At 38.8% G+C, this 143161-nt stretch overlaps 8 protein-coding genes, 1 long non-coding RNA gene and 1 pseudogene across 23 annotated transcripts; 5 read left to right on the top strand and 5 right to left on the bottom strand.

Moving 5' to 3' along the window:
- Positions 1 to 3933: 3933 nt before the first annotated feature.
- Positions 3934 to 9170, top strand: LOC104603791 (glutamate receptor 3.2-like). 2 transcript variants are annotated; one of them, XM_088888822.1, is made up of 8 exons: positions 4042 to 4258; positions 4402 to 4493; positions 4909 to 5195; positions 5330 to 6672; positions 6757 to 7034; positions 7377 to 7408; positions 7505 to 7899; positions 8457 to 9170. In XM_088888822.1, exons 3-8 carry the CDS (start codon positions 4946 to 4948, stop codon positions 8943 to 8945), a joined length of 2787 nt encoding a protein of 928 aa, XP_088744948.1. In that variant the 5' UTR covers positions 4042 to 4258; positions 4402 to 4493; positions 4909 to 4945; the 3' UTR covers positions 8946 to 9170. The 2 variants fall into 2 exon arrangements, with proteins under 2 accessions (XP_010266237.1, XP_088744948.1); XM_010267935.3 differs by lacking the exon at positions 4402 to 4493 and having other exon boundaries at positions 3934 to 4258.
- A 13618-nt stretch (positions 9171 to 22788) lies between these two features.
- On the bottom strand, positions 22789 to 31867 carry IRE1A (Endoribonuclease/protein kinase IRE1-like protein). Of its 5 annotated transcripts, none has more exons than XR_736266.3 (9): positions 31518 to 31867; positions 30664 to 30850; positions 28971 to 30421; positions 28034 to 28206; positions 26566 to 26812; positions 25891 to 26194; positions 25153 to 25357; positions 24903 to 24961; positions 22789 to 24265 (listed from the first exon to the last, which is right to left on the bottom strand). XR_736266.3 is itself a non-coding variant. In XM_010267937.3 (7 exons), exons 1-7 carry the CDS (start codon positions 31763 to 31765, stop codon positions 25211 to 25213), a joined length of 2757 nt encoding a protein of 918 aa, XP_010266239.1. In that variant the 5' UTR covers positions 31766 to 31867; the 3' UTR covers positions 24997 to 25210. The 5 variants fall into 5 exon arrangements, 1 of the variants encoding a protein (XP_010266239.1); XR_016076653.1 differs by having other exon boundaries at positions 24903 to 24954; XR_736265.3 differs by lacking the exon at positions 22789 to 24265 and having other exon boundaries at positions 24742 to 24961.
- Positions 31868 to 40780: 8913 nt separating this feature from the next.
- On the bottom strand, positions 40781 to 42492 carry LOC104603890 (FHA domain-containing protein FHA2 pseudogene; annotated as a pseudogene).
- A 2114-nt stretch (positions 42493 to 44606) lies between these two features.
- Positions 44607 to 45700, bottom strand: LOC148791174 (uncharacterized). The gene is made up of 2 exons (XR_016076768.1): positions 45524 to 45700; positions 44607 to 44868 (listed from the first exon to the last, which is right to left on the bottom strand). It is a non-coding gene; the product is annotated as an uncharacterized LOC148791174 (long non-coding RNA).
- A 9212-nt stretch (positions 45701 to 54912) lies between these two features.
- Positions 54913 to 61961, bottom strand: LOC104603795 (protein PIN-LIKES 7). Of its 3 annotated transcripts, XM_010267940.3 has the most exons (13): positions 61569 to 61961; positions 58998 to 59146; positions 58745 to 58807; positions 58329 to 58647; positions 58131 to 58210; positions 57836 to 57960; positions 57625 to 57743; positions 56349 to 56573; positions 56171 to 56275; positions 55961 to 56061; positions 55631 to 55683; positions 55347 to 55532; positions 54913 to 55187 (listed from the first exon to the last, which is right to left on the bottom strand). In XM_010267940.3, exons 4-13 carry the CDS (start codon positions 58461 to 58463, stop codon positions 55063 to 55065), a joined length of 1254 nt encoding a protein of 417 aa, XP_010266242.1. In that variant the 5' UTR covers positions 58464 to 58647; positions 58745 to 58807; positions 58998 to 59146; positions 61569 to 61961; the 3' UTR covers positions 54913 to 55062. The 3 variants fall into 3 exon arrangements, with proteins under 3 accessions (XP_010266242.1, XP_010266241.1, XP_010266240.1); XM_010267939.3 differs by lacking the exon at positions 58745 to 58807 and having other exon boundaries at positions 61569 to 61960; XM_010267938.3 differs by lacking the exons at positions 58745 to 58807; positions 58998 to 59146 and having other exon boundaries at positions 61569 to 61775.
- Positions 61962 to 66798: 4837 nt separating this feature from the next.
- LOC104603796 (inner membrane localized protein) lies at positions 66799 to 86079 on the bottom strand. Of its 3 annotated transcripts, XR_736268.3 has the most exons (6): positions 85920 to 86078; positions 84591 to 84723; positions 81952 to 82051; positions 81105 to 81191; positions 67017 to 67238; positions 66799 to 66940 (listed from the first exon to the last, which is right to left on the bottom strand). XR_736268.3 is itself a non-coding variant. In XM_010267943.3 (5 exons), exons 1-5 carry the CDS (start codon positions 85981 to 85983, stop codon positions 67104 to 67106), a joined length of 516 nt encoding a protein of 171 aa, XP_010266245.1. In that variant the 5' UTR covers positions 85984 to 86079; the 3' UTR covers positions 66799 to 67103. The 3 variants fall into 3 exon arrangements, 2 of the variants coding, with proteins under 2 accessions (XP_010266245.1, XP_010266243.1); XM_010267943.3 differs by having other exon boundaries at positions 66799 to 67235; positions 85920 to 86079; XM_010267941.3 differs by having other exon boundaries at positions 66799 to 67238.
- A 10510-nt stretch (positions 86080 to 96589) lies between these two features.
- LOC104603797 (DHHC-type zinc finger family protein) lies at positions 96590 to 104177 on the top strand. Of its 5 annotated transcripts, XM_010267944.3 has the most exons (11): positions 96590 to 96996; positions 98414 to 98527; positions 98600 to 98720; positions 98983 to 99176; positions 100207 to 100269; positions 100534 to 100602; positions 100898 to 100969; positions 101100 to 101228; positions 101961 to 102041; positions 102150 to 102356; positions 102872 to 104177. In XM_010267944.3, exons 1-11 carry the CDS (start codon positions 96952 to 96954, stop codon positions 103796 to 103798), a joined length of 2022 nt encoding a protein of 673 aa, XP_010266246.1. In that variant the 5' UTR covers positions 96590 to 96951; the 3' UTR covers positions 103799 to 104177. The 5 variants fall into 5 exon arrangements, with proteins under 5 accessions (XP_010266246.1, XP_010266247.1, XP_010266248.1 ...); XM_010267945.3 differs by lacking the exon at positions 100207 to 100269; XM_088888372.1 differs by lacking the exon at positions 98414 to 98527 and having other exon boundaries at positions 96617 to 96996.
- Positions 104178 to 113878: 9701 nt separating this feature from the next.
- LOC104603798 (Ribophorin I) lies at positions 113879 to 126850 on the top strand. The gene is made up of 10 exons (XM_010267947.3): positions 113879 to 114103; positions 117311 to 117355; positions 117613 to 118244; positions 118354 to 118501; positions 118663 to 118839; positions 119476 to 119544; positions 119694 to 119783; positions 125168 to 125326; positions 125432 to 125656; positions 126439 to 126850. The coding sequence occupies exons 1-10, from the start codon at positions 114011 to 114013 to the stop codon at positions 126628 to 126630; spliced, it is 1830 nt and encodes a 609-aa protein (XP_010266249.1). The 5' UTR covers positions 113879 to 114010; the 3' UTR covers positions 126631 to 126850.
- A 3327-nt stretch (positions 126851 to 130177) lies between these two features.
- LOC104603799 (outer envelope pore protein 21, chloroplastic-like) lies at positions 130178 to 135024 on the top strand. Of its 2 annotated transcripts, XM_010267948.3 has the most exons (5): positions 130202 to 130402; positions 131194 to 131268; positions 131396 to 131548; positions 134462 to 134560; positions 134778 to 135024. In XM_010267948.3, the coding sequence occupies exons 1-5, from the start codon at positions 130310 to 130312 to the stop codon at positions 134859 to 134861; spliced, it is 504 nt and encodes a 167-aa protein (XP_010266250.1). In that variant the 5' UTR covers positions 130202 to 130309; the 3' UTR covers positions 134862 to 135024. The 2 variants fall into 2 exon arrangements, with proteins under 2 accessions (XP_010266251.1, XP_010266250.1); XM_010267949.3 differs by lacking the exon at positions 134462 to 134560 and having other exon boundaries at positions 130178 to 130402.
- Positions 135025 to 137255: 2231 nt separating this feature from the next.
- On the top strand, positions 137256 to 138217 carry LOC104603801 (RING-H2 finger protein ATL80). The gene has a single exon (XM_010267950.3). It carries the CDS (start codon positions 137372 to 137374, stop codon positions 137939 to 137941), a length of 570 nt encoding a protein of 189 aa, XP_010266252.1. The 5' UTR covers positions 137256 to 137371; the 3' UTR covers positions 137942 to 138217.
- The last annotated feature ends 4944 nt before the right edge of the window (positions 138218 to 143161 follow it).

Here is a 143161-nt window from a genome sequence, read left to right as displayed (position 1 = left end):
AATTCAAACCATGCCTACCTCCATGAACTGCATCTACTACTGTTTGAATAAAAAATATCATCCAATTATCATGATGAACTTAGGTCCAAGCAGCCCATTTGAATCCTTTGCACATTAGACTCATATCAAGATAGGGCAGAGAATGTGTATCCATTTGAGTGAAGAACCTTTGATAGTTAAATAGGAGTCTTAGTAAGAACATGAGGTCCTTCTTGATTTCTCTCTTTCTCTTTTACAAAAGGGAAAATTTCTGATAAGTATCCTATATTTTAGGCCGAGTGCCAATTTAATACTCAAATTTTAAAATACAACAATATAATATCTAAATTTTCATCTGCAATTTAAGAATTTTGAAAATACCAAAATTACCCTTAAAAAATACATTATTCACCATCATCTAACAGAATCCAAAAGGCTCGCTGGATGCGGCATATTTTCATCCAGTCTTCTCCTGCTTCTTTCTTACAACGTTCTTATAGTAGATGACAACGATAAATCTCCAACTTCTGTAGCGATGTGAGACGTTGCAACTCCACAGGAATAATAAAGTAGCAAAAGCGGATCCACAAGGTTTGAAGTGCCGTTAAATTTTCCAGACCACTAGGGAGTGACTCAAAAGGCGAAGACCATATAGTCAATACCTTTATTTTGTTATTTGATGGTAATGATCTTGAAAAACCACCTTCTAACTCCAACTCCTCAAGCTGTTGTAGAAGACATGGCGATGGCGAAAATGGCGTCCAAGTCAACTGAGGACAGTTCTTGATGTACAGTGTTCTTAGTGCTACAGCAGAGAAAAACAGAGGGGGCAGCTCTTTTAACTTGGGGGCATTTGTCAAGCCGCAACTAAGTCGTGGCATCAGGTCCCATCTCCATCTCTCTCTCTGTATTTCTCTCTCTTGGGGCTCTTTTCATCACTGCTACTGATGTTGGGTGAAGAGACGGGCTTTGCGATGAATGTTGGCTCGTTGTCTCTGAGAATGAGGACGACAACCCTATAGTCGGTGTCGGGCGGTGGGCTTTGTTGTTTTTTTCTCAGTTTCATCTCCATTCCGTCGGCCAACACCGCCGATTCTGCATCGGCTGCCTTCCTCCACTGCTCTGTTTGCATCCTCAACTTCTTCTGGTGTTTCTAAATCACAACGGAGATGTACCTAATGATCCACATCTTCCACTTCCCGCTTCAGCTCTGATAGTGTTTCCAGTCCTCTGCCGCGTTAAAGTTGTTCAACGATGCTAGACAGGTGGTGGTCAAAACAGATGAAGGTAGCCGAAAGTGGTCAGGTCATCTGGTGTTTCTACAGAGCGGATTCCTCCTCCATAACTAGAAAAGAAGCAGACTTCACCGCTGCCTCCTTCATCTTCTTTTTCAAGAGCTCGTTCTCTTCCCGAACCATGTCCAATTGCTTCTCCTTCTCTGTCAACTTCTCTTTAAGCAAGTTGATCTCGTCAATCATCACAGTCGAGTTATCCAATGCTGGTTTCCTCATTGGGTTCATGGGTTTCCCCCGGAGGAGGAGAAGAGGTATGGTAGTGGAGAATTCCATCCCCCGAATCCGGTGGCAGCAGATGCAGGCGGAAGGTGGAATTGTACTTGCAGGTCCCATCTCCATCTCTCTCTGTATTAGGGCGGTGTTAAACGAAGGAGACGATGAACAATGACGGTGAACAGTAAAAAAATTAATAAAACTTTTTCCTCACACTTAACGGTGAATTAACGCAGGTACTAAATTGTCGCAAAAGTATCTCTATCAGCAATTTTTCATAAAAAAAATCCAAGTTGAGGTGATGCCATCTTATCACGGTTTCTAAACGGAACGGAATAACGAACCAGTCAGGGGTCCGGTTTCCGAATTGAACGTTTGATCGTTCGAATCAAACAGACGGCCCATTCTAATAAAAATTTAAAAAAATAAAAAATGGTCAAAATTATTGAACGGTTCAAACGATTTAACCGCCCAAATCAACGATTTGCTCACTAAATCAACAGTTTTTTTGGCAAAATAACGGTTCTAGGATAAAATGGAATATCGCCTGACCGGTTCCCAATTTCTCCATCTGAAGTAAAATGTGAGCTAAAGATTGTTTCATGGGACCTGATCCATATATCATTAAGACAATAAAATTAAAGAAACTGTGCCTCTGATGTGTGCAGGTCGCAACTTGGAAGAGACCATTTTGGGTATTAACATCACAAACAAAATCTTCACCCAAATAAATTGACCAAAATTTAATCATCTGATGTCTCCCACTATCCATGTCTTCAAGAGACTTCATTCTTTCCTTCATGTGTGCAGTGTTAAGTACCAAAAGAGACTTCAGTGGTGGCATTTACCCAATTGCAGAGTATGCCAAACCATGAGGATATGTACCTCGGTACCTTCACTAGTGACCCATCTGCAAGGAAATGGGCGATTGGTCCCCCCTTTGAATCAACATCCAAGAGTAAAGAGCAACTCTGACTGTATTTTCAAAAATACGTGCATTCTCCCTAGATTATTTAAATGATAAATAGCAAGAACATGTTGCAGGTGATTTAACCCCTTTTATTTGATCATCTCAAAAACCATCCATTGGGAAGCAGATTTCTTTTTGGTTCATTGAACACCAGAGGAGTGATCTATCTAGGTGTTGTCTGGTCCTAAGGTCCGAAGTTACCTTTCTTCTCTGACGACGACAAGCTCCGTTTGTCTTCTCCGATGACGACGGCAGCGTTGAACTGGTTTCTTACGGTAAGGGTTTCGTAAATAAACAAAAAAAATCGTAGACTATGGGTTCCAGTAACCCTTGATCGTCGGTGGTGACTGAACACACCGGTATTTTTCTCCGGCAACGCTTTCCAAGTTACTCGCCGGCGGCGACGCAACTTCGAACAGGAGCTCTGTGTTTGTTGTGAACAGTGGTTGTCCGTCTCAACCAAAAAGGGTTTAAAGAGGGGTACTTTCGACATTTAAAAAAGGATTTCTCTCTTTTACGGACCGCTATGGGTATTTGTGTCATTCCACTTACCAGCTAATGTCGGTTAACGGTTCCGGACCAAAGTGAGAGTTTTTAAAAGTTCGGATATTGAAGTGAAACGTTTGAAAGTTAGCTTAAGCCTTTTTAATTGAAAACCTTACGGGAGTCCAGACTAACGGCAGTCTACACTCCAAATGACATGTCTCTTTTTTCCCAAACCAATTAGCTTTTGAAGAAGTTGGACGGCGGCGGACTGTGAACCCTTTTACCCTCCTCCCTGAAATGTGAACCGTGAATTACGGCACTGGACGGCGGCGATCATTTGAATAGAATAGTTTAGACGGCGACAGTTATTCCGATGACAATAACTCGGATGACAACCCTGTGAAGTTTTTATAATATCTATTAGTGGTTAAACATGAACTCTGTTAGTCTGTTAGTCGAAGCTAATCGAAATCCATGATATTGATGTAAAAGAAGAAGAGGAAGAGGAGATCGGAGGGAAATATACCTGGTTATATCGGAGAAAATAACGGTGAAAGTTTTTCTGGTTTTTGGTAAAAATGATCTTACCGCCGAAGTTCGCAGTTTAGGGAGAGTAAAAGGATTTTAAAGGCGAAATTCATAGTTCATTTTGGAGTCCTAAGACTGCCGTTAGTTTTTCAATTAAAGGAATTGGGGCTTCGTGAAGGTTTTTTATTGGTTTGGATTAGCAAGATGCTGGTCCAAGGGACTAGCAGATGCGGACTCGAAAGAATTGGACTGGTGGGCGGGGTCTCGTTGCAGAAGACAAATCTGTCTGCATCTGGAAAGACGACAAGCAAAGACCATCCACAGAAATAAATTAAAAATAAAAAAGGAGAGAGAGAAATGCCATATTGCCATTCGTTCAATTTTGAAAGAAAATCTCCACCACCCCGTCCCTTTTTAACCTAATCCCAGGATAAATTCAGAAACCCAGTAATTTCCACATCCATGGTTGACTCATATTCATGCCATCATGCATATTATATTTATATCCATCATCATCATCATCCCTGCACCATCGTCGTCATCACCCACTTCATGTTCCATACCCCAGATACCGCTCTTCGGTTCCTTGAGCTTCTCTCTCCATATCTTGCATTTATCCTCTCAGTTTCAAGCTTTCAATCATGCCACTATCGACCGGTGGTCGCCAGACAAGGGACTACTTGGTGTTGCTTCCATAAAACTAGTAGTGGGGACTGGGGAGGTGGGATTTGGGAAGTGGAACCCAACTGACCCAAGTTTCTTTCAGCAATAATACAGGGAATATTGGGTATTCTCTTTCTCCATCTTGAATTATCTGAAATTTTAAATTGAAAGTTGCCACTTCTGAGCTAACTGATTCTCTCCTTTTGTTTTTTTTCTTGTTGCTTCGTGGCTGCTTTTTTAAAATTCACATGACCATTTTTCCCCCAGAAATGCATCTCTCTTGTTTCTCAAAATAAAAAATAAGGGCTGTGTTCAATACTGCTCTGCCTTTCCTTCCGTCATGATTTCTTCTCTCTGGGGTGAGTCTCTACCTTGATTTTTACATTCTTGTCACAGGTTTGGTGGAAAGTGAAAACTTCTTTTCTTATGCTGTTAATGGAATTTTGGTTTTGGGGTTACAGTAGCCCTCGTTTCTCCTTCTCCTCCTCCTTCCCCTTCTCCTTCCCCTCCTCCTCCTCCTTTTTCTTATAAGCCAAAGCTCGATTGGTAAAACATACTGTTTTTCGCGGCTGATTGTGTAGCATTGGGTTGAGGTTTTCCACGTTTTATTCGATCTCTTCTTATAATTCCGAATGTCTGTTATCTATCACTAGAGTTTGAGCTTTGTATGTTTTTCTGTGTGTATTTATGAGTTTTTCATTTTGAATTGGTAATTGGGTTTTGAGCCCCTTGTTTTTTTCTCTTCATTTCGACATCTGTATGATTTGTAAACAGGGTGGGATAATCTGGTTCTTCATCATTTAATCTCACCATGAACCTGGTTTGGCTTGTTCCACTGTCAATCCTTTACTTCGGAGTGTTGTCAAATGGTGGTCCAAGACCCTCCGTCCTGAACATCGGAGCTATTTTCACCTTCAATACTATAAATGGGAGAGTTGCGAAGATTGCCATGAAAGCTGCTGTGGATGATGTGAATTCTGATCCTAGTGTTCTTGGTGGAAGCAAATTGGTTCTTACATTGCATGACTCCAACTATAGCGGATTTTCCGGCATTATTGGGGGTACTATGTGTTTTGAATATCTCTTCGCTTGCTTTTGGCAATGCCATATTGTGGATTCTCATATTATTTGCAACGAGTCTTGCCTTGGTTAGATAATCTAATATTTGTGGTTCCAATTCTGCTACTTGTTACAGCTCTACAGTATATGGAGATGGATACTGTGGCCATCATTGGTCCTCAGAATTCTATCATGGCGCATGTAATCTCACATCTTGCAAACGAACTCCAAGTGCCTCTATTGTCTTTCACGGCCCTGGATCCCACTCTCTCTTCTCTTCAGTATCCATTCTTTGTGCAAACGGCACCCAATGATCTGTTCCAGATGTCTGCAATTGCAGAAATTGTGAGTTATTATGGTTGGAGAGAGGTAATTGCAGTCTTCACTGATGATGATGGTGGGCGAAATGGTTTAGCTGCACTAGGTGATAAACTTGCAGAGAGACGCTGCAAGATATCTTATAAAGCTGCTCTTCCCCCTGACCCTGAAGCTACACGAGATGAAATTATGGATATACTGGTTAAATTGGCATTAATGGAGTCTCGGGTGATGGTTTTGATCACTTACTCTAAATCAGGTCTCTTGGTCTTTGACGTGGCTCACTCTCTTGGAATGATGGGGAATGGTTATGTGTGGATAGCAACTTCTTGGCTATCTACTGTTTTGGATTCTACTTCTCCTCTCTCTTCAGTGACCAGTGATTCTATCAAAGGAGCTCTTACACTGCGCCCCCACACACCCAATTCAGAAAGGAAAAGAGCTTTCATCTCTAGGTGGAGTCAGTTGAGTGGTGGTTCTATTGGCTTGAATCCCTATGGTCTATATGCCTATGATACTGTATGGATAATTGCTCATGCCATCAAAGCATTACTTGATCAGGGGGGCACCATTTCATTCTCGAATGATACAAAATTACGTGATTTTGTGGGAGGGGCTTTGAACCTTGAAGCAATGAGCATCTTTAATGGAGGGAAGCAATTGCTGAACAACATACTGCAAACCAATATGATGGGCTTAACTGGACCCATTCGATTTAATCCAGAGAGATCCATTATAAATCCTGCATTTGACATCATTAATGTGCTTGGAACTGGGTTTCGGCAGATTGGTTACTGGTCTAATTATTCTGGGCTATCGGTTGTGCCTCCTGAGTCTCTGTATGCTAAGCCACCTAACCGATCAAGTTCAAACCAAAAATTATATAATCCTATCTGGCCAGGGGAAACATTGACAAAGCCCCGTGGGTGGGTTTTCCCTAACAATGGTAAGCAATTAAGGATTGGCATCCCCAACCGAGTTAGTTTTCGGGAATTCATTTCACAAGTAAGTGGTACCGATATGGTCAAAGGTTACTGCATAGATGTATTTCTTGCTGCCATAAACTTGCTACCATATGCTGTTCCATATAGGTTCATTCCCTATGGTGATGGTCTTAAAAATCCAAACTATAATGAGCTTGTGCGTTTGATTACAACAGATGTAAGTACTAGCATAACTAATAACTTCCTCTACGAATTAAGGTTCCTATGTTACTTTAATTGATTATAATTTGCATCTTTGTAGGACTTTGATGCTGTTATAGGTGATGTTACAATTGTCACAAACAGAACAAGGATTGTGGATTTTACACAGCCATATATTGAATCAGGCCTGGTAATAGTGGCTCCAGTCAGGAAGCTGAACTCCAGTGCTTGGGCTTTCCTTCGCCCATTCACTCCAATGATGTGGTGTGTAACGGCAGCCTTTTTTCTTATCGTGGGAGCAGTTGTCTGGATTTTGGAGCATAGGATGAATGATGAATTCCGGGGGCCACCTAAAAGACAAGTTGTTACAATTTTGTGGTAAGTACTTAAAAAATCTCCTGTTATCTATGTTAAATGAAATAACCCAAACATCGTGCTTTATGATTTATATGAATAAAAGAACTTGGATATGTTGCAATAAAGCAATTTTATTGTATTCAGAATCAATTGAATGCCTAGATCTTGTAGCATATCAGAAGTTTCAAGTTAATATATTTTATCTGGTTTATCTGCCTTAGTATTGGGGATTAAGGCGGAGTTGAGTTGAGTTCTTTTCAGACATATTCTTTCATGTCTTGCTTGTATCTCTGGTTGGAATGGTGCCTCCCTATTACACCTTTTGTAGGACATCTGATATGCCCTTCTTTTCTCAACTTGCAGGTTCAGTCTCTCAACTTTGTTTTTTGCACACCGTAAGTGAAACAAAATGAACATTAATTCTATCTCCATACAAGGAGTTTGATGGCCATTTAAACAGTTTTATTTAGTTGATTTTGTGGTTCTTGCAGGAGAGAACACAGTTAGCACCCTTGGACGATTTGTGTTGATCATATGGCTATTTGTGGTTCTGATAATCAACTCAAGCTACACTGCAAGTCTCACTTCAATCCTCACAGTTCAACAGCTCTCTTCACCAATCAAAGGAATTGAAACCTTGATGACAAGCACAGAGCCTATCGGATTCCAAGTAGGGTCTTTTGCTGAAAACTATTTGAACGAGGAATTCAACATTCCTAAATCTAGACTTGTTGCTCTTGGGTCACCAGAAGAGTATGCCACAGCCCTTGATAAGGGAACTGTTGCTGCCGTGGTAGATGAGCGTTCATATGTGGAGCTTTTCCTCTCAAAGCAGTGCAAGTTCTCAATAGTAGGCCGGGAATTCACCAAAAGTGGATGGGGATTTGTAAGTATCTATATAACAACAAGGTGTTGTTCCTTGATTTCAGTGTCTGATCCAGGTGATGCTGATAGGATTTGATACTACTCATTTCAACTTTACATTGTATTATAATAAGACTAATAAGTCCAGACTCTAAATTTGAAGTTGGGAACCAGGAAAACTGAGATAAAGTAGTGCAAACCATACTGAGGATGATTCAGAACAGAGTGGTGCATATTTGAAAGATAATAAAAACTCGGAACAATTCAATTAGAAACATTATATTGTTTGTGCTCTGTTTTGTTAATGTTCATTGCTTCCTTGATTACCAGCTTTTCTATACTTCAATATATTTTCCACCACCTTGCTATGCTTGTATGGACATATCTGCAAATTGGGCTCCCTAAATAGCCATGTCTAAATGCCTATTTAGGTCCATGCGCTGGTTTAATAATTAAGGTATAGGCTAGCATTCTTTGTTAATTTCTTGCGTTGATATGTTTATGGTAAGTAGCATCTTGGGTTGATATTTTTAAGTGTCATTGTATTAACATTCTTCTGTTATTTTCTTGTTTCCTTAGGCATTTCCAAGAGACTCTCCCCTAGCTGTCGACATGTCCACTGCCATTTTGACACTATCAGAGAATGGTGATCTCCAAAGGATTCATGACAAGTGGCTCACTAGTAAAACTTGCAGTTCGCGTGGCACTGAGTTTGAATCAGATCGGCTTCATCTAAGGAGCTTCTGGGGTCTCTTTCTCATATGTGGCATTGCATGCTTTATAGCATTGTTTCTATACTTCATATTGATGGTACGGCAGTTCAACCAAGAATTTCCCAATGAAGTTGATTCTTCTGGTCATGAGAGTTCACGTTCTGCACGCCTTCAAACATTCTTGTCATTTGTTGATGAAAAGGTAGATGGATCAAGTAGCAAGTCGAAGAGGAAACTAACAGAGAAGTCGTCAGACATCAACAGCAAGGAAGATGAACAGAGGAACGGATCCAAGGGAAGGCAAATAGAGATGTCTCCAGATGGTAGTGTCAATGGTTATGCACATCCTAATTAATTAGCTTAACCAGTCTTAAATATATGGCTAAGTTAGTTTTTACCTGTTTTATCTAATTAACCTAATTAATCACTCTTTTGCTAAAATGCTTCAAGGTTTTCCTCCTAGCAAGATGCATTCAATTTTAACCTTGCTAGATATATGAAAATTTTGAGTGGTGTATACAGGGTTCTATTGTAACATTCTTGTGTAATTAATTATACATAAATGTATGGTATATGCACATCTCTGATCTCTTCAAACAATCAAACCCCATTAAGTATGATTCAAATCTTGCGTTTGGTCTAGCCTCATAGATACTAGATGAGATGATTGTTGGTCTATCCTCGGGTCTTATATTAGCTGTAGTAAGAGTAGCCATTTAGCTCTGCTCTTCAAACAATGAAACCCCAGAACTTATGATTCAAATTGCAGTCTACTCTGTTGCTCAAAGGGCTAAATTTTTTGATGAAGATAGGTACTATCGGTGGGTTTGGTCCCGTGGTTTTATCCTGATTAATAATTGGATCACGAGATTCAGGACTGGTTCTTCCGGTTCTAAACTGATTATAGGGTTGGTAATGTATAAAATTCTCCTCGTCCTTTTTTTTTTTGTATGAAAACAAAGCATCTATTCAAAAGAAGAAGAATCTGTTACAATCAAATCATGTAGAAAAGTTGGTTTCTACTAACTTGGTATTTGGGGCTGCTATAAATTCTTCTGGTTGCAACCCATGAACAATTTATACCTAATTGTTTCAATTAATAATTGATTCAGTTGTAGATCTTTCCATAGTTCTTGATGAAGGAAGATTTGGCCCGACCTCGTAGCCACTCAACACGTGGCAAAGGCAACAGCTCGGCACAACAGCTCGCCAAGGCGCGAGCTCCGAAAGGAGGAACCAGTGGTCCGAACTCCCTGTAAAGAGCCCGAACTCCCCGAAAGGAGCCCGAACTCTCCCTTAGGCCCCGAGCCTTGCAAACACAAAGGGCAACAACCCGAACTAGCCTGCCCCATGGCAGTTCGGGCCACACCTCTATCCGAACTCAAGACTTCACCTCGCACACCACTCCAGCACTTCACCTCCAGGACGCCGAACTAGACAAACCACACCGTACCTGACACCGAAAGAGTCCGTATCCAGGGGCGGTGCACCTGACTGATTTGGGATCTGACGCTTGACAGCCGCACTCCAATGGCCACCTGCCACCGCCATCTCCAGTTACAGAGACGGCTCCGACAAAGAGCAGTAGCGGTTCTGTCCCAGCAAAGGTGATGACACCCGAACTGGCAGAAGCACAAAAGTAATCATACCCGACCTGACAGAAGCCTAGGAGTGAGTGCGCAAAGTGGTTATAAAAGGCTCTCTACCCCCCGAGGACAAGGTATGTGAACTTTGCGCCATCTGTTTTACCTTGCCTTTGAGAGAATATTAACTTGAGCTTCGGAGTGATCTCACCGGGTTTCTCCCCGGAGATTCTCCACTTTCTTCTCCGTTTTAGGCCCCCCTGTTGCTCCAGTCAGAGGCAAGGTCGTTGACAGTTAGGACCGACCGGATTGCGCACCATCAATTGGCGCCGTCTGTGGGAAAACGCTTCTAAAAGCCTCCCTCTAAAACTCTCATAACCTCTTTTTTCCAAAACCCCAACACTCATGGCTTCTTCCAGCAATGCCGGACGTGGCACGGAGGTGAACACCACCGGGGAACAACTTCAAGTTCCCGTGGTGTGCATCGGATAGTTCACCATCCCCCTTCCGGTGGATGGGATCCCCAGCTTGAATGCACTACAAACAGTGGCGCCCGTAAACCTTCCTACCATGAATGTCCCCTTTCCTCTCCCTGTCTAAACAACCTTTACTAAACCAACTGTTGTCCCCCTGGCGACCAGCCAGAACCAGTTGGACGACCTGATGCAATGCATGCGGGCAATGCAAGCCCAAATGCAACAATTCCAGCAACATCAGCTCCAGCAGCACCAAGTACTGCACCACATCTCCCAGTATCACTATCAGCAGCAGTTCCTCCAACTGCCTCTGAATCAACCACTGCTCCCACCTCGACACCCTGCTCCAAAGCCGGTTAAGCCCTCCCCTCAGGGTGGACGCTGTCACCGAGGAGAGGCCTCCCAACCTCAAAACCCCCACAAGAGCCAGGCCTCATCCCCGGGCCGAGGGCAAAGAAAGATCACCCCCGCCTCGCAGCTCGCCGGCGGGTCGGGCACCTCGCTTGCCAAGTCAGTATCTCGACACTCCAAGTCTGAGCTCCCGCTAATAGAGAATCGGTTCAGCGTCCTGGCGGCAGACTACCAACAGCCCGGGCCCATCGAGCTCGGCAACACAGAGGCCAGCAGCGCCAGCACCAGGCCCACTCAGCAACGAAGGGGCCGGCGAAGTTGCCGAACTGCCACCCGTGTCTTGCCCGAGCTCAGAGGTAAAGAAGAGACGAGCTCGGATGAGGTAAAAGCTGCCCCAATTCTCTCAGTTCCTTCCCCCCTCGCATCAGAACTCCTAGCAGTCCCCATGCCCAGAGACTTCAAGCTCCCACCTTTGGACAAGTATGATGGGTCCTTTGACCCCAACGACCACGTCGACGCTTTCCAGTCCCAAATGCACCTAGCTAGGGCCAGTGAATCGTGCATGTGCGTGGCCTTCACCACCACCTTCAGGGGGTAGCCCGCACTTGGTACAGGAACCTGGCCCCCGGGTCGATAAGATGTTGGGCCCAGTTCGTGCAGGTCTTCACCGCACACTTTGTCACCAGCAAGCGGTGCCCCAGAACCGAGGAAAGCATCTTCAGAGTAGTCCAGAGGGAAGGAGAGTCCATCCGGGGCTACATCAAGCGGTTCAATGACGCGTGCTTGCAGATACCGCGATTAGACCCCGCGGTGCAGCTCGCGGCGGCCAAGAGTGGAGTAACCCACAAGGAGTTCAAATGGCACATGGTAGCTAATCAGCCCGCAACCGTGGCCGAATTCCTCAAGCTCGCGGATAAGTTCATGAGAACAGAGGAAGAGATCAACCAAAGGACCGAAAGCGGGATCGAGAAAAGAAAGAGGGAAGGTGAGCCCTCCAACCCAGTCAACAAAAGAAAAAACCTGGCCCGGGAGCCGAAGTCGAGCCAGCCGTTCCGAGCTCCCTTAGCAGTTCGGACGGACTACACACCGTTAAACACGAGGCGGATCGATATCTTGATGACGATCAAAGATGCCCCATACGTAAACGGAAACCCAAACAAGAGAAATAAAAACTTGTACTGTAGTTTCCATAGAGATCACAGTCATAGTACCAAACAGTGTAATAATCTCCGGGACGAGATAGAGAGACTCATCCGTCGCGGATACTTGAGAAATTTTGTACAGCATAATAATAATAATAATAAGGCAGGTCGGCAAGGGGAGCACGGAAAGGATGCCCTCGAATCCAGGAGCAGGCCAGCCGAACCGTTGCAATGACAGCCTCCAGAAGAGGGGCCAGTTCGGGGAACCATCCATGTGATAGTGGGAGGTTCGGTGGTAGCAGGGTGTACTTCGGCAGTGGCCCGGACGTCAGTTCGCGAAGCAGCCCGAGAAGAACAGAACCCTCCAAAGAGGCCAAAGACTGAAGAACCGATCTTCTTCACGGAAGACGATGCGCGAGGGGTCCACTACCCCCACGATGACGCACTTGTCATAAAACTATGGATTAGCGACTTCGAGGTCAGGCACGTACTCGTGGATTCGGGTAGCTCGGCAGACATCCTCTTTAAGTCAGCATTTGTCCAGCTACAGTTCCAGAGAAGCGAGCTGAAGCCCGCGAACACTCCTCTGGTGGGCTTCAGCGGAGAGGAAGTCAGGCCCCTCGGAAAAATAACAGTACCTGTGGAAGTCGGCACATGGCCTTGTGTGGTCAGACTCAACCACGATTTCCTGGTGGTCACGACCCCCTCCCCATACAATGCCATAATAGGGCAGCCAATTACACATATCCTGTGGGCAGTGGTCTCCACCTACTATTTGGCAATGAAGTTCCCTACGGACTTCGGTGTGGGGGTAGCGCGGGGCGACCAGCTTGAGTCCCGCAAGTGTTATGTTGCCGCCTTGAAGGGAAAAAACAAGGCGGCCGACGACCTTGAACTGGAGCGGCCTACGGAGCAAGGCGAGGAACGAGCTTTGTCCACAGAGGAAACGGTTGCAATCCCGACTTCGGCTACAGACCCAACTCGCACGCTACAGATCGGTGCTTCCGTCAAGGAACCTCTACGAACTGAACTGGTGAGTTTTTTACTTCAAAATTTAGATATTTTTGCATGGCCCGCAGCCGATATGCCCGGTATTGACCCCAGCTTTATAGCTCACAAACTTAATACTGACCCTGTAGTCATACCCATTAGACAGAAGAAACGCAACTTAGCCCCAGAGCGTTGGAGGATGATCGACGAGGAGGTCAAAAAGCTCCTCGCAGCAGACTTCATAAGGGAAGTTCACTACCCGAGCTAGGTAGCCAACCCAGTGCTGGTGAAAAAGGCAAACGGCAAGTGGCGCATGTGCGTCGACTACACCGACCTGAACCGAGCTTGCCCAAAAGATTGCTTCCCCCTCCCCAGAATTGACCGCCTAGTGGATGCGACCTCGGGAAATGAATTGCTAAGCTTCTTGGACGCCTACTCGGGCTACAACCAAATCAGGATGGACCAGTCCGATGAGGAAAAAACCAGCTTCATAACCGAGTTCGGCCTGTACTGCTACAAGGTCATGCCCTTCGGATTGAAAAATGCTGGGGCAACCTTCCAAAGACTTTTAAATAGGCTGTTTCGGCCCTTAATTGGCACGAAAATAGATTGTTATGTAGACGACATGGTCGTCAAGACGCAGTTTTCACAGGAATTAATACAAGACTTAGATTCTGTCTTCCAAATTCTGCATCAATTTAGCATGAAATTGAACACAAACAAGTGTGTCTTCAGTGTCACCTCGGGTAAGTTCCTAGGGTACATTGTCAATCGGCGCGGTATTGAGGCCAACCCGGACAAGATAAAGGTTGTCCTAGATATGAGACCACCCAGAAAAGTAAAAGAGGTTCAAAGGCTAAACGGTCGCATTACCGCTTTGACCCCGCTTCATGTCCAAATCAACATACCGTTGCCTGCCTTTCTTCAAAGCAATCAAAGGCAAAGGGTTCGAATGGACCCGAGACGAGCTAAAAAACTACATCGCTAGTGTGTCGATCTTAGCCCGGCCCGAGGAGGGCGAGGTCTTGGAACTGTACCTCTCGGCAAGCGACGAGGTGGTCAGTTCGGTGCTAGTAAAAGAAGTAGATCGGGTCCAACGACCCATCTATTATGTTAGTAAAATTTTGCAGGGAGAAGAGACAAGGTACCCACAGATAGAAAAGCTAGCATACGCACTAGTAATAGCAGCTCGGAAACTCCGCCCATATTTCCAGGCTCACACTGTCATCGTCTTGACTGACAAACCTCTGAGGCAAGTCTTACTCAAGCCCAAGGTTTCCGGTCGGCTGACGAAGTGGGCCATCGAACTCAGCGAGTACGACCTCCAGTATAAGCCACGAACTGCTATTAAGGCCCAAGCCTTAGCAAATTTTATCGCCAAGTGCATGTTCAGCCTTGAGGTCCCCAGGCCGGTTGAGCCCGAGATCCCTAGTTCGGGTGAGCACGGAGCTCCCAAGCCAATAGAGTCTAAACCCCGTGAAGTAGCAGCCAGTGTGGCATCTCTCCTGGTTAGGACAAACGCGAACTGGGATGAGAAGCCCTGGATCCTTCATGTAGATGGCTCCTCGAACCAACAAGGCAGTGGGGCTGGAATAGTACTACGCGGCCCAGGTGGCACGAAATTGGAATACGCGCTACGCTTTGAGTTCGCGGCATCCAACAATGAGGCGAAGTATGAGGCACTGATAGCTAGACTGAACCTAGCGCAAAAAGTAAGGGCAAAACACGTAGTTATCTGCAGCGATTCCCAGCTTGTAGTCAACTAGGTTACGGGCGAATACGAAGCACGCGAGCTGACTATGATCGCCTACTTGGCAAAAGTAAAGGAGGCTCTTCTCAACTTCCAGTCACACTTCATCAGGCAAATACCGAGGTCAGAGAACACTGAGGCCGACGCCCTGTCCCGGTTAGCCAGCACAAGTCACAACACCATGAGAACCGTGTACATAGAGGACTTACCTCGGCCTAACATTCTCGATGGGGCAGAGGAGGTCACTCCCGTCCTTGAAGCAGAGCCGAGCTGGATCGACCCACTCGCGAGCTTCTTGCTAGATGGAACCCTCCCTACGGACCGCAATGCAGCCAAGAGGGTGCAGCGCCAGGCAGCCAAATACGTCATAATAGACGAACGGCTGTACCGACAGTCCTACACGCTGGCCTACCTGCGCTGCTTGCGACCTACCGAAGTCGAGCTCGTACTCCGCGACACTCATGAAGGTCTGTGCGGCGGACACTTGGGAGGCAGGGCCCTCGCTCAAAAGGCACTTCGACAAGGGTATTACTAGCCAACGATGAAGGCAGAGGCCGTCGAGCTCGTCAGAAAATGCGATAAGTGTCAGAAGCATGCCAATATCCACCATCAGCCTGCTACCGACCTCAAGTACCTCACCAGTCCATGGCCCTTTGCGCAATGGGGCATCGACCTACTGGGGCCATTCCTGCCAGCAACAGGTGGGAGAAAGTTCCTAGTGGTGGTGGTAGATTACTTCATAAAGTGGATAGAAGCTGAACCTCTGGCAACAATTACAGCCTGAAACATACAGAACTTCTTTTGGAAGAACATAGTATGTCGCTTCGGGCTACCTCGGGTACTGATCTCCGACAACGGCAAGCAGTTCGAGGATATCAAGTTCCAAGAATGGTGTCAAGATATGGGAATTCGTCAGAACTTCACATTGGTCGCACACCCGCTGGCAAACAGTCAGACATAAGTAATGAACAGAGTCATCCTCCGCGGACTGAAAGCACGACTAGACCGAGCTAAAGGGTTGTGGGTAGACGAGCTACCAAGTGTTCTATGGGCTCACCGAACTACGGAAAAAACCGCCACGGGAGAGACCCCCTTTAACCTCAAGCGGTAATTCCGGCGGAGATCGAAATACCTACACTGCGACTAGAAGCATACAACGATCAGACAAACGGAGATGAGTTACGTACCAACCTTGACCTACTGGATGAGGTAAGAGACCTCACGCACATCCGGACAGCAGCCTGCCAGCAAAAAGTAGCTCGGAACTACAATGCCAGAGTAAAGAAGCGCAGCTTCCGCGTCGGCGACCTGGTTCTCCGTAAGATCATGGTACCCGAACCCGGCGTGGGCAAACTTGGACCAAATTGGGAAGGGCCCTACAGAGTAAAGAGAGCGCTCGAGGGGGCATACGAGCTCGAAACCTTAGAGGGCAAACAAGTACCCTGAGCGTGGAACAACATCAACTTAAGGCGATACTACCTATAGACCACCAAGCAAAGTGGACAAAATCGCTACCAGAGCCTAAGGGCTAGGATGTCGAGCTAACGAAGAAACCTCGGCATAGGCAAGCAAAGGAAAAAAATGTCAACCAAAGGCTCAGGCGAAGTGGTGACAACGAACTAATAGGGACATCGGCATCTCAGAGACTAAGTATTAACACCAAAACAGGCCGCGCGAGTGCAGTAACCCGGGCAAAAAACAGATCGGGCATATGGTCAGTTCGGCAAATACGGTCAGTTCGGGAGAAAGAACAACCAACACTTAACCAAAAGAAAGTCATTCCATTTCCAAATAAGGGAGTGTACATTTCAAAAAAAAATAAAAAAAATAATACATATCGAGCTCACAGGCCCGGAGGTACTTATTCTTCATCAGAAGGCACTTCAACAACACCCGAAGGTCCTGCCTCGCCCTCGGAATCCGGCTCACCATCAGCGGCGTCGGCCATCTCCTAAGTAATGCGCGAAGTGGATATCGCACTAATATCAAGCTCGGGGTATGTATTATGGATCATCCACCGGCTTAGTTTAAAGCCCTTTCTGTACGAGTCCACCATCAGGTCATCAAAGCGCGGCGAGGCGATGTATTCATCGATGACCTTCTTCTTGGCGTCCTCAATGCCTTGAGAAAAGATCTGTGTCCTCCCCCTGATATCCTCTTGAAGGTATTCAACATGATGCTGCAAATCCAGCCTTAGGTCCACCATGTGCTTCACCACAACTCCCATGGCCTCGGCATCTCTCTGAGACCTCGCCTGCCTGGCCTGCGCAACGCGAGCAGCCGCCTCAGCAGCTCGGGAAGCCGCCTCGGCAGCACGAAAAGCCTCTTCGGCAGCTCGCGCCTGCCTCGAGCTCCTTTCCACTTGGGCCGCCAAGGCATGGATAGAAGAATTCAACTACCAAAAGGGAAGAGCAAAATGATCAAAAGAACGGCAGCAAGAAGGATAAAAGCAAAGAGCTCAACAAGAAATCTGACTTACCACCATGGCATGAGTGGTAGCACGACAAGCCACCTAGTACAAAGGAAGCTCGGACCATGCCGCGACCTCCTCAAGATAGATGGCCTCCCTACTCTTCTGAAGAGCGTGGTTCGGTGACAACACGCTCCTGAACTCGCCTTGGGCCCCCGAGCCTGAGGGCCCAGCTCGCGTGTAAGCGGACTTAGAGTAAGCGGGAGCCCCCGTGTAAGTAGCCTCGGCATAAGGGGCCCTTGCCGCTTCATGGACTGAAGGGGTCATCTCGGGCTCCCTGGGCGGATCCACAGACGGGTAGTCTGGTACTTCGCGCTCCGCGTCTTGGGGCGGCTCGGCACGAGTTTGTTTGGCGACTCGCTTCCTCCTCTTCATGCCGTGAAACAGGTGCCCACAACGAGTCCTCTCTAAGTCCATCACACCTGCAAAATGAGCTCAACATCAGGAAAAAACGAAAGAACAAAGCAAAACAAAAGACAAACCTGAGTAAGGAACCTACCCGAACTCAGACCGGCCTCAATGAGCTTGGCCTCTGACAGATAATGATGGCATTTTAGCCCAAGCCGTGTCCATTGCCGGAGGCCCTTCGCCGTCTCTTTATCAAGCGTAACACCGGAGTCAGGGGCGGCCATCCCCCACTCGGTTTGAAACGGCCACCCCAATACACTTCGCACCCCGAAGTAGTTCCGCTTCCACGCCGGGATCTTGTTGGGAAGTTCATGTAAAAGCTTAAAACCCGGGCGAGGAGACAGGTAATACGCTCGCCTACACCCGGGAAGGGGACCCGCTTGCTTCTTAAGCATTAAAATGGAAGAGAAGATCTCCAAGTCTAAAGGAAAGCCATGTTCGCAAAATAGGGAAATTGTCCCCACCAAGTTACGAATGGAATTCGGGTGAAGCTGGCCGACAGTAACGCCGAAGTGGTTCATGACCTCGACAAGGAGAGGGTAGAAAGGCAGGCGCAACCCCGCAGCAAGCTGCTCCCGGAATATCATGATCTCATCAGGACCGTGTTCCCAAGGGAAACTACCCGAAGGTATGAAGTAGGCGTACTCCCCAGGCAAGTTGAACTGGGTAATAAGGGATTGAAGCCCCTCAGGCGTCATGGTCGAGGGTCCATACTTGTCCAACGTCCGACCTCGATGAGAGGTGGACGCCAAACTACCCGAGGCAACTCGGCCTACGGGTTCGAACTCTTCCTCGAGTTCTACCTCCGGTTCGCTAGGACCATCGGGGGATGCAACTCGGTTCGTAGAACCTGCATCTGACCCCCTTGAAGAACTGTCTGAGCTATCCGAGCTAGACATCGGGAGGAGAAGATGGATTTCAAGAATGTACTCACCCGGAAAAAGGCTTGAACGGACTACGAGAACTTGAGCACGAGCTAAAACCTTGAATGCGAACTAAAGGCTTGGACGCGAGCTCAATAAGCAAAGCGCAGAAGTGACAAAGCGACTGGGGTCCCCCACTATTTATACCCACAGTGACCGAGAATCAACGGCTCAGATCAAAGCCAATCCGACGGCCCGTAGTCGCGCTGACCGCACGTCTCCTGAGACCGAGACGTGACTGGCCACACGTCCCTCGAAACTGAAAGTGCACGTCTCCTCACATTAAAGGCAGCAGCGGCACGTTTTCAAATTTGAAAAGACGTCCCCTGTCGCGTCTGTCAGCATTTATAGGCAGATTGGCGCGTTCCTGTCTTTTTGGCGCTCGAGAAACCCAAAAGAATCCTGACGACGCGCACCTCGCGCTATCCGTCAACCAAATTCGAAGTACGGGACAAATCCACCCACCACCTCGCGAACTCCCCGTGCCAGGGCAAGACCCTTAGCACGAGGAGTGGGGGGTAATTGATGAAGGAAGATTTGGCCCGACCTCGTAACCACTCAACACGTGGCAAAGGCAACAGCTCGCCAAGGCGTGAGCTCCGAAAGGAGGAACCAGCGGTCCGAACTCTCTGTAAAGAGCCCGAACTCCCTGAAAGGAGCCCGAGCTCTCCCTTAGGCCCCGAGCCTTGCGAACGCAAAGGGCAACAACCCGAACTGGCCTGCCCCATGGCAGTTCGGGCCACACCTCTATCCGAATTCAAGACTTCACCTCGCACACCACTCCAGCACTTCGCCTCCAGGACGCCGAACTAGACAAACCACACCGTACCTGACACCGAAAGAGTCCGTATCCAGGGGCGGCACACCTGACTGACTTGGGATCTGACGCTTGACAGCCGCACTCCAACGGCCACCTGCCACCGCCATCTCCAGTTACAGAGACGGCTCCGACAAAGAGCAGTGGCGGTTCTGTCCCAGCAGAGGTGATGACACCCGAACTGGCAGAAGCACAGAAGTAATCATATCCGACCTGACAGAAGCCTAGGAGTGAGTGCACGAAGTGGTTATAAAAGGCTCTCTACCCCCCAAGGACAAGGTATGTGAACTTTGCGCCATCTGGTTTTACCTTGCCTTTGAGAGAATACTAACTTGAGCTTCGGAGTGATCTCACCGGGTTCCTCCCCAGAGATTTCCCACTTTCTTCTCTGTTTCAGGCCCCCCTGTTGCTCCAATCAGAAGCAAGGTCGTTAACAGTTAGGACCGGCCGGATTGCACACCATTAGTTCCTATTAATAATTGATTTGAAATTGGTAGATTCTCAAGGCAAACCAAACCCGATTCATTGATAGCTCTATCTAAGAAGCCAGTGCCGCTTTGATGATTTGAGGCTTTGAGCCGCTCAAAAAGCTGAATAATATCAAGCTTGGGCTCCTGAGTTTTTCACCTTTCACTGAACGTTGCTACTCCTAGGGCTATCTAGGTAGCCGCTTTTTGCAAAGTTAAAAAGTAGCAAGAGAAACAGGTAAGCACAATTAGTAATAAGGGTGCCACGTGTCATCTTTTAAGGATGCCGCATTTTACAAATGAATTGATTTGGAATTGTGTACATTTTCAACGATATTGCATGTTGACAATGCCACATGGCACAAACATAACACTAAATACATTAATGTTTTTTTTTTTCTTTCACGTCATCACGTGTAATAATACCACATGGCACAAATTAATTTTTTGTTCTTTCATGTTCTCTATATTTTTAATTTAAAATTTTTAAAAATAAAAAACACGTCAAACAAATATGTTCATATTCTTTTCTTACTATTATACTTTTAAAAAGTATAAAAAATACTTAAAAAGGTACAATAAAACAGGGCCTTGGATTAAAAATTGAATAGCTAATTTTTTAAGACCATATTGCAACGGAAACTATGGGTGAATTCAACACCAAAACAAGTGTTATTGCCGGTCCACAGACTTTAATTTATTACGGCTGTCACTATTATATGCTGTTTTCCTAATCCTAAATCCTAATAATAAATCCTTAAGGCTGTGTTTTGTTTGGTTTGAAGGAAAAAATAGGGAAAGTAAGGGAAATTATACAAATATTCCTTTTTCTACCTTTTCCTTCAAACCAAACATAGCCTGATAGGAATGCAATGCTTTGGAGGATGTAAATACTTCACTAAATTATCAACATTGTATATGTACGGCAGTCTATAACTTTTACCTTGAGTACCTTTCTAGAAAGTGAAGGGTGTCAGCGTAATTGAGGCATAATGAGCCAAAAAAGTGAGTTGTAAGATTTAGGATATGTTTGGTTTGAAGGAAAAAGTAGGAAAGCAAAGGAAAGAAAATGAAGGAAAAGATGTACAAACCTTGTATAGGTTTCTCTTCCTTTCCCTACCTTTTCCTTCAAATCAAACACAGCTTAAGTCATTGCAAGGCATAAACCTCAAAACTTAATAAAAAATTGAGTTTATAAATTGATAAAAATAACATATAATATACTAAGTTAGAATGGTAGAAGGTACAAATATTCATAAAATATAAGTTTACAAGCAATAAGTTTCAGCTTTTAAACAATTACAAAATTAGTAACTAACAAACTAACAATTATAAACAGTTTACATTATATTTTCAAAATTCAAATTTCTCAAATTATTCAGATGACCAATTTAGAAGAAAGAAAACATATAAAGAATCACCTATATAATTGATATTAGACTTATGGTCATCCAATAGTCTAAAAGAAAGGAAACGACTTAGTTAATTTGATCAATGCAAAAAATAAAATAAAATAAAAAGAATAATCCATTAGAAAAACAACAAATTTGGGATGTTATATTTAGAATAATAAGAAAAAAAACTCCAATTTAATTGGCCCTTTTGGTTTTAACCTCTCTTAAAACACTAAGAGAAACTAATAAAACTTGATTTGATCAATTGGTTTTTCATTTTTACTCTTTTTATTTGGACAGTGATTATTAGAATATTTCTTTCATATATTTTCAATTATAAAAATGCATAAAATATTTTTATATTAAATAACTAAATAGTTATTAACACTTGAGGCTTACGCCTTTTTATGCCTCACGCCTTGAGTCTTGAGACTTAAGCCTCACACGCCTTAGCGTACTGCATACACCTCATGCATGCGCAAAGACTTAAGCCTTTTAAAGCAATAATCTTGCCTATTCAAGAATAGATACCATTTTCATGTCAACGCTGGAGTATAATTTTTTTTTTCTCTCTGTGTAAAAGTATAAAAAGTTTGAAGCCAAATATTCGAAGGAAATAAAGTTTAACAGTAATCACCACTACCAATTTGTTTGTTACCACATCAACTCCTTCGCTGATCACAAAAGCTGATAAAAGAATCCAATGTATAGAACTTATAACGCCTGCATGACCATTCTTTTTCAAATATTTTATGCATGAATCATTAACTAAAACAAATAAAAAGTGTGATCCGTTGAATGAACTACTTAAAAATGTGCACTTGCTTCATAATAAAATCCAGATCTTCTCATAGAGAGCTTTTTACACCAACCACGTAGCACATTGCAGCCATGAATTAGGGGTTGGAAACATCACCCCATGATTGACAACGTAGTATAAGCACGGAAGATGTTCCCAATGAACGGTTACAATGTTCAGCACTGAACTAGAAATACCTTTTCATCCACTCCTGGTCCTGGTTACCTAATGGTGAGATCCCTTTGTAGGAGCTCACCTTCGAGCGTGTGTAAGCATAGATTGCAATCCTATTGGAGCTTGATAGGAAATTAACCAGCAGATCCTGATGTCACATGCTGTTTGGTGATGCATTCAAACACCCTTACCCCAAGTCCAGATCTACTCCACACAAACGCTGTGTATGTGGCATGTATATAGGTCACTACAGCCGCACAATCTCCCATCTTACTTAGGGATGCAAATGAGTCGGATACCCTGATTCAAATCTGATCCAACACTGTTAAGGAGAGATTCAGTCCATTTAATACAAAAATCTTTTCAGCTACTTCGATTTTATATATACATATTTTTTATAAAAAAAAATTAAGTAATATAATAAATTTTGCAAAAGTACAATATTAATAATACATTTATAAATAAATAACATATATATATATATGTGTGTGTGTGTGCATGTGTGGGTGTGTTATATTTAACTTATATATATCAGATCAGATCCTATTATCTGTTCGAAAAATCCGAACTAAGAAGATGTGAATTCAATAAAATAAGAGGATCTTAGATCGGATCATGATCCGATCCATTTGTACCCCTAATCTTACTCATAGCATGCACACACAATTTTGCTCAGTTCCACCTACCCCATCTTTGTGCCTCATAGAAGTCCCCTACATTCTTCAATCTATATGCATTTACCGTGAATTAAGTGTTGATGTTGGCAAGGTACCCAACTATGGAAGTCCATAGTGTGGGAACATGATTTAGAGCAAATGTGGATGAAGAGGGAGGGAAGGGTGAGGGCTGCAAGTCGGGTTGTTTAATTTGAAGAAATTCAATTGTATAATAGACGGGGTATAATTTAGGTCCATTGAAAATTTTTATAAAGATGTGGTATAAAAGCTTGCATGCATGGAGAGTGTAGTTTAATTAGAAATGCAAGTAATTATGTTATTTGAAGGAAATCACATCCATCAGTCCGGATCAGGTTGGCACATACTATGAGTTGGCTGAGTGGACCCCTTTTTGACTGGATAGAAAATTGGGAGATGATATCAAGGATCAAATATGTTTTGACTCACTCTCTTAGAGTACCCCCAAGACAGATCTGATATAGATGTGAATATGGATGAATTTTGGATACACATGGGTATGGTAGAGGAGATCAAAATTTTTGCTTGGTCAACGAGCGATTAACAGGGCAGGGATCACACTTTCTATTTAGCATGGCTGCTCCAACACGACCCCATGTAACATGGTTTTCAAAACCAAACCGGACCAGAAAAACCGGTAACTGGTCAGGCCCCAAGGTCTGATTATAAAAACCGGAAATCTCAAAAAAACGTTGAAAAAAGTCAGAAAACCGCTAAACCGTTTGACCCGAGCAGCGGTTTGCGGGTTCTCTTTTTTATTCTCACTGTTATAAATAAAATAAAATAAAAAAGTAAAATTACTTTAATATCCCCATCCCAAATCAATTAATCGAATGTAGGGTTAGAACTTCATTTTCGTTCTAACCCTTCGTTCTTCCCTCCTCTCAGCCCCCACACCCAACCGACCACCTGCGGCGGCCAGCACCTCCGACGTTCGACGGTGACACGCCGACCAATGGCGATTAACGGTGACCGGCGACCAGCAATGACGAGTTTGCAGTGGCGGCTAGCGTTTTTTGCAATTTGCAGCACTTCCAGGCTTTGCGGCAGGCAGGTTTGCAGCGGCGGCCAGCACCTCTGGCGTTTGACAGCGACAGACACCAACCAACTACGATTAACGGCGACCAGCGTCGACGAGTTTGCAGTGGCGGACAGCGTTTTTTGCAATTTGCAGCACTTCCAAGCTTTGCAGCAGGCAAGTTTGCAGCGGCTGCCAACTTGCAACGGCGGACAGTTCTAAAGATTTGGAGATTGATTGTGAGTGTTTTTGACACCTAGGAACAGTTCTAAAGAGATTCTCAGAATTTTGAAGTTTTTGCTTGGTTGAAGCTTAGAGAGCAGCATTTGGCATAGTGCTTAGGTACAAATTAATGTAATTTTTTTATCAATTAGGTAAAATTAATGTATATTGAAGTCTTTTACAGATCAATCTTGGTTGCATATCAATCTAACATTCTAAAGTGAATGCTCCTATTTCTCCCCTTTTATTTTGGTGCCAAGGGAATCTATCCCTGTGAATCTTGATTTTAGGTCAAGGATTTTTGCATTCTAGGATTTAACATTCTAGACTTTTTTTCTGTATTTTTTGCAAATTTCTGTTTTATTTTTCTGTTTTTCTGTATTTTTTGTGTGTTTTTTCTGTATTTTATTTTTATATTTTCTATGTATTTTGTACTGTATTGTTTTTTATTTAGATAGTTATATTTTCTGTATTTTATTTAATTTTATGCTATTTTTATTATTTATAAATATTTTTATTTTTAATTTATTTATGACATCACAGGCAGAACCGTTCGACCCGGACGGTTGAACCGCTTAAACAGAAACTGGTCCCCTGACCGGTTCTGTTTCAGGTTCGTTTTTAAAACCATACCTTGTAATGAGTGCGTAAGAGCATTGTTCAGTGTTCACCAATCACCATGTGGCTGATCCCTTGCAAAAAAGAGAGACAGGGAGAGAACCTCTTACATGATGAATGAATGGTAATTTCTTACATATTTAATTGTATATTAGATATACAAAGAATTTTGTTAATATACATACAAATAAACAAGTCAGTCTTCTCAAGGGAAAAAAAAAAAAAACTTGACAAGTCAGGTTACAACATATGGCATTTGTCTGACCTCAATAAATAAACATGGTCCCACGGTTCCGTTTGCATCTTCTGCAACATTTAAAGAACTACACCACGCTACTTTTGAAGTACTTACTGAAGCATTCCTCCTCTCTGCAGTATCTGTGTACGACTTTGTATACTTCAATTAAGAGTTTAGGAAAACGAGCTGAGAAATAACCATCAAATCCTTCAGGAATCGGCCCGAGAATTTCCTAAGAAAAGTCATTGAAAATTAAAATTAACATGACATGAAACAAAGAAAAAGAACTCAGACTTTGTTATGAACAAACAAAGGTATATAGCCTTTAAACATTCAACTATTCAAGCAATAATATCACTGGCAAATGTTACATCAACATCCGTTTTAAAATAGATCAGATAAAGGCTAAAATGTAAAAGCTTGACACATGATTCATCGTACGTTACGATTAAAGATGGTTTTCCATGGATTCTGTTTTTGCACAGGTTGCACAGCTTGAATCTGTGAATGTTAAAATCATTTGATATTTAAAAAAAAAATTATGCTTATATGGCCTAACCATTCTAAAACAGTTCAACCAATCAAATAGTGGAGGCAAGGCCAATCTTAAAATATGTAAATTGTAGGTTTAGCAAAGAGCTTCTATTTATGCTTGTGTTCTAATGTGAGTATGAATGAACAAACACTAAAAATCAATACAATTTGAAGTGAACACTTGTCATTTCCTATAAGGACAATAAAACATGAAGATGTCCATATTAATACCTGGATTTCTTTTGGAAGTTCCCTGTAATGATTCAACTTGTTTCGTATGACCCGCAATAAATCACGAATACTATCAAACTTATAACGCCTATAATGCCCAATGTTTCTGATGAATGCTGCTTCCATCTTGTCATCCCATTTCCCATTTAAAGCCACTGGAGCAATACTTTCTAACGCTTTTAAAAGATCAGATTCATTTGCCCTATCTTCTAATTCCACCCTGTCACTAGTATCTCGAAGAAAGAAAAGCCGCATCTCAGAATCCCAAAAGACAGGATGGTGCAACACTTCTAGTGCCTTTGGCCTGAGAAATTCACAAACATTTAAAAGGAAAAGGAAGAAGAAGCTCATTAGTGAAATTAAAGAAGCAAAAATGGATCATCACATTGGATACTGATATCAACCAAAAGAAGGCCATTACCCATGTTGGTCAAAGTTATTTGGGGTCTTGGGAGGGATGAACTGAATGGATACAGACCTAACATTTGGCATTTTTTCGCACAGAGTGTGTGCTCTCAGACTCAAACCTGAGTTCTCACACTCCTCAGTCCAAGATTTTACTATTAGACCAATCAATAGCCCCTTCTTACCACTCCACAGTTCTTATCACTTAATAATTCTAACTATTGAATGGCATGAACACTTGTCATATTCTTACAAAGAAATTACTCTTACCTCAGCTCAGGCTCAAAGTCGAGTAAATGAGAGAAAAGATCCATAGCTTCTGGTATATGCTCTACAGGGAAAAGGTCTACCCTATTCTTCACAATATTGATGTCACGTTCAAGATGGTCACCAAATGGGTGTCTTCCTCCACTGACACAATAAAAGAGGACACAACCTAAACTAAATAAATCTACTGCACGAGTTTGGCGTCTATGAAGAAGTTGTTCAGGTGCCTGCCATCCCGAACTACCACAGCCTACAAAGAAATCGATGATAATATGATGAAACAGAAGTGGTTGTTGATACTTGTATCCAGAACAAATTATCAAAAAAAAAAGTACCAATCATGCAGAGCCTTTTGTTAGGTGCCTCACACCCACATATTTATCAAAAAAAAAAAAGTGCCTCACTCACATCTCAAAAGTTATCAAACATTCATGTGAAGCCAAAAGCCCCAATAGAAGAAGAAAACATGCATGAAAATAGCCCAACACTCAAGCCCAAACTTTAACCTATACAAGCAGAACAAGAAATTTCCCAAACATCAACCTGTTGAGACCAGAACACTGTACGCACTTACTCCAACACCCTCCCCATTAGACCTGTTCATGGGCCAGGCTGGGCCGGGCTTTCACTCTTCATTAACAGATTTTTTGAAGGCCCGAGCCCGAGCCTGGCCCTCGTAAAAAGCCCAAAGTCCAGGCCTGGGCCCGAGCCCGAAGTCAAGCTCAACTGGGCATATTGACACAGAGATGATAGAGAGATGCTTGGGACTGGGGCATCTTTGTAAATGTGTAAGAATTTATGCTAATGCCATTGGAAACGAGAATCAAGATCAAAGCTGCAGATACTTATCTGGCTTTAGAATTTAGAAAGTGTTTACTTTGACCTTTTCTTGGTGCTATCATCGAAGGCGCGTTAAGGTTGCTGAATACAGAATTGAGTTTGATCGCTTGCTGTACTTCATGATCATCTCGTTGAGTTTGACTGGCTTATATTTGACTATTTATTTGCACTTACTTAGGCGCGCGGTGGTGTAGAGTATTCAAGTCCTTTTTATATTATATAAATTAGCCAAGCCAGGCTTTTTTGACAAATCCCAAGCCCGGCCCAAAATACAATTGATCTTGGTGTTTTGGGCCCGAGGTCAGGCCCGCAGGCCTAACTACATGTCCAAGCCTGACCGGGGTGCGGGCAGGCTGGGCCGTTGGGCTACCCGGCCCATGAACAGGTCTACCCCCCATCCACTCGCCAAAAAAGAAAAGAAAAAAGTGGGAGAAAAAACAGTTAGAATTAAACCAAATTAAAGAAAGCACCATCTGATCCAATGCACTAGACAATCAAATTCTGACAAAGTGGTTCTCAATTGTTCATCAAATGAGGAGCCACAAATCCCAAAACCACATGTTTACCACATACCATGATATTGAAATGTATATGTATAAAGGCAACAATAAGCCTAGCCACAGGTACTTACCAGTAACTTGATGACCCAAGGAAGACATGTTGGTAGGAAGGCGTTTGCTGATCCCCATATCAGAAAGTTTTGCATATAAAAATCTCTCCTTGATTATCAACACATTTTGAGGTTTTAAGTCCCTATGGATTATCCCCAATTCATGCAGATGTGCTAGCCCAGATACAATATCCCTTACATAAATGGAAAAATGCAAAAATTAGATATATGCATAAACAATCCCTACTCATGCACATGCATATGAATTAATGCTAGTTTCCTTTACAAATAGAGGCAAAACATAAGGATACAACAACTATATATTTGCTTAGAATTTTTTTTTCTTTTTAATTATTTTCAACCAGAAACCTTACAGAATTCAAATTGGTAATAGTTCGATGCACACTGATGATACATCTAATGGATCTAGGCATTGTCAAAACAAACACAGACTATTAGGCTATGTTTGGTTTGAAGGAAAAGGTAGGGAAAGACAGGGAAACCAATACAAGGGTTGAAAAGGTTTCCCTTTCTTTCCCTACATTTTCCTTCAAACCAAACATAGCCTTATGGAATTCTAAGGTAAAAAATCATTGGCATTCTGTGCATGAAAAGTGGATGAGTATATATACATGTATAAATTCTCTACTTGACCCAATTAGTAAACTATTTTTACCGTGTGGAGGGATGATATGACCAATCCAACCAGTCAGGTGAATTGAATACTTTTGGATTAGCCATATGTTCAGTCCCCCAATCCACATCAACCTATATGGCACCGTCTTCTGAATTTTCTCATGACCAGTATTAGCCATCCACTATTTTAAACTTTCAATTTATTAATTCAAAAACCAACAAGAAGGGTTAGATGTTTGGAAAGGGATTTCAAGCTGAAATTTCTCACATGACAAGAGGATAAGATGGATGTATGTGTAGCAGAAAAGAAAGTTGAACCAACCTCATAAGCTTTAACAACTGGGATGAAGGATAACCATTCCCCTTCCACAATTCAACATCATTCTTAAGTCCATTCAGAGAATGCAACTGAATATGATACTGATTCCCAGGATCTGCAGCCTTGTCTTTGATCAATAATTGATTGGGAGAAAAATCTGAGTACATCTGAATTAAATCACTTAAGCTACAAGTGCATCGCTCTAGTGCAAGATATACAAAATTATCATCAGATTCATATCTGTAAAGTCGAACTATGTTTGGATGTGAATCAGATTCAGTAAGATTCTGAATCTCTTTAAAAGCCACATCATGATGAGACAGTAGAAGGCGTTTAATAGCAACAGGACGGCCATAACAGACTCCCTCAAAGACAACAGTACCATTGCTTCCCTTGGCAATTTCTACATTGGACACTAACAATTTGCCAATCCTACGTCCACTGCGACCACTATCAACAGGTTCCATAAGATTCAATAATGGATTCTCATTTCTCCCTGAGTGTAAATGCCCATCAATTTCTTGATCTTCACTCTCAGATGACATATGTCTATTACTTTTCATAATATTTGCAGTGTTCTTATTGTGTCCAGATTTCCGAGCTTTCTTCCTCTTGGGAACTACAATCTGCCCTTCAAACTCATTTGACTGCTTTCCCAATTTACTTTCATTAGTAACTGCTAGAGTATGGCGGTACAAGAAAAAGAGCAAGCCTATGCCCACAACACATAATACAAGACCAATTGTAGCTTTATCAGTATAGTGAATGCTTCTCAAACTTTCAAAAGTTAGTGAAGAGATCGTTTCTTGATTTCTAACTTTCTGTGCCTCAGATACCTTGTCAAACATATGCTGTAAAGGATTATGACTTGCAGCCGGCAAAGGAAGTGTCCTGTCTGGGGGATGGGATGGTAGAGAAAGTACTTTGGATTGGAAAGAAACACCCAACAGCTGAGACAGGGAAAGCAATAAAGAAAGCATTTCACCTTCAGGCAGAGTGTGAATTCTGTGTTCATAATGAGTTCTCGATGGTGTGCTAAGTTCCACAGCATTCAATTTATCAGTGTAATCAGCATCAGTGAGTAGAGATGCCATTGCTCTGTCTTTATGATCAACCTCAAATAGTTCAAGATTGGGGACAATATTAACTTTTACTTGACCAGCCTCAATAATGGAAGAGGCTATAAGCCACAAAGCTTCATTTGACTTTATAGCATGAGACATAAATTCATATCCGGTCCTGGTGATAAGAAGCACTTCAGCTGCATCAATATCTTTCTTGGATAAAGGATGCTGCTCATCATCAACAGGTACCCCTAACATTGGAGAACCAACTTTATCAAGTATTTGCCCAGTCTTGACATCAAGAACATAGACAATAGTTGTCTTTGACCCGACTAATACTGCTCCATTCTCTAGAAATTGCGGTGTAACTTTTAGAATTTCTTCCAATCTCTGGAGCAAAAATGAAATAACAAAGTAAACAGTAATGCAGCTTTACAAAGAAAGGATAAATAGAATCAAGTAAAAATAGGGCTAGAAAGCAACTTCTTCCTGCACCATGGACTCGCCTAAGATACCTCTTAGGCGGTTAGGCCTAAAAGAAGTCCACCATCGTTACACTCAGACCTTGGTAATCTAAACATATCTATTTCTGATCAAATAAAAGTAATTTGTTGTGTTAGCCCAACGCATACCTGTTTACTGAATGACCTGTGCACATAGAATTCCCAGTCATCCTTAACATCAGAAGAGATGTCTTTACCCATGCCATAGGTAAAAAGTCTCTGTCCTAAATCGATTGACCAGAGGACTTTTCTGGACTTGATGTCAACTAAATGAATCATACCATCCATGGTGGCAAAAAGTTCTTTAGCATCCTCTCTGATTTGACAAAACAAATTGGGGGGGGGGGAGAACATCAAGTTAATTGATATGCAATTTTGAGAAATTATCATTAAATTTATGCAGATCAATGGACCAAATACATAAATTCACCCATACATCAGTAGGAAGCAGGAACCAGAAATAACTTCCAGGCCCTATCATGCGAAGAAGTTCTAGAAAATAAGATGGAAGACAATTGTAGAAAACAAAGAAAAAAGAAGGTAGCTAACAAGGGTAACATAGGAAAAAGAAACTTCCTCTTTTCTTTTCTTTTCTTTTTTCTTTTTTTGTGAGAATATATTGTTAAGCATTTGTATCAATTTAACACCGAAAAGCTCTACAAAACTGCACCAATGCCCAAAGAACATGGTATATACAGTTACAAGCATGTATGATAACTCTGACCTGGAATGCAAGCTATCAGATAATACAGCCGAATTGATTTGTGTATAAAAAAATAAATGTGTACTACTTCATATCCAAAGGAAAATGAGTTCATAATAAGTTTATCACTGTAAAGTGTAGGAATTTCAATAGCAATGTTTCAGGCAAACACATATCATAACAACATAGAATAACTCTAGATTTGGATCTCCTCTTCTATTATCTGTAAAAATAAATAAATAAATAAACAACAACCAAAGTTTTAGAGAACAAAACTTACGATGGAGGAAGAGACAACAGAGTTCTACCCTCTGGAGAGTCGGAGCTCTGGAAAGGCTCGAGATTGAGATTCCCATTTAAGACGAGATTCGAAATGAGGGGATCTGTCGTTTCAGAAATGGTGATATTACCTTTAAGATTCGAGACGGGAGGCCCTGAGGGTTTCGAAATTGAGGAATCGCCAATTGAAGCGGAGAATCCGGTGATGATCAAGAGAAACCATAGAAGAAATAATAAATATGGTTTCATCTGGGTGTTCGATCGATGTGTGGAATTTTTGCAAGGAAACGAGTAATCGAGGGGTTTTAAGGTTTTCAACTGTTGGACTTGAAGGAGATAGAGATAGTCTAATGTGACTTAAATGTGGATAATAGGTATGGTATGGGATCTGAAAGTGGACGATCCGGAAGTTGCTACTGGAATATGACCTGGACCTTACTCGTGTGACCTTACTCGTGTAGCGAGTTGGACGAAGTTGCAAGACAAAGGATCAGAGAATTCGGGGTGGTTAAATTGGCGAGGTCGCTTTGATGATTAAGTCAGTACTGGGTTGTGCGAGCTAAAAGTTTGTATGTTAATAAGCTAGTGAGCAAATAATCACGTGTACCCTGTGTCATTGGGGTTAGTGCCTTTATATAGGCATTGTTTGGCGTAGGCTTCACGCACCGCATCCGAGATTTCTGGGAGGTCGTGCCTTATCAGTCCGAAATCCTCGAAGGTAATCGCTATGCACGTTGACCATCCTTCGAAACATTCGGTACGTGGCCAACTTTCGAGAAACCTGAGAGTGTCAGGGTATACATGCCAAATTTGTCAGCTAGCACATCTCGCAGGTCAAAGCCTGGTCCTCAATTAGGTCGGCAAGCCCTCGAGAGAGGTCGCGCCTCGCATCGAGGTCACTTCGGCCGGGGATGAGGTGCTATAGGTCGGCCCTAAACAAGGTGTTGCAAGCTTACCTAAGTTGTGGTCGAGGTCGCTAGGTCGGCGATAAAGGCAGGTTGCCAAGTCGGGGTGAAGACGAACTACGATCTGGGACTCTAAATCATCGCTTAGGTGGCATCTGGGTGTCGTCCAACTATTTCGGGATGCCATGTGTCATGAGGTTATTGGAAGGCCAAATCCGCCCTCATCAATTGCCCCTCACTCTCGAGCTGAGAGCAGCTCGACAAAGGGAGTAGATTGTTCATTTTGGCCCGGAATGACTGTTTTGATGAGCTCGTAGTCATTGGTGTTAATCCAATTTGCTTCTTAGGTCGGAAGAGTCCAAGTGCTTGCAACCTTACGCAGGACCCCACAGTCTTGATCGGGGCACAAGAGCAAATTCATCCACTCGAGGAGAGGTGGAATAGGTACCCCAAGGACATCTACCTTATTAGGGATGCGACCGTCAAGGGGTTCTGCAATCCAACTAAGTACCTCAAGAGCAAAACTCATTATGCCGTCCTCAAGAAGGGGTTCTGTGTCACTGCTTTATCAGGTCGCTCCACCTAGGTACACTTTGACGCAATGTCCCACGAGCTGGTTCTCAAAAGAGTAGTCAACGAGTTTGATGTGGAGACTGAAACCGAGGTGGAGGCCTACTGTGAAGAGATCGGCCAAGTTTGCGTCTGTCATAGTGCTGAAAGCGAAGTAGTCTTTCCTTTGTTTTTCTTTCTTGTGCTGAATTAGTCTTCATTCCTTTGCTTCTTTTTCTCTCTTTCTTTTTCTGCACATTGATGAGGCTGAGGCGGAATGGTGTGTACCCGACCTGTCTGCACACCGATGGGGCTAAACGCGAACTGCTTTTTTATTCCGCCTATGCCGAAGAGGCAAATAGATCTTATCCATGGTTAGCACCGAGGTCACTATTTGTTCGGCGCCGTGGCCCTTGGGCTCTAGGAGCGACTCATAGTCAACTCCCCATAATATTATTTAGCCGATGTGCGGCCTGACCTCTCCGCCTAAGCGAGTGGTCATTCTGTAGTAACTTCTCATATGGCTGCTTCTACGTCATCCCGTGGTATTATCTTCCTTGGTGAGTGATTTCGTGACCACAAAGCAATTCGGGGCCACGGTTGCACTACATCAGCCTCGTAGTGATGCCGGTCATCCACTCCTACAAGAAGCCACTGGGAGTTCGACCTGTGGAGGCAGCACTACTGACTTTAGGTCGCCAGCTCGCACGGGAGCCTTGGAAGGCTCAACCTGCAAGGGCGTCCATGCAATCCGTTGGCCGCCAGCTCCCGCGGGAGCCACAAAGAGCTTGACTTGTAGAGGCGACCTCGCGAAATGGGGCTGATGAGGCCTCATCCTGGCTGATTACTATTGAGGATGAGTTGAGCTCGTTTTGTTGTTGTCTACATTGGGCTTCTCCCATGCTCAGATCTAAAAATTCATGCTTCATCTCATAGAACTGCCATGCTTCAATTCCGGCCGAAAATCGCGGATGGCTCTACCGCGGGGAGAGGGGCGTTCACATGTGGTAGCGGTGTATTTATCTGAGGCACTGGGAATGTTGGGTTCGGCCTAAAGTTGTCTAATTGTCACATGGGAGTTCTCAAGGTTCATCACAGATGTTCTTGCCCCCCAATAATTGATATTCGTTATGGATGTTGGTGTTGCTCAAAAATGCTTTTTAGTTCATAAAAAAATGGAAATTAGAGAGTGAGAACTTAAATTTTTAAAAGGCGAAATCTTAGCTTTTTGGAAGATGAGGACAAATTTTTAGAAGGTGAGAACTTAGCTTCTTGTAGCATTTCCCACAGATGGCGTCAATTGATAGTGCACAATTTGTAAGCTCCTAGCTGGAAGATGACATGGACCTTAGTCATGTAGCGAGTTGGACCAAGCTGCAAGACAGAGGATCAGAGAACCTGGGGTGGTTAACTCGGCGAAGTTGCTCTGATGCTTAAGTCAGTACTGGGTTGTGCGAGCTAAAAGTTTGTATGCTAGTAAGCTAGTGAGCAAATAATCACGCGTACCCTGTGTCATTGGGGTTGGTGCCTTTATATAGGCATTGTTTGGCATAGGCTTCACGCATCGCATCCGAGATTTTTGGGAGGTGCTTTACCGGTCTGAAATCCTCGGAGGTAACCATTATGCACATTGACCATCCTCTGGAACATTCAGTACGTGGGCCAACTTCCGAGAAACCTGGGAGTGTCGGGGTATGCATGCCGAATTTGTCGGCAAGCACATCTTGCAAGTCACCACCTGTTCCTCAGTTAGGTCATTAAGCCCTTAAGAGAGGTCGCACCTCGTGTCAAGGTCACTTCGGTCGGTAATGAGGTGCTATGGGTCGGCCCTGGACAAGGTGCTGCAAGCCGACCTAAGTTGTTGTCGAGGTCGTCAGGTCGGGGCAAAGATGAAGTATGATCTATGACTCTAAATCATTGCTTAGATGGCGTTTGAGTGTCATCTAGCTGTTTCAAGATGCCATGTTTCATGAGGTTATTGGAGGGCCAAATCCGCCCTCATCGTGATCCGTTGTCAACTACATAGTAGATATGACATAGTTGCTACGAGGATGCCAATTCCATGTGGGTAAGGCAAGTTAGAATCAATTTGGCTTTCCTTCATCGTTTCCACTCTCCACTTTCCATCAGCATTGATTTTGTTTCGTTTTGACACCAGAAAGGTATGATACCTGAAGAGGTTTAACCAATCAAAATCTCCCGTAAATTTTGATAAATGCCAAGGTTATCAGTTTTTAATTCCGCTGATGCAACTATGCTAAGTGGTTTGTCAAATGTAAATTATTATAGAACAAATTTTGTGAAAGATAAAATTTTTAATTAAAAAATTATTGGAAAAAATATCTATTTAAAATAAATAAAAATTTATAAATAATAATATATTTAATTTAATAAAATAAAACAATAAATAATTACAACCATCAAGCAATAGAGTGAAAGAGGAAGAGATGATTTTTGTCATTGTATTTTTGTTTAATATAGTAGAATAATTGTAAATAGTTAAATAATAAATAATTTAATTTAATAAATAAAATAAATTTAGTAAAATAAATTAAATAAATAGACAATCAAGTGAGAGAATAAATAAGTAATAATAAATAATTTAGTAGATTATTAAATTATTAATTAATTAAATAATTTAGTAAAAAAAGTAAATAAATAAATAGAACTTTATGTATTATCTACACAAGATTGGTAAAGGCTATCTTAAATTAATTAATTAATTAATTTAGCATTGTTAATGGATCGGACTGAACTATTGGGCTATCAAGCCCATGAACAGGCTTAGCCCCGGTTTGTGGCCTGGCCTAGCCTAAGACTTGGCCTGGAGACCAGCTCGGCCTGTGGCACAACACGGGCTAAAATAAAATTTTAAGATCTTTTTTAATTTATGCTAAAATTTTCATTATTTTTTCAAAATTTTTAAAAAACATGGCTTAGCCCGATTCATGGCCTAGCCTGGCCTAAGACTTGGCCCGCGGCATGACATGGGCCCGCGTAGGCTCAGGTCGTATATTATATACAATAATTATATAATATATAATTTTATTTTCAATTTTATTATATTATTTCATTTTATTATTGCATATATAAACAATTGTATACATCAAAATTTATATAAAATAAAAGTTTAAGATCTTTTTTTATCTATTTTTTTAATTTATGTTAACTTTTTCATTATTTTTTTCAAAATTTTTAAAAAACATGGATTAACCCAGTTCATGGTTGGCCTATCCTAAGACTTGGCTCGCAGCACGACACAGGCTATGCAGGCTCGTGCCAAGGGTTGTGTCGGGCCAACCCCCTAATGTATCCCAGGAGAGGTAAGCACAGACTGGCTTAGCACAACCCACATGACATGTCCTGTTTGTAAATAAAATGAGAGATAAAGACAATCTTTAACAAATATAAAAAAAAAAAAGATAAAAATTTAGTGGCATCTGTAAGCACCATGGCAAGGTGGAGGTTAGTCAGTCTCCGAAAGTCTGGAAATGGTGGCAGGAAAAGAGAGGATGTGGGGAAGAGATGAGAGAAGGGAGAATCCCCTTCTCAAAAACCCTAGGTCAGAGTTATGATTCTGTTGTCTCCCCACTAGGGAAGGATTGCTCTCCCCCTTTTATAGAGAAGAAGTTAAATAAGAAGTTCTTTCCTGTTAGGAAAGGGAATGTTTTCTATTAGGAAATGAGATATTTCCTTTATTTTGACTATTAAGGGATCATTATTAGAGAATCCTATCCCTTTTGGATTCTCCCCATATGTGACCTTGTTATACTGACATGGCGTGGGTGATGTCATCGTTTCGCATACGTATCCGCATGTGTAATTAAAAGATGCACATGTATCCAACATTTATTCCCGATCTACCGTGATTTCGCAGTTCTCATAATGGTGTTGGGTTCGTCGCAACTCTGCGTGTGTTCGGGGTTCATCGTAAATCCCCACGTCCCGGGTTCATCACAAACCTACATATATTTTAGCTTTATCACAAATTCGCACTAGCTGAAGTTCATCGCAACTTGTCCTAGGTATGAGTTCATCACAATTACAAATCTACGATGAACTTATCACAGACGTGCGATGGGTTACGGGTTCATCACAGGCATCTATGTAGCATTGGTTTGACACCCTCTATACTTTGATGGTCTTAGTGACCAACATGTACCTACAACATCATTATAAATAATTAGCAATGACACCATTGTAAATAATTATATATTTAACATTATGGAAGAAGAAAAGGAGAAAGAATAAATTATAATTTTTTTTGTTTTATTTAATGGCATCATTATAATTAATTAAATTAATAAAGGTAAAAACATGAAACGAAAAAAATTATAAGATTATAAGATTTCTTTTAACTTATAAAGAAAAAAAATCCATTTGACAACAATTGGCCGTGCATACAGTACAGGGCTACAGGCTATTGCCCATTGGGTTAGCGATTTCAAGATCCGAGTTATAACCCGTTTGTTAAGACTTTTACGTCAAACTGTCTCAAAAGCGAATTGCGATGACAGAGGCGTAATGGTTGAACACCTGTGGTCAAGAGAGAACCCAGATTGCACTTATGAGGCACCCTCTATGGGACGCAGCGCAGATGTGAATTCCCAGATTTCCTCTACCGGCGCTGGCAGAAATCCAGTTTGACCCTGACTCGCTGGTAGAGTAATTTCGTAATACAGCTGTGTTTTTTGATGTAGTGGCACTAGGGGTGAGCATTATTCGGTTAGAACCGAATATAGAATCGAAATTTTTCGGTTTTTAGATAATTCATTTCGATTAATTTGATTTTTAGGAATTTAGGTTTTTGGTTTTGGTTTTTAGAGTTAGAAATTCGATTAATTAACTGAAATTAATAATTATATAATATATATATATAATTATTATATATTATATATTAATATATAATATATAACATTTAATATATAATATGCTATATATTTATATATTAATATAATATATATATAATGTATTATAATGAAATTCAATTTCATAATATATATTATAGGTTATAATATATAATATTATATATATATATTAATTAAATTCGGTTTTTAACCAAAATTTTGGTTTCGGTTATTTCAGTTTTCTTGTAATTCGGTTTCAGTTCAGTTTTCATTTTTTATTTAGGTTTTTAAATTTTTGGTTTATTTGGTTCGGTTTTTAACTGAATAAACCAAATGCTCACCCTTAAGTGGCACGTCTTCCGGGTTTTCACCAAATGCAACTTTTGGCGTTTTCGTGTGGGGTTCAGTTCAAAATGCCAAAAGCCATGCCCCGAAATCCCTCCCAAACAAATACTTAATCAACCCTGACCTGAAGTTGTGATTAAGTGGAATGATATACCCTTGGAACTAGACCTGTTCATGGGATGGGTAGCCCGATGGGCCGATGCAGCCCAACCCGATCTAAGTCGGGTTTGGACAAGATATTAAGCTCGCAGGTTCGGGCTTGGGCCTAAAACATCAGGCCCTGACTTTTTTTTCGGGCAGAGTTCGTACTTTCTCAAAAAATCCTAGCCCAAGTCCAAGCCCGACCTAATAACGTATTTATATAATAAAAATATATAATATATTCTTTTCTTTATTATTATTATATTTTTTTCAAGTAATAGTATCGGATCTCGGATCGAATCGATCATTGATCTGATCCATTTGCACCCGTACACATCACGAATGATCACACCAATCTTTAGTATACATGGGAAACCTATTATGAGTGAACATGCCAATGTTCTATAGAGGTGTTCACTCATCATATTCCCTCATGATAGACTGTCCAACCTTCTATGCATAATTTTGTCTTTAGCCAATTGGGATTCCTATGCTTTGGGCTGAAAATGGATTAGATTTAATCGTCAAATTCATGCATTACTTGGATTGAATTAGATCTAAAAAATATTATTAAATTAATTAAGATATTGCCTGATCACGCGTATTAGGATTTCATCCCATTGTAGAGTTAAGTGGGATTTGGGCTTAGATAATTTCTTTCTCATTTATACTATATATCTTTATTTTACATTTAATGTTATAAAATTTATAACTCCATTAATATGAGCTTGTCTTACATCGTTTTTTCTAAACCGGAGAAAGGAAGAGGGTTGTGTTAGGTTGGCAGCTATCATAAAATTTTTACTAAATTCTATTAGTGAAGGAGTGGACTCCATATAGTTTGGATAAAAGCTTAGATGATGATAAAGATAATTTAATTTTATATTTTATGACTTTAAATTAATCTATTAATATATATTAAAACAAAGATGAGAACTTGAAATTTTCTGAGTGGGATGAGCTTATGATTATACATAGTAGCCACTTTTTTAGTTTAGTTCATAAATTCATAATGAAATATCTGATATTGACACATGCCATCTCGGTGCAACCTTTTGGAAGAGATATAGAACACTCAGATTTATGGAACTTTGCCTTGCTCTTTTTTCTGGCGAGTAAGTTTTGCATCGCATAGGAGTTTAAGCTGAATCTTTTGGGATAATGCCCCTATGATTTTCTCTTGGCTCAATTTGGAAGGACTATAAATACAAATTTGTGCAGTATTAATACATACAAAATAATATAAAATACAAGATTTTGCACTATAAATATTTGTTTTTATACTCCGTCCAAATTGAGTTTTAGGGTTGGGAAAATTTTGAGTGCCCAGACGATGATTATGGTAATAATAATAATAATAATAATAATAATAATAATAATAATAATAATAATAATAATAATAATAATAATAATAATAATAATAATAATAATAATAATAGTAATAATAGTAATGATGATGATGAAAATAAAAATGAAAAGAGCAAAAACAATAAACATTTGGCTAGAGGATGAGAAGCTTTTGTTTGAAGAGATTTCTTATAATTATTTTTATTTCTTTCATTAAAATTTCTTTTTTTTTTGTGCTTTTATGGTTCATTGATAATTTTATATTATTATTCTTGGGCAAAATTGATTTTTCTTTTATGTTTAAAATCATGACATCATCTTTTTTTATTGGCATCCCAATGTCAAAATAATGAAAGGGGTTGGTTTGTATAATTTATCTAAATTGTGGAGGGAGGTTATGAGTTCGGATGGGCTCCCCACAATGCACGGCCCACAGCACATCCCCCGTGCATAGGGGTGGATTTGAGCCGAGTTGAGACGAATACTTGACTATTTGGGATGTGTTAGGTTCAAGCTTAAGCTTGGCTCGATTCAAAGCTTGCAAGTTTGAGCTTGGCTCAACTCAAGCTCGACTGTAAGCCAATTTTCAAAAAAAAAAAATATATATATATATATATATATAAATATTTTTTGTTTTACAAACAAAAAATTAAGAATTATAAAAATTATTTACTATTATATTTATATATTATGTATGTGTATATGTATGTATGTATGTATGTATGTATGTATGTATGTATGTATGTATGTATGTATGTATGTATACAATAAAAAAATATTTATTTATTATACTAGGCTCATGAGCTGAACTCGAGCTTCACTAGGCTCGAGCTCAGCTCGAAGCTCGGCTCATGGCCACCCCTATGGCAGTGCATTGGGAACATCTCTCATGCTTTTCATGGGGAGATGTTCCCAATACATTGGAGAATGGACTATCGGATACCCATGGGGCATGCTCTGTGAGGAGTCCATCCAATCTTGGAGGTTTAAGTAATTTATCCTAAAAGTTAATACAAATTTATCTAACAATATTACAATAAGAAAAATAAATGAAATTAAGTTTTAACAAGATTAATAAAAGTTAATTAACAACTAATAATATTATAATCATTAATAATTAATTAGTTATGTTATAATAATTAAAAGGGTAAAATACAAAAAAAAAAGCTCCCCTGAAATTCCTAACAATCATAAAAACCTCCCTTGTTCTTTCACTTTAGCAAAAATCTCCCATAGTTTTTTAAAGAATACGACAAAAACCTCCCTTCCATCAATAACCAAGACGGAAAATGTTAAACTGTTGAATAAATTTTTCCCAAATGCCTATTTTACCCTTTTGCGAATGATTTGCATCTGTTTTTACTGAAATACCCCTGTCGACATGTTATCTTCTTCTTCTCCGCTGTCAACCTCTTCACCCTCTTTCCCTATCCTAATTTATCCGGTAAGAGGAGTAACGCAGGACGCAATCTCTCATCCAAAATCCATTCATTCAAGGAGGAACCTCTTTATCCTCTTTTCCTTTCTGTTTTTTCATATTATTTCTTTGTCGATTTCTTCCTCTTCTTTCAATCTTCCATCCTTAATTGCTGAGTCAATCCATTGAACTTTAACAATTTGCTATTCAAGATTTGAGATGTGGGTTGCACACAACTTTGTAATGAACTGTGTGGTTTTCTCATCTATATCTGGTTCACCCAACCAATGTCCTCTGTCTTCATCACTGCGATGCAGCCATCCCTTGTTTCTTGCTTCGACACCTATATCCTCCCAGTTGTGCGGCTTCTAACACTTGAATATGCTCAAGATGGAGAACAGGGATGATGATTTTCTTACTCTCTTTATCACATGTGGTTTTGGTACCCACCATAATTAATTACACTATTTTTTAAGAGGAGACTTTTCCTTTAAGCAACGACATCTAGAACACTGAAAAAACAGAGAAAAGGGGTTCAGGGTCACCGGTGCCATTGCCTCAGGAAGAATCATATTGGAAATACTTGACCATGCAAATTAACTCATCAAAGCAAGGACACCAAGGAGACAAACTCTAACGTTACATGCCCCTTGGACCGTGTGTTGATGACAAAATGTTTTGGATATTCCTTAGCAATGTAAGCAGTCCTAACCATGGTTTTCCCTTGGATTCATTGACAGGCCAGTCCTTTGATGCCAAACATTTCCATATTGCTCTACGATCTCAAAATGAAGTTTTGCCATGGGCATCCATTCTCGTGGACCACAAAGATCAGAAAGCACTGTAGCTCTTGACCTAGTTTCTGACTTTTTCTCTAATTGTCCAGATGACCCTGTCTTTCCTCTCAATCCACCATATCCAAACATCTCATGCCATTCTCTCTGTAATTTCTTGCTAGCACTAGCAACAATAGTGTTATTGGTGTCTTCCTCATCATCGTCCAAATAATCACTCGATATCCTACCCCCGCCCCTTCTTGGAAGAGTGATGCAGCGGTGGAGGCAACGCAACCCATGCAAAGGGTAGATGTAGCGGACAACAGAAGGGGTGGAGGAGAGTGAGGGATGTGGCGGGCAGAGAACCTCTAAGGATGCTGTAGACAATAAGGAGGAGGTAGAATTTCTTGTCGCCAATCTGGAGAAGGTCTTGGGAGTCCATCTTGACGGGAGAGTTACTAGGGAGGTGGAGGACGCCTTCGACGAAGCATCTGTTCTTCCCGACGACTTTGAGGGCAAAGCGACATCGTTGGAAATCGTAGAAGATGAGGGAGATGTTCATGCCACCGCCGAGGCTAGCGAGGTAGACGTCGACAATTGATTTCTTGCTGTTTCGACCAAGGATTATGGAATAGATCATCATGTAGTATCACTTTGGAGCTTGGCGAGGCTGGCCTCAACATCTCTCTCAAAAAATAGAGAAGGAAGAAGGTTGAAAGAAAGAAGGACACCGCCACACATGAATGGTCTACATACTTTTCAGATTACCAACATGAGGAACTTGCATTGCACGTGCTTTTGCCTATTGGCGCTATTCCCTATAGTCTACATACTTAAAATCTTTAATTTGTGGGAATGACGTTTTCATGTCATGTGAGAATGCTTTAAAAGGGTAGGATGGTCATTTTGAAAAATTAATGCATCGTTGAACGTTTTCTGTCTGGTTCACTAACGGAAGGAAGGTATGTGTGAGTTTTCCAAAAGTTCAGGGGAGATTTTTGTTAAAATAAAACTTGAAGAGAGGTTTCTATGATTGTCAGAAACCACAAGGGAGGTTTTTGTATTTTACCCTAATTAAAATTATATTAGTAAACTAATATAAATACTCAGTCTTATATCAACTTTTCTTAAAAAAATCCCGTACGGATCCTAACTAGTGTTATATAAACTTGATAATGTTTTAATAGATCAGGTATTATGTAAAGGAATCAAATTAGAAACTGTGTTTTATAAATCCACCCGATATTGGATTTATTTTGGATATCTTCAGTTTTTATCCCAATTCAATCAATCCATTTGCAGCCCTACCCGATGTTCGATAACCCTATATTAACAAACTTTCAATGTTGTCATGTGTAACGGGTCGGGTTAGAAATGGGTCATTTAAACCCAATCCGAACCTCACTACCCCAATTCCTATTTCAAGTTTTCTAGTTTCAACCTACTACAACTTGGGTAGGCCCTATCCACTTTATTAGTTTTGAACTGGGCTTTTACAACATAAATCCAAGCCCCGATCCAATGCAATCAAGACGAGTCCGATAATATTAATGTATGTGTAATTGTTAATACAAAATTACCTTACATTCATAAATAAAATAAAATTGGTCTAAATATCGTATTTTCATCAAACCCTCATCATAAGATTACGTAATCTGCACCCTAATATCTCAGCCAAGCCCATTCTAGTTCTATTTAGACCTTAAGGCTCAGTTTGGAAAGAGTACAATTGTATAAATACAAATATTTACAATGCAAATACATACAAAATAATATAAAATGTAAGGTTTGCATTCTACATATTTGTATTTATACTCCTTTCAAACTGAGCCTAAAGCCAATTTTTTTGCATCCAAGCAATAATAAGCCCATCTTTCAAGGTTTAACACAAACAAGTAGATGGGCTAAAGATAGATGGCCCAACTTGAGTTGAGACCATGCAAGCTTAAGCAAAATCCGTTTTGGTTTGGCTGAAGGCCTGAAGCGATCAGGCATTTAGGCTAATGGAAGGAAAATGTAATTCGTAGCATCAGAAATTTTCTTTTCCAATTTAATTATTAGCAGCAAACGTTTGTTTTGTTTGTGGGCTTAAAAACGCATAAAACATGGTTCAGTTCTTAGTAAAACGTCTAGCCCTTTTTTTTCTTTTTCTGTTTCTGTTTCTCAAATTCTCATTACAAATCGCTAAAGCTGGGTTTGGTTTGAAGGAAAAAGTAGGGAAAGGCAGGGAAACATTTACAAACATTGTATATGTTTCCTTACATTTCCCTTCTTTTCTCTACTTTTTCCTTCAAACCAAACATAGGTTAAGGGTTAGGTGAAGAACATTGGATTGGAAAAAACCAGCTTAACCCTTGCAAGACAAGAGCATTATGGCCACCGATCAAATTAAAAGACGGATTTGCTTTGCTTACAAATGAAGCACCAATCTCACATACAATTCATGGTAGTAATCCCCTTCATTTCACTCCCACTGTAACATAGGTTGGAGGAATATCAGCTCCTTTTTAACACCAGCTTGATCGAATGTATTTACCAGCACCTGGGCCATCCAGGAATTAATACTCCTGTTCCCTGTAATCCATGTACCCACATGCATGCAGTTGAAATTTTGGATCGAGCCAAACTTCAATACAAGGTGGGAGTGTTCATGGGCCGGCACTCTGAATTACATTGATCACAGCATTATATTTCATTAACATGCATGAATGAAAGAAACAGTTGGAGCCATCTAGTTATCTTCCTAATTAATTGACCCCATCATGAATGAAACCCTTTCCCTGATTTGCATGAGTACAAAATTGTATCTATCAAAAATGTAACAAGGAAATGAATTGTACCCCTCAATAACAATGTCAATCCCTAAGTACGTATCTTGAGGGAATCCCCGTTTGGAACAACCTAGCTTGATTGGTTTATTAATTACCATCGACGGAAATAATGTCATTGTCCAAAATTTTCACTTCTGCCTTGAAGGTTCCTACTTCCTAGCATGGATCGAGTCGTATTTCAGAAGGTGTGCAGCCTGCAAGAAAACAAAGCATAAAAAGTAATAAAGTTGGCGAGTATGATGCTTATTGACATGTGTGATGGCAACTTAATAGCTAGCTAGAGACTGCTGAGAGACAATTTGCACCAAAATATGAAATATCCATCAGAAAACACACCGGACAGGATTAGAACCGGCAACCTAGCTAATAATTAAAGGTTCATTAATTTCAAACTTGGATCATAAAGTGGAAGTGGAAGAGATCTCTTAACCCAAATTCGATCAGTATGAATCAGAAGAGCAATTAAGTATCATATATGGCCATGCCTAAGTACTGTTGATGATTGAGCAGGTGGTAATTTATCTTTCTCAGCTAGCTCTTGTTGTTGTTGTTGTAATTTTACAATTACAGTAAATGGATCAACAGATTCAAATCAGAATTGCCAGTGAACAATCTCAAGAGATCAACCAAAACCAATTAGAAATTGATATCTGAAGTTGCAACTCGATCGCTTGGGAGCGAGTTGGGCTGCCACCACATCAAGGAAAGACCCTTCTCTGGATTCTTTCCAAAGGTCACAGTCGACGTGCTGGATCGTAGTCCGTCGGAGAATTCATACACATCAAGCCTCTGCAACCAAAAGAGAAATGAAGTTACTAGTTTATTTGAGAGAGAGAGAGAGAGAGAGACCTTAGAGAAACATTGGGTAGGGTGAGAGTGGTGATCAGAGATCCTGGAAGGAAGCCTTGTATTGGCTGGAATCCTTGAGGAAGCTAGAGTTGCGTGGGTGGCCATGCTGCAACTGAAACCAGTGGAAAAATCTTGGGAGTATGTATTATATATACAGTCGATATATGGGTATCTCGATAATTTTGGTACTGTAATGTCGTCATATCTGGTAGGAATTAATAGACTAAAGCAGTGTGTGTGTGTGGTGAGAAGACATCAAGACAAGAGATATGAGATAAGATGAAGCGTGTGATGGCAACTTCTGAGTTTGAACCACACGAGATCGGCACTCCTTCTTACACTACCCACGTCAGTTTTTGTCTTCTGGTGTGTCTTCTATGGGTCCCACACATCTATAGCATTTTGAGTTGGATGATTAACCAACCTTCCATCGTGGCCGCTAGCATTTCAATTGTTCTACTAGATTCAGCAATAGAAAACAGGGGAAAGAGACCTGGTGGAGATTTACCAGCAAGGGAAAAAAAGAAAAAAAAAAAGAAAGACTGAAGAGATTTTGGCCTTTACTGCATCCAGAACAAGTTATACACAATAACAATGTTTTCCAACCGCCGTTCACCCAGTAAACTGGTTTCGTTTTCTCTCATTGAATTAGTTAATAATCCATTGACTCGGGTTTTATCAAAATAGATCATTCATTTGAACCGAAATCTGAAAACCGGTGGCCAAAAAAGTTTCCATTCTAGATCGTTTTAAAATTAGTTAATAATCCATTGGCCTCTCGTTAACTGTTAATTTCAAATTATGAATACAGTGTTTAGAGACCTTTTTCCTGGGTCGTATGCAGGTAGGCTTCCCCTTCCCCTTACCCATCACAGTCCTTTCTTCTGAGATAACTGTTGCGTCAAAAAACCTGATTTTATACTCTTCAAAAAAAATTCTGATTTTACTTTCTCTTTTTATCCTCTATATTTTTTTTTTTTTGTTTTCCCAGTATTTAACTACCATAAGGCCGTACGTTGTTTATCAAAGTGGGGCAGTTACAATGGTCTAACTCTCTATTTACAATTCCAATATTACCCCTGGAAATTGGAAATGAGAGTGGGCCAAATAACAAATGCGTTTTTGTCCCATTCTCACCCCTACAAAGTTGCAAATATCGGGTTGTCCGATTGGGCAAACACCCTGATATGATATTACTTGATATGCTTTAGCATTGGCGAATAGAAGTTTCTCTTCTCCGTTGGATGACGAATGTTTTTTTTTTTTTTTTTTTGTACTAAAAAATGAACAAGAGGAAAGCAGCATTCTTTTCTATTCATAATAGTTGATGTGGGATGGACCTGGAAAAAAAATAGAAATAAGATAAAAATAATCTAAGAATTATATAACACATCAACTTTTCTATTTATCATAAAACAGAAAAAGAAGTTCTTTCAGCTATACTTAAAAGTAAGCAAATTAGACTGCTTTTCTATTCATTAGAGTTGAATAGATCAAATGCTTTCCTTTGAGATACACTTATATCTTTGTTCACCACTCCAATGCAACATCTACTAGTTCACATAGCTACTCTTGGAACTCCAACTCAAACAAACCGACCTTTTCTTAGAATTTAAAGGTAAACAAAGTGAAGTGATTGAAAATGCTATGTAGAGATAACTGAAAGTTCTACAAACATGAAGCATTTTGAGAAGTATTTATTAAGATATGCAAGTAAGATTGAGGGTTATTTCTACCATCCCACAACAAAGATGGCCATGATAGCTATTATATCCAAGTAAGATTCACCTCTACCAAGTGTTGATTCTGTCAATTAGCATTTATTGTTAATTAATGAAACTAGCTAAATATACCCAAATTCATCTGAAACTACTTAATCTTAGGTCCAATTAGCTGTCAATTCCTTGTAGGAGTTCATCAGTTTTTTTTTTTTTTTTTACAAATTCCAACTAGTCTGAAACATTTCTTTCTAGGTGGATTTCTTGCCCTAGTTCTATTTTCAATTCAATGAAACCCTGATACAAGTAATAAAAGTATAAAATAAGTAGACTTTCAGATTAGTGATTTCAAGTAAAAAGCCAGGTATATTCTATCCTATTTAGCATATATCTGAAAAACCTTGTTTTATTTTTTTTATATGATACATTAATTCTGTCTTTGTATTTTGGTTACAAACTTTATTAATTTAGAGTCCCCAAGGAATTCACTATTCATTTGTATCTCCCCATAAATTTCCTACTGTATTCCATTATTTCTTATATCTATTGCAGCAAGATTTGATTATTTCTTTTTTTTTTGAAATTTGTGCAGTATGAATCCATATTGTCTAAAATATTTGCACCTTCATTTATATTTCATTCTGATTATATCATCATTTTCAAACTTGCAGTTGATATCTTAGGCTGTATGTACATATACTCAATGTTAGGTCCAATCAACTGTCAATTCCTTGTAGGAATCTTATTAGTACTTCTCTTTCATTTTAGCACAAAGTGATTGCTTAAGAAAATTTTACATTTTATTTTCAGCCTCAATCTTCATTGTATAGGTTTTTGCTAAGAAACTGGAAAAGATACCCACATACTGATCTCTAGCCGATGCAATCCATTAACCTATCAAAAACTTGAATTATTCACATATATATTTGCTTATACTGGTTCAATTGTTTATGAGCTACACTATACAAACTCTTAAGTTGCAAGTATAGATATTAACCTGAATTTACCGGATGGCAATCAATTAGACAATAACAAATCTTCAAACAAACCAATCGATAAAGATTTCCTGACGGGAAGTCCATTTTACCTCCTTACCAACTTGATACATTGAGGTGTTGGGGCTGAATCAGGACCCCAATGCTTATTGTGGTTAATCAACCAGTGGTTCAAATACCCATTCTACTAGTTCTGTTAAAGGTTAGAATTAATTTTTGGCAGTCTTATATATTGATGTTAAATGTTTTTTTTTTTCTTGATGGTTTTTAGTTCATTCGACATGTCCAAATCTATAAAGCCTATGCTTGTTTGAGGTACCGATTGGATACATAAAAATGTATTCTGGTTCAGTTTTAAGTCTTTGATAAGCGTACATTTGTGTACTAAGAAATAATAATGGCCATCTTTTACATCTTCCAAGGCATGTTTGTACTCGTAATTGATGCAAAGTTTGTATCTAAACTTTTTGGATATAAAATTTGCACTCATAATTGGTTAATGTAAAAAAAAGGTGAATTTCAATCTCCAAATCTGTCTATACTCATTACAACCAAAAACTGTTGGGTTGGAATACAAAATTTGTCAGCACAAAATTAAACCAGTTTGTATTCATAACAGGTTAAAGAGAATTTTTGAACGGTACAAATTTACTTCAAGGGTAAAATGAGTGGATTTTTTTTTTCAATTTGAAATATTTGAAACTCCCCCCCCCCCAAAAAAAAAAGAGAAATATTTGTGCTATATTACCCCCTCTTGATGAAAACATTGTTACTTACTGATGAGGGCAGATTTGGCCCTCCAGTGAAGTTGCGACACGTGGCACCTCGTGACAACTAGGCAAGCCCCCAGGCAACAACTTACCAAGTTGGTCCCCCCCTCCCGGGCACCGGTCTGGCTGGCCTGGCGCGACCTGGCGCGGCCTGCGCGCGACCTGGCACGACCTGCGCGACCTGGCCGGATCAGCCTGCCACATGCGCCGACCTGGCAATCTGGCCCGAACGCAGGCGCCGACTTGGCGATCTGGCCCGGACACAGGCGCCGACCTGACAACATGATCCGGACACAGGCGCCGACCTGACAACATGACCCGGACACAGGCGCCGACCTGATGACCTGACCCGGACACAGGCGCCGACATGGCAACCTGGCCGGACACCGACCCGCCGACTGACACAGGCGCCGACCTGGCAACCTGGCACGGACACCGACCCGCCGACTGACACAGGCGCCGGCCTGGCGATCTGGCCCGGACACAGGCGCCGACCAGATGACCTGACCCTGACACAGGCGCCGACCTGGCAACCTGGCCCGGACACCGACCCGCCGACTGACACAGGCGCCGACCTGGCAACCTGGCCCGGACACCGACCCGCCAACAGACACAGGCGCCGGCCTGGCAACCTGGCCCGAACACCGACCCGTCGACTGACAGGCGCCGACCTGACAACCTCGAGGATTTCATCACCATACCCCGGTTCTGACGGGATATGACGTCTTACCATTTGAAGGCTTTTTACCCACCTAACCCGCGAGGGCACCACTATATAAGGACTCCGACCCCCAAAGCTAAAAGGGGGGGAAAAAAGAGTATGGTAACCCCCGCTCTCTAGCTCTCTCATTTCTCTCCAAGCCCTCTGTAATCAGAATGCTAACTTAGGCATCGGAGAGTCCCCACCGGGAAAATACCCCCGGGTCCTCTAATTCAGTTCCCACAGGTCCCTCAGCTCCCGCCGCCTACAAAGGAGAGAAAATCACCTCACGCAGGGGGTAGTCGGGTAGCGTTGCACCAGGGAGCTCCACCATCCTCTGAGTTGCAGACCGCCTAGGAGCAAGTCAAGTGACGAGTTCGCCATCAGGGAGCACTACCAGGTAGTTCGCCACCAGGCAGTTCGCCACCAGGGAGCACTGCCGGGCAGTTCACCACCAGGCAGTTCGCCATCAGGCAGTTCGTCACCAGGCAGTTCGCCATCAGGCAGTTCGTCACCAGGCAGTTCGCCATCAGGCAGTTCGCCACCAGGCAGTTCGCCACCGGGTAGTTCGCCACCAGGCAGTTTGCCACCGAGCAGTTCGCCACCAGGCAGTTCGCCACTAGGCAGTTCGCCACCAGGAAGCATCACCAGGCAGTTCTCCCCCGGGAAGTTCACCACCAAGTAGCTCATCACCAAGGCACGTCACCACCAGGTCAAACACGAGGTACTTAGCCAAAAAATTTTACACATCCCAAAAAATGGTACGTGACCAAAAACGGTTACATCACTTACCATTTATATATGACAAAGATAAATTGAACAATTAAACATTTTTTTTGTACAAACTACTATTTGGTAAGATATTTATTAGATAAATGTTCAACTTGGTTTGTGTAAGAGCCAATTGTTCTAGTGATTGTCGAACTGGCCAAGGGTGTCACGTGACGGATTTCATGCCCACCCTCTTCGGGCCATATTAGCATCAACTACGTAACGGAAGAGCACAACCAAGAAGGAGTGTCCCACACGAACAAGGAAGCAGATTCCACCAAGAAAGATGGAACCTCCTAAAGACCTCGGTAGACGGCCTCATCTTGACAACCCTAGATTCCCTATCTGATTGGAATGCAGATATTCAACTATAAATAGGTATTTCTCGCTCGAGGTAAGGGACTTTTGAACTCTTCACTCAACACTCAACCCGGGCGTAGGATCTCGTCACGGGTCGGTCCACGGGGAGAAAGCCCTGCTTTTCCTTGCGCCTTCCCTTGCATGCAGAACCTATTGTGGAAAACCGAATGGGTGATTTGTCCAAGAGACCACCCGAACTCTCCTTACTCTTCTCTTGACTGGAAAACTGAATGTCTTTACTTCAATTCGTAGCTCCTTAAATAAGAGATTACAGAAGGAAATTTCTTGTTGGATTCGGCTAGGCTAGAGTAATCCAACTTAAACTCAAACTCCTAATTACCTACTCCTAATGGTAAAACAACTCTTACTTAAGAAGATAAGATAAGGATAAGGGATAAGGGATAAGGAATGATGTAGCTAGCGGCGAGTTGGCGAGCAGAGTTGTTGTGGTAAGACAAGAGTGGACCCACCCTGATGAGCTATCGTGTGGGCCCCGCCCTACTGCCGCTGCTCGGGCGGTGCGCGCGTCTCGCAGTGCTGTTGCCGTGAGGTGCGTGCTGCTGTCTAGTGTTGTTGTCGTGCGGTGCATGCTGCTGCCTAGTGCTGCTGCCGTGCGGGCGGTGTGTGTTGCGTTCTGCCAGGCGATGTGTGCTGCCGGGCGGTGCCTGCTGCTATGCGGCCTGCTGTGCGTGCTGCTGCCTATGATTGCGCTGTCGGACGGTATGTCCATAACACTCACATACCCTACCGGATAGCTCAGCACACTAACTTAATCGTCAGAGTTATAAGCCCAGGATATCACCTTAGGCTCTCTGACCTTTCTCTTTCCTTTGTAGATTGACACCAAGCTATTCCAAGGACCTAGACGATTTCTGACGGCATTAATTTCCGTAGAACAAAAATGCGTTCTCGAAAAACATTTTGCCAAACACCTCTATTACTCCCAATAAGCAAGAAATAAAATTCTTATTCTGACATACGAATTTCTAAAAGAATAGGAACAGATGAAAACATTGCCAAATAGGGCCTAAACCATTCATGAGTCCTCTTCAAATAGCGTAAAAAATTCATAAATGCCAACACTAAGGCTGAGTTTGGAAGGAGTACAAATGAAAATATGTAGAGTGCAAAACCTTATATTTTATATGTATTTACACTGTACATATTTGCATTTATACTGCTTCCAAACTGAGCCGAAGGATCATTTACGTCCAAAGGATTAATTGAGAAAGCAAGATCCCCGTAACAAATCCTAACACAGAACTTTGCTTACTTCGGATTTTTTGCGGAGGTAAAATGCCAAAGGAACCCCAACCCATGGCAATTCAAAACTTCCAAAGTCCAGAGCAGAAATGGGACCAAGAGACGGTCAAAGCCCCTTCCAAGGTCCAACCATAACGATCGTGACAAGGAAACGCCCATAAGGTTTAGCTTTGCAGCCCAAAACATTAGTTGAACAGGTGCCCATAGATAAAACCAGACCATGACGTCTTGAAAAGAGATGAGCCCTGATGAGAAGGCGTTGAAGTCCACACCACAAATCGTCCAAAAAAGCCTTGCCAGCCCATAACGTCCGTTGACACATCTTAAAAATGGTATAGCCCACATTCCATGCATCCTAAACTAGACTATTAAAACGACCATGCTCACACTGAATTAGGATTAGTTGAACAGTTTAGGTGTGTTGCAGACTGTGGGACCGATGATAATGTCCCACAAGGTTAAATGGCTGTGGATCTCATGCATTTTATGACTGAACAGTTATTGCCTTCAATTAATTCTGTTTCGCTCGTATCATTTTGTAGTGTTTTAGTATTCGGTGCTATTCACTATTAATAACTTTCCTCGACCCTTATTCAAACGCCAAAGTTAGTAGTGAAAGGAATGACGTCATTAAAATCTAAGGAGAATGATTGTTCAGCACACTCTAAGAATTCTTAGCCCCACAGTACAGTTGGGGTAGGTGTCAGCTTGGAATTGATGCCAATGTACAGACGGATATTGATGTTTTAGAATGGGGGTGTTTATCATTTTAAATTGTGTAGGATTGTAGTGGAATTTCGAATTCTGCAATGTATTTTTCCATAAAATCTACATGACACATGTTGTATGGAAAGCCAGGCTGTTGACAATATAGAGTGAAGATTACCTCATTAGACTGCATTTGAAAAGGATGCAAATGAAGTGTAAATCCCGGTTCAGAGTAAATTTGCACTTTGGTTCACTTTTGCTTGTATTTGGCAGCATTACATTTATACATTGACAAATGACAGACCAATGCATATTTACATTGATAATAAGATATAAAAGTACTTCAATAAAAAAATGTAAATTTGCATTCAAGTGGGTTTTTGATAAAAAAAAAAAAACATATGCTTCATTGAAATTCATATTTGCATCCATTACACCTAATAATCTGTTTGGTAAGAAAGTAAATTTGTCAATGCAAAACTAATCCAATTTTATAATTTATATGAACCATTTTACATTTTACATATTTGCATTCACACTTATTTACATCATTTCCAAACACAAGACATAATTTGAAAATAATACAAATACAAATATGTATAAATAAAATAATACAAAATACAAGATATTGTAAACTTGTATTCTATATATTTATATCTGTACTCCTTCGCCTTAGCTGAAGTCGTATTCCGAGCTATGGAACCAATCATAATGTCCAAGCAGTAAGTGCATATAATTAGTTATCATTTTCAGCCGTTCTCCACTTCTCCTTATATGATCCTCTAACTTTCAAATAATAATAATAATGAACTTTGGTTTTTATATTTATTGTCTTTAATTGTATATTTCAGGTTAATGGCCCACTAATTGAGACTTGAGATGTTGATTTGGCATCCGTCCATAAAAGAGGCGCGGGATCAGACTTGTCCATACATAAGCTCTCCGTGTCCGTTATGGCAGCCCTCACCCCTCTTCCCCTGATGTAATAATGATGTGCAATACCTACATTGATGCATGACGGGAGTCGAGATCCGCTAGATAGATGCAACATTATCCTATTAAAGGTAATCATATCAGAACTATTGATATGAAATCAGAAGTATTTAATTTTGATCGGGTGTTATTACCCCGATTTGCAATCCTGTTTCCAGCATACTCCGACTCTTTTGATGGGAGTTATTTCCGCATTGGTTATCCAGTTTTGTCATGGGTTAATTGAGTTCAACTTGGGAATAGCTTGATTCAATTTGGTTTAAATCAAATTTTTAGTCGAATTCGAGTTTAATTTTTATTAATCAAACCAAGCTTGAATCTAATAAAATTTTGACTGCATAATTGTGCTTATATTATATTAGATATATAATATTTTTAATTATATATATATTTATTTATTTATATGTATAATTTTTAATATACTCACCATCAAACTTGAACCAAGTCGAATTCAAATATATGAACTTTTGAGACAAAACGAATTTGAGGTAATATTTCTAACTTCAACAGAGCTCGAGCCCAAACTGAATCCTTATATTTTTCTATCAAGTTGAGCTCAATTTGAATCCACCCCTGATCTAGCAACCTTACGGTCAGGATTTAGGTTTCAGCAACACCGAAATTCATCTCAACTTAAATACGTAGCCCAGGAACATAAGGGAAATTTTCCCTCTCTGCCCTATTATGAATGGGCCTGAAATCATTACGGATGGTGATGTAGCCAATTCAGGAACTTTCCTTACTCGTTTTCTTGTTTATTTTCGAAAGTTTGTCGCTTACTCTACCTTCTATAGACCACGGATCAAGGATTAGAAAGGTTTTAGACTTTAAACTGGAGACGACAGGCGAAATAAATTCCTTCCGATCTTCTTCAAGCAACCAACAGTAGTACAGTACAGTCGTTTGAATTTTGAAAACTTTCTCCCCTAATTAACCATACTCGTTTGAAAGCTTGGCAATAAAACATTGATATACATACAAAACTCTAACGAATGCACTCTCATCTTTTGGCCATTTCATTGCACAAAACTCTACTAATGACTCACCCCCACCCCCCCCCCCCAAAAAACAAAAAAACTCTACTATTGCATTTAAACATTAAAAATCAATATAGAAAAGAATAATGGAAATAGAAATTAAATAAGGAAATTAGAAAAACTGTACATGATTAATTACTATCAATTAGCCTAAAAATGACTATTCCAATTAGGGGAAGATGAGAGGATCTCTCTCAGCTTGGGCCAGAAATAACAGCCAATCTTCAACTCAAGATCCACATATAGATTGTGGACCAAACTGTAAGGGCAAACGCTGCAGCCAAGTATGTCCACAGGAAAAGGACGGAGCATTCTTCTTGACCCACATCAAATAGCTGTGTCATGGTTCCTACATGGTCATCATCATCAACATCAAAATATGAGCTTCAAAACAAACTCGGGTAAATTGTAATGGCATTGGAACAAATTAATAAGATGCCTTGTTTTGTTGAAGTAATATTCAATTGTAGCATACAAATCAAAAGGGTATGTTAAGGCAATTGCATACCGATGTTCATGGCAGGTGGCGTAGTAAACTGTATCATTAGCACGTAAAGGAATAAAGGGTCCGATGGGACTAAACCAAGGTTACTTGCTGCCTTGACAACGCCAATCCCAATTACAGGGAGAATCATATACCGCACAAAAATGGTCCCTATAATGACCATGGGCTTTAATCTGGCGGAGCGCAAACCTGTGGAAAGAATTAGGACTCGATTAACGTATTAAGGCTGTGCCTCGGACTCTTTTTGAGTACTGAATATGGCAACCAAACTGCAAACATGATTTTACCTTGGATGAGGTTACCCCCAAGTATGAGGGTAATGCATGGTATCGTGCCGTCCCTACACAAAGCCAGCAGATTTTGGTGTCAACACCGTGGAAATGAAATCCAATTGTCAAATACCCAATACGACAAGACATCATTAATTTATTAAACTGATAACATTGAAAAATTCAAGAGAAAGAACAAGTCCTCGGCGACACTCTGAAGGGGTGTTTTGATTAAATGCAAGTAATTACCTCTCTAGCTAGCCAAGGAACAACTTTTAGTAATTGGCATGAGCTTGTTTATATTGATTTGTTAACTGATGAGTTTAAGCCTAGTTGAGTGATGCATACCCTAATAGTTTAATTGTGCCTTGGATCACTCTTAGAGGAGCATCATTGCCGATTATAAGATTTTTCAACCAAGGCGTCGCCCCGAAGATGAATCCCACGATCTGGTACAACATACAAAGGCGTTAATATAGCAATAACAAAATATACTTAAGAGTTTCTGAGTTCTGAAGCACCTATATATAGTGGGATAAAAAAAGAAAAGAAACTCACTGCAGCAATGGTCGGAGGTGCCATTATCTCTTTCAGAATGCCATGAAGAACTCCTTTCAGCTTTTCCCAGAATGCCGTCTTCTCTTTTCCCGCTTTCTCACTCAACTGATTATTCTAATTTTTTAGTATAAAATGTTTCCCCTGTATTTTAAGGAATTCAAAACAGAAAATCACTTACAACTTGGCTTTCTTTATCTTCGTCAATGGGCTTCACTGGTTGCACTACTACCACTGTCACTGCCCTTTCTTGATTTTCTGTTTTGAGAAGGTGAGTTTCACTTCTGGCATCTAAATCAGCGTTTGGCACCTTTACGGTAGACTCACCTTCTTGAAGTGCTTTGTACTTTAGTGCCGAAGTTCGTATTAGATGGTACGTGTGAGACCAAATGAAGAAACCACCAAGCTGTATGACAATAATATGATTGAGCCTTAGATTTTGTAGAAACTAATAACTTCAACTTATGGCTAGCAATTCGCCCGAATTCAAACTGGAAATGTGAAACCATAAAGCAATTATCCATTGTTAGTTCAGTTATTCGGGGTAAGGGTGTCAATGGACCGGTTAATCAATATTGACAGATTGGACGGACCAATAAGATATATTGGATTGGATCAATTCAGTCTAAAATATTTAGGGGTTTTTATAGTTTAATTCATCTTTAGGGTGGAGCTAAGATTTCTAGGGGTGGACTGAATCTTGACCATGAATTAATGTCAAATTCACCAACAGGATGGGTTTATAGGGGGGCTACTAGTAAAGAAGGAGGGAGTTGCAATTTCAGATTTATGAGGTGGATTACAATCCATTTATCCCAAATATTTATTAGATTGGACTGGACTTGGTCCGTCCGTAATAAATTTATTTTGGATTTGGTTGGATTAAGCCAATATCCGGTCTATTGATATAACATAAGAACATAGATGTAAATGGACTGGATTTGGATTGAAACCAATATAAATTAAAACAAATTAAATTTAAACAGATTGGATGGTCCAGATATTAAATTGGACCGATCCAAAATAATCCAAAATATGCATCGGATTGGACCAAATCCACTCCAATTGACACCACCTAAAATTCCGAAGTCTTGGGAGGGGTAGACTATACGGTCCAAACCGTTGGCAATTTTTGCACAAAGTGGCCGCTGCAAGTCCAAGTGATGAGGCCAACCAGGTTGTCTGAGTCAAAACTTTTTAAAAGGCACCAAATTCACAGAACTCTATATTAACACAGTCGATTCTCAAAAACTCTTCTTTACTCAAATGTCAAACATACGTCTCGACAAACATCAATGTTTAGACCTAAGTTTGTTTGTAACTCCTTGAACAATGTACCACATTTACTCTATTCCGAGTGCTTTGATTCTAAGCAATATAATAGGATGAAGCCAATAATTCATAATCATAGATAGAACATGGTATATAATAAAAAGAAGAGATATCAATGGCTTTACCGCCATGGAGAAAGATACATAGGAAAGCGCAACGGAGTTGCAGATACCATGACTAAATGGACTACCATCCTGGCTACATATTTCCGGCACGACTATCAGAAGAAGGTTTCCCAAGTTTCCTATTTAGAAAAAAAAATGAGAAAATGAGAACTCAAACTTCATACGAGTGCTCTTAAACAGAGAGATGAAAACTAGTTAATTAATTATATACCTGCTGAACATGTAGCAATGACCAAGCCTTCTAGATGCGGCTTGGGTTTCAATATTTTTACAAGAATCCATCCAAGAACTCCTCCAATTAAGAAGGTTAACCCGATGTTAACCGGCATAAACCACCTAATGTAGCATAAAGAAAAAAATAAGTGAAATTAAGATAAATGGTATTCACATATATATGTATCATCCTCAGAGATATAGAGAGAGAGATTATTTGTAAATCAAACAATATAAATTTGCTTCTATCGTTCTCTTCGTTAGTAATTTTTGAAATGTACTATGTAGTTTACCATGAAATAATGTCTTGGAGTGTGACAGTCTGGGCAAGACATGCAAACATGAGTGAGGGAGTGAATACAACGAACACAACCTGCATTAATTGGGCAAAGGTTCTCATCAGATCAGATCATAGGCTTTAATACCCTGAACAATGTAAATATGTACAGCAAATAATACATTTGGGAATGTGCATGCGAGTGCATGAATACCTTGTTAATGTATCGTCGAGCATCAGCATTCAGTAGATTAAAGTATTCGGTTGCCATGAGGGCCCCTAGAATACTGACGAGGAGGACCTGCATTATTGGCATGGAAGCCACTTCGAAAAGTGTCCAGAAACCCATCTTTCCTTTTTTTTTTTAATTTGCTTCCCACTTTCCCTTCTTTTCGCTGTGTTGCTAAAAGGACGTTGATAATGACGTATTTGGCTCTTTTCTTTCTTGTTCTGATTTGCTACTGCCTTCGATTCTTCCCTTGCGAACTAGTTACACTTGTTTTATGATGCTCGGATAGAAAAATAAGAAAATCCTGATAACAGCGATATTGATCATCATAAGTGACAAAGTTTCAATTAAAAAAATCAATAATCTGAATTGCAAGTAAATTAACATGATCACCGACTGACGGTGGTTCAGTTGGTAGATTCTGTTGTATGTAGCGGAGTCTTGGAATAAAATCCCGCTGGTCTCTGCCACCAGAATTGGGGTCTTGAGTGAGGGATCGGATTTAGTAAGCACAATATAAGTGAGCAGGTTTTAATCTTTTTCAAGACTGCAGCAAAGGTATTTTCAAGACCGAAATAAGGGTATTTTAAGGAATAGGTGTCAAAAAAAATTTTAAGTATTCATTGAATGTTCTTACATAGTTGTTGAGCCTACCTGATGTAAACTGCTTGAGGAATGTACTATCTTGTTGTGAAGCTTCATGAAACATATATATATGATCATAGTTTTTAAAAACGAATCGGTCAGGGGTCTGGTTACTGGTTCAAACGGTCCGATCATTCGACCTAAATGACTGGCCCATCCTGACAAAAAATAAAAAAAAATTAGAAAATGGTCAAAACCGTTTGAATAATTAACCGGCCGGTTCAGTGGTTTGCTGACCAAAATCAATGATTTTGGGGAAAAAAGCGGTTTTGAGGAAAAACAGAACTAGTCAGATGACCGGTTCCAGTTTTTCTGGTCCAATTTTGAAAACCATGTATATGATATTGGTGTCAGGTTTTTTATTAGATGTCTACTGACTTTATCACAGATGGGGCTGTTTAATTCTATTGTCGTTTATTTAAAAAAAAAAAGAAAGTTTAATATGGTATACATCTTCAGGGACGGAGCCAAGAGGGGACCCAGGGGGGCCATTATGGTCCAAAAATCTCCACATATAGTACATCCACCAATGGTGGCCCCCTTTATGGCCCATCCATAAGTTTTGGCCCCTCGTGAATCTTGAAAAACATGATAACTTGTATAAAAGTGCTTTTTAACATTTTTTATTAGGAGAGAACTTTGGCTCCTATTGAATTGTAGATATCTCTTCTCACCATGGAGAGCGAAAAAGAATTAATGTTGGGGAAACATTAAAAAAATTCCCCAGCAACTCAAGAAAAATAATTTTTCAAGATATAACCAAATAATATTATAAATTCTATTAGGAAAAATATTTATATGGCGTTGAATTAGTACATTTTTTTTCAGATAAATGACGATAAAAGCAAACACATAATCTTGGGCCTGCCAACGACTGAAGTATAATGGGATGTTTAGGTACTTGGGTCCAATGCACGAACTCAGTTTGCTTATTACTGGAAACTAAAGAATGAAGGCCATCCTATTGGCGTAATCAGTGACGCTGGGACGCAAAAATTCCATATTTTTTCAACTCAAAATTAAGATTCTGAGCTGGTAAAGATGCTACGTTTATTATTCGTGGCCGGAGCGCTCGCTAAAAAATAAAAAGAAAGTAAAAAAAACAAGGAGAATTATTAGCATTTACATAAGGGAAAATTTCTGATTATTATTGGCTCGAGTGGCAATTTGATCGTGAACTTTAAAATGAGGCAATTCAGTATCTGAACTTTCAAAATGTGAATCAAATGTTAAAATATGACAGTATAGTATTTGCGGTTAAACATTCTGTTAATCAACTGTTAAATGACATTTGAAAAGTTAAAAATGCCTTAAGAATGTTATTTAATTCTCTTTGTCAATCATCCAAACATTGACAATAAAATAAATAGTCCCAAATTCTAGATTCTTCTAAACAGTTGTCTTGAATAGAAGAGAAAGATTTGGAACCCTTCAGTTTTTATCAATGTCTGGATGGTTGATAAAGAGAATTAAATAGCATTCAAAGGGCATTTTTGACTTTTTAAATAGGGTCAGATGCTATTTATCAAAATTTATGGAGGATTTTGATTAATCAAAACTCTTTCTATACTATATCTTTTATGTATTATAGATTTTTCCAATATTATTTAACACTTGATCATATAATGGATTATCACATTTTAAAAGTTCAAATACTAAATTATCACATTTTGATAATTCAGATACTGTATTATTGCATTTTAAAATTGGACGATCAAATTATCACTAGAGCCAAAAAAAACTGGAATTCGTATCTAGTGATCACAAAACGAATACATGCTGGTCGCAACTCACGACACTTTTAACCGCACATCAGAAACATCTCCCTAGTAGTATCAAAATATAAAGTGCAACAGAAGTTTCCCATCTGCGGATGCAGGGTCTTGTGGCAAAACTATAGAAACCCTATGATACATGCAGCGGGATACCAGTGACAGACTGAGAATGAAACTGTATGACAAATAAAGCAGATCTGGACTATTCTCACCCTATTTATTTCTACTTAATAATAATAATAATAATAATTGGAATAAGAAAATCAAAACTATTAAAACTTAAAAAAAAAAGTTAAACAGCTGTTTTCTCTTTTTATTACACCGAAGATGGCGGAAGTTCGCTGTTCTACTTATCAGTTTTTTTAATTGTTTTTAATTAATTTATTTAATAAAAGAGGAACTAAAGAATTACGACACTTTTTTCTGAGGTACGCAAACGATCGACGTTGATTGTAAATACTAAATACAGTAGGAAGAACAACCTAGATCTGCAGACGAATAAATTCGATTCATATTGAACAGAGACCAACAGAAAAGTGTTCCAAGTAAGATGAAATTCAAACGCTAAAGAAGAAGAAGAAGAAAGAAAGATAAAGACGGTCGAAACGAATGAGAATACAGGGAAGAAAAAAAGAAGACGAACCATCTTTGTCGAAGGAAGATAAATTAAAAGGAAATAATAAAAATAACGATATAAAAAAAAAAGTGACAGAGTTGTTGGCATAGAGGAAAAGAAAGAAAATCGAAACACGAAGAAAACATGAAAGGAGAAAGGAGAAAGAAACCATTGAGAGAAGAGACGAACCTGGGATGGAGAGACAATGTTGTCAAAGAACAGGGGAAGCCATTTGAGTCGCCAACCTTAATCCTTAGAGGGCTTAGATGAAGAGGAATCCATCGAGTTGGGAATTGGCGAAGGCGAATTGGAAGTGGGAGAGAGTTAGCTTATATCCCGCCTTTTTGCCCCACGTTCAAGTGGGTCTGAACTCTCTGAAGCCGTTGTGGAAGAGGCGAGCATTCATCATGGACCTTGAGTTTGATAGATAGAGATCGAGAAGGAAACGTCAGGGATGAGATGAAAAATAAAAGGGAATAAATAAAAAGTAATGGTAATCCTGATCCAGTTGCAGCCCTCCCCACAATGAGTCTTGAGTGATCTGTTCCTGCCCCTTTAGGCCTTTACACAGCTATAGACATGGACGAGTGCGAGTAGAAATGGAGCATTCATCTCTGATAAACGGTGTGGGCCATAACGTCGTGTTCATTATCAATACGATAAACAAAACTATACTGCTTAGAGTTCCATCTAGTCGGGTTGTATTTGAGTTGGAGTTGGAGTGGCTTTTGGGTCAAACCCGTATTGGACCCAACCTGCTGAGTGTTGCAACGTTAAGCACCACGTCATTGAGATAAGACCGTAGACGGAGTTGCTGTCTGCATCACTGCCACTGCCAACCTCATCATGTATATCATCCAACTTCATTTGATATTGTTACAAGCAAGGTTTTGGTTTTTAAAATCGAATCGGGTTTCCGGGTTGAATGGTCTGATCGTTTGAACTAAACAGATAGTTCATTCTGATAAAAATAAATAAAAATGGCCAAAATCGTTGGACGGTTCAAACGATTTGATCACTTGAGTCAATGGTTTATTGACTAAATCAACAGCTTTTGACGAAATAACGTTCTAGGGTAAAATGGAATCAGTCACCTGACCTGTTCCTGGTTTTTCCATTCCAACTGTCCGGTCCAGTCCAGTTTTAAAAACTATGGTTACAAATGCAACCCTCTGCAGTTGGCTCTGCTCCGAATCTGTGCCTCTATTCCAACTTATATTGAAATAAAATTTTTTTGTTTTAAGATTGTACAAGGAAGGAGGACATGAGTCGAATTTTTCATAAGTTATTCGAGTTTGTCTCGTGAAAAATTTGATTTAGCTTCACCAAATTGAATTTTGAACCGAATTCAAGCCTCGGCTCATAAGATTCATGAGCTTAATATAATTCTTAAATTTTATATATAAAAATAAAATATAATTTTTTATTTTTATAAGATGTTTGATTTACAATCGAGTTCGAGCTCAAGTCTTTTATTGGTGAGACAAGCTGGAATAGTTAAAAATTTGACTCAGATGGACTCGGTTCCACCCCTAAGTGGAATGAGACAAGTAGGCCAATTCTAGGACCCAAACCAATACCACATTATTACACTAGTACTATCTTATTGGACCGGAATCAAGTTTATCGAACCAGATCCGACCCATTTAAAGCCAAAGCCCCAACCCAACTGAGAAAGAAATTAAGAATGTATAAAGACGGGTCAATATATGCTAAGTATTTGGGTCCAGCCGTGTATGACCTGAAAAATTAAGTATCAAGGAATTTGCCTTGTTGTCATACACATTATTTATTATTTATTATTTTATTAACGATGAACATATATTCATTAATTAGTTTTGACCGCGTGGTAATGGTATAAATACATATATGGTCACAGTCACAAGGAACTCGTTCTTTATCTAATTAATTTTGAAAGAATGACCAATCAGCTCAGATCAAAATTTTATAGCCCGAGTATAGGGGAATGCATCCTGACCGTTAATTGATGTTAAATTTACGGGCAGAATGTATTTTATAGGGGGGAGAAGGCTAATAATAGGGGGGGTCGAATTCAGAATTCTCCATCGGGTGTATCCGTATTTTTCCGATTAATTTTCAATTTAAACTACGTAATACATACGTTGCATACATAATCTATGCTATAAAGAAAGAAATCGTATGGAACAGTCTGGAATGGCGAAGATGTGTCAGAGAAGACACAAAACCAACATACCAAGGGAGTGTTTGATCATGTGAATAGGTTTTTCTAAATAGAACAGCTATCATGTCACTAATGATAATATATTTTTGTTGATGTAGCAGTTGCTTTTGTTTTATAAATTAGAACCATTTGTAATGTCGAACACCCCTTAAGCTTTAAAAGACCATTAATATGGCAATTATGCATATGCAGGTTTGATCTTATGCATGTTTCCTATTTTGTAGGGGGATTGGCTAACCATCTCTCAACAACTACTGAATCATCCTCAAACCTTTCCTTTATAAGTGAGATATTTGATTATTCAACATATTTTGACATGATTTACACAAAAAAAAAGCCTTGGCTCATTGAATAATTATTGGCCTTGACCAAGTGTTTCCAACATAGTAGGTGGAATCCTCCATTTGATGGGTATCAACTAGTAATTTCAACATGACTACAAGAGAGAGGCCCAGAGCCGTGTCAACCAATAATATGCCCACAATTATTTTCATTCCAAAAATAAGTTATGATGGGAAAGGAAATGTTCATTTGAACATCTCTTTTCCGGGCAATACTTGGCTTCTATGATGGTCGGACCAAAGCGTTGATCACTTTTGATTTTCAGATCTAAGCCCTAAAACCTTAAATCCTAATATCTAAATTCTTAACCTCTTGCCCTTAAAATCTTAAATCCTTAAACACTATAATTATGTAAAATGGATCTTATAGGCATCTATTCCAACCGGTAGGGCTGTTTACGTATCGGGTTGGGTCAGTTTACTAGCGTTTTTTCAACCGACCCGACCTAGTCAGTTTACCTAGAAATGAAATCGAAATCGATCCAGTATTAAGTAAAACCAACTTGGTCGGTTTGAATTGGTTTGGGTCACTTTTGTGAATGATTCTCTCGGTGTGAATGGTAAAGGATTTAAGTCTAAGAAAGCAAAAGCTGGATGCCTGGAAATTAAAAATGATTTGATGGATTAAAACTGATATTTTATATATAATATGTATATTTCTGAAATAAAGCTGAAATATGTATATATCCACAAATATATATTAAAACTGAAATATATCAGATATATATAATATAATATCTAAGTCGATTCGGGTTGATTCGGTTATGAAAACCAAAACCGAACCGAACCATTGATTTATGTTTTTTTATAACCCAAAACTAATCGATGCTGAAAAAAAATCAGCCAACTCAGATTGGATCGGACCGAGTTGAAAGGTTTGATCGGTTTGGGTCTTGTTATGAACAGCCCTACCAACCGGGTGGGAGACAAGTATTTTTTTCTCTCTTTTCGATGGATTTCTGTTATGGAAAACAGAGCTGACAAGTAAATAGCTTTTGTCGGTTGGTCCTTCAAAGTTATGTCAACTTTGAAGTTTGAAACTGAACCCATAGTCCATAGAGCACGCCTTGCTCATTCTATATTGGTGTCCCACTCTCCAGTTAAAAGAATAGAAAGAAAACAACAGAAAATAAATACGTTTTTTTCAGTGGAACGCTATCATCAATTACTGTCTACTGACTACTGATGCTCGCTTCAGTTATAATTTTGATACGGAGTCGGTGCCCTTTTGCGCTGTGTTGTGTGAGGGACTGAGGGGCTGAGGCTGTGATGCTCTGAGGGACTCGGTGGTGTGTCATGCGTGTGATAATTGATAAAGACAGTACATGTTGTATACAGGAATGGAGGAATCAAAGGCAATGAGACATGCTGGCGCATGTACAGGAATCATGGTCACTGGTAGTCACCATTGAATTAATAATGCCTCGAAGTGGGTGACCTGGCATGGGCTCCCAGTAAAATTAAAAACGAGGATCACGCTCATACAAGTCATACTCCATAAACCTTATTAAAAAGGAGGATGAAACTGTTGTCGCCGGCAAATTCACCGAACCCACGCGGCATGCGGCGCCGGCGACAAACCCATTTTGGACAAATCGGGTATATCCTTTTGAACCTGGATAATTGACATGATTTTTTTTTTTTTTTTTTTTTTTGGGGGGGGGGGGGGGGGAAGGTTGTTTTTATTCCATTTACTGCATAGCCACCAACAACACAGAGAGTGCTGTGGGAGATTAGTAGTCAAAATAAGGAGTCAAGTTTGGCTCTTAGAAAGAAATTTGTCATTTAATTCCCACTGCAAATAGCAACATCAAGTACGCAGTTGGGATAGGCTGGTCGAATTATAGATTGGATTCCTTTTTGTCACTTGTCAGTGATCCAAGAGTTACATAGTACAAATTTATTAGAATTAGTGCAAATATAAAAAATGCAAATGCTTGTTTAATTTTGTTTTGGATTTTACTTTATTATGCTCCATGTGTTAATTTATTTCATTTGTACAGCGATCAAATAGAACAAGCTAAAATTTGAAATAAAAATAGGTCAAAATTTATAATCAAATCATTTGCACTGCTTGGGGCTGAGTAAGGTTGCCTAGCAAAAATACAAAAGGTCTAGGGCGAGGTTGGATAGTCTAGTGCAGTTAACCATGCCTCACCACCTATTGACTATTGTACAATTCAGAGGATCAGGACGTATGACTGGAATTTGGAAGGGCCACTGACAAGATAGCAAAAATCAGCAGTCCAGAACGAATAGAAGACTTCTTTTTTTTCTTTTGATAAATACAAATAGAGGACAATTTATTTAAGAAATTATCTTCTTTCGAACATCCAAAGAGTTGCCTCAAGATATCTTTCCAGTTTCCATAGATCAAATCTAAACAGTAAACAGTAGAAGCACTCAAGCACATACCAGTACCCTCCTCCAAGAATCAACCTGGGGACTGTGGCGCTGCGGGTATTTACCTTTTGTAGCTCACGCTGGAATCCATGGACCATGGTTAATTAACAGCCTACACACTCGTATAACCCTCCAGTACGGCGCTACCAAATGGGCAAATAACCCAGTCGAAAGAGCTAATTCTACCTTCTTAGAGTTTTAATCACGTCTTTCCCCTCCCACGTCACGTTCCCACCTAAAATACATATGCGTTGATTGTAAAAGATTGCCCCGCAGTTCTTCTATGTGTACATTGGCATGCATACCCACTAAAATTCTATTTGATTCAACATGCACACAGATTCAGTAATCGTATTCGATGGATCCCATGTATTATCTCCTTTATAACATACAGTGCCGTTCAACTAGTCACGAGTAATGAAATTTTATTTTCTCTTCCTTTTTGTCGATCAGTTGATTAAATCGGTGATAGTAACCACTGAATCAAGAATACGACTTCTACCAAATGGTTGAAAGTACCACAAAATGCATGGAAAGCACTCTTAACATGACAGTTCTAAAACGAAAGCTGGGTTCTCACAGTGACATGCTGCATGCAGGTAAACTATTGGTTCCTTGCATCGTAGACAAAAAACTGTTTATCAATATAAAGAAGTACAGAACTGAAGAGAATGTTAAGGGTTAAATTACCGGTGGTAGCTGATGGCAAATCTCAGTCCAGGGATAGTAGTTTAACAAAAAATCATATCGTAGGTGAACAAGACCATTCTCATATGGTCATATAGCAGCTTCTATTTCATCTGAGCCCACGGCAGCCCCATTTGGTGCATCTTCTGCGCGTAGCTGAACAGACACGTCGTCAATGGCAGAGTTCAACTGTTCTATCTTCTCTGCCAGTATCTTCCTCGTCTTCTAAAAAGAAAAAAATAATAATAATTATAATCAATGCAATGTTACATAGAAATATGGTCTCTCCATATCGATGCCAATGTATCCCACATGGCTACAATGTGTACATTTCTTCCTTAATCTACATATGTCCTAATAAGTTTGGATCTTCTACCCACACCCTACCCACAGGGAAATGTTCTTGATGTAAGAATGTAATGCCTTGTGGATAGGGTGTGTATAACGGATCCGGACTCCGGTTATTGTTGGTATTAACATCTCATGTAGTTCTACTTCAAGATTCCGCTCTACCTAGTGATTTCATTAAGTTGTAAAATCTACACTATTTTGAAATTTCTTACAAATTTTGTGATGAATTTCTCCTTTTTCGAAGCATAAAATCAAATTGCGATCCTTGGTTGACTTGCCAGAAGGTCAAAATCCAAGTTGATGAGACACATCCAAATAGAGAGAAGTAATAAAAGGAATTCACAAGAGTAATAAAAGATAGAAAATATAGTGTTGATAACAGGAGAAAATAGGACATAAGAATCACAAATACATGCAGTTGAAGGATGGTATCATAACATAAGTTGGTGACAATCTTTTAGAAAATGTGGAGTCGCAATGTAATCTAATGGACATGATTACCACTTTGAGCTAGCTTGAAAATTTTTCTAACATGAAGTTCAGTCTTAGTATTTATGGTATAATAAATCATTTGGTTGATCTATTATAACATTTCTGACCACACTTTTCAAAGTGCTAAGACGAAGCTAGGTGATAGGGGCGGGGCACCTTGTTGCCTAGGAAATGGTTTTTTTTTTTTTTTTGAATAAAAACCATGAATCTTAGGGCAATTCCCTAGTTCCATAGCAAGCAACAACCATCTTTCATTATAAGTTGTCTATAATCTTCATAAAAAATGTATGAACTTCATTTAAAACATAGAACATCAACATACTCGTGAAAAAAGGGGAAAGAAAATAAATTTCAAAAAACAGAGGGGCGAAGCCTCTACTTTTGCCCTAGGAAAAGAAGAAAAGAAAACAAAGGATGAAAGAAGAAGAAGATAAATGTGTGTTGATTGGAAAAAATTGAGTTCTTCCATGTATTAGTTTGAGTTTTTAAGTCTTCAAGGTTTCTCAGTATGCATCTTGATTGAACCCCTAACAAATAAAAAGAAACTAATATTTTAACTCAAACTGAATAGTCTAGCTTAATAATGTCTTTTATTGTTGTAATATCATAAAGTTAATATAAAAGTATCCAAGAGAACCATGTAAAAAATATCTTGGTGATTTAAGTGAAGGCAACCCTCCTTGAGAGCCTTATCGCCTAGGCATCACTCTACATGATAGTGGCATTACTTGATTGTCATAGTTAGGTAGTATATCCTAGAGGTAGTCTCTAGTTTAGTTTATATGATAGTGGGTAGTTCTTCTATCATTTGGTGAAGAAATACCAAGCATGTCTTTGCTAGGTGATTTGATTTTACATTTAATTGATAACATCATACTTGTGTTTTATTGGATGGTAGGGATGCAAGTTGGGCAGGCTGGACCGAGTTTAAATTCAACCTAAGCCCAACCCTAAGAATTGTGCTTAAAGTCCAAGCTTAGCCCAAGCCTAAGGTCAAGCCCAAGCTGTCCAACCTGAGCCCAATCCGCACTAAAATTTGATGCCCTCAGGTTAAGCTCAGGACCTGGCTGTGCTTGGGTTCGTCAAACAACATACACTAAAATTTAACATAAATGAATATGTTCATGTATGCGTGTATGTATGTATCAAGGTTCAAAGTGTCGGAAGTGCAAGGTGTATCAGAAAGACAATTTTAAGAGACATATCGGGATACACTTTGGAAATGCATAGATACGGATGAAGAATCAAGATACACATAAATATGTTAGGAAATTCAAATGTATCCTAAAAAATATATTACTAACAATAATTACACGTTTTAAATTATGGTACATAAGTCATTTAAATGTAAAGGGATTCTTAAATGTCTACCTGTGATGTATGAAGGTGTGAGATTTAAGGTGGGAAGTGGTGGTAGGCTGAAATTTTGGAAAGATCCCTGGTGTTTGGACAGATCTTTAGAAGAGGCTTTTCCCCTTCTTTACCAATGTGCAGCTAACCAGGAAATATCAGTGGCGGATTCCTATGTTTTATCCAATAATACAGTGGTATGGAATCCTCAGTTTAGAAGAGATCTGTTCGATTGGGAAATAGATGGGGTGCTGCAGCTATTGCAGATATTACAGGAACAGTCTATAGATATTAATAGTGAAGATGAATGGAGTTGGACCTGGAGTAGGGATGGCTGCTTCTCAGTTAAATCCCTTAATTTTAAGCTCAGTAGAACAGGGGTGACTGACTTTCCCTGCCATCAAGTGTGGAACTCTAGTTCTCCCTCGAAGTCTAACTTCCTTGTGTGGACAATGGTGCTGAACAAATGCCTCTCAAGAATCAATCTGGATAGAAGGGGTCTTCATCTCCCTTCTCTGTTGTGTTTGTGTGGTCTATTGCCCGAATCCACAGACCATCTGTGCATCCACTGCCCTATCTCTTCCAGAGTTTGGAGTCATTTTATAGGGGCTATTGGTCTTTGTTGGGTCATGCCAAACTCAGTTAAAGATCTGCTGCTCTGCTGGGATATTCAAGGCCTGAAGAAAAAAGGAAAATTAATATGGAGAACTATTCCTGCGGATGTGATTTAGGTAATCTGGTCAGAAAGGTACAGAAGAGTCTTTAGCAACAAAATAAAGAGCACTGAGGAGATTGTGCAGCAGGCGGTTAGCAAGCTGATTTCTTGCGTGTCTGTAGCCCCTGATTTTAAAAACTTGAATGTTCCTGAGTTGTTTAGATCTAAATCCATTTGGGTTCTGTAAACTGTTCTGTGATCTGAGTAGCCATTTTATGGTTAGTTCTCCTGTTGTAATGAGTCTTTTCTGATTTAATAAAATCTTACTTTACCTTTCAAATAATATATATATATATAGTGTGTGTGTGTGTGTGTGAGATATCGGGATACAATTAATAACTGTTGAAAAATGGAATAAATAAAATGTGAGAAAACAAAAAAAAAAACTAAAATATGGATGTGTATGCATCAATTTTCAAATAACCAATATAAATGTTATGTGTATATATCAATTTATCTTAATATTTATTAGTGTATAAATTTTAATAATTAATTCTAGCATTTATTAATAAATATCCATTAAGAAAAGAGAAAATTTACTTACAAATAATAATGCATATGACCATAACAAACAAATGGGTGTGGCTTAGTGGTGACTTACGGTTGTTAAAACCTGGTGACTAAGGATCAAATCTTGCCATTGTTTAAAGTCTGTAATTTTTATACTAACAAAATGAATTAATAAGACTGGATCATTAATTAGTGGAATTAATGAGAGAGTATCATTAATTAGCGGAATTAACATGAGAATTCGAATTAGGCGCTAAAATTTAAATTTAGAGGAGTAACTAACTAATTAATGAAAGAAAAGTTAGAATTAAATATAGAAGTATTAAAGAGATTAATGAATGAAGGGAACCCAAAAAAAATCAAGTGTAACAGGCCGTATCGGACTGTTTCGGGCCCATATCGGCCGATACAGAGCTGAAACAGCCCGATACAGGCCTGTATCGATGCGATACATACAAAAATAAACGGAACAGATTATTTCTACACGTTCCGTGTATCGAACTCTTATCAGAACGATACGTATCGGCCGATACGACCCGATATGTTGAGAAATTTTAAACCTTATATATGCATGCAAATAATATGTATATGTGTGTGTACTATGTATATAGCTGGGTTGGGCTCAGGTTGGGGAAAGGTCAGGCTAGGCTTGGGCAGCCCAAGGGCTAGGCCAGGCCAGGTCCAAAAGTTAAGAAAGCCCAAACTTTTTGGCCCAAGCCCAACCCATGTAAAATTGCAAGTTGGGTTGATTAGGGCTCGAGTTGGACCTGCCCAGATTGCACCCTATTAGATGGTCACAAGAACTCATTGTGTGATCTGGTTTATCCTTTGACTTATGATTATGTGAACTCATTGCCCCACATGTTAGGCTACCTTTATATTTCTTGAAATCCCTAGTAAGGTTGTGGATCCTAGAGGTAGTCTCCATTTTATCATATGATAGCAGGTAGTTCATGTATCCCTTTAGGTACCAACAACAAACATGCACTGATAGGTGGTTGTATCTTTGTTTAATCGATAAAATGCCTATGTTTTATTGGAGTTTTGCAAAAAAGTGTTGTGACCATGCAAACTAATCAAAACCAAATCCCCCGGGCATGCGCTCACAAGGTGATTTGGTTTTAAATTTAACTATTAGCATGTCTGTGACTTATTGGAGGGCCACAAGAAAGTGTTGTGATCACGTGAACTCATCAAAATAAAATCACCTAGGACTGCACTCACTGGGTGATTTGTTTTTATTTTTTTTTATTGATAGCATGTTAGTGTTTTATTAGGTTACAAGGCAGTATCGTGACCATGTGAAATTGTGAAACATCACAACACATCTTAGGATACCTTGGCATTTCTTTTTTGGAGAAAGATAACTCGTATTCAAAAAGAGGGGGGAGGGGTGGACATAAGAGATGTACAAACAGGCCAGAAAAAAAAAAAAAGAAAGGTCTAGATCAACTAAGATGGCAAAGAGCACTATACAAAAAATCCCCTTCCCAAGCCTTGCTTTGCTAAAACATCAGTACCTTGGACTACCCTTAGGGGGGGGAACCCGACTTCAGTTAGCTTCTGGGATCCGGTAGTGGAAAGATTCACAAAAAGGCTTGTTGGGTGGAAGAGAAACTACATATCTCTAGGGGGTAGAATAACCCTAATAAAGTCAACTTTGACTAATCTGCCAGTCTATTACCTCTCAACCTTTAAGATCCCCATAAAAGTGGCCAATAAACTGGAGAAATTGATGACAGACTTCTTGTGGGAGTCAGGGGATACAAAAAAGTACCATTTGGTAAAGTGGGAGGTGGTCTCAAGGAGTAGGGATAGTGGAGGCCTAGAGTTAGGAAACATCAAGCTTAGAAACATGGCTTTACTAGGTAAATGGTTATGGAGGTTTCCTTTGGAACAAGAGAACCTATGGCATAATGTAATTGTAAGCATTCATGACATGGCAAACAACGGATGGGACGCTGATCTTGATCCTAGGGCAACAAGGGCTTCTCAATGGAAAGAAATTCACAAATTGCTACTTTCTTTCCTCCCGCTGGTCAAGTATGATGCTTGTTGAGTAACAAAATTCGTTTCTGGGAGGGCATCTAGCTTGGGGACATTCCTCTCAAAGATAGATTTCCACCTATTTATGCTTTGCCCCTCAATAAAGGGAAAGTGATTTCTTCAGTGCTTGTTAATGAAAATTCTTGGGATCTAGGTTTAAGAAGAGGGTTGAGAGATCATGAATTGGGCTTAGTAGATGAACTAATCTCACTTCTTAATACTGTTTTCCTGGACCTATCTTGTCATGACAGCAGGATCTGGTTAGAGTCCCCCTCTGGATCCTATACATGTGCCTCCTTCTCCGCACTCCTTTCCTCGCACCCAGGAGGTTCTTTTCCCACAAAGGAAGTCTGGTGTAGTCCTGTACCCCCAAAAGTAAGAGCCTTTTGTTGGGAGGTGGTGCTTCAGAAGATTAATACTCTTTATAATTTACAAAAAAGAAGGCCGAATCAATGCCTCTTCCCTCATGTTTGTTGCCTTTGTATGGGAAATGGTGAGACAGTAACACATCTTTTACTTTCTTGTCCCTTTGCATCTTGTGTTTGGGGCTGCAGGTGGACTACTCCCCCGTATGTGACAAGTCTTTTCAACCCAAGTTTCTTCCGACTTTCAAAGAAAAGGGGAAGAGTGATGTGGAGGGCAACAAGAGCAGCCATTCTTTGGTCTTTATGGGAAGAAAGGAACAACAGAATATTCCAAGGGGCACAAAGATCAAAAGAACAAATCATTGACTGTGTAGTCATTAAAGTCATACACTGGCTGAAAGTAAGTGATTTATTTCAAAATTCTTCAGTGGATGATATACAAAGGGGCTGGTCAGCAATGGCAAATTCTTCAACCAGACAACCTATCTTTCAGTCCTCTTGGACACCAGCAGCACAACAAAGGGTAAAATTGAATTTTGATGGAAGCTCCTTGGGTAATCCAGGAGCCTCGGGAGCTGGGGGAGTCTTTAGGGATGGGGAAGGCAGAATGGTGGCACTATATTCTGGTCCCATAGGTGTGGGAGACTCTTTGAGAGCTGAAATTTTGGCTCTCCTACAAGGCCTGAGATTTGCCAAGCAATGGGAGTTTCAGAACTTGGAGGTGGAAGGAGACTCTAAATTGTTAATAGGGTGGCTGCAAACAAAGAGTTTGGGTGTATGGAAGTTTCAACAGCAAATGAGGGAAATAATCTGCTTGGCAAGGGAAGTTGGAGTAACATTCAAATGGGTAAGGAGATCGGCAAACTCTTTCGCAGATAGCTTGGCAAAACAGGGGACCTTCAGGGAAAACTTATTTTGGGCTGTATTGTAATTCTTGATGTTATTTTGGGGTCAACACTCTTTGTCTGAGTGGTTGACAGTGTAAGATGTTTATTTAATACTCTTAATGAAAGTTACCGTTTTCAATAAAAAAAAAACATCAGCAGTTCGATTGAAATCCCGGGGAGTCCATCTAAAGGTGCAGTTCAGCAGAGAAGACAGCTCAGGAATTTCAGCAAGAAGGTGAGCTATCCCCCACAGTCCCTCATCTGAGTTTTTTCCCACTTGACTTGATGGTAATCCTTGAGTCTTCTTCTACTGCTACGGGACTGAAACGGAACCTCTTAGCAAACCCTAAGCCTTCTAGAAGGGAGCGGACTTCTGCTTCAGAGGCATCTACAGCTTGAACCAGACAACTAAAAGCCCACAAGATGTCTCCAATAGAGTTTCTAACAATGCACCCTATTCCAACTGCTGAGAGAGGAAGCAGTGACCTTCTAAAGCTGCCATCAAGCTGCAACAGGTACTCACACTCCCTCCTTGGGCGAGGTAGATTTGTTGAAGTTGGAGAGGAAGGGGAAGTATGCAGAATCTGCAGCCAGTTTCTTTGTAACTCCCCTCTGCTCACACCATCAAATGTTAGTGGACCAGCATCCATGAGAAAATTAAGGATAAGATCCTCTCACGAATACGATACAAAGAGGAGAAACTATCTTGGGAAATTCTTCTGTTCCTTTCTTCCTAGATTCCCCACATCACAGGTTTCACAGCATGAATTTTTTTTATCAGTGTTTCACAGCATGAATTACTGCTTTCAAAAAGAACTTTCCTCTTTTTCCCATCCTTGGTTTGATCCACTGAGCAACAAAACCAATGACTGTACTTGGAAGAGTCCAACTGTAGCTTCCATCAAGAGTTGCATCCAAAAAAATACCAAAGTTTTCTGGAAAATCTGCAATTAATTAATAAGTGACCAATTATGTAGTAGGCCTTAGAGATAATTTCTAGTTTTTCATATGTCAGTGGGTTATTTTTGTATCGTTTGGGGTAGGAAAAAGGCATGCACTCATTGGGTGATTTGATTTTTCATTTGATTGTTGGCATGTCTGTGTATTATTGTAGGGCGGCAAAAAAAGTGACGTAACCATGTGAACTCATCAAAACCAAATCACCCAAGCATGCACTCACTCGGTGATTTGGCTTTTCATTTGATTGATAGCATGCTTGTGTTTCATTAAAAGGTCACATGAAAGTGTTGTGGTCATGTGAACTCATCGTTCAACATGTTAAACTACCCTAATATTTCTACATTGTCATAGTAAGGTAGTAGACCATACTAGAGGCAATCTCTACTTTTTCATATGTTAGCAAGTTATTAGTGTCATTTGGGGAAGCAACAGCAGGATGCACTCCCTGGATAATTTGGTTTTTCATTTGATAAATAGTACGTTTGTGTTTGGTTTTATTAGAGGGTCACAAATAAATGTTGTGACCATGTGAACGCATCAAAACCAAATCAACCAGTGAAGCTGAAGCATTCACTTGGTGATTTGGTTTTTCATTGGCTGATAGCATGTTGTGTTTTATTGGAGGGTCAAAAGAAAGTGTTGTGACCGTGTGAACTCATTGCTCCACATGTTAAGCTGTCTTTACATTTCTTGATTGTCAAAGTAAAGGAGTGGACCCTCAACATATACTTTTCAAGGCATCGAGGTGAGGCTAGGTGACAGTGGGTTGTAGGTTCTAGTATTTATTGTATAATAAATTATTTGTGTGATCTATTACAACCATTTGCACCTTCTATGAGTTTAAATTTTGCCTCTCTCTCTCCATCATCTATTATATAGTTTTGACGCTAATGGCAAGGTTCAAAATTTCAATACGATACACCCCATATTGAGCATATTGTATCATATCGGGAATTGTCTGAAACCCCAAATAAGGGGTGTTTCGGACTTTTACCATTTTCAAAGGGTAGGCATGATTAAAACCGACCCCCTGATGCAATTTTGGGGAAAAAAACTTAAAAAAAAAAGTTATTAAATAGCAAAAGCCATGGCTAATAGTTTACAGGACAGCATTGTAGTGTATTATTTTCTTTGATTAGTTACTTTTTCATGTTTTTTTCGAAAGATTCTTTTTCATATGTTTTTTTGAAAGACTTCTTTTTCACATGTTAGTAGGTTGTTAACGTGTTATTTGGGGTAGCAACAACAGGATGCACTCACTGGATAATTTGGATTTTCATTTGATTAATAGCATGTCTGAGCAGTGTTTTAAAAGTACAAGGCACAAAAAAATTGCAAAGGGCATTTTGCGCCCGGGGCGCAAGGAGAAAGGCAAGGCACATGTCTTTTTGAAGCAATGTGCAAAATCTGAAAAAAAGAAAATCGAAAAAATGCAAAATAAGTAAAAATTTTCAAAATAAATTAAAAATATCAAAAATAGTATTGATTAAAAAACAAGCTTTGATTTTAAACAAGATGTTTTAAAAAGCCTATTAGCTCAAATTAAAATACATAAACATTACATATAAAACATATTTAAAGTGAAAATGCAAAAAATAACATATACAACATATTCAAGCATACTAAACTTTCGATTTCTTCATATCTTTCCCAGTTGCATTATTTTAAATAACTAATATGATGATCTTTCAGTCCAAATCCTATGAGCCACCTTTCTCTTGAGGCAAGCCCAAACAAGTCCATGTTAGGGTTTTAAATTCTTAATCCCTACAAAAAATGATTTTAATGTTAACTATCCTTTAAAAATATCTTTTATTAAGAGGAATCTGTGAATCATCTGCAATTGCATTGCAGATTTTCTGCTGAGGTTTGGTCCAAAATTTGGAGTTTGTTCGAAGTGAAAGGTTGCTGTCTAGAATCAATATTGCAATTTGTTCAAGGCTGGAGTATAGGACTTTCCAAGGGGGGGAAATTGGGTTGGTACATGGCTCCAGCAGCAACTTTTTGGTGCATCTGGCAAGAGAGAAAACAAGAATTTTCAAGAATAAAAGTAGCACCACTGATCCAGTTTTTCAGAAAATTGTGGGCAAAATGTGTTCTTGGCTTTCTGTAAACAAGTTGGTTAAAGATAGAAATTTTAACTCCTTTTTTGTATATGATAACCTTTTTGTAAATCAGGGCAGGGTGGGTATAGGACTGCTTGGGCAGTGTTTTGTAAATCCCTGTGTACAGCAGCTTGTTGTACATGCTTTCTCTTTTCTTTAAAGATATATTACTTCACTTGTTCTCAAAGAAAAAATATCTTTTTTTTATCAGAAAAAAAAAAATATATATATATATATCTTTTATTAGAATGAATGAATGAACAACATTAGCAAATAGGGAGTTCTCGAAGTTTTGGTGAGCAAAGCCACCACATGCTTAAAAAACACAAATAGAGCAAAACCTTTGTAAAGGGGTTGCACCCAGAAATGTGTCTCACCTGTATGCCTAAGCATACCTTTTATTAAATCACCAGTCACAAGTAGGTGGTGTGAACACGTTAAGATGTCTTGTATTTCTTGATTGTCAAAGTAAAGGAGTGGACTCTAGAGGCATACTTTTCAGGGGATCAAGGTGAGGCTAGGCGATAGGGGGTGTTGGTTATTAGTATTTATTGCATAATACATTATTTGCACCTTCTATGAGTTTAAATTTTGCTTCTCACTTATCTATTATATAGTTTTCACTCTTAAAGTTTACAGGACAGCATTGCAGTGTATTATTTTCTTTGATCAATTACCTCTGTTTGATGATTTGGAACAAGATAATAATTTAAATGGGTCTACCTATACTAAATTATTTGCACCTTCTATGAGTATAAATTTTGCTTCTCTCTTATCCATTATATAGTTTTGACTCTTATATTTACAGGACAGCATTGTAGTGTATTATTTTCTTTGATCAATTACCTCTGTTTGATGATTTGGAACAAGATAATAATTTAAAAGGGTCTGCATATGCATCTTTTATTGTTACATAAAATAGCATTATATACTTTTGCATATTTCACAATGTTTCCACAAGTCTATAATTTTTATAACATTTCTATATGTCGTTTCTGATATTTCTGACTATGGTTTTCAAGGCACTGATTAGAGGCTAGGCGAAAGGGGGCATCTTGTTGGTTGGTTCAAAGTCCTTTTCGGAAACAGTGTGGAAGCCAATTATTGAAAGAGTGGAGAAGAGGTTGGGTAGTTGGAAGGCCAAAATACCTTTCTTTGGGGAGAAGAATCACTATTATTAGGAGAATGCTATCAAGTCTACCTATATATCTCTTTGCTAAGAATCCCAACAGAAGTTGCAAAGTGAGTGGAGAAGATCCAAAAAGATTTTCTTTGGGAAGGTGTGGAGGGTCCTAAGAAAGTAAGAAGTTCTGATTAGTTAATTGGGAGAAAGTTTGTAGGCTAAAGGAGGGGATTTGGGGAATAGGTGGTTGAAAACTCTCAATAAGACATTGCTTAGAAAATGGTTTTGGATGTTTGAGTTAGAGAAGGCGAGGGACTCACTTTGGAGGAGAGTGGTGGTGGAGAAGTATGGGGTGGTGAGATTTGGGTGGGAATTGAGGGAGGTGTCTACTTCTTACGGGGTAAGTGTTTGGAAAGGATTCATGATGTTTAAACAAGAACTGAAGAACTCAACTAAGTTTCTTGTGGGGGATGGTGCTAGAGTAAGAATATGGGAAAATGATTGGTGTGGAGTTGGAAAGTTGAGTGAGCTGTGTTCCAGGCTTTATAAACTGGCTGAGAATGACATTAGGATTAGTCAATGCTATCAGATGAGAGGTTAGCAACTAGCCTGGTGCCCTAAATTTAGAAGGCCACTTCTTGATTGGGAGGTGGATGACAATTTATTATATAAGAAATAGGAGTACATGAGAGGATGTACAAGAAAGGAAAAGACTTCTCCCGGGAGATTACAGGGTAACATACAATCACTAAACAAAAAGTCCCTGTGAATCCCTGATTTTGCTAGATTGTCAGCCACAGAATTTAGGGTCCTAGGAATCCATTTAAGGCTTACATTTAACTGAGCCATAATATCTCTTGCTTCAGCCAGGTAGTGCTTTAGGCGCCAAGGGCCACTATCCTTCTCCTCTAACCATTTAATAGTGTTTGCAGAGTCTCCTTCAATAGTTAGGGATGCAAAACCCAGCCTCTTAGCAATTTGAAGGCCTGTTAAGGCAGCCAAGACCTCAGCTTTTGTAGAGTCCGCAATCCCTAAGGGGGTCCACTGAAAGCCCATCGTATATTCCCGTCTTCCTCCTTGAACACACCTCCAATCCCAGCATCTCGTTATTGGATAAGTTAGAACAATTGAAGCTTTCAAGTTCAACTAGAGATGAACTTTGGTGGAAGAAATATGGGGATGGAAGATTCTCTGTGAAGTCCTTTTATTCAGCTTTAATTTAGAACCAGATGGATACAAGTTAGGTGGTTGGTGTTTGGGGTAATCTTGTTCCACCAAAAGTGAAAGCCTTTGCAAGGCTGGTTGCAATGGATGGTATTCTAACATAGATCACCTTAAAAGTAAGGGCTTCAATGGCCAGTATTTGGTACATGTGTGAAGAGCAGGAGGAATCAATTTACCACTTTTTTTCCCTGTAAGGTTGCCGGTTTCATTTGGAAATCCAATTCTTCTCTTTTTGGTATGAGAGTTTTTCATCCTTGTAGCCAAAGTTCAGAGGTAGACCTGTTCACAGGCCGGGCTTCAGGCCTGACTTTAACACTGTGTCGAGGTCGGGCTTTGGTCCGGGCCCATTCAAATTTTAGCAAAAGCCAAGCCCAAGGCCGGCCCATGAACAGGTCTATTCAGAGGAAGCAAGAAGGACAGAGTAGTGTGGAGGTGCATTCCCTTTGTTATCTGCTGGACCATCTAGAAAGATAAAAATAAATGTTGTTTGAGAACAAAGACTGGAACATTGAAAGGCTGGTGGTGGTCATAGGCAAAACAGTGGCAGAGTGTGTGCTAATCCTTCCTGAATTTGCACAAGTTAGCAGATCAAATTTGGGGGATAGATTTTGGGATGTGCTTGAGTTACAAACTTGTAATTCTGATTGTTTTTTCTGAGTTGGACTAGATACCTGGTGTTACCTTGAGGCCTGCTCAGATTGTATGTTCCTTTTCATTAATAAAATTTTCATTTTACTACCAAAACAGTAGAAGTGCACCTTGTCGCCCAAGGATTAAAATAACGATACAATATGCCCCATATCGGGCATATCGTATACGTATTGATGGATCTCAAAATGCATGAATACACTGATACAAAAACATTTTAAAACTTTTAAAATGTCCCAAATATCAAAGGCATCCCTCCAATCATTATAAAATAAAAAAAAAATAGAGTATCAGTGATAAAAATGCACATCAATACCCAACTTTGGGTATCAGAAATATTGATATTTTGATCCTTGTTGCCGCCTAGGCAATGGGACCTTTTTGATTAAAAACCATGAATCCTAACATCCCAAGGTAATTCCCCAGGTTCCATAGCAAGCAACAACCATCATTCACTACTGATTGTCTATAATCTTCATAAAAAATGTATAAACTTCATTTAAAACATAGAAAATCAACATATTCATGAAAAAATGAAAGAAAAGAAATTTCAGAAAATAGAAAGGCAGAGCCTCTATTTTTGTCTTAGGAAAGGAAGAAAATAAAACAATGTATGAAAGAAGAGAAAAGAAAAAGAAGAAAATCAATGTGTTAATTGGACAAAATTTTGAGTTCTTCCATGCTTATGGGTTCAAGTTTTGAATTCTTCAAGGGTTCAAGGCAATGTACATGTTGATTAAACCCCAACAAATGAGAAAAAATAGTAAAAAGAAACTAGTATTTTAACTTAAACTAAATAATTTAGTTTAATGTCTATTTTATTGTTGTAATCTCAAAAAGTTAAGAATATAAAAGTATCCAAGAGCACCATGTAAAAAATATATTGGTGATTAAGCAAGGCGACCCTCCATGAGTGCCTCATCGCCAAGGCATCACCCTGACAACTATGTTTCCAATACATTTGCAATATGAACTCTACTAAGAGGTAAAACTTCCTCAACTTAGAGAATCACATCCGAATTAAAGACGAGCAAAGTAAAGGAACTTTTAGAAAGTATGCTCAGATTAAGAAAATAAAGAACAGAGAACAAAAAGAACCAAGGATCAACTATACTACCAATAACAGCAATAAATTTTCACCTGTCCACCATGCCTTTACCAGCTTATGGATTGTCATAGCATATATAAAAAAACAAATTGAATTGAAACCAAAATGATTAATGATGAAAATAACTGTTCTTTCTTATAGAAAAAATAATAACTATTCTTGCTAAAAAGGTCTGAAACTGATGACAAATTGAGAATATATCCTCACCTCTAGAGCTTTTTCTTCATTATAGATAAACTTTGGGAGCTTCTTCATCAAATCCTTTCTGTCGGCACCAGCTAGTGCTTTACTGATCTATAAGATAATATAATTTGTTGTTAGAAATATTAGCTAAACTATCAATCCAATTAAAGGACAAAATATTTGACAACTAAACTTCCTAACAGGCTGTTGCCTGCAATCTTAGTAACCTCCCAAAAGCATCAAACTAATCTCTGCAGGTTAGGACAACATGATCACACAGATCAAAAAGTACTAGAGTTGGTTCAACAAGGACAAACATAATCATTTACTGAATTCACCACTAGGTGATGAGCTCAGGCGATTCAAGTGTTCAAGAGGCCCTCCGAAGAAGATCAAATAGCCATGGCCCTAAAGAATTTGAATATAGAATACTTGAGTAAACTGATTTGGAATATCTGGGAACATACTCTCTCCAAAGGAAAGTCTAAAGCTGTCAACAGTAGATTTTAGATTGTCTTGGAATCATGTTTTGCAAAAGTATATTGCACTATAAATGGTTTATCTTAATTCCTAACTCCTAAGGCTCTATATGCAGGGGTATGGCTGATGTCTCTAAGGATGTCCTATGGGTAAACAGGATCCTCAGACGGGTAGGACTGCCCATATACCTGATCACATAAGCATGTAACTACGTATTAAGCCTGTCACTTTGGTATATTACCCACCCAAGTTGTGGTCAATGTACTAGAAAACAAAAATAGTAGCATGTGCAGCAATAATGTTTTTTTTTTTTTTTTGAGAGAGAGAGAGAGAAGGTAAAGTAATAATGTGTTAAGATAATCTAATAGGAACTTCTAGCCCAAATGATCACCTGAGGTGCATATACACAGCCTAGCATTCCGACCACTATCCCACCCAATACAAAACCACCAATGAAGCTGCTTGCACTGCTTGTCTTTCCGCCATCTCCACTGCAGATGCACAGAGATACAGCAAACTGTAATTACAAACAAGGTGATTTACAGTGCTTGTTAAATAAGAAACAAACACAGGTGACAACAACTTTGTTAACAAGTGTGAGAGGGATTCAAGGGAGAGGGGAGAGGGGAGAGGGGGGAGGGAGGGAACTGGGGAAGACTGAAAAAGCATTTGAATAGTTCACAGAAAACACTTAAAAATAGTACAGCTGGTCAAATATGCAGCATAACTTCATAAAACGTAACAGGTGCATATCTGACAAAAGAAGCATTGCAGGAACTTTTAAATAGATTTTGAAACATTCAAGTTAACAGAACATGCTTATGATACAAAGAGAAAGTCAAATTAACTAGGAAAATATGATACAATCTGCAACAAGTGTTTTTTATCGGTAACATAATCAAAAAGTTTATTGAAAAGTAAAGAAATCAGTTCACACTCCACACTGCAGTTACACAGAAAGACAGAAAACTGTAATTATAAATGAGATGATTTATTGTGCTTGTGAAATAAGAGACAGACAGGGATGACAACCGCATGTGTTTAGATTTTGTCCATGGGTGCAAGAAGGGCTGCAAGGGGGAGAGGGGAGGAGAGGAGGGAGGGATGGAAGACTTTTGCTGGAGAAGGATGAAAAAGCATTGGTTAGATGCTGGATTGTTCATGGAAAACACTTAAGAATAGTATAGTTATACAGCACAACTTCATAAATGCAACAGGTGAATATCTGACAAAAGAAGCATTATGGGAACTATTGAATAGACTTTGAAAGATCCAAATTAACAGAAAACACTGATTTGAAATTTCTTGGATCTGGATTCATCACTCTTCTGGTAAATTCTCCATCAAATTTCATTATAAAAAAGATTTGCAAAATGCTTTGCCAACTCTCAACTCTGATTTGAAATTTTGTTTAAAGCACATTTGGAAGTTGCCTGTTCCTCCTAGATACCAGTGATTTATGTGGCGTCTCTTAAACAAGTTCATTCCTGTCAGAACTCCATTACATCTGGACATTGACCAGAGTTTGTGTGGCCTTTGTAAAAATCAGGATGAAACCTTAAACCATTTATTCATTAATTGTCAGTTTGCCCAAGCTGTTCTTTTCTCAAATCCTTGGAATCTGCATCTGCACACCTTGCCTCAGGGATGATATCGCTTCTAATTTTAAAATCTTGCATAATCTTGTCAATAATCATAATCTTTTCTTGCAAATTCTCGGCTGGTTAGTTGTCGCTTGGTATTCTATCTGGCAGGCTAGGAATGATCTGATTTTTAATAATACAGTTACTAACCCGGAGAAAGTGGCTAAGCTAGTGAATACTCTTTATCGTCTCTCTAATCATCCTAGCCCTACTTCCCTGCCAAATCCTCAAGGTCAGAATGTTTTAACCATAAGCTTGACTCAGCAAACTGACTTTCTCATTTTCACTGACGCAGGAAAAATTTCTCATTCTCTTTATACTTTTGGAGTTGTTATCGTCTCAAGAAACTTATCTGTATTAGAAATTTTAGGAGGTCGTACTTCTGAAGTCAATTCAGTTCTTCAGGTTTAACTATTTGCTGTATTGCAGGCGATTAAAGAACTTCAGAGTTGGTCTTTTAATGAAGTTTGCATTTGTGCTGATTCCCAGTGCCTGATAAGCGCCTTCAATGATCACAAGGACTACCCTTGGACTTGCCACTGGCTGTTTTTGAATACTTTTTTGCTATTAGGAAACTTGAACTATGTAAAGTTTATGTATATAAGTAGGAATGCTAACTTAACAGCCCATGCGGTATCCCAAGCTGCCAAAACTCATCCTTCTCCCTTTTTTGTCTGCAACAATTACTTCAATGGGATACCCAGGGTTGAAGATTGTATATCTATCTCTTTTTGCTAATATATCTTAGTTTTACCTGTCAAAAAAAATTAACAGAAAACACTCATACAAAATAGAAAAGTCAAAATTAACTGAAAAGTAATATATAATCTGCAACAAGTTTTTTATCAGTAACAATAATCAAACAGTTTATTGAAAAGTTTAAAAAAAGGAATCAACAGAAATATATATATATATATATGCCAAACATCAATTAGAGCAAGACATGCTTATTAATTCATTCCAGGTCAGATGCCCCCTATTCCAGGTCAACCCTTTTAACCCCTCCCCTAGCTAACGAATTAGCAGCAGCATTGCCAAAACCTTGGGATCCATCTCGATGAACCGTTCATGTTGAACCCTAGGAACTTAGAACCTCTAAGTAGATGTCTCGGGGGCCAAGGGCCATCTGTTCTTGAAAGAAACCAGCCAATTACCACTTGACTCTCCTCCCACCAATATTCCACTCCAGCCTGATGAATAGGCAATTAGGCTATTTTCAAACTTTTCAGAAGGGCAAAAAATTCAACTCTCAATAATGTTCCTTTAACCAAATATGAACACAAGTACATCCTCTTGAGTATTGCACCAGAATAGCTAGATCACAATCAAACACTAGAATAATAAGAAAACTAAAGACTGAGAAAATGGATATGGTAATAAGCAATACCTGTACCCAGCTTGAACTGTAAGTGACCTTTTATAAGTTGGAAATTTTGCTTTCCTCTGGGGAACGGAACTGAAAGACAAATTAGTGGAGTTGATTTTCACAAGACACTTCTCTGCTGACTTCAAGGTAAAACCTAGAAGAGGATAATGCAACATGTTACTGATATGGGGTTTGGATATAAATTGAAACATTTTTGTGGCCGGGGCTTCAATAATGTGTATATCACATATTTCCCAACTTGAGGTTCCATAAGACCGATTAATGCTAAGGCTGTATTTGTTTGTTCACCATAAAATGGATGAAAATGTTTTTCAGGCTGAAATATTTGAGCTATATTTCCACTCCTTTCAGAATCAAAACTTTGTCTTTCTTGCATTTTACATCAAAACAAATTAGAAGGAACATAAAACAAAGTTTTCACCATAAAGGGATGGAAATAATAGCTGGAATATTTCAGTCCAAATCATTGGAGTTTATGCACATATCTCAAGTCTAGTCTCTGGTAGAAGTAGATTTGTTCATTTCAAAATCATTTTACTTTGCATTTACATATGGTCTTACTTATGCAAGGATCCACGTAGGATTGGAGTCCATTGGTCCTGCTTCAAGCCTTTTTAACATTTTAGAGTTGCATCGACCATAATTAGCATGAATTTAGCTTTGTGTTGTCAGGTTAATGTCCAAGCACCGTTCTCGGCATTTCAACTGGCCAACAAAACTATAATACGATTTACTATTACAGCTGTCCCTCACGGAACAACTAGAACTCTTTTCGGTATGGGTATTCAATTTTGACCAAAATCGTCTAAAATTGCCAAACTTAATTACGAAAACACTTACCAAAATTTGACACTCAAGAAACCATACTAGGAATAGTCCAATAACCCTTACTTCAGGATCCCTATAAGTAATTTGCAGTCTCATTCTTACTATGGATATTGTGCAAACTCACTCCTTACCTTCAGCAAGCTCACAGCATTTATAAACTACTGACTGGAATGTGACAGAATTAACTGGATAACACTATGGACACGGTTGGATTGGATTAAGCATAGAGATCGTAGTCCATCTCCTGACATTTCTATTTAATCCGGCACCAACTAAATCAGAAAAAAGAAGAAGAAGAAGAAGAAGAAGAAGAAGAGGCGGTTTCAACAGTACTGTAAATAACAGAATGCATGAAAAAGAAAGCCAGAGGACGAACCAAACAGCAACGAATTTGAAGAGAAACTAGATTGCAAGATCATAAGAAATCGAGTAGATTATCAAAGAAACGGACAAGGGTAATGGGATAAAAGAAGGAAGTACAAATTTCAAGAGGGAAATCACCTGATGATGATAACTGGGTTTGAGAATTGCTGGTGGACACAAATGCATTTCCGAGAGTAGTCATCGTTTAGGAGCTTCCGGCGAGAGCAAGCGATGGGAACGGCGAAACGGGAGTTCTGCGTGAGACAATTTTCCTTTTTTATTTTCCTTTTCTCGATTCGATAAAATCGATGTTAATGGTGGGTCAGTTGGTAAGTTCACTCGCTGGTTGTAGCAGACTCGGATCAAACCCCGCTGCCACCAGGTTCCGGCCTGCGGGTACCCGCCCGAGTCGATTTTTAAAATAATTCTAAATCATGATAATAATAATCTATTTATAAATTTTTATAAATATATTTTTTTATTTTAATTTTTATTATTAATTATATGTAAATTGCAAAATTAAAATCTAATTACATAAATATCTCATTCAAATATGTGATAATTTGATCGATTTGTGAAGTTTCAAGTATCATTGATAGGCCTATCTGCTTTACTAGATTCTTCTTTTTATAATATTTTATCGTTTTTGTTCATTTATCAAAAAAATGTAAAATTTAAATAGAGGGGAATAATGTGAACAATAGTAGTTCAATTTACAATTTAATTGTCACAATTAAATAGGGACTAAATCAAAAAAATTATTATTTTAGTCGGAAGAAAGTTTCACAATCTTATTTATATTTTTAATAGTAGTGCAAATATAGAATTATACATGTATTCAATTTTTTCTATATTTTTTTGTATTTATGTGTGTAGAAATAATTTTGATATGTCATACTTACATTTTTGTTTAATATGATAATTATATGATATTATACATGTGATTGAATCTTTTTCTTTTTGCAAAATTTATTTATTTTTTCCATTTTTGTATTTTTATATTTTATTAATTTTTATTATTTATTTATGACATTAAATGTTAACACATTTGACCCAAAAGTTGAACTATTGATTTTTTTTCAAACATTAAAATCATTTTAATTTTGGTTAGTTTTAAACTATGTATTTCATTTTCATTATCAATAAAAATAAGTATTATTTATTAAACTTGTTGTTTTAATTTAATTAATAAAAATATCATAAATGTGTATTTTTTTACATTTTTGTAACTTTCTATATTTATTCTTATTTTAAAAATTTTATTACCTAATTATGGCTTCATAGGTTGATCAATTTGATTCGGATGGTTGAATTTCTTAGCCACTAATTAGACAATGAATGGTTTTGTTTTTTAGTCAATTTTAAAATATATGGGTTTATGTTGTTAAAAATATTAATATAAATCTAATTAGTAGCATTTATTAGCAAAAAATAACTTAAGTATCGGATTTAATAAGAAAAAATGGGAGTTGATAATTAAAATATAAGACTTCATGAATGAAATGGGATTAAATAAGGTGGGAATTAATAATTGAAGTTACATTTTCAACCAATACCATTAAAAATTGATTAAATACACAATTATGGGCATTCTAGTAACCATAAAGGCTAACATTAAAATTGTAATAAAATGACTTTTATACCCTTTCTCAAACAAATAAGTATAGGATAACTTTATTCCAAAAAAAAATCACATTGTATTATCACTTTTATATATAATATAGATTTAACAAGTTACCTGTCTCTTTTACAGGGGATTACAATTAATCAACTCTCTCTCACTCTTACCCTATAATTAATTAATATCATACACCCAACGAGTTTGGATTTGCTCTTAACATCAACCTCACAACATATACCAAATGCACCATAAGAAACATCTTCAGCACTTATATGTTATTATTCATAGAAAATGTTCTCAATACATGGTGGGATGCCGTAGGTGAGTGTGACTAGAGCTCTCTGAGTAGCAGATTCCAATTGGATGGATGAGCTACACAAGAAGGGTTAGCTCAGCCTCACAAATCTCCATAATAAATAGCAGCTAAAAAACAGGGAATATTATCATTACATAAGAGAGAGAGAGAGAGCCCATATAAGAAAGAGGTTCTCTTGCTTCCCGGTAAATGTGATGATACCCCACTCTCCAACTTAACATATCACGAGCCTTCCAGCATTCCTCCATAAATGGTCCTTAGTCTCCATGGTACATTAGTCTTCAATGAGGCATGAAATGGGGAGAAGAGAGTCTCCCAAGCAATTCAAAACCACATTATGGGCCTCCCAAGCCCAAGCAGCCCAATCTTCCGCTAGTTTAATGGTATCATTATCAATAAAATATGCTTTCACCTCTAATGTTTTCCCATATGCACCTTTGACAACACATAATGTAGCACAATAGCCATCATTTGATTGAGATGCATTGAAATTAATTTTAATTACATCATCATCATTTAGACACTTATAAATAATATGCTTCCAACTATTTTTATTGTCTATTTCCCCAATTAGATTGTAGCTCCTTTTACTATCCAAAAACAAATTCAACACACAGTCAAGAATAAGGGAAGGGGGGAACCTTTATTATTAAAATTTTATCATTTACAGTTTACATAGAAACCAAAGAACTAAAGCACTTTTTTTTTCCTTAATTTGATTATTGTTCTCTTCAAAATTATCCAACTTTTTCCCATTATATTCTAATGTTGTTATCATTCTCATCCGGCCCAACTAGGGAATTATTAGTGGCCACCAGCCATACTTGTTTTGCAAATGGACATTTACTGAATACGTGATCCGCATCCCTGTCATTTTCAGAAAAAGGCAACAAGCACCATCAATTTGGAAACCTTTTATCCAACTTTCTTTTTCGCGGGGAGTCTATTCTATAGTTAAGAAGAAAGAAATATAACGTTTTGATTTTGAAAGGGGTCCTATGTCTCCAAATTCTGTAAGCTCTTATTTAATCCCTCAATGATATTTCTTGGGACTTTGAAGGGAGCTCATAATAAATCAATGCATCATAACACTAAATTTGGATTCTAAGGGGATCCTAAGCATCATAGCCATAATTCTTTGGAGCCTTTGGGGATGTTTTTTTAGAGATCTAATAGTCGATTTAGCAAAATTTGTTAATTGACCAAAATCCAAAGCAAAGCAAAGTTGTTGAGGATCTCTTTAATTTTCAAAGGAGTAGGAATAGTTGATTTTGTAAAATGAGACAATTATCAACAAATTGCATAAATCGAGATGTAACGACTACCCCTAGATATTTGAACTCCAATTTGGCTACTTGGGTTTGCCATCTCATTCTCAATATTTATAGTAAGAGTTTCAACACGAAAAAACATAAATGTATAGAGAGAGGGGGTCACCCTGCCTAATCCCTCTAGTTGGGTAGATAACCCTAATTGGAGAAGCATTTATCATAATTTTGTAGGAAACCATTTTTAGGCAAGCCATTACCTACCTAACCCATTTATCGTGAAAGCCATACTTATGAATTATTTTCTCAATAAAGTTTCGTTCAAAGTGGTCATAGGATTTCTATATGTCAATTTTGCAAGTCATAATACTTGATTTGCCTTTCTTCCTTCTTCCTCATAGAATGAATCATTTCATAGTGCAATGAGGAAATTATCATTAATTTATTTGTTGGGCACAAAATCACTTTAGAATGAAAAAATGATATAATCCAAAGGAACGATCTTATAAACCATATTACACAAACTAATTGGTCTGAAGCAGTTGACAAAATTAGGGTTAATTGTCTTTAAGATAAGAGTGATGAATGTTTCATTTAGAATCTTATTCATTATCCCCAATAATGGAAAAAGGTCTTCACCAACTTACAAACTTAATCCCCTATGGTTGACCATAACATTTTAAAAAAAAAATAGCACATTAAGGCCATTCAGACCTAGAGCTTTAAAGCGCTTGATATATTTCCTCATTTGAAACTTCTTTAATAAGGTTCTTATTTTGATCAAAATTAATACAATTGTCAATTTTACTAATAAAGTTGTCAATGACATTTGGACCATCAAATTTAAATATCTCCTCAAACTTTGTGCAAATATATTCAGATACCTCTCCCATAATAGAGATCCGATCACCATTACCCTTAATTCCCAAGATTCTATTTCTATATATTTCTTCTTATAGTCATCATGGTGTGAAAAAAAATATATTATTAATGTCTCCACATTTAATCCCAAGCAATCCTGAGTTTTTGTGCCTGTAAGAGGGCAGCTGAAAGGGTTTTATTATGCCAAATTCTACATCATAGCATGATCCATATCGACCCATTTAATATATCCTAATTTTTCTTCTTTTTTTTCCTGAAAAATCTATGATACCAGGAAGATATGGTATCGAAAAATCTTTGATGATTTGATTAACTTTTACTGGGTAAAGAAATGTTAATAAGGAGGACAACTTTTTCTTGTTCTGGATATTTGTATGGACATGTATTTGATTTGAAGAAAGATGCTTGCAATGTTCATGAGGTACTTGAGTAATATTGACAAGTCGCATAAGATACAAATATTTTTGTTGTTTTACAAACAAACAAAGGATGGTTCATTGCAGGGAAAAAACAGGAATAACAAAAATCCAAAATTGTCTACGTCCTCATGCATCCTGTCTCATGAGCAAGTTTTCCTCTGCTTTGGGACCAATTCACACAACTTTTGATTATTAAAATTAATGATTTTGTATGAACGTTAATCCAAGAGTAGTGCGTACGTGAGGCTGCATTTGAATGGACAAAGATTTCTCAAAACATTCAATTCAAATGCAATTTTTTTATTTTTCAACAATAGTTAGTTTGAGATCGGCTTCCATCAAAGCAAACTTGTGCCCACACCGTTCTATGCATTAAAAATATTTCTCATGACATACTCAAAGCTCAAGGTTCTCTCAGCTGAAAATGACCATGAGTCAACAGCACTACCAAACCATTCAACAGAGAGTGAATTAACTATTAATCGTGGAAATTTTGATCAGGTCAACTTCAATGACGAATCTAATCCGGTTTCAATTTCATAAATCGGTCCACAGACCCCACAGACCTAGAAGTTATTACTTACTAGTGAATGTGATTTTCTTTCTGGTGCTACCCTTGTTTTGTGCGTGGCAGTGGCTGTTACTATAACCGAGAAATCAAGGCTCAACCCACCCAGATGGGTCCCATTCGAGGTCGGTATCCAACCAATACAATAGCTCAATCGGCTCATTTTAATGCATGCATGCAGCGGTGGAGTCTAAGAATTTTCTCTTGGGGGCTGAATTATATCTATAACTGTACCTGATACATACCACACCCAATACGTACTGTGTGAATACACACCCAAAAATACACTTATTGAGTATTGGGTTTTCCCTATTGCTTATTGCTTATTTAGGTAGTTCGAAATTAGGTCAATCATGATATAGTTTCATGATTTCATCATCTCTACTCATTCACAAAAAATGGGTAGTTTGAAAGATGCGGGCCTTGAATTAGACAACCCTTATCAAAGGTGCAGAGCTAGGCCCAATTCATGATCACCTCTATAAGAGGGAGAAAGAGAAAGGGATTATTTATAAGGGATAAGTGGACTGTAATCCACCTCAGAAATCTGAATTATAGCCCCTTCCCTTTATTTAGGGATAAGTGGACTGCAATCCACCTCAGAAATCTGAATTGCAGCCCCTCCTTCTATTTAGGGATAAGTGGACTGCAATCCACCTCAGAAATCTGAATTGCAGCCCCCTCCTAATCTACTATTAGTCCCCCTCTTCCCTAAATTGCATCCTGTTCATGAATTTCACATCAATCTACTGGCAAGATTCAGTCTATCCCTAAAAATCTTAGCTCCACCCTAAGGGTAAATTGAACTATAAAAACCCCTATTTATAAACGTTTAGGAGCCAAAGAGTTAAGGACCCACGCACCTTATTAGTTGACTTCACCCTCAGCTCCCTGTAACTAAAAATTTAGGGGGAAAGAACCCTAATGTATAATGTAACTCTGCCCTGCATGCATTTTTTAAAACATTGGCTTTATTTGTCATTTGGTACTAAAAGGTCTAAACAGCATGAAAATACCCATGGTGTTAATGCTGTACACTGAATCAGAATAGCCTTTCAGGAGGAGACCAGACCAAGAGGATCCATGATATTGCAATCTGAGAGAGAGAAGAAAAGATACAAAGGAAAGCAAAGCTGGAAGGAGTACGGTCAGTGACCAGAAGCTAGAAAAAGGGTTTCAGAAACTAGGGAGAGACAAATATATCTCATGTCATGATATCACCTTTTCAATAACCAGGAAATTCATGCAGGCGGGGCCCAAAGATTTTGTCTCTAGGTAGTAGATACCATGGTCATGGTTTGTGTGGTCTCCGATGGATGGACGTGGTGGGACTCTTGATTCAACAATGATTATGAAAACGAAATTAAGTAAGTTTGGTCACATGAAATCAAATCATGATACCATTTAACCGAGAAAATAGTAGCAGAGCCATAGAAGAAAAAGCACATTGTGATCTCTTGTATTTTACATTGTGATTGATAGTAGATATTTATGAGGTATTTTTAATGAGGAGTTGCCTTTTCACATTAAAAAAAAGAGAAAAATTTCTTGTATTTTATAGTGATTGATAGAAGATATTTATGAGATATTTTACTATTTTTAATGAAGAGTTGCCTTTTCACATTAAAAAAAAAAAGAGAGAAAATTTTCGATAAGTACTCTATCTTTAGCACAATTTGATCCTCCAACTTTAAAATGTGATAACCAATATCTGAACTTTTAATTTGTGATAATTCGGTATTTGGCGTTAATTTACCGTCAGTCAGCACTAAATATCCATTTCATTTTCAGTAACCTAGTTTAAGTCATTTTTTAAATGACAAAAATGACCTCACTGTATTGAGGGATTCCTCTACCGCCTCTGCCTTGACCACAAAATCCGGTGAACTTGCTCTCACATAATAAACAACCTCCAAAGGCCTGTTTACTCATGCTAATTCAGCAGCCTCTACTACATATTCAGTTGAAACCCTGCCTCTGCTACTCCTCGAGAACCCCTCTCCACTTCCAAGCCCCTCTTCCATTTTCACAATGGGAGAAGCCACAGACCCAACATGATAATTCCACTGAACATAGTTTATACTGTCGCTTGACCTCGTAGTGCGCCTTACCCAACAAAAAGCTCTTCAGTTTGGTTCTTCATAAAAACCATTGAATATCCAGCAACAAGCTTCTTATAATTAATGAACTTACTCCACCCATTTGTCAACGAATGCCGATGTGGCGTCCCAGGGTAAATGAATCGGAAATCCCACATCACACCATGAACATCTCTCGCTGTAATCATTTGTACTGGCGGCTCCGCCTTGTAGTTCAGTGGGGGAAATATTGAATCTACACAAAACCTGGGAACCAAAAACCCACCTCCATTGTTTGCATCGCCTGGTGTCAGGATCTTCGAGAATGACAAAATCCTCAACGTCACCATGCTGCGACAATCCCACTACAACCAGTGGCATACAAACCATTCCGGGAAATGATCAATCCAGCGATTCAAGACGCATTTTTGCAAAAACCTCATCAGTATCAAGAATCGTCAGGAACATAACCGACACAATTATGCACAAAACCATGCATGTGCCTGACGCAAGCCAGAGAACTAAAATCTGGAGAAGAAGAAGCCTGCTCCGCATGGCCTTGTAGAAAGTAGTAAACCGTGGAACCGACGGTATGGATTTTTAACTCGTTTTGAAAGGCCATCTATCCTCTTTAATTTCGTCTTCGAGGAAGTGAAGATGCTTCTCTTTCGGAGTGGGCATGCCCTTCAAACGAATGATACCATGTGATAAATTTTTTTTTCTGCAACCTCTTCTTCTCCTTTTATCTCATCGTCACTGTTGTAGATGAATAGAGTGTGCTTCCTTGTAAGCCCTGGCATTTTCTTATGGTTCACGTTCATCTTTCTCAGCAATGACTGAGTGACCACAGTCTTTCGAGATTCAAAAACCTTTTTGTTCTTTCCATCCATCCCCGTGACGAACTGAACACAAAGTAGATTATATTTTAGAATTCAATTGGATAAGAGGGAAAAAGAACGGTCGGTTGGTGAATGCCACCTCACCTCTTCTTCAACCCAAATTTAAGAGAGAGAATATGATAAAAAGAAGGGAAAAAGGGTAAAATGATTTAAATATTATTATAAAGGTTAATTTTGGTATTATGAAATTATTTAAACTGCACTTCACGTGATGGTCCTGACTGACACTGAGTTAATGTCAAGTATTGGATTGTCGCAAATTGAAATTTCGGGTACTGGATTGTCGCATTTTAAAGTTTGGGGACCAAATTACCACTCGAGCCAAAGTATAGGATATTGATCTAGGATTTTCCCTAAAAAATAAAACATATGTGCTAGACATGTTTAAATTGGTTAATAATTATTATTTAATATACATGATAAATAATAGGGTGTTATACAACATTTTATTTTCACTTGTTTTTGGAATTGTCACATCAGCCAAAAAAAAGCTCTTATTTGTAGTTTTGAAGGGCAAAAAACAAGTTGGTTTTGTTCTAAATGCTTGGTTTGGAAAGAGTACAAATACAAATATGTACAATACAAATACATACAAAATACAAGGTTTTGCACTTTACATATTTGTATTTGGGAACAGGATTTGCTCCTCACACATGGGCACCTCACAGGCACATTCATCGTGCATTGGGAACATCTTGCATGGTAGGATATGCGTGTGAGGCACCTTGTGTGAGGAACAGATCTGGTCTCTTGTATTTGTGCTCCTTCCAAACTGAGCCAAAACAATACATATTTTTTAAACCATCTAAATGCTGGTTTTGAAACAAAAAAAAAGAATTTTGTAATAGAATATGATATTAAATAATATGATGAAAATATGTTTTTAAAATAAGAATTTGAAAAGCATGCTTTTTGTTTCAATATTAAGGGGATGTTTGGAACCGTGGCCATTTTTCAAAAAAAAAACAATGCCACGTCGGATCCACATAGGCGTTTCAACAAACGCCCATATATATGAATGTTTGGTTTAGGCGTTTATTGAAAATTGGGCATGCCTCGTAAATCGAGATCCCACCGATGCATGAAATGCCAAATTTGGCGTTTCATGCATCGGTGAACCGTTTCTCCCAACGGTTGACTAATGTGTATCCTATGTGGTGCTTACTTGTCAACACATACATGAAAAACAGTGATGAAAATCACCTTACCAAACAACATAGTGTTGCTCACTGCCTACGTGGCATAAGCGTTTATTTGTGAAAAATGGGTATTGGAAGCATGGGCGTTTTTTCTTGAAAATCAGTCCCAAAAAACACCCACGCTTCCAAACACTAAGTAAAAACAAAAAGCGAGCATGTTTTTGAAATCAACTAAAAAATCGCATTATAGAATGCCCCTTAAACCCATTATTTTGCATGAGATCCATTATTAATTTGGTAAGTTTGGTTTTGATTTATTGTTATTTTGTTTGGAAATCATGAATCTTTAAATTGAAACAAGGAAACCAGTTAGAAATCCTGGAAACAGCTTCCCTCAATCCTCTTTGCAGTTTGCATAGCGAGTCCGTGACATTTCAGACAATTGGAACCATTATGGGCACAACTAATTTATTCTCCTTCATTGATGCTACAGTTGTAGCACGGTGCTACTGATGTGTGACTTGGAGCACCGTTTTCTCAACTGAGCCTTATTTTTGTTTGGAATCGTTGCTACCAAATATAACGTTTCCTGGAGCAATAACAACTTTTTTCTGTTTGGTACCATTACTCTAGGCAACTTTTTCAGCACTGGAACCCATTATTCAGTGCCACATCATTGCCATGTTGGCAGCAATGAGCTGTAACTCCAGGAAATGCCAAATTTGGCGTTGCTCCAAGCCATGGCTTCCCGATTTCCGAGACGTGGCTTGGAGCATCGTTTTTTATGGAAAAATAATTCAAAACAAATGCCCATTTCCTGGAGCACCGTTTTTTCCGATGTGGCGCTGATGTGGTGCCGTTGCTCCAGGAAACGACAACGATGCCAAACAGCCCCCTTATTTTTCAACTTGCCATGGCCTTTTTAGGATGATATTTCATTATTCTAAAGTGTTTTTTATTAAAGTTAAGGAAAATTGCTGAAATCTCCCTTAAAGTTTGATAATTGTAATAATTTTTGCTCAATTTTCTGACATAATTGTGAATAAATTCTTTTGTTTGAGTTTTCTAAAGATTAAAATGTTCAAAATACCTATAAAGTTAAATTTGACCAAAATGTTTAATTTCCAAAATTTCTTTCAAATAAATCTTAGTTCATATTTCATAAATTCTCCTTTTCTATTGTTTATAAAATTTGTATTGTTTTTTATGGAAACCAACCTCAATAATAATTATAGGGTATTTTGGATATTAATAAGAAGAGGAATCTATTTGTAATTATATCATAAATTAAGGGGAAGTAATTACAATTACATCCAAAACATTAGCTGAGGCCTGATGTTTCATAAAAGAAAAAAAAGATAGATTAGTTGAATGAAATGGCTATGCCAGAGGAAAAGGAGAGTCAGCGAAGATATAACGGGGACAAAGACTCTCGACTCGAGAGATACTTTTATGGTAAGTTTGTTTATCAGGATTCGAAACTCTAATAAAGTAAACGGAAATAAAAAATAGAATAAAATAAAACGGGCTTGGTGAATGGTGAGTTAGTTCCTATTTTCACTCTCTCTATCCAATAACAGAAATGTAGGATAAAATCGTTGAGGTGAAAAAACACATTATTGGATACTATGGTAAAACTACACCAGACCTTCTTCCTTCTTCTACTACTATTTCCATGGCTCCTCGATCGATGACTCCAGCTCTGAAAACCCTAAAAAGTGAAAATAAAGCTCGTCTGTCGTCTTGAGGTTGCTTTTGAACATCTAAGTCGAGATTGAAATCTCCCAAAACCTATTTGGAGCTTGGTTGTTGTTTGATCTGATACTGAAGAAAAGGGTTAAGTAGAACAGATCGGCTCTGGTTACTAGCTCTAAGAGCTTGAATCAGATTTCTGTTCTCAGTTTCCGTCTAAAGAAGTTCTTACGGTCATCTTCAATTGTAAATGCTGTTAATTTACACGTCACTACTTGGTTTTTAGTCATGGTGAGGCGTCATGGATGGCAGCTCCCTGCTCACACGTTTCAGGTACATTGTACAACTTTTATTTATTTTTTCTTTTTCCGCTGAATAGTTTCTGCAATGTAGATAAGTCTTTTGATTGTTGGAGATTATTTGTTTTGTCCACCCCCTCTTGCTGCTGAATTGTTTTAACTTCCCAGAGCACAGAGGATTTCGCTACAGAAAGTTATATTTATGAAGCCCCCTCCTCTCTCTCTCCCATCTTTATATTAAAGCCTTACCGCCTTTCTTCTGAAATTTCTGCTCTTAGGACATTCCAAGGAAATCTCGCAGTGTGGACATCGTTACAGAGTTTTTGATTGGCTATGTAGCTTTTCTTTGTGTGAGTTAGTAGCAATAGGCTCCGGTTCTCAATTCTCTCAAAGCAAAACTTGTGTTTTCTTTTAGGAACTTTTATACTTTTTTGGCGTGCTATGCCATTGCATCCTACTTTACGCCGCTTGTTTTGTTTTGTCGTATGCACTTTGATTCAATAAAATGGAAATTTAACAACCTCGAATAACTTTGACACTATCATTTCTCTCTCTCTCTCTCTCTCTCTATTTTTTTTTCACATCAGCCAGCACATGATTAAGAGTAAGAGGATCTTACATTAAAATATAGACTTCTTCGTATGGATGTAGTGTTTGTGAAATCTTGTCACTTGATGTACCATGTATCTATCAGCAGAAGTCCAACACCACTTTCTGATCATCTTGAAAACACTGTGCCATTATTTCTAGCAAAATAGAGCTAAATGTAGTTGCTTATGGCACTCTTAGAGAACATTTGCGAGAGTATGACTAAGGAGACTTGTATTTAAGAGCTTCGGTTGCCCACACTATTGTTGATCGCTTTAGGAATTATCTTCGTGATTTCAGTTACGGGCCTATTTCTGTGAAGTTATGCCTTTCCTTTCCTTTTTTCCTTTTTCCTAGGCAAATAATTCCCTGGATGCATACTTTCTATCTTTATTTTTTTTGGAAATAAGGAGGAGCATGATACGTTAAGTCCCTAACATGATAAATCCTTGTTGCTGATTAGAAGAACAAATAAAGCATATATATATATATACTTGGTGATTATAATAATTGATCTTCTTTTCAATGCAATGAATGGTATTAAAGCCACTTGCTCTCATTTTTAATACAAGTAGGATTTGAAATGGGGTTACATGGCATAAGTTGAAATTGTCTATTGCTTTTGACATTTTTATTTTAAGATGGGTAAAATTGCCAATTATCGGAGCAGAGTAAGTATGTTTTCAATTATTTTGTGGTTTAATAACATGGTATCAAGATTCCAATATTTGTGAACTGCTGGGTTCTATGGTGTTTACTCCATTCATTCTGTTTCTGTCAACTATTGGATGTTCTTCTATGGTTTAGATGTTTAGTTACTATAAAAGCTTACATTATCATTCCTAACTTTTCTGGTTCTTCAGGTTGTGGCTATAACGGTGTTTTTCTTGCTATCTGTTGCATTCTATGCGTTTTTTGCTCCATTTCTTGGAAGGGAAATTTATGAATATGTGGCTATTGGTGTTTACTCTTTTTTGGTAAGTTTACTCTTGCTAGGTATAGAACATTATTTCTGGTTCCATATTAAACTTCTTGTTTGATTATTTCAGGCACTTTCTGTATTTATTCTCTACGTTAGATGCACAGCTATTGATCCAGCTGATCCTGGAATTCTGATCAGTGGCGACAAGACATCTACCTATAGGTCTCATGATAACAATGATTTGCCTGGTTAGTGGTTTAACCTTTTCTTTAAAATATTCAGATTAAAGAAGTTAACAAGTTCAGAGAGGTTCAGTCCATCATTCAGATGGTGCCAGTAAGAAATTGTCCAAATACCAGCCTTATTGGATGAGACTGGCACCACTCTAACAGATTGACAGAATTTTGCCTTCCATTGCTTTATGCACATGGATAGCAGAGGCAAGAACTCCGGCTTTTTGTTTCATCCTCTATCTTTTACAGTTTGTATAAACTTCATGTATGCAATCAGGGAACACAGCTCCAGATGGAGAGCCTAGCAAGAAGAATGGAGAAAAATTTTATGGCCATATGTCAAGTTGTTCAAAACTTGCTGGCTGCTTCTGTTGTCTTGTGGTAAAAGAAGATTGCCGGAATGATGAAGATCTTGTGCAGCAACAATCTGGCGAGGAAGATGCTTTGTTCTGTACATTGTGCAATGCTGAGGTATAAAATGCTTTCCACAGAAGTTACTTTCATTTGCCTGATGGACAGTGTAGTGTTAGTAAACCTGAATTTGAATACTTATTTAACATCAGAAAACTGAAAAATTGACTTGCTCAATGCCAGAGGAGCTAGGAGGTGCCTTGGTTTTTCATTGTAATTCACAAAATTCAATAGCATACCCATAAAATCTAGATAAATGATTTATCACTCATCCAAAGCCAACAATCTCAATTGGGTAGATGCTCAAAACCTGAAAAATGAGACTGCTCCATAATTTTTTTTTTCTTTTTAACTTGAAAGGTCCTATCTGGTGCTCAATTAAGGGCCTGTTTAGGAGGGCTAAAGTGTTGTCTGAGCTGCTTTGGAGAAGGCACTAAAACTTGAGTGGAAAGCCATGTTTTTGGCTTCCAGAAAGTCATTTGAGGTTCTCTGGGGTTTTCACTAAACATAGCTTATAGGCTATCTGGGTGGGGCCCACCCCACAAAGCCAGAAGCCACTGCATGAAAACCCCTCCAAGCGGGCACTAAATATGAACTGAGGCCAAGATATGCTTAATTTCTTTAGTCAGACAGATTGGAAAATACATCTTTACCATGGACAAATCATCTCAACTCATCATTACTTCTGAAGGATACCTCTGGATGGAGTTCTGTAACTTGATAGCATATCAATTGTCTCAGTTGTTTGTTGACTTTGGCTGGGACTCTCTAACTTTTGAGTGTTGAGTATGAGCTGTCCATTACCTCAGTATTGGTTATTGTTCTGTATGTATCTCATGCGGAAATAATTTGTAACAAAATATTTTCCATCTTTTGAAAATGAAACAGAGGTTTTTTTCCTAGTTGCACTTCTGTTCATGGTAAAATGCATTGTAAATGAAACGATTCCAGATGAATTTCACAATACTGGCATTATGTTCTCATCTTTGCTAAATGTAGTTCTCATCTGTTGCAGTCTATTAAAATCTACTAGGTGTAATAAAAAGTGTTAGTATAAACAAGTGGTCAACTGGTTGTTCGGTGAATGTAGATGGTTGTGAGGACCCATGGAGCCTCCATCATTTTTGTCAGGGGGCTGGAACATCTTGTTCAGGTGCTCTACACAATCACAAGCTTTTAATTTTTTGCTTATAAGCTATTTGTTCAAATCCAAAATGAATTTATGCATGGAAACATGTCTTTCATCCAGTTTGAAAGCTTAGTTGAGAGAATAGTCAAATTGCTCCTTCAGTCCATGGTGGTCAGAGGTTGTTGCTGCATTATTGCAACCTTGAAATAAAAGACTATATCTGCTAATTTATACTCTTAGTGTAAAATAATAGGAAAAAAGCAATTATATGTTCTGTTATCTTTGCAGGTGCGTAAATTCAGTAAACACTGCAGAAGTTGTGACAAATGTGTTGATGGATTTGATCATCATTGTCGGGTATGCAACCTTGGGAGCTAAGCTGCTTTACTCAGGGCAGGACCCTTAGTTGATTTTTCCCACCTAGGAGTCAAGTCAATAGGAATGTATTCTTTCTCCATTTATCATGTTCCTTCTGATTTTGAGAAAGATCTAGAGAATGGTCCATAAATAATACCAATAAAAAAGTCCACAAGCAACATTATATATCTGATGATTGGGACAACTATCTTATTGATATTTTTACTAGGAGATTTTAGACTCTTTGTTGTCTTTATGTGTGGATGTCAAATAACAGCCGGTCTTTTTGGTGCAGTGGTTAAATAATTGTGTGGGGAGGAAAAACTACATCACATTTGTATGCCTGATGGCAGCGAGCCTTGTTTGGGTAGGTATTATATATAAGGTTTTAATTTAAAATTTCCTTTTCCATCATCCATTGGACTAAGTTTTTCCATTTTCCTTTTCTCCTCCGAAATGTAGATTATTGATGTTTATTCTTTATTGTTGTGTGGCAGCTTATAGTTGAATTTGGGGTTGGTATTGCAGTCCTTGTTAGGTGCTTTGTTGATAGAAAAGGTATTGAAAATCAGATCATTGAGAGGCTTGGAGTTGGTTTCTCTAGGCCCCCATTTGCTACAGTGGTGGTATGTTGTTAAATCATTTCCATGTTTCTGTGTTGTGAATTTTTTCTTGTCTATTGTCTAATATAGCTATAAATATTTTGTCGAAAGAGAAAAATCTGAGATATGTATCTTGTAGTTGGGAAAGTCCACCAACAAAATGATATGTGAAAGCCTATTATGTTGTTTTTTAGATAAATAAGCCTATCCTGTTGTTATTGTTGTTGGGGGAGGGGAGGTGTTTGCCAATTAACAGAATATATCAGGACCAAATGTGTGCTTGTTACCAGGACATATCAAAATGGGTTCCATTTCTATGTCGGATACTTGGGTTTTAGTGTAAGTTCCATATATCCCATATCAGTATCATATCTAGCAGCATGACTCCAATTAAATGGTTGTCCTGTGCCCACCCCCTACATAAAACCAGGTGTGTTAATCCCATTGGTACTATACTCACTTTCTACCTAATGGTAGTTCTTATTTGTTTTCGGAAAGTTGGCATCAATTCATCCACTTTAAAGATGTGTTCCAGAGCTGCATGTTTCTGTGAATATGATATGCAGTCTGAAGGAGAAGGAAAAGAAGATATTACCGATAGTATTTTTCTATGCTCTTTTTTTTTTTTTTTAAGAAAAGATAACTTTTATTTCAAAGAAAAAAGGGAGGATGTCTATGCTCTTTCTATTACTAATCTTGAAATCATTTTGCGATACCTCTTGTGACAACTGACAAGTTTTTTTTTTTTGGTTTCAGGCCATATGTACAGCTGTTTCTTTTCTGGCCACTGTGCCCTTGGGTGAATTATTCTTTTTCCATATGCTGTTGATTCGTAAGGTGCATTTTTTTTAAACATTTACATAAAAATGGTGTATCCTTTTAAAACCTAAATAAAAGAAAGGGGAATTTATGATTTTCTTCTTGTTCTTTCTGTCCTTCCAACAGGGTATTACAACATATGAGTATGTCGTAGCCATGAGAACACAAAGCGAACCACCTGGGCCATCTGTAGATGGAGGAGACCAGCAAAGCTTGCCATCCTCACCAACCAGTTCGGCTGTAACTGCTATTAGTGGAAGAAGCTCTCTTGGACTAGGCTTGCAATACAAAGGTGCTTGGTGTACACCTCCAAGAATTTTCGTGGATCATCAGGTATTATATTAATCTAAAAATGCAGATTTAGTTGGTATTACACAACTTGCGTTGTAGTGCTATTTCACCTCAAGATGCATAAAAGTGTCTTGGTGTGCCTTTTGTACCATTAGCTATAAAAAAGTTTTGGGGAACAAAATTATACTGCTCAAAGTTCTGCTGTTTCATCATATGTTTCTTTAGGGCAATGCTGCCATATTCTCAGTACATACAAAAGATCCGAGCTGTCGAGAGGCTTCCAGACTCTTTGGTCAAAAGTAAATACCATAATATTGGTTAGTTAAGGCTATTTGCTTAGATTTCTTGATCATGTTAAATGTCTGGTCAAGGATCCCAAAATACTGCCATAGTGAATTTTTTTCTTCTGTGTTTCTTCTTCTTCTTCTTCTTCTTCAGTTATTTGTTTTATTTCCCAAGGTTTCTTGGTTAATGTATCTTTATTATATACTTTGATTGTAAGTAATGTGTTTTAAAAAATAAAAGCTTAGTGCTTGTATCTGTTACCAATCAAACAGGATGAAATAGTCCCACATTTGGGTCCAGGACGTGTACCATCCACAGTTGATCCAGATGCTGTTGAATCATCTGATAAAGGGAAAAGATTGGCCCAACGCCCAGTTCGAATCAGTGCATGGAAGCTTGCAAAGTTGGATTCCAATGAGGCAATCAAAGCAGCCGCAAAAGCTAGAGCTTCATCCTCTGTACTACGGCCAATAAATTCTTATCATCCTCCATATGATGGTGATCATTCATCTAGTGGCAATTTAAGTGGCAGAAGCAGTCCAATCATTTCTGATCATGGATTCAATAACAGAGATGCTAGAGCAGGGACTTTGATGTTATCTCCTCTCAAGAGTTCTTATCCTCCAAGTCATGCCAGCAGGGAAGATCTGGAAACATGCGGTCATAGCATTAGCAACTTCAGCAGTCCTAGCCACACTAACAATGCCACCTCTTCTTCATTACAGCCACATACTTCTAACAGGGAACACTTCAATCCAATATATCAGTCTTCAGCAGATCAGTCTCCTTTATCAACCAAAGCAAGTGATGTGAATGAAATTGCTCTTCAGGATAATTTAGCACAAGAGTTGGTCAAGAAAAACAACAGGGCTGCTGCAGAGAACTCTAGATCATCAGTTTTCTGGGATCAAGAAGCTGGACGCTTTGTGTCCACAACTTCCAGAAATATTGGGTTCTCTTCTCAGGGTCCTGGGACAGAGCTTTTGTACACAGGCCAGTCCATATTCTTTGGTGGGCCTCTTGTTAATGAACAGTTAGGCAGAAGTGTCAGAAGTGGAGGTTCATCTGTGCCCCCATCTATGGAGAGAGGGTCTACTTCAAGTCATAATCAGTGTCGAGTAGAGAGAGGGGGGCAGCTTCCTGTGTTTGTTCCAAGTGATTCACAGATTAACCAGTTTCCTTCCTCTAGAATGCCTTAAATGTCTGCTGTGGAGATACTTTGTTCTTCTAGGAATATAATGAGTTGGATTAATGTCTTCTTTCATTGGTTTTCTTTTTCCTCTCAGTTTGAACATCTCTTGCATTTAGAATCTGGTGAGATTTTGTTCTTAAAGCATCTCTGCTGTCATGTTCACTTTTTTTTTTTGATATCTAAATAGTTAAATTGGTCAGTTAGTAGAGGTTACTAGGGACATGGGTGGAGACATGTGAGATATGGATCGCAAAAGTGTGCAGAACATTGTATATTTTCTGTCATTCTCCTCAATGATAAAATTTACTGTCCACATAATCTTGTAGTAACAGCAATGTCGTTAGAAAATAACGGTACCGTATGAAAGATGTTCAATATTGGTGTTACATCGTGTAAATTATTCTTTTTTGTTTGCATAATAATCTATTACAATCTAAACTTGTTGAACAGCTGACAGTCTGAAGTACTATGATGATATGATCTTGTTGAGGGGAAGTGTCAAGCAGCTGAGAAAGGATTTACAGTCCAGGTTCTTCTATAATAGAAGTAGAGCATATTCTGTTCCCCCAAGTTAAATAGCTTCCTTGATTTTCCAATGTTATTGAATACATCCTTAAATTCTTTTTCTCCGGTTGTATTCTTAAGTCCATTTTGACTGCATATATTGAGGTGTTATAGTTGTTCCAAGTCAAGAATCTAAACTCTTAGCTGAGAATTACATTATTGTGTAGGTTGTTAATTTATTGGTCCCTTGCCATGTTTTGTAAAACATACATGTCCTTTTCTGCCCATCTTTTTTTTCCTACAGCGTTAGAATCATAGGGTGGGATTAGCTGTATTACCCTTTTATTCTGAATCTATATTTCTTCAAGAAACAATTTGTAAGATGTAAAAGAACTTGACCAAAAGCATGTCTCTAATGGCTTTACTTTCCAGCTGAAGGGCCACAGGCCCAATCTTGTTTTTTGTGCCTATTGCTTAGCCTCCAAAATGGATTAGTTCCCCTTGACCCATAATTTAGAGAGAAGTTGAGATGATGGCTAAGACCATATGACTGAATGGAATTAATGACTTAGCTTAAGAGAACTGGACCTCCCTAACACTCTGGATGGTGAGTGAAGTCAAATGGCTCGAAGAGGGAGAAACTGAATACTTGGACTAGCCCTCTTGCTCCATCTGTTTGTAAGGACATTTGAGACAAGATAGCTTCCAATTGCTCCTACCACCAGGCTATTCCACCATAATTCCATTCAAAACATGTTTATATCCCACTCTGTAATGGTGGCTAACCGTCTACATTGTTTTTTTCTTTTAAATGTTATGTATCATATGTAAATAATAATTACTGGCAGACATATTCTCTATGCTTAAGTAGCCATATGAGTTCAATATTGGAGCTCCTCCAGGAAAAGAAAAGAAGCTTGAATTTGTCAACAACCCAACTGGTCTTATTTCTGCCCAGGCTGTACCCAAACCTCGAGCAGCAATGTACTCAATGACCAAAGGGATGAAAGTAGGAGGGAATGTGAGAATTTCTCAGTACTTAGCTATTTCACCAGTTTTCCTCTTAGTTTCTGTACATTTCCTTTAACGATCAATTCCTCCTCATTAATGCAACTATATTCATTTTCAACTTGTAATTTGGCCCACATATTTTAAGTGACTAATTTTCTGATAATTGATTCCATTGCAGAGGACAGTTATTATGCCTCCAGAAGCTAGATATGGACAAAAGGGAATTAGCAAAACTGACCATACTATGAAGTGTGGACATGGTGTCAGAAACTGTCCGTGCTACAGTGGTGTCAGCTCACGTACATTTTTCATGTTTCTGTGCATCTAGTCTAATTTTTGCTCCCATGTAATAAATTTAAGTTTTTTATTTGGTATAATGTATAAATTTTAATTTAAGAGTGCACTTCCTGTTCACAGAGGACTTTCTCAAGATTTACATGCATATTACATCTTGGAGCATACTTGAAGAGCAAGTAAAACGAAATGAGAGAAAAATTGTTAAGTTCAGCAACCATGTTTATTTTGCAGCCTAGAGCTACCTTTGAACCGAATGTGGAGCTTCTACAAATAATAGTATAATACCACCAGAAGAAAACTAATTCAAGTTGGGTGACAAGAGGGACATCTCAGTTGAATTAATATTCTTGCATGGAAGCCATTCTTCTCCCTTACTTCCAGATGAGGTAATTTTTTATTTGAGTAATTCTCCCCCCTGTTACGTGGATTACCTGTGTTTCCTGTTTCTTTATTGTATCTATGATACCACTTTTTTGGTATTAATTGAATTTACCATACCTACTGTCACAAATATTGTAAAAGGTTGGGGATAGTAGGGAGGTTGTATTCTTGACAAGTAGAGATGTACCCAGTACCCACGTAAGGTTGTTCAGAATCCCTTTTTCCTTTTAACCATGTCAGTTATTCTCATCATTGAAGCTGTAACTTTGTACTGTGGTTATGAGCTTCCTATTCTGATAATACTTATTGACCATATCAGATGGTATGGTTATTTATTTTGATTGTTAAATTTAAGTTGTGGGCATTCAGGTAGCTGTTTGTGCAATTGTTGTTGATGGGAATACTAGTGTGCATTCTTCGGTTTTTCCTCCTTTCTGTACATCATTGATGGTTGACACCTACCATTGGTTTGGGTTGGATAAATAGATTCACTTAATAATGAGGGCTGAGACATGAGTGGGTCACTACAGCCTCACTAGCCACTCCAACCCAACCCACTATGAGAATTTTGCTGGATAGCTCCTCAAACCAGTCCATACCTGTCTTATAGTTAGGCTAGCAAGCCTAGCATCCCAACCCATTCCAAAACTGTATCAGGTTCAATATAACCTCTTCATACTTTTCTAATACAGGCAATGGACCATCAATAAGGTCCTTTTGTCAAAAATGAAATACATGCACCTGTTTCAAATTGTTTAGTTTTTTTTTTTTTTTGTGTATCTATAATGGAAGAATCATTTACTTAATTGTGCTATAAACTCGATGCATGGCATCAACTGTTGGATTCCACTTGCAGAATATGGAAAACGTTCGTTTCAAAGTTTAGACATGTTCTTTGAATTTCTATTCTGTTAGGTAAGTTGGGTTTGAATCTTTTGACCTCATAAGGTGCAGGTGAACCATTAAGCAATGAAGCCAATCCATTTTAAGAGGATACAACCGAGTGGAGCATGGTGTTGAACTTACAGGCATTGGAGAGACTTTCAAAAACCGGATTTCACGTTAAAATTTACATCTAAAATGCTTGACCCTAAATATTGGCATTGAACAAATTGATGAATCGAAACCAATTAGACCTTAACGATTGCCTGTGGGCTTGGGCCCCATTTGGTTCACAGGAATAGTGGTATGGAATTAGAATGGGTTATTTTGATTTCAACTGTTTGGTTGGGCCTAATTTGTATCTCATTCCCATCCCTGGTGGAATGATATTCCCCATTTGAAGAATGGTCATTCCCTCCCCCCTCCCTTTGAAATAAAATTCTATTTGTGTTGATTCACATTCTTGTCTGAACTGGACAGACTAGGGAATATCCCTAGACTATTCCTATGAGGTCAAGCATGTAACTGCCTCATTGGAGTTCTGTAAATGTATTTGTTAAGGTTTGGAAAGAGTGCAAATACAAAAATGTACAATCCGAATACTAAGAAATACTGTACATCAGGTTTTGCACTGTACGTACATATATGTATTTGCGTTCAAACTGGGCCTAAGTTCATTTGTAAATAGAAACAACCATCGCCTACAAATTGATTAGACTTATGAAATCTCCAAAGGATCAATAGTTCAATGAGCCGATGATCAATATTATTCGTTGGGATCAAGAATATCTAGAAGCCTCGTGTATATTATTAGGTTATAGTATTTATGTAACAATTCATGGATACTTCTTAGGCAGGTAAATATACAAAATGTTTGCAATCTCATGTTACTTTTAGCTTGGTTTGGAAAGAGTACAAATGTAAATATGTAGAGCATAAAATCTTGTGTTTTGTATTATTTTGTATGTATTTGTACTGTACATATTTGCATTTGTACTCTTTCTAAACTGAGCTTTAAGGAGCAAAGTGAAAACATACTGGAATTAAAAAAACCTATATATATATATATATAATTGGCTTATCAAATTATTTATTGAGCTGTGAAAAAGATTCAACAAAAGACACAAACAAATCCACTATTTGTTTTATTTCAAACAATACGTGGAGTAACTCCTGGTATAACAGTAAAAGTAAGAAATGTAGGCGGATTGACTCGTCAAGTTTCCATTGAAATAGGATCTACAAAAGGAAAAGCACTTGACATCCGTTGATTATTAGGGGCATCCTGAAAACGCCCGGGTCAAATATATGGCTTTCAAATTAAGTTCCTAATAAGTGAATGCTGCCAAAGGAAGTGGTGATGCCATACGCAAAAAAAGAAGAGACTCATAGAATGGCAGAGGCAATTAGAGCTTTTGCACATTTTTGTTATTAGCAAAGTTTCCAATTTATTATGTATAAATATTTCAAGATTTGGTTCACCAAAAAATTAAGATTTGATGAAATTTTGTAGAATTTTCAGTAATTTTGGTTCTATGCCTTGAATCAATGACCCTGATTTAAAAATAAAGTAAATCATTAGTTTTGGTTCACCAAAAAATAAAGAAAATAATGTTTTTTATCAAGGCAAGCAAATCAAAGCATTCGTTAAATCAACGAGAGTTATTTTCAATGAGATCACGAAGAGACTACCACATATGAATGCTTTGGATGTTACAACCATACTTTTCAAATAGACCATTTACTATTTTATTAAGTTCTCATTAATCCAAGAGCTGAGAAACCCGAAATGACATGAAGCTCTTTGTTAAAATTTTGGAAAGTTGGAACTGCACTTACAAAAGCCGCAAAATCCACTTTTTGATGAAGCTATTTCCTGTAGATTCTCCAAAGTGGTTTGATACTCAACAAACACAGAATCCCTTGGTTTGATACTCAACAAACACAGAATCCCTTCCAAACAGGTTATAAATTATCAACTTTTGGTCAGTAACATGAATGTTTAGAAACTTAACCACCTAGATGAGCTTTTCTCTTATTAATAACATAATAAGGCTATTATGGTTCTATCCTTTAGGCCCTGTTCGCTTTTTGGTAAGTTATTTATCTGGGTAATACTTTCTTTTTAATTTTCTAAGTAAATAAGATAATGATTGTTTTAACCATAAAAAATCATTATTGAAAGGGACAATTTTGTCCCACCCGAGTGTTGGCAACTTTCTCCCAGGTGGGAAAATTATTTACCCACTTAGGATATGGTACTAAGAGAAAATAGATAAATGTAAAAAAGAACATGGGTTTCCTTTTAGGAATGGCAACGGGGCAGGGATCATATTCCTTGTCCCCAACTCCGATTTTGAAATTAACCTCATCCCCATCCCCGATCCTTGCTGGGGATAAAATTTGTCCTTCATCCCCGATCCCCAACGGGGATGGGTTCCCATGGTGACCCGAATCCCCAATTTTTTTAGATAATAATATTTAAAAAATAAATAAATTTACTTAAAGTAAATAAAAAATTTAAATTATAAATAAATATTATATATATATATATAATCGGGGTCGGGGTCAGGGTGGGGTGGTGACCTCAATCCCCATCCCTGACCGAATGGGATCAAGGAAATTAGATCCCCATCAGGGATGGGAAAATTGCCATTCCTATTTCTTTCCCCATTGACCATCTTTCTCTCCTCTTGAAATCCAAAAAACCAACGAGTCCTTAGAGATTCTTTTTTGCTTTTATCCATCCCTTCATAACGTGGCTGCTCTCATACTAGAAGTCTATAACATGTGTTCTCATGCTTGCTTGCTGAGGTTTTTACCATTTACCAAGTAATAGCCTTTAGTTATTAATAATTAGTTTGGCTTTGCCCAATTGAAAATGTTATAAGGGTTGTTTAACTTGGATTTCATTTAAGTGCATCACATGAACCCCTACTAGTACTATATCAACCAAAATGGAAAGTGATGAAAAAAAAAACTTGATTGATAATTAAAATTATTAATTTAATATCAATTAGATTTATCTTCATAGATACATATTTTAATTATTTAATATCCCATGTGTATCTTAATATTTCTGTGTTATGAAAGTGTATCCAGAATACATCTTTTTAAAATTGTCTTAAAGGTACTCTGTGTTCCTCATACTAAATTTTGAATCTTGGCAAACCTATTGTTAATAGCTGAACTGAATTGTTAATGATTTGTAGGTGGCAAATAAGTAATTAAACAGGGGCATTCTCCTTAATTGTTGAATGGAAATTGGTATGTTAGGGTTATTAAGGAATGGAAATTGGTATGTTAGGGTTATTGTTAAATACTTTTGTTCCACTAAATAATTGACTAATCACCAATTCGGTTAAACCAATTCAGCTATCAAACAAACCCTAAGTGGCTTATGAGTTCCCTTTAAACCCATTGATAAAATTCGATTTAAAGCGGGATAAAATTCGATTTAAAGCAGGAGTCCGCTTTAAATCCAATTGATAAACAAGAAACGACTATAAATTATTAAATTATAAAATTCGAGTTGATAGCAGACAGAATGCTGAAAAGATTTTACGTCTAAATCCGATATGAGTCCGCTTTAAATAATTAATTCCAATTGATAAAATTCAAAACCAAATCAAATTTGGGTCCAAGGTCCAAGGATATCTGATTCTACACGATCACTTGTGGAGCCCCGCTCCGTCTTGCCTTGCGGATCCGGAACTGGAGAGAGTGATTGAGTTCGAGTCTCAATCCAATACATGGTGATGGATCGAATTTTTTTTTGGTGAGGTATCAATTTTTTGGCTAAGTACTTTGTTGTTTGGTTTACTTTCAAGTGACCGATGACTTAGAGGTCGAAGTGGAGAATTTTTGCTGGATGAGGACCTGGATGCCGAGCTAACCAGGTCGAACTGGGGGCAGATTGGGTGTCGAGCTGACTGAGCCGAGCTGCCTATTAGGTGCCGAACTGACCAGAGTGTCGAGCTTACCAGAGGGCCGAGCTAGCTGGCGGCGAGCTGGATTGATCGTTGAGCTTCGTCGTTCTTTAGGGATCTGCGATGAACCAATGTTAGAGGACCCAGGGTGGCTAACCCGACGAGGTTGCTCCGATGCTTAAGTCAGTACTCTCATAGTAAACTGTGAGCTAAAAATCACAAAGTATGAGAGCTAGAATATGCTTACTTGCCCCCTTAATGTCATTGGGGTTGGTGCCTTTATATAGGCATTGTTTGGTGTGGGCTTCACACACCATATCTGAGATTTCCGAGAAGTCGTCTAAGTGGTCCGAGATTCCCTGAGGCAACCGCCATGCACGTTGACCACCCTCCGGATCGTTCAGCATGTGGGCCAACATTCAAGGATCGTGGGAGTGTTAGGATATGCATGCCGAATTTGTCGCCGAGCATGTCTCGTAGGTCGCCAGGTTGACGCCTGGGTCAAGCCGCCAGGTCGCGCCTGTGCCAGGCCGCCAGGTCACACCTGTGCCAGGTCGTGCTTAGGCTAGGCCGCCGGGTGGGACACCATCAACTTGGCTAAGGCAAGTTGTTGCCAAAGTGGTTATGGGTGTCACCTAGTTGTTCCGAGATGCCATGTGTCACAATATCATTGGAGGGCCAAATCCACCCTCATCATTTGCCCCCACTCCCGAGTCGAAAGTACCTCGGCGAAGGGAGTAGATTGCTCTTTTTGGCCTGAAATGACTAATTCGATGAGCTCGTAAGCATCGATTCAATTCCTTAGGCTCTGGGAGCGATTCACAGTCCACTCTCCTTACCCTTGATTTTGCCCATGCCGAAGAGGCGACTAGGTCTTATGTGCCCATGCCGAGGAGGCGACTAGGACTTGTATGCCTATGCCGAGGAGGCGACTAGGACTTATGTGGTGTCGAGGTCTTTTATCAGCTTGACACCTTAGCCCTTAGGCTCTGGGAGCGACTCGTAGTCCATTCTCCTTAATCTTTGATTTTGCCCATGTCGAAGAGGCGACTGAGTCTTATGTGGAGCTGGTCTTTTATCAGCTCGCCAGCTCGTGCTTGGGCCAGCTCGCCAAGTCGGCACCCGTGCTAGGCCGCCAGGTCGCGCCCATGCCAGGCCGCCAGAATGGCGCCTGGGCCAAGTCTCCAGGTCAGCACCTGGGCCAGGCCGTCAGGTCGCGCCTTAGAGCTACGGTTGCGCTGCATCAGCCTCGTTAGTGACGTCAGTTACCCACTCCTACAAGAAGCTACTAGGAGCTTGACCTACGAGGGCAGCACTACTGACTTTAGGTCACCAGCTCACTCAAAAGGCTCGACCGGTAGGGGCGTCCATGCAGTCTATTGGCCGCCTACTCCTGCGGAAGCTACGAAGAGCTCATCTTTGTAGAGGGTACCTCGCGAAGAGGACTGATGAGGCTTTATCCGAGTTGAAATAAAGTTGGTAGAGCTGCTTAGTCTGTTGGCCATCAACTTCCTGCATAGTCTTTGAGTTCATAAAAAATAGAAACTAGAAAGTGAGAGCTTTTAGTTTCTAAAAGGTGAGAACTTAGCTTTCTGGAAGAAGAGAAGAGGACTTAGCCTTTTGGAGGATGAGAACTTAGTTTTTTGTAGCGTTTCCCACAGACGACGCCAATTGATGGATCAATTTTTTTTGGTGAGTTATCAATTTTTTGGCTAAGTACCTCGTCATTTGGTCTACTTCCAAGTGGCCGATGACTCAGAGGCCGAAGTGGAGAACTTTTGCTGGATGAGGACCTAGATTTTGGGTGTCGAGCTGATTGAGCCAAGCTGCATATTAGGTGACGAGCTGACAAGAGGGGCCGAGCTACCTATTAGGTGCCGAGTTGACCAGAGGGCCGAGCTGGCTGGTGGCAAGATGGATTGATTGTTGAGCTTCGTCGTTCTTTAGGGACATGCGAGGAACCAATGTCAGAGGACCCGGGGTGGCTAACCTGGCGAGGTCGCTCCGATGCTTAAGTCAGTACTCTCATAGTAGACTACGAGCTAAAAATCACAAAATATGAGAGATAGAATATGCTTATTTGCCCCCCTCATGTCATTGGGGTTGGTGCCTTTATATAGGCATTGTTTGGCGTGGGCTTCACGCACCATATCCGAGATTTCCGAGAAGTCGTCTAAGTGGTCCAAGATTCATTGAGGCAACCGCCATGCACGTTGACCACCCTTTGGATCGTTCAGCACGTGGGCCAACTTCCAAGGATCGTGGGAGTGTTAGAATATGCATGTCAAATTTGTCGCCTTGCATGTCTCGCATGTCGCCATGTCGACGCTTGTGCCAGGCCGCCAGGTTGGCGCCTGGGCCAAGCCGCCAGGTTGCACCAGGGCCAGGCCGCTAGGTCAGTGCCTGTGCTAGGCCGCGAGGTGGAACACCAAGTAAGACAAGTTGTTGCCAAAGTGATTATGGGTATCACCTACTTATTCCGAGATGCTATGTATCACAATATCATTGGAGGGCCAAATCCACGCTCATCACATGGCACATAGCTTTATTTAACGGTGTAGATCTAATCATCTATACGAGCTACATTCAAATTTGTTGGATTGGAGTTGAAGATTGGGACCCACGGTAGTAGGTAAATTCAATTTCCGGAAATAGAATACTGTAATGCGGATCTACCGAGTGCTAAAGACCGGAAGGATCCATCTACAATTTGCTCACCCTGAAAGGCGTGGCTCCACTTGGATAAAGGATACCGATCCAATGGAATTTGGATTAGTTGAACCGGGTTGTGGACGCAATAATGAGATAAATTTATAGTTCTGTTGTGAAAAATGCGGGTCCCATCTATTTTATTACTGACGTGAAATAAGATTTCACAGCCTGCTAAACAGCCAAAGCGTTCAGTTAAGATTTGACAGCCCGTTAAACAGTGAAAGCGTTTAGTTAAACCTTATCACAGCCAAAGTGTTGCCCGATCCAATGGTCAATATGGTTACAGATTGCGTGGTACATATTGATAAATCGATTTTTTATTGATGTTGATTTACCTCCAAGTCTTAACCCATTCCCTTCTGTCAAATTTCCACTTTTAACACATCACAACTTCACAAGTTCAGAACTGCTAGTGCTGGACTCCTGCGTTCTCCACAACCTCGCGAGGTCTAGGGCTTACAGTCCACCCGTAATCTGTCTACGACACAGAGACGGAAGAGGTGATGGGTTTTAGGTTCGAATTTTTCCTCGTTTTGATCTCGATACTTTCCGCACCGGTTCTATCTGATCTAATCCTTTCGAAGGTCGATCGACGAGTAAGTAATTTACATCGATTTCTTTGCAGTTTTACTCAATCATTTTGTCAATTGTTTCTTCTTTCTCGAGCAATTGAGTTACTGGTTTTCGCTTAAATTATTTCTTTCATGCCAATCTCTAGGTCGTCGACTTTGAGGTGTTTCGGCCCTTAATGGGATCCGCTTTGTTCTAATATGCTGCATTTAAATGTTTGACTTTGTTTGAATTTTGATCTACAATGAGATCGAGTTAGATTAGCCTGCATCAGTTTAGCAAATTAGCAGTCAGTGCATATGTATCAGTTGAATCGAACATTTGTTCACACTTTATGCTTAGCCATGAAGATGCATATATGTACATATATCATATGCATATTGGGTGAATAGGCTTTATTTAACGCTATAGGATATGACTGCTCGATTTCGAATATGATTGATCTTTTACAAGAACGCAATTTGTTTTATAAGCGTACTCAGTAATAGACGGAGAACTATTGTCGATGGTTGATCCATCTTTAGGTATCTAGTACATCTTTGTAAATGTGTTTGACCGAAGAAAAGGTCATATATTGTGCAATAACAATTACAATGGTGATAATGATAACGCATCTGTTAGGCCTTTTGTCAAGAGAAGAAGTTCAAATGACCGACGGATGTTATTGTTTAGATGTAAAGATACTGCAAGAAATGAACAAAAGGGCAATCCACTCATTATCTAAAAACAATTCATCAATGCGCAGTCACCATAAAAAGAGAAGCATAACTTTTCTTATTCTATTTGAAGAAACGAGCTAGTCTCCAGGGACTACTTCTAACTCTTTTGGTTTCTCTCTCAATGAGTTACTGAGTATAGGATATATGACTATTTAGTTATGGATATAACTAGAAGGAGAGCACTTGCTATTAGCTTTTATTCAACTTGCATCCCCATTGGATCCACAAAAGCCTAATATACAATGCTCATCTAATTTGGAGAAAATCTTATCAATCGTAGCTGGTCCAGGGTACTGAATTTTCTACCTTTGATCTGCATTTTGATATTATTATCGGATGTTGCTGGAGGATGAGTTGTTCTACTTTTTCTGGCGGGTGGTTCGTGTTAGAAGAATTAAGGACTCTCAGTAGAATTTTCTTAAGATCATCAGGGGAAACTCCTTTGAATTCCTTATGGCAAGGATCCGGGCACTAAGGGTGCAGAGCATCAGAGCACATGAACTGTTCTTTCAACGAATGAAAGGAAGCCTTTTTGCTATGAAATATGCTCTTGTTCCTTCCTTCTCAGATGTAGTACAAACTACAAGGAACTGCCATGATCATTTGGTAACAACATAGTGAATGAGGATTGAGGAGATATGTGGTTGACTCCCCATAAGCATGTGGTGTGAAGTTTTAAGTTCTTTATCCTTGTCCTTTGCAACAGGTTGTAAGTGTTAATTTGAAAACATATTTCTTCCTAGGTGAACAACAGACCTCTAGGTGGGGTAAATGAGAGATGAAGGTTCAAAGTATCAATACAATACGCTCTATAACGGGTGTATTGCATAGCATCTTTGGGTCCCCAAATGCTATTTAAGGGGAGTTAGATGATTTTAGCTTTTTTATATGTTAAAAGGCAATGATGTGATACCCCTGTCAAAATCTGACACCAGAAAGATAAAAAAAGGAGTTTTGTTCAAAGAAAAACTCTTGATATTGTGTATCGAGAGTATTGATACTTTGAATCATGAGAGACATACAGTGTTCTCTCAATGCAACTCTATTGCAGATGAATAATGGAACTCTAGCATTGAGGTCTGCATTGATGGTATATAAAAATGCATCTGGTCAGGGAGGGTAAGAAGAATGTGTCCTGGAGGGAGTAGATGTTCTCCAGTTCCGGTTTTTTGAGGGTTCTGTTGGAGTTGCAATTCCAGGACAAGCTATGCTCGCCCTCACCTCTGGATAATATGGAGCAGAACATGGCTTCCAATCTTGACATGGGTGGAGCAATCTAAGACATAAGATAGTCAAGTGTTCTACTGGTGTAAAATAAGAAAAATCCTTGAAAGTAGATATGGGGTATGGACGTCCCATCCAAAGTATATTTTTCTTATGGACAGCAATGTAGGCAGAATATTAACCATTGAACACTTGCTGTCCAAAGGTTTGGTGCTAGACAATTAGTGCTGCCTATGTGGACTGGAGGAAAGTATCGTGTGCTGATTTACTTCAAGAAGTCTTACATCATTTAAACCGATTTTTCAAAGCTGTTTTGGAATCAATGATTTGTGCCAAAGGACTGAAGGACCAAAATACTTTGGAAACTGATACCAGCTACTATCTGTTGGTTACTCTGGCTAGACCGTAATCAAAGAATTTTTGAGGTTAAGAGAGTGTCATCAGAAGTTTTGATAGGCAAGATCGAGTGGGCCCTCATTTTTTGGGCTAGCATATATGTAAGGAGTTTGAAGGTTTCAGCAAACTTTTTTTCAGCAGTCAATGTCAATGGCAAAAAACATTTGGGAAAAATTCTGTATCATAATATTGTATATAATCACTATGGTATGCACTGTGACAAATCAGTATTGTAAGTGTCTTTTTGCATGAGGGCCTGAGAGGTCCTATCCCTCCATTAATACAAGATCATTTTACCTTTCAAAAAAAAAGGATATACAATATTCAAAAGACAGTTGTCCCACAAAAGGATAGAGCATGATTTTATCCAGTTCCTGTTACCCAAACTATAGTGCTCAAAGGGAATGAGATTTTTGTATGTTTGAGTTAACCCCATGAACAACCAAGGTTTTTCCAGCCAATGAAAACCTTGCCACATGTTAAATATGCCTTTATTTTTCAGTATATTTAAATTAAAAGATTTACAAATTTGAATGACCTGTATGTCTGGGAGAAACTCCTGTATGTCTTTTTTTTTAATTGGTGCCATATATGTCTTTCTTGTTGGAAATTTTCCTCTCATAATTGGCTTTGGCATCTTTTGCTGATTAATCTACAAGTTAATAGCTTAAAGAGGTATTTGTTCTGTACTTTACGTGATCTATCTTTCAATGTATCACAATGGTTAATCTTCAATTAAAGGGGAAAGTGGTCATGCAATTTTTTATGGGCTTTTCCATTTTTACTTATTTTAATACAATCACTCTTGCTTATCTAAATAGGGAATAAATGTCAATTTCAATTTTCTTTACTCATAATTGATCTGTGGCTGATTGGTCTGATCTCCTTTTGTAGATTGATTTGACTTCTCAAGTTGTGCGGATTGCTTCAACATTAAAGGTACCAAGTTATTTTGTTTTATTGCTTCAGGATATTTGCTATTCTCATATTATTGAGGTAGAACGTTTCTGCTTGATATGTAAATGAGTTTCTTTGTGAACTCTACTGAATTCATTGATCCTGTCTATGAGTGCTGTAAATGATGTTTTGCATGTCACTCTTGCAAATATATTAACTAACAAATCTAATACCATTCATGAATTTTCTTTTCCATGAATAAGTGCTTTGTGTCTTCTGAAGTTCTCTTTGTTTTCTAGGTTGAGAACACAGGCAATGATGTGGTATCAGAGGTTCTATTGGCATTTCCTGATCACCAGGCCAAAAACATGGCATATCTAAAAGCAGCATCTAATGTAGGAAAAGGGAGATCCAAAACTTCTGTTAGCCTCTCTGTTAAAGTTGTCCATCCTAAAGGAATGCCTCCAGCTTTGACTCTGTACTCAGTGACTTTACCCAAGGGATTGGGTAAGAAGGAAAGCTTCACTTTGGACATCTTGGCTGTGTTAACCCATTCGTTGCAACCATTCCCCGAGGAGATTACTCAGGCTGATGCACAGCTTGTCATGTTCCAAGATAGTGCTTATTATCTATCTCCTTATGAAACCAAGATCCAGTCTCTCAGTGTTGTACTGCCTAGTGCAAGATATGAATTCTATACAAAAATTCATAATACCAAGGTTGTAGATTCAGAGATCAGATATGGACCCTATGAGAATCTTCCTCCCTTCTCATATTCACCTATAGTCGTTCATTTCGAGAACAATCAACCCTTTGCAGTTGCTCAGCGATTGGTGAGAGAGATAGAAATTTCTCATTGGGGAAATGTACAGGTCACAGAGGACTATGACATTGTCCATGGAGGTGCTCAGATCAAGGGGGGATTTTCCAGGTCTGTTTGTATTTTCTGGGGGTTTAATTTATCCCTACTGTTCAATATGGGAATTGGAAGCATAGTGTGATTTAGATCTTTGCACTCCGTTTTATGTTTTATGTTGCAGGATTGACTATCAAGCCAGACCTTATGTAAGAGGTGCATCGTCATTTAGGCATCTTATTGCTAGATTGCCTCCACGGGCTCATTCTGTGTATTACAGAGATCAAATTGGCAATATATCTACATCTCATCTTCGGGGTGATTCTAAAAAGGTAAATTCTTTTGATGCACAAAAATACTGATCACTTAATGTTGTATTATTGTTACTCTTTTTTTATAGGACCAAATGAGAAATAATCCTTTATAGGTTGAAGATCTGGAGAAATTCCCTTGGAAATTTTGATTTTCACTAAATCCTTGTCTCTGGTTGCAGACAGAACTACTAATTGAACCTCGATATCCAATGTTTGGTGGTTGGAAAACATCATTTACAGTTGGTTATGGGTTACCACTCCGAGACTTTTTGTTTGAGTCAGAAGGGAAGCGCTTCCTCAACTTTTCTTTTGGTTGCCCTATGGATGGTGTTGTAATTGATGATCTCATTGTGAAGGCAAGTAACTTCCTAATATAAAACATATTGCTTTATTGTTGCTACCTAATATAACCATTATAGAGAAATTGACTTGAAGTGTGCCAAGGGATATAGTATTTATTCTTTGTTTGATAAATATGATTGGCCATATTTTTCAATTTGGTATTTGCCCCTTCTTTTTGAAGAATCGTAACAGTACTAGACATTCTGCATTCTTTTATTGTCATATCTGTTCTCCCTTCATGATTATCAGTTCACTATATTCTCATTATGTTCAAGAGAGAGATGATAAATTTATCATAATGTTTGCTCAGACTAACTTAGGCTGTAAGGGTTGTGGAGACATGGTAACTGCTAGTTAACAGAAGTGATTATATATGCTGGTTATCATCACATTCTTTAATGTACTAATTGATCTTTTCTTCCCTAGAAGGGATGGTTATGTTCTAGATTGTTATTTTCTACCTAAACAGGTGGCTATCAATTCCCTATATTTTTAGCTTATAAATTTTTTTAAATTTGCTTTAGCTTATATTGTTTTATTTAATTTGTTTACTTTACTTTCCTATTTTATCATCGTTTTAAGACGCTAAACAATGTGATTCTTGCAGTTTACAGATCAAATAACCTTGTTTTGCTCTTTTGTTACTGCAGGTTGTGCTGCCTGAAGGATCAAAAGATATTTCTGTTTCTGTTCCATTTCCAGTAATGCAATTGCAAGAGGTATATACTAATGAATTATCTTAATTAAGTTTTCTCATTTTCCATTATTTTTATTATTGCCTTTTGAATGATATTTACTGCTCATCTTCCCTTGGCTTGCTATCTGGATGTTGTTGCATTCTTTTAATTGTTTGTAAGGCCTACTGCAGATCAAGTATTCTCACTTGGATATTGTTGGGAGACCGGTGGTTGTGCTAGAGAAGACTAATGTTGTACCAGAGTATAATCTTCATTTTCAGGTAATCTTTTCACACCATTTTCCATAAGCTAATTGTCTCCTGTTATTCTTGGAAAAGTTTTGGATGGTTCATTGGCATTTCTATATTTACTGTTTGGCCCCCTTGTCCAGCTGTATCCTTCATGTATCCTGGTATCAATGTTTGTAGGCATTCTATTCAATATGGTTGTCTGATTGCTAACCAACTTGGATTGGAGAGTTTCATAATCGAGGGAGATTCGAAGGTGGTAGTGGGGTGGTTGTTGGATTCAGATACTGTTTTTTAGGGCTATAGGGATATTTTTAAAAAAGTTAACTAGCTTACAAGGAATATGACAGTCATATTTCAGTGGGTTGGCAGATCGGCAAATGCCTTGGCTGATTTTCTTGCTAAACAAGGGGTTTCTTGGGTTTCTTTGTATTGGGCTACTTTGTAATCTGTAATCTGGTTAGCTTTGAAAATTGTAATCATCCTTAAAGGGGAGGTAGCATCTCGTGCCTCTTCTTAGGCTGGTTGTACTCCTTCCTCTTGATTAATGAAAATATCATTCAACTATAAAAAAAGGTTGTCTGATCCTGCTGATGAAAATACACTCCTGATCCTGAACCCATACAGAGTCCCCTCTGTTTTTTTTTTTTTTTTTTTTGATCAATAACAGAAATTTTATAAAAAGAGATATAGAAACTACAACCAGGAGGGAGGGGTAAAAATACTTAACCCTCCCTAACAAACTGAAAAAACACATTACAATATAGCTCAAAAAAGATTTGTTCTTCCCACCTCCTGTTTGGCCAAGGTATCAGCCATGGAGTTAGTGCACCTCTTGGCCCATTGAACCCTTACAGACATATTCTGAGTTAACCGAGTAATTTTCTTTTTTTCATTAGAGAACTTCCACAAGCTGGACACTTCCTTCTGCAACCATTTAATAGTCAACTGAGAATTTCCTTCCACCAACAACTTACTAATATTCAGTTGTTTAGCTCTTTTAAATCCTTCTAGAGTTGCCAAGATTTCAGCTCTCAATGAGTCCCCCCAGCCTATAGGTCCTGAGAACATAGCAATGATTCTACCTTCCTCATCCCTGAAGATACCGCCTATACCAGAATGGCCTGGATTTCCTTCGCTGCTACCATCGAAGTTCAATTTGATGAAACCCAGATCTGGTGGAGTCCAAACCGGTCTAAGAGCTGTGGACATGGGAGCTGACCGAGCCACTTCATCCCACTTTCTAATGATGTCTCTTACTGAATAATCTTCAAAGAGCTTCAAAGGCTTGACCCAAAGAGCCACCCTAACATAAATAAGTTCTATGATGGCTTCCTTACTTTTTTCTTTATCATGAAAAACTCTTTGATTTCTTTCTTCCCAAACCGTCCAACAAACAACAGCTCTAGCACAACTCCACAATATTTTCCCTCTCTTTTTTAATCCCCTCACTGTTGTGGAGCTAAACAAGCTTTGCACATTAGAAGGTGAGGTCCACCTGCAACCAAATAGAGAAAAAAACCAACACCAGATATCTGAAACAAAAGGGCAAGAAACAAACAAGTGATAACAGCTTTCACCATTCTTCTTACATAAGATGCACTAGTGCGGGGATAAACACCAATTAGGCCTTTTCTTTTGAAGTAAGTCACAAGTGTTACACTTTTCTAGGCATGCTTCCCAGCAAAAAGTGCCTACCCTAGGAGGAACTGGACTAGGCTATGTCAGTGCTTTGAAAAAGGAGGAGCAAGAAAAGATACCCGAAGGGACAAGAGACCATACCCTGTAGTCCCCAATTGAAGGCTCAAGGACTACCTCATTCAGGATCTCTAAGTGCCCTTCTAAAACCCAGGTTCCAACCTATAGTAGAGTTAGACATGGTAGCAAAGGTGGCTACAGGTTCGCATTTAAACCTAGACAGAGCAAACAAAGAGGGAAACTGCTCTTTCAAGGGGGAATCCCCCACCCAAATGTGTTCCAAAAAATTAACTGACAAGCTAGAACCAAGATCATACCTGATGAAGGGAAGAAAAGATTGAAGGATGGCATGGATCGACTTCCACGGAGAAGCTCTTGAAGCCTTAGATGAGAGTCTGGATCCTAGCCAGTTGCCTCTTGCCCATGAATACTTATGATTATTTTGGCCCACAGGTTCTCCCTTTCTTTAGACCACCTCCATAACCATTTCCCTAAAAGAGCTACATTCTTCTTTTGGATGTTTCCTAGCCCCAGACCCCCTTCACTTTTGGGTCTTGTAACTAGATCCCACCTAACTCTATGGTCCCTTTTTTCTTCCTCGGGTTCCCATAAGAAGTCCCTCATCAGTTTTTCCAACACCCTACAGACTCCTTCAGGCATTTTGAACACAAACATGAAATAGACTGGAAGGTTTGCCAATGTTGACTTAATCAGTGTAATCCTACCCCCCAGAGACAAGTAATTCTTCTTCCAAGAAGCTAGCCTTTTAGTGAATCTGTCAATCACTGGATTCCAAAAACTCCTTTTTCTAGGATTATCTCCTAAAGGAAGCTCTAGATATTTCAGTGGCCAATGAGCTATCTCACAACCTAGCACTTGAGCCCTTTCCTCCACCTCTCCCTCGCTCATATTAATACCAATCACACAACTCTTACCAAGGTTTACTTTGAGGTTGGTCATTAGTTCAAACACCTTAATCACCTTCTTCAAGTTTCTCACCCAACTAATCTCCTCTCCATCACAAAACAGAATTTTGTCGTCTGCAAATTGTAGGTGGGTGACTGGAACCCTACCCTCCCCACTTTCCATCCACTAATCAAGCTCCTTGAATCTGCCCTCTCAATCAGCCTCCCTAACACTTCAGCAATTAGGGTAAAGAGGAAGGGGGATAGAGGGTCTCCTTGCCTAATACCCCGAACAACTGGAAAGTGATCCACCATCCTGCCATTCATTAACACAGAATAATGACAAGTCCTCATGCACCCTTTTATCCACTTGCACCATCTCTTCCCAAATCCGAAAGACTCTAAAACCTCTAATAGCAAAGACCAATCCACCATGTTATATGCCTTCTCTAAATCTAGCTTACACACCAACCCCTTCTCACCTCTACTTCTATAGTCCTCCACAATTTGGCGATTCATCACAAAAGCACCTTGATTGTGGGAAATAATTGAGGGGAGCACCTCTCTAATTCTTCTAGAAAGCACCTTAGCAATAATCTTGTAGAGGGTATTAATCAAACTGATGGGTCTGAATTCTTTAGGGTGACAGGCTCCTTCAGTCTTCAGAATTAAAGCTATAAAAGTAGAGTTCAGGCCTGGGTTTATCACACCTCTTTCGAAGAAGTCAGAGAACACAGCTTGAATATCATCCTTAATTATCTCCCAACAATCCTGATAAAAAGCCAACGTGAAATCATCAGGTTCCGGGGCTTTAGATCTATCCATGGAAAAAATGGCATCCCTGATTTCTTCCAGGCCAAACTCTCTTTCCAACCACACAATCAACTCATCAGGGAGCTTAGGCCAATCCAATCCGTTAATCCTTAATCTCTTAAACAGAGGCTTACTGAAGATGGATTTAAAGTGCTCCACAAAAGCCTCGGCAATCTCATGCTGTTGAGTCAAAACTGTCCCATCAACTACCAACTTAGATATGGCGTTTTTCTCTCCTGCTATTGGCAATTTCATGGAAAAATTTTGTGTTCCTATCTCCTTCCTTCACCCATTTATGTCTAGATTTCTGCCTCCAACTGATCTCTTCTTGGAAAATTGTGTCCTCCAGGCTCTTCCTTAACTCCCACCTCTGTTCTTTATCACTTTCCCCAAAACAACCCCTTTCTTCCTTAGCATCTAACTCCTCTATCTGGCTTATCAACTGCTGCTTCCTCTCCTCTATCTTTTAACTTTCGGGTTACTTTCATTCCACCAACTTTTCACCTTGTTTTTGAAGTCCGGGTGAGGTAACCACATGTTTTCAAAACTAAAGGGGGAGGGTCCACTACCACCAAAATCAGACTTACAAATCATTATTGGCCAATGGTCGGAAGTAACTCTGGGTAAGGTCCTTGACACCAAATCTCCCCAATGCTCCTCCCAGCCTGTGGTGAACAAGAACCTGTCTAGTTTTGAGCAAATAGGTTCAGCTTGGAGATTGGACCAAGTGAAGCTATTGTCTTTCCTTGTTACTCTCTTCAATGAATCTAATCACATTAAAGTCCCCTCCTAGACAGGCCCCTCCCACAGTCCTCTGACATCTTCCAGTTCCTCCCACAACTCATTCCTCTGTTTATAACTATTGGGGCTGTATACATTGGTAAGGGCCCATTCAAAACCATCTGACACATGCTTAAATTTAACCGAGATTGAGAACCTACCCACTAATTCTTCCACTCCCTCCACTACTTCATCCTTCCACAAAATAATTAGGCTACCAGATGAGCCCCAAGATGGACTCATAGCCCAACTTAGACCATTCACTCTCCACACACTCCTAGCCCACTTTTTATCAAATGTCATAAGCTTAGACAGAGTCCCCTCTTTGCATGCCTAAGTTGTTGGATACTTGGATTTTTATTCTCTGAGATGTGGCAATGTCTTCAGTATGGTTATCTGATATTTTGTGGGTATGACATGTTTATTGCTAATTCCTTCAACAACATCAATTACCCAGGTTATATGCTTTGGTGCTTCATGGCCCACCAAAGTTGAAAGTTGAAATCATTTGAGGAACTATTAGTTTAATTCATTATGAACAGGCAGTCTTTGTATTTGGTGTAGTTTTTTATTTCCCTTTCCAGTTTTTTTTTTCAACAACAAACTACAGGGGAAAATACATATTGTATTTAGCTGATGCATCTCTAGTCTTTCAGACAGTAATTATGAGCTTTATACTTTTAGGAGCTTCTGTATGGATCTTCAGGACCTTGAAGTATGTGAGTTCATCAATATTTTCATTTTAGGCCAGCAACATATAAAAGCATTTTATTAATGAAAAGTGAGAAAATATTGGACTGGGCCTTGGAGGCTGGCTTACTTCCTTCTAAAAATTTCACATCTGGCTGTTCATCTTGGTTGCTATTTCAGATGGATGTCAAAAGAACTTAACCAGAAGAGGCTGATTCCTTAGCTAAGTCAGGATTGCAGAGTAACTTTTTGTATGGTGCAAATGGATTACCTGATTGTTGGAGAGGAATTGTACATCTTCTCATGTACATCTTTTTTTTTTTTTTTTTGCCTTGAACGAAATAGTTACTTTTTCTAAAAAAACATGCTTATTGCATGATTTTTAAAATGGAAAAGGGGCTTCCACTTTGTCAATTTCTAAAACTGGATTACATTGTGCACTATATCTTTCTAGAAATTATGTTTTATGCTTTATCCTTATCTTTGGGGATTTATTCTGAAGGAAAATTTTGCTGAATTATTTTTTTCCAGGTCTATTACAAGTTCAACAACCTTTCTTTGCTTAGGGAGCCGATGATGTTGGTTTTTGGATTTTTCTTCCTTTTTGTTGCATGCATTGTATACATGCATGCTGATATGTCAATCTCCAAATCTTCTGCTTCCTACTTGGCAAAACTACAGTGGGATGAGGTATGTAGAATCTTATTCCAATCTTGAAGTATTAATTAGAGATTTTCTTTTTTTTTTGTCTAAAAGGCCCTTCCATTCCTGTTCTTGGCTGTACTCTTATTTCAGGTGCAAGCAGCGGTTCAGCAAGTTCAGAACAACATGAACCGCTGTTTAGCAGTGCATGATAAACTGGAAGCATCATTACGTGATCTCTCCAGGACCGGAGATGTTCAGGCTTGTAAAGCAGCACGCAAAGCAGCTGATGGTTTGTTGAAGGAGTTGTCCAAGGAGTTGAAGCCCTTGCTTGGTTTTTTGCAATCTTCTCCACAGGCTGCTCAGCTATGGCCCAAGGTTTGATATGTTTCTATTTGATGTCATTCTTTTTTGCTTCTAATTTGTGCCTTAGGCTCTGTTTGGAAGGAGTATAAATACAAATATGTAGAGCACAAAACCTTTTTTTTTTATATTATTTTGTATGTATTTGTACAGTACATATTTGTATTTGTACTGCTTCCAAACTGAGCCTTAGTTGATATAACTTGCAAGTTCTTGCCCTATTTAGATTGATGTTAGCTCCAAAATTGCATTGACTTTTGATCAAATGAGTTGTTTTTGGATGGTTGAACTTCTTGTGCATTGCATGTCTCAGCATTGTCCTCGTTTAGCTATGGTTTATTCTAGGAGTAATTGACTGGTTGGCTACTCCAGTGCAGTGCCCCTCAACATAGGAAAGCCCTGTACTTTTAACAGAATTTATAAGATTATGACTTTGTGACTTGCTTTGTCCTCGTACTAAGAGCCACATGACTATTCTTTTTTCTCTCAACTTGGAAAATACCACCTTTTAAGAAAGTCATACAGAATTGATTGGTCCTCGTGCTAAGAGCACTATGGTTATTCCTTTTTCTCCCAAAATTTGGAAAGTAACACCTTTTAGGAATACTAAGTCTTAGGGGGTGCTCGCCAATATGCATGATTTTGTGTTTTGAAACAAAAGCAACTGCCACACTAGCAAATTTGGTGAACACCACTTGCTTTTGCAAGTTCAAATCTTTCATTTATGATAGTTTCCATCCTTGTAAAATTTGTGGATTATACACTGCAATTAAAAGTGTCTTTGGCTATTTATATAGATACAGGAGCTGGTTGGCAAGGAGAAAGAGTTGCAGGAGAAGCTGATGCTAAAACACTCAACAGTGGTGGACTCTTATGAGAAGAAATCAGGGGGGCGAGAAATTGAGAATCGGGTTGCTTCACACCAACAGAAACTTACAGCCCTGAGGCAGGAGGTTGATGATCTTCTTGACATCATTAGTGAGATTTGATAGGTAAATTAATCTAGTCATCTAAAGTGAACAAATTTTCCCATGATGATTGTATACTTTGTTGGGGATGAGTGGATTGGATGGGAATTTTGTTTTGATCTAGTAAATGTTCTGATGAGACTGATAAAAAAGAATATTGTGATGAGCTACAACTTTAGTAGTTTTGTTATCATGAACGTGCTTATGCTTATCTAATTCCAACTACCAGACTATCAGTGCATGTACTCATTCTTCCTTGTTGGTAGGGAAGTTGTAAATCCAGCCTATTTGATGATTATCAATTCATGCTGGTCAACTTCTTGCAGGTGGCATTCTCTCAGATGGCAATTTTTAAGCCATCAGTCTGAAATTATGTTAGGCAGACGAGTTTAAGTTTCGAGTGAAAATAGCAATGGTACCAAACACAACTCAAATCGGGACTAAACTGAACTGCACCCTTCCATATTCAACGTGTATTTATTATTTAAGGACGACGCTGCTGATCTGATAGAAAGGGGTATGCTTGCCTGAACTTGATGTGTGATTAGCCCTTTTCCATTTTTAAAACTCCACTGTCCTGCGGAAAGAATTTCTTTCACTGAACCGAACCTATCGTACGTACAATTTTGGAGAGCTTACCAAGTCTCTTTAAGTTTGGGTTGGGAATTGGGATTATCCAAGGATTCCGTTAGCCTGGCGCTGGCGCTGGAGCCCTGGACTCACACCACTGAGCTATCAGCCAAGAACAGAATCTTTTTTCAACCAAAAATAAACCGATCTCTCGCCTCGACCTCCAGCAATAGCAACCGTTTTCTCAATCATCGACCCAATGTTAACCATTAAAAGCTATGTCTGTTCGAAGAAGAATGGAACTGTAAGGACTTTGACGAATCAGACACCCTGCTTCCCCGGCCCCATCAGGAATATTAGTTGATAGGATACCAGGGGTGAGCATTCGGTTTATTCGGTTAAAAATCGATCTGAATAAATCAAATTTTTAAAAACTGAAATAAAAAATAAAAATTGAACTGGAACTGAAAAATTCAGTTCAGTTTTTGGTTATTTTGGTTAAAAACCGAATTTAATTAATATATATATATTATAACCTATAATATATATAATATATAATATGTTATATATTATATATTAAAATTCTTAAAAACTGAACTGAATTACCCAAAAACTGAAAAAAATCGAACAAAAAAAAACCAAAACTGAAAATTTTGGTTCGGTATTAATCGAATAATGCTCTCCCCTAGTTACCACTTTTATCCAGTCGGATTTTAGGTACATTTTGTTCAAAAAATTCGATTGGATAAAAGTGGTAACCATTTGGGTTTGATGGGTATCATACCTTTCCGGCATCATAGATTTATCCAAGCATTTTTATTTACTATATATAACTGATGTAGCTCGATCTACACCGGTCCCTATTGAAGAGGTAAGTCAGACGAGAAGTGCTTTGAATCTGCAAAGAAGACAAATGTCAAAGAGTTCGGATTGTGGACCCAGGCGAAGAAGCTTCGACGATCAAGTTAGTACCGAGTTGAGAGAGATGGGAGCAGAGTAAGAGCTAGAAGGCTTATGAGAGAGTATCGTTTGAGGGCAAGAAGCTACCCTTATATAGGTATTTAGGAATGGCCAAAACGTCCCCGACATACTCGGAGGTAATGGGCTTCAACCAGTGGAATCTTAGGGAACACTCGGGAATGGTTGCTAAGTCAACCACTCACCATTTCCCTAAGAAATGGGAGAGACTCTTGTAATCGTTGCTACGTGGATGATGTGCCCTCCAAATTTCCCGAGGCCATTAAGGGGGCGTTCTTTTTTTGGATTTTGAGAGGGGGAAAGTTGGACAATGGGATTTTGGTTCCCATTGACCAAGAATCCCATGTTCTTTTTTTAGATTTATGTGGGGACCAAGGAAAGTTTATTTTCATAGGTAGGGCTGTTCATGGGTCGGGTTGGGTCGGTTTACTAGGGTTTTCCCAACCGACCCGACTTGGTCGGGTTACCTGAGATGGAAACCGAAATCGACACAGTGTTAAGCAAAACCGACTTGGTCGGTTTGAATCGGGTTGGGTCGGTTTCGGTTTTGCTCCTGTACAAAAAGGATATAGAAGCCTAGAAGGAAATATCTATTCTGAAAATTGAAAACTGAAGTTTTTAAGATATTTTATGAAAATATATTTAAAAAGTTAGAATTAGAATAGAAAACAAAAGTTATCAAGAAAATAGAAAGTCAAACTGTTTTATAGAAAGAAGGTTGAAATTTGTATATTTCAAGAAAGTTTCTAAGTTATAATCTAAGTAAAAAATGACACCTAATTCTAATTGTAATTGCCTAATTGGTTGCCTATTTGGTGTAAAAGACTGTAGAAACTAGGATAGAGACAACTTAGTTAAATAGGAACTAGAAGACTAGGTTAGGTTGTAATTAGGAATTAGGATAGAGGCAACTTAGTTAAGTCGGAACTAAGTCGGTTCGGTTCGGATCGGTTTTGGTTTTCATACAAGAAAACCGAAACCGACCCGAACCATCAGTTTATGAATTTGTACAATCCGAAACCGACCGGTGCTTAAGAAAATCCGGCCAACTCAAGTTGGGTCGGTCCGGGTTGGTCGGTTTAGTCGGGTTGGGCCTTCTTATGAACAACCCTATTCATGGGTATAACTTATTCGGGTAAGTGATACCCATCTTCTAGGTGGGTAAATAACTTTTCCACATAGGGGAAATGTCGCCAACACTTGAATGTGACAAAAATGCCCTTTTTAATAATAAATTTTTATGGCTAAAATGGTCATTGCCTTGTTTACATGAAAAATAAAAGAACATGGGTAAATATACTTACCCAGGTAATTGCACCTACCTGGATAAGTAACTTATGGAAAAATAAGCGGGGCCTAAATGGCTTGAATGGTATAAGGCGAGTAAACTACGTAGATCGGTCTCCATGATGTTGGATAACTCGTCACGTGCCTGGGCCGCATAAACACTTTGAGGTGATGACCGACATCTCATGTTGGTCCTCTCGAGTTATCTTCAACTAAGCTCAAGGTGCATCTGGTCGGCATGATGCCATGAACCATCTTACTAATGGATACTTTCTAAGGTGTTGCCACGTTAGATGCCAAGGTGGCTTTGGATATCCACGTGGCAGCAAATGGTGTAACACTTTCACCCATCATCGATAGCATTTTAATTATTTTAATTCAATTTGGAATTTTAGTGCATCTAATTCTATTTGTCATGTATTTTTATTTGGGAATGCAAGACTTCGCTGGGTCGGGTCGTTAACTGATTAGCCCAGCCCAGGTCGTCCGGCAATTGACATCGCGGCATGACTGACATTACCCGGATGACGTCCATTTATGTCTTTATGTCTTTTACGTGAGATCAAATCAGTCCCTTTGCCCCCCACAACATCCCACAGCACATCTCTCCGTGTATTGAAAATATTTTCCAATGATAATATTAGATATGATGATGTCATATATTTTTAATATACGGCGGGAATGTGCTGTGGGACGCTGTGAGAGGGCAATCTTGTGGGGCTGATTTGAAGTCCTTTTACGTTCGGGGTTAGTGTCTTAATAATTACTGGTAGGGGGTTTTAAGAGTAGCAAAGACCGGACTGTATCCCCCGCGCACAAATAGTAGGGTTTCTCTAGGATTTCTGTGCATGTTTCAAAAGAGAAAATGGAAACCTCTCTCAGATATGGCGGAGATTCTAAAGCTCTTAGGGTCCATTTCAAGGAGAAGCTTCCTATCAACTCCAACAATTATTTCCAGGTATGTTAGTCTCCTCTCCTCCTCTATCTTCTCTTCTCTTCATTTATTCTACACTTTATTTTATCCGGCTTTGTCTTTTCCCTCCTCTCCTTTCATATGTTGATCACTTACCTCTGTTCGCTTTAGCAACTTCAATTCTCTAGTTCTGATTAGCGTTCCCATATCTCTTTTTCTTTGTATTTAGGTTTCTGAATTATGATGTATTGCTGATACGTATTTAGGTTTCTGAAGCACAAGGGATTGTATTGCTGATACGTATAACTGATGACTAATTTTATAACCATAATTTCCTTTGAATTGATTTATTACTTTACAGGGATGAACCTTTTTTTTTTTTTGGGTAAGCGATAAACCCTGTTTAAACCTTAAACAATTTTCACTGAAAAATTAATGGTTTCTGGAGTAGAACTCTTCATGTTGAGGCAGCGATTTATGAGTCCTAACCATGTTTTACGCATACAGTAGAAAACTAATGGCACTTTCAGGGCATCTCTATGGGCACGTTCATTATTGTTAAGCACTTGAATTTTGACCTTTGTGGTTAAATTTGTACGCCAGCTCTATTACGTGGTCTAGGCTCCATCAAATTTTGTGAAGATTAATGCAAATGAGTACTCTTGGGATGTACATGCTTAGGTTTATGCTACATTACTTTGGCAGCCAATCAATGGGAAAGAAAGATAACCTTTTGGTCATGGAAATCCCAATCCTCAATTATTTATATTTTATATATAAGAAATGAAAGAAAAGCATTACAATAATTCCCCTAAAAGGTCATTATTCTTTGACAGGTCGATGGAGATCTAGATACTGGCATTGGAGACCTGAGTTCTTTGAGTGGAACAATCAGATGCTTTGTCCCTGAGGTATGTTATTACTATCTGGGCATAGACCAATAAAAGTTGTTCCTTATTTTTCTTCCCTTCTTTAGCTTCCACTAACTCATCAACAATAAACTCACATTAATACACCTGATGGTTAACTGCTTTACAGTTATCAGCCATCTTTGGCTTGGGGTTGCAGTATGATATACATGACAAGGCTAATTTTATTGCACGTGGAAAGAAGGCATTTCCAATAGCAAATAATGGCTTGTTAAGCTTTAAAATGAAAGGGAGATGTGAGTTTGACAAGGCACTTAGAAAGGTTTGTCTTCTCCTAAAGCTTAGGAAAAACTGCTTATGAATGCAATGAGTGATATGAGTGAGTGAGAGAAGCATAATATTATCTGCATCCTACAGTGGTTTAAAAGGCGCGCCTTGGCGCACAGGCGTGGCGCATTTTGGGGTATGTGCCTTGCCCAGGTCCTAGGTGCACGCCTGGTGTGCCTAGGCGTGCGCCTGGTGTGCCTAGGCGTGCGCCTGATGTGCCTTGTGCCTCAGCCCAAGCATGCGCCTTTTTAAAATTTTGCACTTTTTTGCTTTTTTATTTGAGTCTTAACGGCTGGGTTGGGGGTTCTCGGAGCTTCGGTGAGCGAGCGAAGTGAGCGAACTGGAGCGAAGTAGAACCCCCTATTTGCTAATGTTGTTCATTCATTCATTTCAATAAAATGTCTTCTTAAAAAGCAATGAAAGTTATAAAATCATTAATTTGTATGTGAGAAATAAGAATTTCAGGCCCTAACATAGACTTGTTTGGGCTTGCCTTGAGGGGCATGGTACAAAGGTGACTTACAGAATCAAGAATGCAATATGTTTTGCATCACATTAGCTACTTGAAGCAATGCGATTAAGGAAAAAAAGAGATTGTGGGTTTTACATGCTTGAAAATGCTTTATATGTTTGCTTTTATTTTTAAATTTTCATTTGAATATGCTTTACATGTTATGCTTATGTATTTTAATTTTAGATAATAGGTTTTTAAAATATTTATTTTAAAATTTAAGTTTATATTTTTATTAACATTATGTTTAATATTTTTTGAATTTTTGAAATTTTTTTGTCATTTTTTTTAATTTTCTGACTTTTCTTTTATTTTTTAGCTTTTCTTTTTGTAATTTTGCGCGTTGCTTAAAAAGGTGTGCACCTCGCCTTGCGCCTCAGGTGCAAATCGGCCCTTGTGCTTTTTTTGCGCCTTGCGCTTTTAAAACACTGGCATCCTATCATTTGAATGATTTACAATAGGAGAGAATCAATTCTGATTCTGATGCAGGGGTTTCAGTTACATCCTCTAGAATGTTTTGGTGAATTGCTTCAGGAAGAATTTCCTTGTTCAAGAGAGCAAAGCAGATTCACAAGAAAGTTTGCTGGTCATTGCATTCTAATATCTCTAACCTCCAATATCTAATACTTAAATCTCTTTAATATGCTCCAAAGCTCCATTTGGTTTGCAGGAAACGGATGGGAATATTCCATTTTTGTGTGTTTGTTTTGAGAAAAGCACGGGGATGGGACGAGAAAGTAATGGGATGTGGGTTCTCAAAATTGAAGATACAGGGTTGCACCAAATCAGTATGCCCCCAGTGATAGAGAGATCGTGGTGAGAAAAAAATATCGAGCCTTGTCAGAACCATATGTTGTCTCCTCCATTGGACTCTGAAACTCTTCTCCAACAGTTCAAACTTTGGTGCCATTTGTCATTGTTTAGGTCGAAAGTACAATGTACAACTGATCTATTTTCCATGGATTCTGACAACCATGGAGAGTTTTCTGATTATGAGTCTTTCATTATTTCTATCATTTATTGGGGTCTATGGGTAAAGGGAGAAATAGAGGAATGAGAGAAGGGTTTCTTGGCTTCTGTCGATTAGGGGAAAAAAAACCTAGATCTTTCCCTGTCACTGTACCCCCATTCTCCATGCCATCAAATCACCTCCATAATCATAGCACCACTGCTACTTATTAGCCAGTCCCCGTTGTAGAACTAAGAGGAAGGGCTTCTTCTTCATTGTAGCATCACTGCTACTTGTTTAATTCTTCTGTTAACTAATGACAGACACTGCTGGGTGATGTGATGGCTTGGTTTTCTTTAATTGCTCTGCTAAATAACACTAGACACTATTGGGTGATGCTGAAATATGTTCATTGTCCTTCATTTTTTGGAATAAGAGTTGAGATTTATTCTTTGTTCCTATTAACAGTGAATGGTAGTTTGGATCTCTATGTCCTGTCAATCATCCTGAACTTTTGCATTTGTTTTTGTGTCTTTGAGATGTCTGGGTTGATTTCCTAGTGCCCTTATTTGGTTGATTTTCCTTCAAATTGAATTGTGTGATCATTTTTTTTTCCTTTTTATATTTGTGAGTCTATTCTAATAAATTGTCTTTATTTTTTCACAAACCAAACATGGGGAAATGAATATCCCCACTATTTTCCCTTGTGTAGCCAAATTATGGAAAATGAAAATTTCCTTCTTTCTCATCTCATCTCATCTCATCCCATCCTATCCCATCGTATTCCACTCCACCCAAGTATTCCAGCAAACTTAAATGGAGCCCAACAGTTACATCCAGGAAAGTTCTTCACTTTATGTGATGCCAATAAAGGGTCATTACACGATGATAATCCAGGCTGTGGGGTCTTGGGAGGGGTAGACTGGATACTTATGATACCCAGATACCAATACATGCTAGCATACTGGTGTTGGATATGATACCAGATTCTACATGGGTACTTTTAGATGTACCCTATTTCATTAACAATTTAACACTTCTGCAATATTTGAAAATGGTATGTTTTAACAAATTATTCCATAAAAAAATCTGCACATGTTATAAATTTAATAAAATTTGGCAAGACATAAGTTTTGAGCTTCAAAAGCTAGATAATGTGAGCATTTTACATGGGATATCTGTCATGTCCCAAATCTAAGGAAATTGAGTCATATTCCCATTTCCCATGTGTCTGTCCATATCCGTAACTGGACATCATAGCTAGATATTTTCTTTTGCACCAAGTGACCAATCTCAGACTCCATCCCATGCTTGCCAATCCAAGATTTAACAATTGCAAAGCTTTTAAATGATGTTTATACCACTAAAGAAAATCAGGGGCTGTAGTTGATGATACACTTAATTCTTATAATCTTATGCACCTTCAATGTTGCTGATATCTTTTGCAGAGAAAGCCAAAAGGAGCTACTGAATTGGTTTGGAGTATATTCAATTTTAAGAAGGATCAAGATTTAAGGTTAAAAATAGGATATGAAGTCTTTGAAAAGGTCTCTCTCTCTCTCTATCTATCTATATATATATATATCTATGATTAGACTTAATCCTAGGCTAGCCGAGCAAGGATGGCAACATTGTATTTATTCACATTTACAGACTTTTTTAACCTTTAATAGATTGCATCCAATATAGTGGTTTGTTGGTTTTCTTTCTAAAAAATGCCCTTATTTATCGTTGAGTTTCTTGTGTTTTGTGATTTTACTGCAGGTGCCATACCTCCAGATTCGGGAAAACAATTGGACCCTTAATGCAGACATTAATGGTAGATGGAACGTGAGATTTGACTTGTAAAAAGGCAAAACCAAGCTTGTTGGAGGCAAAATTGGTTGCGCTTCAGTTTTTTTTCTTCCATGATTTTACTTATTCGAAAGTGTCGGGACAAAACGTTGTTTATGTTCCATGTTACAGACTTAAATAATTATTTTATTGAAACTTTTTTGCCTTGTATTCTAAATTTTCTCGTCTTTGGTGTGATCATGGGCATGGATTGCCAAGTAGTGGGCCCCCAAAAGAAATCAATTGTTTTGCCAAATCCAACTCCCCCCCCCCAAAAAAAAAATGAAGTATGCCAAAATACTGAAGGGTTGAATTGAACAGATTCGTGTCGAAAGGCCTTTGGCTTATTCTATTTATCTCGTTATTCCATGTGGAAGGATGCCAAAATACGAAGGGTTTCACTTTCATTCATATTGGAAGAGAGACTATTATATGATCTTTTGCCCCCGAAGAGGTTTTATTCATTCCTTGGTGGTGGGGACGGTGGGGGCAACTCATGAGGTCGTCGTCAAAACTCAATTCTCAATAGATCGGTGGAAGAGGGGCCGAGGTGTCTGACAATTTGCACATGCATGTGCAGAGTGCAGGCTCTCAATTAAAGAGATGATGCGCTTGAGCATTCATGTTGTTGTTGTTGTTGTACAAGCATTAGTAGTAGTAGTAGGCTTCGGTTCGACTTCGACTTAGTGAGTCTTGGCTCTTCTCTTGCCAGTTGCCACATCAAACTATGGACTCTTTTACGGATCTTAAATTAAATATGGGGGGCTGCTTTAGGACCCAAAAAGGAGTCTAGGGTCCTTTCCTTTGTTCCGGGTTCCGGGGCCCAGCACCTATCATCAAATGGGTCCCCATCTCATCATAGAGACTATAACTGGGTTATAAATCAGATTGAAACATGATGGCGCTGCCAATTTTGATGTTGAAGTAAACCTCTCTTCTATCTGTTGGAATGTTGAGAAAAATTAGTGGTTTCATTACTCACATGGTGGAATTGGGAACTCATATCCAATCCTTAATTCTTGCTGATATATACCTTTTTTTTATGTAGGCAATTCGATAGATTTGATGGATGAGACTCCAAAAGGTCACCACATTATCTACTATAATAACAACAACAACAGCATGACAAAATAATGTTATCTCAAAAGAGGAAAGAGTATGCAAACAGTGAATCATCTGCAACATCCACCGAATACAAACTTTTTTTTTTCGTTGATGTATCTCCATGCAATAAATGAAGCGTCGGCCATAACTTAGTGGTTTATTAAGGGGGCGTTTGGTTGGCTACTGGTAAGTCGCTTTATTATTGAGTGCCTGTTTGGAACCAAACACCACTCCAGAAGGGTGGTAGAAAGTAAAAGTTTTTTTTTAATGAATGATGATAAATAGCATATATCATAAACCTACTAAGAACCAAACACCACCCAATTTCCTCACTAGACCTGGCAAAAAGTTGATCCAACCCGCAAACCTGACCCAAACCAATAAAAAAAATAGGGTTAGGGTCTCATATTTAGCAACCCGAATGTCAAAATGACCCAACCCAACCAACCCGAAAAATCTAGATTGGGTTGGGTCATGGGTCAACCTGTTGACCCGATTGTCAAGTCTAATTGAGATTATTTATGCATTGTTAGAAGTTTCCACTCTTTAATTTTTTCTATTTAGTCTTTACTTTTTATTGTTTACTTTTTAAATTGTTAAATGTTCAAGTTTTTATTTTATATTTGGAATTTTAAGATTAATTCTTTTAATTGACATTTTTTTTGTAATTTTTCTTTATTTTTTTTAATTTCAATGATTTTTTGGGATGACCCAAATTGACTCATTGATCAACCCTAACCCGAACATTTAGGGTTAGGGTCTAACATTTGACAACCCAACCCGACCCAAAAGCAATCCAAAATACCTTGACCCAACCCGAACCGACCCACCCAACCCGATTGCCAGGTCTTTGTCTAACCTTCAGAGACTTATAGCCGAAAAAAAGGAAAATGTAAAATCATTATTTAGGGTATGGACAGTTTATCAGAGAGACTTGGTTCAATGATGGGTCCAGATGTCCCGATTATTTAGGGCAAAGTTGAACAAATTCTTGGTTCATAAGCTTGGGGGGTAAACTCGTGACTCATGAGAAAGAAATCAAGGATGAATAATGCATAGAGAAGAGAGAGGAAGAGTTGTTCATTCGGCCAAACTTTGTAATTATTAGTTAGACCTCAATAACTTTTCCTTTTCTCAAAGGGTGGGTTAGCCATAACTTAAGCATAGGTGAGACTTGAGAGGATAAAAATCATCAATCAATGCTCTATCATCCTTGGGATATTAGTTTGGACGAAACTTGGGTTGGGCCTGCTACTGCTACCCGCCTACCCGTTCATCTTTATTTTATTTGGTTTTTAACTTTTAACTTTAAAATGTAAGGTGGTTCCCTTTTCTATTTTCTTCTTCTCCTTCTAAACTTCGGCTATAAAAGCACTTTGACAGTTGATACCGCATACATGAAAAAACCCTTTTGAAGTATCATGACTATTCCGTTAAGGATTCTTGCCGGCGTCAATTCGTCGTCGTCGAACCCGCCTAGCTCCGTCGAGGTGGATTCTGACTTCGTCGTTATCCTTGCAGCCCTTTTATGCGCTCTAATTTGCGTCGTCGGCCTCGTAGCCGTAGCTCGTTGCGCTTGGCTCCGCCGTGCCTCGGGCGGTGCCGCTAGAACCGGCCGTACTCAACCTCAGCCTCCGGCCAACAAAGGCCTGAAAAAGAAAATCCTCAAGTCGCTCCCAAAACAAACTTTCAATGGGGACATCAACGGAAAGGGGAAACTCGCCGACGCCGACTGTGCTATTTGCTTAACGGAATTCGTGCAGGGGGATGAAATCCGAGTATTGCCGCAGTGCGGGCACGCGTTCCACGTCGGTTGTATAGACACGTGGCTGGGATCCCACTCCTCCTGTCCGTCGTGTCGTCAGGTTCTGGTGGTTGCGAGGTGTCAAAAGTGCGGGGGGTTCCCGGAGAGCTCCGGCACGACAGCGGCACATGAAACGGAGTTGGGATTGAAAGCTAGAGAAGATGATGTCAACAGGTTCTTGCCTTGACATGGGTTTTTCTGTCTCCCTTAGCTCTTATTACCCTTCTGATTCCCTCCCTCCCTGTATTTGTATGATCTTCTCTGTTTTTTTTTTTTTTTTTCAATTTATAAAACTAGACTAGACTAGAGTTCTGAAATCTGAACTCTTTTTATTTTCATGATTTTAATTTTAATTTTGTCTGTACCTATTAATTTGGTCATTTCACTTCTGTATGTAATTTAGAATTTATACTAGTAAACAGCTGATAATTAACGTTTTGTACTTTTATTGCCGATTTTCTCATATATATATTTTGGGCTTGATCATCACCTACACATTGCTAGACATACAGAGATTAGAAAATGTGGGTTTGTGGGTTTCAAATTTCAACCAAACTCGAAATAGTTGGGGGGTTCTCTGAATTGAAGCTAAGATGAGGGTGGCTACACTCTACACTCTACAGTGATAAACAACACGCACGCACACGAGAGAGAGAAGGAGATCTCACATGGGAAAAGAGTTGATTGAGCAGATGCCACATTTAGGCAGTAGGCTTTTTACCCCTGAAAATGATTTGGTTGCAAGTTGTGAGAGTCCCGAAAAGAAAAAGTTAAAGGTTAAAGGTGATAGAATCAGAAGGGTACTGACCTTGGCTTTTGTTCCATTTTGGATTGGCCTTGGACCAGTGTTTCCCAATATTTTTTTTATTGGGTGGTTACTAGTTAATACAGAGAAACATAAATTAATGAAAGAGGGTTGAATCAAGTATAAGCTTTGTGTTCTCTTTCTCAACACAAGAACAGAGGTTACTTTTGTTGAGTCGAACACAAAACAAAAGGCTACAAGGCTTTTGTTGGGTTTGGTGTTGTTTTTTTATTTGCTTGGTAGTCATATCATATATAACATAATATTACATCAGATTGAAAGTAATAAGAGCTAGCTATTATATTCATAGCAGAACCAACAAATTATAATATTCATCCCCACCCCAAAACAAAAGGCTTTACTTTCAACTTTGGAACCTAATTCTGAATGATAATGAAGATTTATTAATTCTTCATTATCATCGAAAAGGACGGCCTGGCCTCGTCCTTTGTGTTGTTGGAAGGAGTGAAAGGGATGCAGTCACTTGCAGTTGCATGTGCAACCCTGTGGGCTGTAACTGTATGCTAGGTAAATTGGCGTTGTGGGTCACTTCGTTCTATTGCTGTCAAATGTCAAAAGTTACGGGGTGGTTTGATCCAGATCGGGGCAGAAATAATTGTACACCCGAGCCAAATTACAATTAACAGCTATGTTTTTAATATTAAACATTTGTAATAATGTATAATCTGTTCAGATTTTAATTTTATGGACAACCAAAATTAGGGGATAATTTGAGTTCAATCCACTTCAGAATTCATAATGCGATGGTATATATAGTTCGGACAGCCCAACTCCAATGAGAGTTGCTCAAAATGGTTAAAAGACTGGTTGAAGTAGCTGTGCTGTCTCAGGAAATGGAGAAGTGGTAAGGGTTTGTTTGGGAATTACCGAATTACAACTCTCAATTATTGTACCAACCAAAACCAAGTGAAGGTGACTGAGACACGTACAGTTAAAAAGGTGGTTTGTCTGAACCTTATCATGACCAATTTCGTGCATCATGTGAAGCGAGGCGAGTGCCGAGTGGGAGAAGAGCAGCAGCAGCCGCATCTGCACGGGAGACGGAGACGGAGACGAAGCACATCATGTATTATTTATGAGCGCAAGTGGTTGCGTTTGCGTTGCCTGCCTCATCAACTCTGAACTCTCTGATACAAAACCACTGTTACTCTGGGCTACAAGGCTGGAGTGAATAATAAGCTGCGGATTGGGATGCGTTCCCTCTGCTCATTGATCACGCAGAACGCATGAATATTATATTATTATAGTTTATAGGCTTGGACCGTCAGATGCTTTATTTCATTGTTTTTTCTCTATTGGCGTGCCGTAACTGCAAAAATAAAATAAAATATTAAATATGCTTTTCCACTGTGTTATGTTCTTGTTCTGAACGGGTGTGGATGGCAGATGGCTTACGAATTGAACACCAAAAGTTACATTTCGGGCATTCCAAGAGGGTCTTCCTTTTGTATCAAACCCGTTTGGTAACAATACAAAAATGGGTTGTTTTGTGGATCGTGATGTTGCGCAATTCGGCTGGTCCTAACTGTCAACGACTTTGCCTCTGAACGGAGCTACAGGGAACCTGAAACGGAGAAGATGAGGAAACTCAGGGGGGAACCCGGTGATATTGCTCCGAAGCTCAAGTTAGAATTCTCTCAAAGGCAAGATAAAACCAGATGGCGCAAAGTTCACATACCTCGTTTTGGGGGGGTAGGGAGCCTTTTATAACCACCTCACGCACTTACTCCTAAGTTTCTGTCAGGTCGGGTATGATTATCCCTGCGCTCTTGCCAGTTCGGGGGTCATAACCTCTGTTGGGATAGAACCGCCACTGCTCTCTTTGTCGGAGCCGTCTCTGCAATTGGAGACGGCGGTAGCAGGTGGCGGTGGCAGGTGGTCGTTGGAGTGCGGCTGTCAGGCGTCAGATCCCAAGTCAGTCAGGTGCAGTGCTCCTGGGTACGGACTTCCTCGGTGTCAGGTGTGGTACGGTTCGTTCAGTTTGGCGTCCTGGAGGCGAAGTACTGGAGTGGTGAGCGAGGTGAAGTCTTGAGTTCGGATAGAGGTGTGTCCCAAACTGCCATGGGGCGGGCCAGTTCGGGTCATTGCCTTGTGCGAGGCTCGGGGCCTAAGGGAGAGTTCGGTCTCTTTGTAGGGAGTTCGGGCTCCTGGTAGGGAGTTCGGACTGCTGGTTTCTCCCTTCGGTGCTTGCGCCTTGGGTGCGCTGTTGTGCTGAGCTGTTGCCTTTGCCACGTGTTGAGTGATTACGAGATCGGGTCAAATCTTCCTTCATCAGATCCCTTCTTTTTTTGTTATCATGTTAGGGGTGGGCGTTTTCGGAAAATGATGCATTATACGTAATTAACAAGAAATGGTTTAGGAACCCGTAATTTAACTATGGATATTACTGAAATTTCCCCTTTTCATTTGTATTTATACATGTTCTTGATTGAATGAAAATTTGTTTTTAGCCCTAAAAAGACTATAGATTGATGAATGAATTAGCCTTTTGGCATTTTTGTATTAAAATAAATAAATAACGTAACTGATCCCTTATGATATGATTGGAAACTTAGGCCCCTTATGGGAATAGGGGTTTGGAATCGAAATCAGAATGAGATTTCAACCATTTTGGTTGGGCAGAATTAGAATCCCATTCCCATTCTTACTGGAATGGCACTCTCCCATTTGAGGGAATGGTCATTCCCTACCCCTCCCTTAGGAATGAAATCTCATTCTTGTTGATTCTAATTCTCATTCACATTCCTGTATGAACCAAAAACTAACGAAGTCATTGTTTTCTATCTTTAGATCTGAAGCACATTCTTGTCTAGTTATTTCTTTACTTTCAGTTATTGTTTCGCTCTATCATATTTCATGTTTTTTCTCTCTTTTTCTTTGAAAATAATCGTTTCAATCTCAAGGTAGAAAACAATGAATAGTGCCTTCTTTTGAAGGGTAGTTTTGACATTTTCAACAAATAGTTGATAGTATATTAACGACAAGGACCAACTTGACACATTTTGAAAGTTTAGGAACTATAGTGACACGTTTAAAAGTTCGGGTACTAACTTGACACTACCCCCATAGTTCAGGGTACTAAAGTGGAATTTTCCCTAATATTTAAGTTAATTAATTTAACTAAATTAACATAAGTAAATTAATTTAATTTAATAAATAAATTAATTTATTAATCTCTCTCTATATATAGTCCACGTCACTATGCCTCTCCTTGCTCCAAACCCCTTCTTAATTTCCTGTTTTTCTGATTTTTTTTTATTTTTTTTTATAATTATACATAATTACCCATTAAACCAATATGGAAATAAAATAGGCTTAACTATTTGTTTAATTCTACATAATTCTCCTAAATTCTCTCTAATTCCTATTTATCTCTTAAATTATCTCTAACTCCTATTTATCTCTTAAATTATCTATAATTTAGTAGAGAGGTTCCCACCTAAACTATTTCTAATTCCTATTTATCTTCTCCCCCACTTTTTATCTGCATCCATCTAAAGAAAGTTTCAATTAAAAATTTCAGAATTATTTAAATATTATAGAAAAATTATATACTAACTTTAAAATATTTATTCAAAACACAAAAATTAATTATAATAGATTTAATAATATTCGTACTATTAATAATTCTATATTTTTACAAAATTCATCATGAAATTATGCAGTAATAATATAAATTATAATTTTATGAATTATTCAATTTAAATGTTATTCAAATAATAAAAACTTAACATTAAAAAACAAAACATTATTTAAATATTTCAATCACTAAATATATTAAATAACAAAGCATTAAAAATATATAAATAATTATCTAACAAAATATTTAATATTAAGTAATAGCATTAAAATAAATAAAATGAAAATAATGAAAACTTTTAAATATTTTACATATTATTTAAATATTTAAATAACGAAATATAACATGATTAAATTTTAAATAGTTAAAATAATGAAATATGTAATAAATTTAAAAAATCTCTTAAAAGTACAAAAATTAATTATAATAGATTTCAGAATATTCATATTAATAACAATGTATTATTTTACAAAATTAATGATTAATTATGTAATAATAGTACTAATTATAATTTTACGGATTATTAAATTCAATAAATAATATATTTTTTTAAAAAATTAAATCACAATATTATTTAAATAGATAAATAATATTGTAAATAACTAATTTCAGTTGTATCAATTAATAATTGTAGAAAATAACTTTCAAAAACGTAATATTTATTAGTAATAGCTTTACAATACTAGTGTATATTCATTATATATATACTAAAATTAATATTTATTTTAATTTCAGTAATTATTTATTGTATTTTTTATAAATATGTTTTCAATAATTATTTATGAATATATTTTTGTTTTGTTATTTAACAGTAAATTGTCAATAATTATTGGGGATTAAACAACTACAATTTGACTTTTGAAATTTAATTTATCGTATTTTGTTATAAATTTATTTTTAGTAATTATGTATTTTTTATAGTTTATTGATTAATATTTATTAGAGATTAACCTATTATTTGATATTACACTCTTTATTGACTAATTTAATATATTTTTAGC

Source organism: Nelumbo nucifera, chromosome 5 (assembly GCF_055504915.1).
Source record: "Nelumbo nucifera cultivar China Antique chromosome 5, China Antique-T2T, whole genome shotgun sequence".
In the NCBI taxonomy this organism is placed as follows: Eukaryota; Viridiplantae; Streptophyta; class Magnoliopsida; order Proteales; family Nelumbonaceae; genus Nelumbo; species Nelumbo nucifera.
The sequence above is the reverse complement of the archived record's forward strand: the minus strand, read 5'-3'. Positions and strand labels throughout refer to the sequence as shown.

Coding starts and splice junctions, on each gene's coding strand:
- LOC104603791 (XM_010267935.3), top strand. CDS start 4,946: ATGAACCTGGTTTGGCTTGTTCCACTGTCAATCCTTTACTTCGGAGTG. Junction 6,673..6,756: donor TGCGTTTGATTACAACAGAT/GTAAGTACTAGC, acceptor GCATCTTTGTAG/GACTTTGATGCTGTTATAGG. Junction 7,409..7,504: donor AACTTTGTTTTTTGCACACC/GTAAGTGAAACA, acceptor TGGTTCTTGCAG/GAGAGAACACAGTTAGCACC.
- IRE1A (XM_010267937.3), bottom strand. CDS start 31,765: ATGAAACCATATTTATTATTTCTTCTATGGTTTCTCTTGATCATCACC. Junction 30,851..31,517: donor CTGTTGTCTCTTCCTCCATC/GTAAGTTTTGTT, acceptor TTGTCAAATCAG/AGAGGATGCTAAAGAACTTT. Junction 26,195..26,565: donor GACTTTGAGCCTGAGCTGAG/GTAAGAGTAATT, acceptor TGAATTTCTCAG/GCCAAAGGCACTAGAAGTGT.
- LOC104603795 (XM_010267940.3), bottom strand. CDS start 58,463: ATGGGTTTCTGGACACTTTTCGAAGTGGCTTCCATGCCAATAATGCAG. Junction 56,062..56,170: donor CACCTCCGACCATTGCTGCA/GTGAGTTTCTTT, acceptor ATGTTGTACCAG/ATCGTGGGATTCATCTTCGG. Junction 55,533..55,630: donor TGGGGGTAACCTCATCCAAG/GTAAAATCATGT, acceptor TTCTTTCCACAG/GTTTGCGCTCCGCCAGATTA.
- LOC104603796 (XM_010267941.3), bottom strand. CDS start 85,983: ATGACTACTCTCGGAAATGCATTTGTGTCCACCAGCAATTCTCAAACC. Junction 82,052..84,590: donor ACAGTTCAAGCTGGGTACAG/GTATTGCTTATT, acceptor GTGCATCTGCAG/TGGAGATGGCGGAAAGACAA. Junction 67,239..81,104: donor ATGAAGAAAAAGCTCTAGAG/GTGAGGATATAT, acceptor TTTTCTTTTTAG/AAGACGAGGAAGATACTGGC.
- LOC104603797 (XM_010267944.3), top strand. CDS start 96,952: ATGGTGAGGCGTCATGGATGGCAGCTCCCTGCTCACACGTTTCAG. Junction 96,997..98,413: donor TCCCTGCTCACACGTTTCAG/GTACATTGTACA, acceptor CTGGTTCTTCAG/GTTGTGGCTATAACGGTGTT. Junction 100,603..100,897: donor GATTTGATCATCATTGTCGG/GTATGCAACCTT, acceptor TTTTTGGTGCAG/TGGTTAAATAATTGTGTGGG.
- LOC104603798 (XM_010267947.3), top strand. CDS start 114,011: ATGGGTTTTAGGTTCGAATTTTTCCTCGTTTTGATCTCGATACTTTCC. Junction 114,104..117,310: donor TTTCGAAGGTCGATCGACGA/GTAAGTAATTTA, acceptor CTCCTTTTGTAG/ATTGATTTGACTTCTCAAGT. Junction 118,840..119,475: donor TTGATGATCTCATTGTGAAG/GCAAGTAACTTC, acceptor TTGTTACTGCAG/GTTGTGCTGCCTGAAGGATC.
- LOC104603799 (XM_010267948.3), top strand. CDS start 130,310: ATGGAAACCTCTCTCAGATATGGCGGAGATTCTAAAGCTCTTAGGGTC. Junction 130,403..131,193: donor ACTCCAACAATTATTTCCAG/GTATGTTAGTCT, acceptor ATTCTTTGACAG/GTCGATGGAGATCTAGATAC. Junction 131,269..131,395: donor TCAGATGCTTTGTCCCTGAG/GTATGTTATTAC, acceptor ACTGCTTTACAG/TTATCAGCCATCTTTGGCTT.
- LOC104603801 (XM_010267950.3), top strand. CDS start 137,372: ATGACTATTCCGTTAAGGATTCTTGCCGGCGTCAATTCGTCGTCGTCG.